Source organism: Mizuhopecten yessoensis, unplaced genomic scaffold (assembly GCF_002113885.1).
Source record: "Mizuhopecten yessoensis strain PY_sf001 unplaced genomic scaffold, ASM211388v2 scaffold6759, whole genome shotgun sequence".
Taxonomy (NCBI): domain Eukaryota; kingdom Metazoa; phylum Mollusca; class Bivalvia; order Pectinida; family Pectinidae; genus Mizuhopecten; species Mizuhopecten yessoensis.
Window position 1 is genome coordinate 231,236 of NW_018406710.1, and position 144,179 is coordinate 375,414.

General features: G+C 34.5%; 3 protein-coding genes across 3 annotated transcripts in view; 2 read left to right on the forward strand and 1 right to left on the reverse strand.

Annotated features, from left to right (window-relative positions):
• LOC110452595 (protein APCDD1-like) overlaps window positions 1-31,343 on the forward strand; it is a 35,307-nt gene extending 3,964 nt beyond the window's left edge. The window contains exons 2-4 of the mRNA XM_021501225.1: window positions 13,607-13,748; window positions 21,742-22,342; window positions 26,932-31,343. Coding sequence (XP_021356900.1) covers window positions 13,607-13,748; window positions 21,742-22,342; window positions 26,932-27,717 — 1,529 coding nt within the window. The 3' untranslated portion in view covers window positions 27,718-31,343. The remainder of the gene's footprint in view (window positions 1-13,606; window positions 13,749-21,741; window positions 22,343-26,931) is intronic.
• Window positions 31,344-51,369: 20,026 nt separating this feature from the next.
• Window positions 51,370-85,081, reverse strand: LOC110452586. The gene is made up of 37 exons (XM_021501217.1): window positions 85,000-85,081; window positions 80,266-80,892; window positions 78,382-78,522; window positions 77,599-77,733; window positions 77,011-77,139; window positions 75,775-75,900; window positions 75,355-75,462; window positions 74,888-75,019; window positions 74,543-74,650; window positions 73,752-73,874; window positions 72,937-73,044; window positions 72,252-72,377; window positions 71,727-71,834; window positions 70,304-70,423; window positions 69,523-69,636; window positions 68,992-69,123; window positions 67,290-67,415; window positions 66,960-67,082; window positions 66,606-66,731; window positions 66,177-66,290; window positions 65,759-65,890; window positions 65,274-65,384; window positions 64,716-64,841; window positions 64,098-64,205; window positions 63,205-63,330; window positions 62,610-62,717; window positions 62,061-62,174; window positions 61,229-61,354; window positions 59,821-59,931; window positions 58,931-59,056; window positions 58,269-58,376; window positions 56,783-56,890; window positions 55,557-55,679; window positions 54,893-55,024; window positions 54,429-54,563; window positions 52,311-52,448; window positions 51,370-51,604 (listed from the first exon to the last, which is right to left on the reverse strand). Exons 1-37 carry the CDS (start codon window positions 85,079-85,081, stop codon window positions 51,471-51,473), a joined length of 4,974 nt encoding a protein of 1,657 aa, XP_021356892.1. The 3' UTR covers window positions 51,370-51,470.
• Window positions 85,082-95,738: 10,657 nt separating this feature from the next.
• Window positions 95,739-107,038, forward strand: LOC110452584. The gene is made up of 11 exons (XM_021501214.1): window positions 95,739-95,787; window positions 97,112-97,183; window positions 97,682-97,798; window positions 99,646-99,771; window positions 100,753-100,878; window positions 102,553-102,678; window positions 103,534-103,653; window positions 104,375-104,488; window positions 105,114-105,254; window positions 105,786-105,914; window positions 106,757-107,038. Exons 2-11 carry the CDS (start codon window positions 97,120-97,122, stop codon window positions 106,888-106,890), a joined length of 1,197 nt encoding a protein of 398 aa, XP_021356889.1. The 5' UTR covers window positions 95,739-95,787; window positions 97,112-97,119; the 3' UTR covers window positions 106,891-107,038.
• The last annotated feature ends 37,141 nt before the right edge of the window (window positions 107,039-144,179 follow it).

Below are 144,179 nucleotides of genomic sequence, written 5' to 3' on the forward strand. Positions count from 1 at the left end.
ATTGGTTATTCAGTCATGAAATTATTTTTCTACGTTGTAGTGCGTGCTTACCTTTTTTAAGATAAGGAACGTGATTTTATTTATTCATTATTTGATTTGATCAACACAGAGTTATATATTTTGACAGGTGATCACAACAAGTGCAAAATATTGTTGCATATATGAAAAGTTGAGGCAAAGAGCTGATTAGTATATTTGTATTTTCCGATAAGAAGATTAATGTAATACAAATAACGTTAGCGGCAATTAGGTGTGTAATTTGCCGTGTATTTCACGTTACCATGTCATTCAATCATTTTCCATTGATGTGCTACACTTCAAGGTGTGCTGTTATTGTGTCTAAACGAGTTTGCGACAGCTTTTATCAAGTAGTATATAGTAATTTGATTATTCAACTATTCAAGTACTACTTGACAATGCTCGCAAGTACAAATATTTCATTATCATCCTGATATTGAAAAACTACATATGCATAGTTTTATAAAATTTTCAAATATTTATTAAAATGTAGACGTTTAAGTATAGGTATATCGCTATATAGTTTGAATGAAAATAATTGAAAGCAAAATTGGCATTTGCCTATTAAAGCATGCAGTGGTTAAATATATAGATACAAAACTTCATTCATATATTCAGTTCATGCTAAAATGCGTGTGATAATCACATTAAGGGTTTACAACAAGTCACCCTCGGTCAGTTTTCGTGTTAACACCAGAACTATGAATGGCTCCCCTGTTCTGCCTGCGGGCAACGTTGCACTTACATTTTACTTGGTTCTATTCAACATATAGAAAGATTAACACGTGCCTTCGTTCAAATCTGAAATCGGTGTCGTAATATAACGCGAGGAGAAATCAATATATCAATCAATAACCTTTTAACGAGAATACTTCATGAGAATATTAATTAGAAATGTTCAATATCAAGAGAAAAGTAAGTGAAGTGGAATGCCTATGCTTAAAAAGAGTGACAGTTTTTGTTTTATTCACTTTTGAACTTACGTGATATATCTTTGATTCAAAGTGTCTAGCCGACATAAATTATGTTTATATTCTAGACGCTGAAACGCTATTAACATGATTCATAGAGCAAAATATCTTGAAATTCTCATCTATAAAACTCTCTCGTTGATATAATGGAGTTATTTGTAGCACGATATGGTTTATTATCACACACAACATAGTTCCGCTTGGTTTTCATCCTTACTGTGTATATAACAAACCTTTCACTGATGTTTTGTGCCGTACGAAGTGCTTCTGATTTAGTTAAGTTTAGTAATTAAACTTATATTAAGCCCTTTCCCAGCAAATTACAAGCATGTGNAGAGAGAGAGAGAGAGAGAGAGAGAGAGAGAGAGAGAGAGAGGCAAAAGTCCGCAATTATGATACATACATCATCATCATTATTAAAGTATCACAGATGATATCTGCCTCAAAAACAACAGATAGTGTAAATGAAAATGCACATCGGACCATGTGCTTGTTCTTCCTCCATGCGAACGGAACTAGTGATATTCATTTCGCTGTTCACACCTTTCTGATGTTCAAATGTTCATCACATTCCTATAAAACCTTCCTCCTGTTCGTTCCTGTGCTTTTGATTAGTTGCATCACGTCAGTACAAATGCAATTATTACTAAAGCATCCTTTGAAAAATGTTAAACACATGTCATTAAGTAAACCACGTCTGTTTTCTACTTCCCTTCAAAAATACACATCATAACATGTTTATTATGATATTTTATTATATGTACCAAATAAACTGTATATCTAATTAAACAAAAGCTTTACCTAATTAAGGATTGCCGTTTGATGTAAAATGTGATATACATTGCAGTGCAGCAGTGCAGAGCTTCGTTAATCATTTCAAACTTACAGTCGCTCATACACTTACATTATATGTAGCAGAGAAATTTTGTTTAACTTTAAAACCAATAGCTTAACTGGTATGTGGAGTAAGAGCTTTAACATCTCGGATGAAATCAAACTGAATGTCTTTGATATTGTGAAAAGATGTTTTCGTTTCATATTCAAGACGAAGACTGATGATAACGAGTCTTTAACACATGGATTTATATTGAAACCATCCCTTTCGTCGAAATATTGGTGCATTTAACTGTTAGCATCAAGTAAAGCAGAAAAGAGGCATACCTCCTCAGTTTTAGTTCTATGTGTGGGGTCTGTCTTGTTAAATTGACATCATCTGCCATTATCACATGAATACTACAACTAAGTAAGCACAGCGCGATTCAATAATAAAACATTAAACACAAAGAGAGAACATTAAAAATCAACTATTAATGTGTACGAATTATAGATAATTTTTTAATCATCACCATTTACGACACCAGATTGAGAGTCTTTCAAATGTAACTAATATTTGTTATGGCATAATCATACGAAGTTAAAACTAAAGTTGGTTCGATAAGAAAAGACTACAATAGGAACTGAGAAGACACCGAAACGAAAGGAAAAACAACATGAATAAAATTAATGATACAATTACTCTGCCAACCAGGTACTTCGAAAGGATATGCGTTTTCCAATCCACGGTGCATATAATGTGAAAATTGAAAAAAACATATTTTTTTCTTTATTTTTTTTTCTTCTGTGTTAATGTTTTCCGACATTTACTACCAATACAACCTATTTGTTTATAGATTTATCTTATAAGTAGCATATTCCTTTTGTGATGCATTATGCCTACAGTAAAGGAGCAGATAAGAAATAAATATTAAAAAATATCAAAAAATAAACAGATTTTAAGCCAAGTTACGACTACGTGTTTAGGTATAGACACATAACGTGAATAAACAGACACAAGATGAGTAACCATGCACTAAATAACATGCCATGAAAAAAAAACCTAGAAGAGAATCGTATATTCATTATAAATGGGCCTTCACGCAATTAAGTCAATTGATACGGGGGTGGCGTAAACACCCAGAGTATTCGTGAATCCTACCTATACACAACCAGCATACATGTAACTTATCACAACACGAACCTACTGGGACTATAGTGTCATTAGCAATGGGATACATCTACGTTACAGGTGTGTCCAGGTGAATATTTCAATAAAAAAAATACACGGAGACTTGTTTGAAGATGTCGGTTGAAATGCATTAAGTGCTTTTTTAATGCTCTGCTTTATCTCTTGGAGAGAAAATGATATAACATACGCTCGTTCAAGCTTTTACACACACTTTAGATATATACATATGGTTATTACACTGTATGTTGATTATCATATCAACATAAAAAAAGAAAACATTTGAGAAACAAACATTTACGTAGCATCAGTGAAATATAAGTAAATGTTCATTATCAAACCACATTATTTCGAGAAGATCCTACCCGGCCGACCCATTAGTTCGAAGATGCCTTAGTCGTTAATCGTTTTTATTAATATCTACTAATCTTAATACATTGTATGAACTAACACCTACGTGTAACCTAAACCTGTATAACACCATCTAACGTGTACTGTAGTAACATCTACTTACCTCAATGTGAACTGTTAGCCTAAACTAAACTAACACCAATTAATCTTAACATGAATGAATACAACTAGGCTGTTTTGACGTATATAATTTGCAATTAATTACCTCCCATGTTTCCTCTTTCAGTGTGTTTTTCCTTCTTTTTGGCCGAGAGCTATGGGGTCGTAATGTCTTTGATTTTGTTGGCATATCTTTGATGCTTACTGATGGTGTAATTCCTTAGCAACATTCGATCCAGATAAAGAAAAAGTTTGATTAAAAATATATATACCGGACCTTTAACGATTAATCTGTGAGTATTTAGAGAGATTTTACAAATCATACCTCGTCTTGTGTTATCATTCTTGCCCCATTGGACTAAGCATAGGCCATAGCAACATTACACATGCTCAGGTTTTACGAATGAAGATCAACCTTATAGTAAAGTAATGCTTTCGATCAACCTTTTACAGTTAAACATTTGTATGACTTCTACACAAGCGCAACACATTTCTATGGTGTAATTGATACATTTTTTTGTGACGATTATTTGCATTCAACTGATACTTGTCATAAGAAATAGTATTATACACTATATTAGTTTGCTTTAGTACTTTTTGCATGTTTGCCTTTGTTTGGTTAAAGTTTGGTTTAGTTGCGTCTTTGAATATACCTGTGTCTTTTGAATATTAATAAAAAAAATATAACAGTATTGGGGGGGAAATGTAAAAATAGCAATTCACAAAAAACAAATACATCAAACTAAGTATAGACATGTGAAAAGTTGTAAAAGATGTAAGAATATACATCATCCGCAATTAAACTGGTTGTAAAATATATATACTATCAGATTGTTAAAAACAATTCAGTGTAAATTACCCTTAATTAGTTTCACAGACTCTGTATCAAATACAATGTTTATAGTGCATCAGAAAGAGAAGAACGGTTTCTCTATAAATAACAAAAAGTCGTTTAACTTAAGACGGAATCATATGCGTTGGCTCAAAGGCGTTTGTTATCTACAAGTATTTGTATTTGGAACGAATGACGTTTTGAACCACAAATAGCTTCATTAGGACTAAAGCCAAGTATTTAGATTATATTATCATTCTTTTGATTTAGAATAAAAAAACCGGAAAATGTCTTATATTCCTTCCCCTATAAATAGATGAATGAATGAGTCTGAGAGTACACACTGATTAAATGATTTGAACTTAACGTCCTCGCCAACTCTTTAGCCTTGATGTAAGACGGAAGATTTATTTATTTTTATTAATTAATGGCGTTCAATTATCTCAATTTTTTAGAATCTATCATGATTTTAATATCTATTTTCATGGGTGAAGATAAGTCCTTCCGGTTCCCTCGGTGTATATTCACAATATTCCTTCGACGAAGCTGTGTGATGTATGAGTATTTCCTGACCTAGGAATGGTATGATGTACAATATATCAGACAAAGCTATAAATCACAATTAATAGAGTCTAAAATATGTACAGTCGCCGGTGTTTTTCAGTTTGTGTAAAGATAAACTGTTCTGAGTCCGACATGAAGTGTTTCATAATAATAAGGTACAGAGAACCTTGTACTGATTGACACTATCACCTGAAATAGAGTCGTTAGTTAAATGTAATTTGTGCAACTCTAGAAGTCAAAAACAATAGTTAATTCAATGTTAATTTCCTTTTGATGTTTATCTAGGGATATTTATTAGGTCTAGCTGAAAGAGACTAAAGGTACAAACGTAATATAATATCGTTTACAACGTTTCAGGCATTAAGGCTATTGTGGAATAATGAGGAGGATGACTGTGCAGAGAGCGAGATTAGAGCTCTATTAGCTTCATATCACAAGAAAAAATAATTCGAATTCAGAAATGTTTCCAAGTTATTCAAATCAAATATTTTAAACATTAATATTTCTTCCAAGGTTTAATAATGACCAACATCAGACATCAACACAATTGGTTTTTTTCTGACAGTTGGGTTACAAAAGGAAATTGAATTCATTTGTAATTTTACTAGCGAGGCTTAACATATAGCTGTATACGTGCCGCATTCCTTCAATTAGGGTAACTAATATACAAAAGCGTACCTGTCGGCAGTTCTTGTCATATTCCGTTCGCATCGTCACTTGTGGTCGTTATAATGTCATCTTGGACAAACAAGACGTTATACATTTCTGTCAAGACTAGTACCTAACAGTACAAATGAACTGGAACAATCGTTTCCGTTACAATGTAATTTTGAACTTGGATTGAGTTCGAATTTCCATTGTAGCAGGACCATCCTGAAGTGGTCAATACATAAATATCTTAACAACTCAAGAAAGACATGGGTGAAATAGTATGATAAAGCTATTTGTATTCCTTTGAAATGCCTACTGTGTTTTTGTATATGTGGGATTTTAAAATAAATGCCGGCATGTCTTAAACGAACATCATGGAGAATCAATGATTTTTCCTAATTTTTACGTTGAAGCTTAACACGGCTGAATCTCATCGTAAATACACAAGAAAGATACTTCTCACGAAAGACATTTAAAGGTGATGTAAGATCACATTGGTCAATCTATATTGGTATATCTATGGGGTTATCGTTTGTTGCACATCTGCAGTTATAAACGATATTTTCTGTTCTGTCTAACTTTAAAATTTATATATATCTATACATGTACCAAAAAGTATACATTGTTTCACTGTCTTATTTATATGTATATACACATTGTATAAAATAAATAGTATATCGCTTTATAATTTAAATGTATATGCAAATTGTATAAAATATTAATGTGTTTTATTGTATAAAATTAGTAGTGTGTCGCTGAAATAAATTATATGTATATATACATTGTATTCAAATATACGGTGTCTCGCTTAATAATTTATATGTATTTACATGTTATAACAATTATACAGCGAGACATAATTGAATTAATAGTTAATTACTTCCCGATCGACATATTACAATTAATTTATCACAATAAATATAGTTAGTAAATCACACGTGCATGTTTCAAGTTTTAAACTTTAATTCAAATATTAAATAAATTTGAATAAAATGAGAAAAACAAATTGAACAAACGTTAAAACCTTGTTTTATGAAATACTTTACGCACAGTACTCATACCCTCAGGAGAAGTAAACCCATCAAAGTCAGCCTGGTACCAACGTTACAGTGTACAGGTCTCTTTAGGACATATATTGTCCGGTACTGATCGTGTCAACATCGCGATGTCGACATTTATTACAGGTCGATAACCACCCACGTGAAGGTTGCTTTATATACATGTGCGTGTGGTTGCATACACCTACTTGCCTTAGAGAATTTAATTAAATCTATATATATTTAAATAGCTGGTTTTAGAAACCTAGTCATTTAATTAAAAACACGATTCTATTTAGCTTGACGAATTCGTTATTTACTTATGTTATGTTCCGATACTCTGATATTCAAATAATGGCCGAAATTATCTTTTCGGAAGACTTAAAGTTTTTATTGCTTGAATAAGTGTTAGCTTAAAATCTTGACATCGAAAAAAGACAGAAAAGTACTTATCATAAACTTATTTTGATACATACAGGTAATGGAATATACCTTTTAATGAAGCAATTTATTTAATTATAAAACACAGTCTTAGAAAACTTTCATTTTAATGTTGGCATATAAAAACGCCAATTAAAATATTTCATTTTTATTTATACCGATATCTTGAGCACGATGTGTGCAAGAACATAGAGGTCCATAAAGCCACCGAGTATACATAGAGAAGTTAAGACATTTGTTTGCGACAAATATTTAAACTTGGAAAGCTTGGGATTTCAACTGTCGGGGGAACACCTTGTAAGGTCGCTTATAACACGTAAACACCGTGTAAGGTCGCTTACAATACTGTAAACACCATTATGGAAGAACTACTTCGAGGTACTCAACATGGAGTGAGTCTGCCTCATTGAAACTAGATTTATATGTGAATAGCGATAGGAAACAGTGGTAGACAAACAGCATGGCTACTAGTATCAACAATGACGGCCATTTTTTTGAACCTGGTGTATCAGATGTTTACCTTCTCAGCAGACGTTCGGCAAATATACGTGCTTGTTTTATGAGCAGAGAAGTATTTATCAAACGTAATGGACGTTGTAGTTTACTCTAACATAAATGATACTTCTTTGTTTACTGTGTGTTGCCATTTCTTGACATAAGCGATATGTCCACTTCCTCCGGCCACCTCGCACTATCGCCCTGATTCATGTTAATAGAGTACAATGCTGAGTTGTGCTGTCCGGTTTGTCTAGCAGTTAAATCATCCTAGATTAAGAAAAACATGCTTTATTCGCATCCTGTATCTTTTACTATTCAAATTAACATTTCATTTAATAATTTGATTGTAGATATGCCATTTTCATTTTCCCTAGGTCGCTCAAATGTTTCTAGAATAAACAGTTTTTCATATTCAATGCGAAGCTTACTAGAACCAGATTAATTGCTGTGTTGATAAATCGTTGGTCTAATGGTATGTATACATTCGGGTTTGTCGTACCTTTCTTGACGTTAACTATTTTGATTCATAATAGATACACAGTCTCTTGTGATATTTACATTTCTTAATATATACAGCATCATATTTATATTACGTATAAAAAGTTGTTTAAGCGATATATTCACGAGGTATATGTATATGTAGTTGAAAACGCAGTTGACCCACGTTACTAATTAACGCCAAAACATGTCTTTTGAGCACATTTCTTTAGCTAAAAACGTTATTAACACCGATATTTAAATTCATTTTTACGCACTTTTATTTAGCAGCAATTTTAATCCCATTATTATATACAGTTAATCACGTACATTTTGAAAAATTTGAATGATCTCAGTTGCACTTTAAACTTATTTGCGTTGATTTAAAACCACGGAAGAATCGTCAACATCTATATGACCCTTGTTTTTATTTTCAAAAGTAATTTTAGTACGGCATTTTAATCTGCGCTCTACTCTAATAACTAGGAAGGTTGTTTGTTTTGCTGAGTTCTAATTTCGCGAAAAATAAATAAAATTCCATGGTAAACACAACGCGCAAAATGAACAGCTGAATACACCACTGTGCCGTTTCTAGACGTAAATATCCGCGAAAAAAGATCCCGCGAAATGAAGCATTTTAGGAAATCCGCGAAAACTAAGGTCCTCGAATACTTTGGGTTTGTTTCAAAATTTGTAAATAAATATACATTGAAAAATAGATATCTGGAAAAATAATTGATTTATAGTGTACTTCGTGATTAACAATAAGAGAGGATGACATATTGAAATATACCGTAGATATTTGATTTAAAGGAATCTTAACAAAACATATCTTATTGTTCCCTTCACTTTTAGTTATATAGGAATATGAACGGCAAATACATGAAAAATACATAGACAACAAGTTTTGGAGTCTGACCTAGTCTTACTAGTTCTAGCATATATATAATGAATAGGCGTAAACCAAAAATAAGTCGCATACCATCTGAAGATAAATTATTTACGAGAGTATGTCTGTTAGCATCTTTAACTGTTCCGACAATAAAACTCCCTTTCCAGTATGATCCATTTTTTATCAGAATCTAGTAGTATTTTATAGCTAAAATTTTCACATCAAAGCTGCCTAAAACACCTGAATGAATTGACTGACACTAATTTGAGATTAAATACAAATTTGATACCAAGACTTCAAGTCAACGATTCAAGGAGAAAATATCTATTTTTTGTTGTAATTTAATAAGGATGACGTAAACAAACCTGCCGTTTTTCTTTTTTTGCGAGATGTCTGTTTGTGACAAGATGTCTGATATTGGACGCCCGTCGGATTGTTAAGGAATATCTTTGCACATTGTTAACTCATCAATGATGATAGCTCAGAGCTGCTTTGTTTACTCACATTGCACGCCGAGGACAGCCTTTTATGACGTCATTGTGAGCGTTCCGTGGAATGTTCTTATGATAATGGGGAATACGATTCCAGTTTAATCAAGCATTATAAGCTAGTTTAAATGTTACGACAGGCTTCTTTTCTCAATTATCCTCTTTACAGTTATCATGCGATTTGTGCAATGGTGGTATTGGTTGACATGATGTTCAGTTTGGACTTTAAAAAAAAAGAAACTTTTCTTGATCATTGATCGAATAAAAATTAAGATAATTCGGCATAGGACTGAACCTTCCCTTAATTTTGTGCAGCGATATAGAACGGCATACATCGATCCCTCTAGTGTACCCAGTGATATAGTACTGCATTCAGAGATATAGTGCTGGATACAGCGATCCCTCTAGTGTACCCAGGGATATAGAACGGCATACATCGATCCCTCTAGTGTTCCCAGGGATATAGTACTGCAAACAGGGATATATTACTGCATACAGGGATATAGAACGCCATACAGCGATCCCTCTAGTGTACCCAGGTACATATTACTGCATTCAGGGATATAGTGCTGGATACAGCGATCCCTCTAGTGTACCCAGGGATATAGAACGGCATACATCGATCCCTCTAGTGTTCCCAGGGATATAGTACTGCAAACAGGGATATATTACTGCATACAGGGATATAGAACGGCATACAACGATCCCTCTAGTGTACCCAAGTATATATTACTGCATTCAGGGATATAGAACGGCATACAGCGATTCCTCTAGTGTACCCAGGGGTATAGTACTGCATTCAGGGTTATAGTACTGCATACAGCGATCCCTCTAGTGTACCCAGGGATATAGTACTGCATACAGGGATATATAACGGCATACAGCGATCCCTCTAGTGTATCCAGGGATATAGTACTGCATACAGGGATATAGATAGGCATACAGCGATCCCTCTAGTGGACCCAGGGATATATTACTGTTTTCAATGATATTACTTTGTCACCCTTCTAATTTGTTAAATTATGTCTGAATGGATATCTTGCCGGGGTCTATAGAAATATAGACCCCGCTCTCCCGGGGTATATAAAAGCATATGCGAGGGGAGATAACTCAATTCAGAATTTCTGTTCACAATAACAAAGATGGCGTCCGACACACACAAACGTTCGAGGTTTGCAAATCATTCACAGGGTTAAATAGCCTACAATCAATCTTTAACGACATCAATTGCAACGAAACAGGCAATAGGGTGCTTATTACAAAGATGGTTGTGTTTTGTTTGAAATATTGCCGAAAAGATATCCGGTAGGGGTTATTTTGGTAGCGGTCAAGTACCACTCAAACCCACAAAGTGACTCATATATTTGGAGAAAAAAATGAAATGGAAGATTGTCAGGGTGACAAATTCGTTATCTCTGGGTAAGGAGTGGTCTACGGATTCATATACCTCTTTGGTCTTTATAAACCCTTCGCCTTTGGCTCCGGGTCTATAAAGAACAAACGGGGTCTTTGAGCCCGTAGAACCCTCCTTACCCAGAGATAACTAATAGTATACGATCCCACTAGTGTACCCGGGGATACAGTACAGTTATAAAGAACGTTCTCAGGTCATATAAATGTAGTACTGTTTCAACGAACCTTTCTTATATTTTGATAAGAAATATAGTACTTCTACAAGCGACAGTGTGACAGTAACTTATATCGACGAATAACGATGGGGATATATTATTTATTGATTTATATTCTTGTCGCCATTACAGAAAGACTGAATGTTAAAAAACACTTTAATTTCATGATTATTTCGCGGGTTGACTTTTCCATAGAAATAAAATAACTAAAAAAAATCGAAAAACTTAAAACCCGCAGAAAAATAGGTCTTTACAGTAGTCTCTTTATAGTTAAATAGATAAATTCTGACCGGGACATACCAAAGTCTTTAAAAATGTTAGTTGTTATTCCCTGCTTAACGTTAAGCAACGGGTACTTGGCAATAATCGATTTTCCCGTGGAATATTGTGCTTGGTACCTTTCGTATGGTATGTCAGTGAGGTAGCACTCTAAAGTCAGCATCAGATCACCGCTATGACTAGGGACATATACACCAACATACTCTGCCTCGACCTTGCATACGTACCTGCTTGCATTCATAACACACATTGAGGTACTTCCTCAATAACCTCAGCTGTTCGATAAGATGTTAAACCTAGTAAAACTTAACTAAAACAAACCATCACTCATTTACTTTGTATTATGTATCACCTTTAGCATTTCACTGTTCTGAAAAATAAGAATACGATTACCTTTGAAAAAATGAATTAGAACTTGTGGTTAGCTGTTTGTTTGGTTGTAAAGGGTTTATGTTTGTTTGGTTGTAAAGGGTTTAACGACCTATTAACAGTTTGGCCCACTTGTATAAAACATCTCAAAGTTAAGGAAAATCAAGCAATGCATTGCCTATGGGAAATCTTAGACTTGAGGAGATGGTCATTTAAGGGCGTGCCTCCATGTGTGTAGTGTATGCGTGCTTACGGGTGTGTTTGTGCTGGAGACAGGGTATGCCGGCGTATTTATCTCTGTGTGATAGAGCGGATTTGATGCCAGCTTTACAATGCTATCTCAATAAAATACCATCCCGAATGCACCCAGCACAGCATTCTGTTCGGTCACATTATACCGACAACGGGTGAACCAGTTGTTATCATTTCCTTTAATGCTGAACGTTAAACAAGGGATAACAACTACCATTTTTAAGGACCTGGGGAACTTGCGAAACACCAGTTTAAAGCTAAAATAAATAAGCTCAACACACACGGCCATTCAAGGTGGTAAAAAAATGTGTTGATATTCTAAGCTTTCGTTAAGAGACCATATCTTTATTGGATGCTACCAGTACTTGAGATAGGTACTTGAGAGCTGTGTAAAGCCGGATGTATTACATCACTTGTTAAGCTTTGAACAACAAAACACTTGTTGAATATATGGCAAGGTGCTACAAGTAGCGGCTATTAAAGCGTATTAAAGTATATTTTAAAGCAAAAAATATATAAGTAGTAGCAAAAACACCGAAGGTTAAAATGATTAAGGTTTGTAAGATTTACACCTTTTCATTGTTGGTGTCTGTTCTTTCCGTTATATATTATTATTAACACATATGTTTTATAAATGATTAGCTAACCAGCATTTTTTATGAAATTTTCATTTCACATATCCATTTCATTTTTTTCTCTCTCGATATAAAGATGCATGTACCCCGAGGAAGAATTGGTTTATCAGCCACTGTAGTACTAAACACACGGGTGTGTAATACATCTATCAATTATGGCCTTTTGTTGCGGTGAATGTGTGGTTAAAGGGGCCTGAAAAAAGCGATATTGACGGAGACGAAGTCTAGGTCAATATCATGTTTAGGTCCATATTAAACATATTCAACGAAAGAAAAGTCCTTAAATATTACATATGAGATTATTGTATTTTGTCTTTTATCAAGCCGGCGCTTTAGTAAATGACGATTTAATCAAAGGAAAAGTACTGGTTTTGGCTTAGAGAAATGTGATGTTTCAATTGAATTGACGTCATATAGCAAATATTGACCTGATGTTTCTAAAAATAGCAATACCGAGCCAACATCACAATAAACTGACCTCCACGTGTTTATGATTTCACCAATAAGGATGTCGAGGACAATTGTGTCGTCTAAATATATATGCATACCACCGTCGTATTCAGGTGTATATAATGGACATATTCATTTACCTACAACAATAACTGACCATTCATTGTAATGTAAAAAAGGTAGCATGTACACTGTTCATACCACAGTAATACACATACATTTGCAATTAACATATACTATTTTTAAGTAATACGCGTAGAGGTATCATAGTTATTTACATGATTTATAGTATTAATTGTATATATTTATAATATACTTTTCTTATTATATTTTATATTGATAATACATACTTAATACATAAAATACTTGTAGAAGTCTTTTCTCAAAAATATCTGCATACTTTTATCTTTTCATATAGATTAAGTGTATGGTAAATTCATGAAACGAATGTTGATTTCATACAATTGGTTTTCTTTATAAAATTCAATAAAACATAAATAACAAGTTAAATAAATGGATCATTTTCAGTAACTACTTTTGGAATGTATGAGACAAGAGTGTACTGTATGTCATATGAAAACATGACATTATTGGTGTATCATTGTTTTACAGTTTCGGCCGTGATGTTGGCAAAAGGGGCATCTAACTACGACCCTCCTGTACCGTCGTGTAAGGCGCTGGCTCGTCACGCTCGCGACTTCCCCACCACGGCTCCATCACCCCCTACCATACACGGGGTCTGGGTGTCTGACCGGTAAGTACTGAAACGATAGCTGGGTTCAAGCATAATTTTATGATATGCAGGAGTTTTACTCCGTCTTGCCTATCAAACAGGCATTCCAGGAAGCATATAGGTCAGTGATATTACTGAACTAAGAAATCTGTTCGATGTAATGTATGCGTGCATGTTTATAGGTGTGCTGGAGGCAGTATATATTGATGTATTATGTCCTTACGATAACCCACACAAGATGCCAACTTTAGAGTGCTACCAAACTAAAATAATGTGCAAAAGGCACCAAGCAGAGTTTCCCTATCGGTCACATTATACAACGGGTAACCCAGTTATTGTGATAACCCTAAATGCTGAACGTTAAGCAGGAAATAGCAATTTCCATGTTGAAAGACTTTGGNGGGGGGGGGGTGTGTGCAGTGGGGACAGCGTGAAACGCTCAACACTTAGGCAACAAGTAAGGGTATTGCCAAGTCAGGTACTGGAAACAAAGGTGTTCTTTGGAAAGTGGAGAGAGAACATAAAGATCCAAAATGATGCAATGGGGGCAGTCGATCAATGATGGTTTCTTCTATGTCCCATCACAGATGTCACAGAGGAAATGCCCTGATTCTACATGGCGCCCCACATTTTTCGCGTTTTAACGAAATGAAAGAGTTCTTAGATAATATCATCAGAGAAAGTAAAGCGTTCCTTTGATAGTGCCAACTGGGGAAGAAAGCTTTCTTTAATCAATATAAGCCTAAATTCAACAGAGAAAGACAGCGGTCCGTCGGTGACATCAAGGAAAAAGAAAACGATCTTTCAGTACATCTTTAGAGAAAGGTCGTCTTATTAGCAATATCACAGGAAAAATAGAGTTCCCTTTAAAACATATACAGAGAAAGAGTTTCTCGTTAGAAAATCAGCGACGGGGAAGAGTAGCAATATGACAAGGTATCTTAAATCATCAGAGGAAACATCCTTGTCCTATACCATCAGCGATTGTGTACGTCGATTTGACAATATCAGAAGAGATACTATGATAATCTGATGATATCAATGGATATTTGATGAAATCAACACTGAACAATACTGGTTTTGTTATCTTGAAAAAAATAGTCATTTCTGCTCGCGGCATTTCGATACGTTTTTGTATGGCAGAATGCCCACTGTTACATGTGGCCTGTGAATGAACCATTGATGAAACTTATGCGATACCTCAGAACTATACCTACAACAAACCCGGTCTGTTTTTGGTAGATCTTGTTTTGGTGTGCCGTCTTTGATATGTGTGAATGGTATATTGCAGACGACCATCTGCATAGCGAGTTTGTACAATCCAGACATGCGCTGTAAAAGTACAAGGACAGATTTAGATAATCAATCTGAACGCAAACCGCGCGGCTTGCACCGAATACAAGCCCTACTCGCCTTTCCTGTTTAACCCTAGGTGAACATTTACTTCACAGAACAGATAAAAAATTTGCTGATGAAAAAGGAACCTGTCATGTTTATGACCTGCTAAATATTTGCAGATATTTCACGGTCATAAAACTTGGGTGAAATGTAGATTATTAGCGTAAGGGGTTGTCATTATATTTTTCAACACACGAAAAAAACTTAGAAAGAGGTCTTTGATAAAACTAAATGGCAGTGTTTATGCTATACGAGTCTTAACGTATGCCACGATTAAAAGGTTATTTTTCTGATCAGGCGATGCTAGTGTTAAGAATAACGATTACAGAGTTTTAAAAGACATCATTGATAAATATGCAAAGGATTTTCGAAAAAATATATTTAAGCCAAATTTAACTTTTGAGATAAATCACAATACCAAAATCTCACTGAGACGGTTTCACCTCATTTTCAGTGCGTTTCATACGCCTATTACATGGATACAGACCCCGCTAGATGCCAATAAAAACACCTCTTTTTTGGCCCGAAGTGTCTATCGCAATTTGTCATGTTCATCTATAATTACAAATGTGTCTAATAGACCTTCGTAGGTCATTCGTCTCCTTTTCATGGTATAATTAATGTTTCTTAAAATTTGGGCAATTAGAAGGTTATCCATACTTTAGCTAGCAGGCGTAGCTTTTCTACGAGTGTATACGGAGATATCACGACTTATGTTTGAGATGTAACGTACCAGCTGTGCCACTTGTACTTCTTTCAAAATGATGGATGCTGTGACAATTTTGTCGTCTGCCAATGTTGGTCTATTTAACTTTCGCTTGATAAGGTGTGATTTTACTCCCCAATGTTTATTCGTTTTCGTTAACTTAATGTTTAATTACACAATAAAAGCTTCAATAACTTGAAAAATGTTTCAAAGAATGGTGTAAAAGTTTAAACGAAATAGACTGAATGTCAGCGTAATTATTGACACAAGATCACGTCGTTTCAACATTGTCTCATTGACCTGTTTCTGACATTGTTGCTCGTACGTTAACATGATAGAGCAGATGTTTCGATTCCCAAAATAGTTTCTACATAAACATGCAACAATCTCACCAGTTTCCTACACTCGATTTGCTGCCGGCATTATGCTATTGTGATCATTTGGATAAAGGTGTGATGCAATAAATAGCAGACCGTTGTTATTTCGAAGTGCTGTTGACATATTGACCATGAACAAATAGAGAACAAAATTAATTCTCCGACATATCCGAATTAAAATATTTAAAATGTATGTACATTTAATATATAACTAAATTGCCGGGACGCAACACCTTTGAGCTAATGATTCTTCATATGACTACGCCCTTGCAATTGTTTACGTTTAAGGATTCCCGTACAACTTCCAAAATAAATTGTTAATACAGATTTGAAACGTTTTTGCCAACATGACATTAGCTGTAAATGAAATAAAGTAAAGAAAAAGAACCAACAAACAGTGTTATGGGTGTTTTAAAATCTGACGGTGCCAGAACCGGACTCGAACAGTGGACCTCGGATCATTGCATTGTCACTCTAACAAACTAAGCTCCCGGCTGGTTGAATGTAGTTTGAATCCCCACACCAGAATTTGTTAGTATGAAAATATTTTTGAAATGGAGGAAACACAGTAAAAATGTATTTATACGTCTTAACAGCGGAATGTGACATTGGACTTGTTTCGTAAGAAAAAAAAATCGTGACGACAAAATTACAGGTTGTATTGGTAGAGTATCGAAACGAATTTTTTCTTTAAAAAACGCGTCTTACAATAACAGTGACAAATCTAACCACTAATCTAATAAAATCATCCACGCTAACGCTTCGAAGGCCTGTTGTGAGCCCGTGTCTCTTCACTATGCTTAGAAGCATTAATTACAGGTAACTCAAGCACGGGACGGCCATGGATTTTTTCTACAGACCGCGCCAGTACAACGGATCCCGTAATGGCCAAAAACACTCAAACTATTGTGATTTTAATTTTTTTAATCTTCATGCGACGGAGGACAAATTTAAGTTTAGTCGTCCATTAGATTGAATGCTTCACGGACAATAGCAAAGAAGGTATCGTTTTCGTCCGCCTATAGGACATGTGTTTGAAGTTAAGTATTTCAAGGTAATTCGAGAAATATAATTTTCTCCCTGTATCATTGACTGGCATGGTATGTAGTAGCGCGGCCATGATGCGCTACTATTATTAACGAATTCCGTGATAACCTAGGTTACACTAGCGAAAAAAGGGCAGATTTACCTTAGATCATCTGTCATGATATACTAAGTTGGTAATCATTTGATATGTTCGAATAGGCCGACTATGAAACGGAGAACTAGACTGTTTTGAAGACGATCCCGGGGAATGTTTGTTTAAACTGACCCCAGAACGGCGGGATAACACCGATCCCAGCCATCGTATTCCATATACCGCGTTGAGGAGGGTTTGCTTGATAAGCAAGATCTGCGTTTTGAATGGAAAAAAACAGTTATCATTATTTTGTTAACGGTTTTCATTCATCGCTATATACATTTTAATATGCATTCTATTGTAGCTTACTTAATTACGAGACGAAGCAAGGATACATTTGGTCTCCTTCCAGAGTTGATCAACCTTCTAGAAAGCGATTGAATAACCCGCGATTTTTATATATTTAGGCAAGGTAGACGGGGCAGGGAACAGGGGTGGGGGAGGGGAGTCGGGGACGGGGGTTATTACAGAGTGATTGTGGAACCTTGGGTTCCACGAAGGCCAGTATATGCCCAGAAAACAAGCTCAATCTATATTTGTAACACGTAAAGGTAATCTTCGGTCACTCATATTTTCAAAGCTATTCCACAGAATACTCTTACATTTTCTGGAGCCTAAAAAAACATGTTTCATAAATAAGACTCCATTAAATTTTTGAAAATAAAAAAATGCAAAACTAAACATCATTAAAAAAAAATGCAAAACTAAACATCTAATATGAATTTTGTCTGCATCGACGTGAAGACGGGAAACTACAAAGTTAATGTACAGAAGATAGCACAATTCTAAGATACTGTAGGACGCATGGTGGTATATTATAAGACTCTTTCATGCTCAGGGGTGTAGGATAGGGAAATGCCAACTGAATCTTGACCGTATACCACTACAAAAAAATAATGATACAATACATTTTTGATAAATATTTTGAAGCATTATTTGTCATGAAATTGTTTTTAAGATGCTTTGTAAATTAATGAATGTTATAGTAATGTTTCATGGAATTTATGAAAATATAAATGCAAACCAAAAATCTTGAGCGCATACCACTACAACAAAATAATGATACAATCATTTCTTTACAACTATTTTTTAAGAATTTGTCATGAAATTGAATTGAAGATGTTTTATAAATTATTGAGTTGTAATGCACCAGAATCCAAGGTCTGTGGCATTATTAATGTATATAAATACCGCTATCGGTACTGCGACGTAATTGTAAATTTTATATTATATGTCTCTGTCCAATATAAGTTTTCAATTAAAATATCTATTAAATGTAAATCAGTAAGGATTTAGGTCATTAGTATAATACTACCATCTCTTAAATCACTTCATATCTTGTTTGTACCATGCGTGGACTTAGCCACGGGGGTCGTCTGTGTAACCGAAAACCTCACGTGAAACAGACGACCATTTTTCATTCTATTATTAAGAAACATATACATCTGTCTTCTCTTAACAGGGTGTTCTAAAAGGGGGATCACTGGTCCCAAACTGTCTCATGATATTTTGAATAATTAATGTTAGCTGACTGATCTGACGAGAATGTTCCCTTGCTTCAATTTCATTGCGTATTGTGTAAGCGTTTTAAAAGAAACTAGACTGATCTTTTAATTTTAATTTTAGCAAACAATTTGTTGATTCTTCTTAAAGTTTCCTGTAAAGTACATGCTATTTATACGATCGAATGCACATGAAAAATACAACACAGTTTCATATATTCATAAATACAATTCATATGATAAACACGTATTTACGTGCGGCTGTCCGGAACACATAGGATGTGAAAGCGTACTCGCGGTAATGCGTCTACTCGTTTGTTGTCCCGAAAGGTCACGCGTCAGGTGAGATGTAGAGTTAACATGATTCTATCACACAGGTACAATTTACAGCCAGTGAACCCCCGTTAAGGGTAGTTCATCGTGTGTGGTCACCATGCCTACCACTTGTTAGTATCACAGCGTGGTACTGATGATCCGTCATAGCGACAGACAATGCGCTGAGAAATACATGCATATTTCACTGTTCTATGAAGGAGCAGCACTACGGTAGAAGTTTTAGATAAACGATGGTCAAAATGAGATAAACATCAAATACCTTTACAGAAGATAGTCCAAACGTCAGATCTTTTGTTGTATGTATTCATTTGTCTGAAAAAGTTGCGTATCTGTGACATTGCCGAAAATATATGATCATGACGATTGGACATCAAAGAAATTAATAATTGCATAAAAAAAGGAAAACACACATTTTATGATTTGCTTTCTGAAAAACCATGTTGATCGATCAACGGGAGATAACTCACAAGTGTATAAAGCCGCTCACTCAAATATCAAGCGTTTTATGTAAATATGTGGCATCTGTGTTACTTTGGTGTAGGCTCGAGATCGTGTAATAGTTATAAGAGATGGAAAGCTTAAGAGTGATATTTTCATCTATAAATAGAGGGGTAAACCTTTAGATGAAGATACCAATTTAAACGAGTATAGTGTCCTGTATGGGACAAAAGATTCAGGGAATCCCGTAGCTCTTCTAAAACATTTTTTCTGTAAAAGGTGACCCTACCCGTGGCGCCACCTAGCGCGTTATAAAACATGAGGATCATAATAGGATCTGCAAATAATAGGTTTCGCTAGTGATTATTTTTAACGACGTGCTATGCTATAAAACATCTAAAATAGGAAAGGTATATCTTTATTTATTTCCAATTAGTTGTATTTGTGTAAAAAAAAAAGAAACGTTCTTTTCATGCTTTGTAGATTTGATACCTATTTCAAATCGCCCGGTTATTTACCGTAGAGGACCCCGCTCAGAATGCGTGTTTAAAATAGGATCACTGAATTATCTTGAAGTTTCAATCAGATTTGATAAACATTTAATTTCGTTGAATCTTTATTTGTTCAACTTTTAACTATAAATGTTTGCATTATTTTTTTACAACAGCGAAAGAAATATACCGTTTCTGTGGTTCACGTTTCAGGTGAAGCTATTTTGTAACGGTGTAGTTTTTGTTGAAGTTAAATCAGCTGTATTTATCTAGACGCTTCTTAGTCGGAGTGTGCAGGGCTGACTGCCAGATAAAAAGAATTTAATGAAGTGTTGTATTTAAATAGGTGTATTAAATATACAGCCAGCGAGGACAATTTGAAGTGTTTGCGATGTTACAAAAGATAACCACATATTGTACACGGAAAGATAAAATTGGAACTGAAAGTTGATACCAAAATAGACAGCATTACGAAACGAGGAAATACAAACACGAAAGGCAAGACAACATGACCCCTAATATTACCAACATTCAGGAAAAATAAGGTTTCAGAATCACCCGTTACTTCCACGCACCCCATCCCCTTTAATTCCATTCACCCACTGAACTCCTCTTCTGTTTCGCCCATGTCCTTTCCTCCTTCGCCCCTATACATATTGATATTTGTATCTCTCCTCCTGCGGCATTTGCACTTGTAGATATTTTTCTCCCGTGTTGCCTGTTGATTTCATTATCCTTATTTACCCCTGAAGAACCTTTTTCACTGCCTGCTCCTGCTGCAGATTTTGTTTTATTTATTCCAACTGTGCCTTTATACTCTATTTTTTCCTCGTGAGCCTCTGTAGAACCCAATACTTTCTTTGGCCTTTATTTGAGAACATAAAAGAGAACAGAGTTGATTCGCTGGACTCAAGGCAACATTCGATTTATCTATATCTTCCTTTTCTCTTCGCTGTCACATTTACTTTCGTAAACCTCACTGGCTATTACCCGATGTGAGAACACTTCGGCCTCTTGGGAAGGTATGTTTTTATTGGCAATGTTATGACATTCTCTGTTCTTTAAACATTGAGCGTCCTTATCAACCATGGGCGCCGTTGTTAAGTGACATAGTACAGTCACGTAAAGTTGTTCAATCAGCCAAACTAACACAAGCAATATACAACTCTTATCTCTTCGGAACACATCTAAGGTGGTCGGGTGGCGCAATGGATAGCGCGCCGGCATCTCACCGGGGTTCCACTCCCCGATCGGACATAAAAAGGTATTAGAGAAAAGGCCCCTGACCATGTGGGATTTTTGTTTGGGGTACTCCGGTTTCCTCTCACATTAATACACCCGGAGCGCTGCGATCCGGGCCGAAAATGATCGATCATCATAAGTTGATTTTTTGTAATATAAATAAACTTTATACTTATAACACCAGTTTGTGGGCGGGTATTCCCGCAAGTTTCCTTTACAGAGATATACATACGTGAGGAATTGCTCAAAAGTAAATTACATATTATATATTGCATAGACAAACACAGCTTTATATAACGATTTCAATTATCATTTAATTTATTTATTTATTTGTTTATTTTCAGATGTGAAATTCGTCCGGGTCCCGAATTTCTGTTGAGGAAGTATCGCTTTAAACGTGGAAAGTTCCAACTTCATCAATATTACTATTCCGGTCCAGACTGTGCGGAACCTCTCTACGGTGTCAAAGCCCATGGCACCATCAAACTGCTTCGGCCATCTTGGATCGTACCAGGGGGCATGGAAGCTAAATATCGACTACACAACGTATCCATAATTCCGTTTCAGGAACGCATCGCGAAAGAGTTTTGGTTTAAAGTGCGAGAACAATGCCAAGGGGTGAAAGGTCACACGTGGAAGCCCTATCGGAGTTATCAAATAATGAATTTCCCACCGTACAAGAAATATAGACTTCATAAACACAGAAATATTGATTATGATTGTACACAACTGTTCAATCTTACATTTCATGAACTCCAACTTCTGAGAGTGGAAGTTCACCGTCAGAGTGGAAGAGTGGATAAAAATAAAATCAGCACGTATCCTTCTCGTTATTCAAAAAGTTTTGAAGAGGTGAACTTATTGTTAGGCGATATCCATACGGACAGAAGCCAACGTCATACGTATAGGCCTTCAAGCTATCAGACGGGACTAAGGAACTCTAAGGTAAGGGTTAACAAACACATAATTAAGTCCCCTAAACTAATTGAGGGACTCATTGATTTTGCTGTGTTTCTAAATATAATTACCCTTCTTCTTCTTCTTCTTCTTCTTCTTCATTATATAGATATGCGTAACGAGTTTCATCTTCCTATCGGTTATCAAACATGGCCGCCGCGGTGTTTCATCTAAGTATGCAAGGGTATTATGACAAAGCATGTTTTCCCCATGAATATTGTTATAAGCTCCATTGAGTAATATTTTATAAAACTTGTCCAAGAACAGACATTTAATTTACTGATACAAGGTATGCTTATAAAACCAAATAAACCTTACTTATAACATAGCTCGAATCCTATAATGATCTATCGTCTGTATTCCATTAGTAACACGTTGAAGGTAAACACAATGTATTGCATTGGAGATAAATAACGCCGTGGCTTCTTGGGAAGACTTTATAGTATAAACGTTAGTTTAAAATGTACTAAAATCTAATAAACTCCATAAACTGTAACGTCAGAATCGTTCCCTATAAGGAAGACAAAATATGTTTTCATCTTGCAAAACAAGGCTTTGAGAGAAGCATGTTGGTGAGGACCATTAGCAATTTAAATGGCCTCGATCTTGATCTAATTGGGAAATATATTATTTTTCTGTGCGATGTGTTTATCGACTTTTTCCATTATGATCGTTAGTGTCCCTTGTGGTTTCATTATTTTTGCCCAGGATCTCTTTTTGAGATTTTACGTAGACATAAAAGACATTCATCTTTCTAAACACACACGGCCTAAGGTTCCCTTGTACCTATAATCTTCATTTGTTTATAGTTACCCCTAGATGAATCGATAACTAAGACCGAATTTAGGTTTTGTTAACGTTTTGGTGTTTTCTTGTTTTCTTTTAAGTCATTTGTTTTTGCCGGAATAACTGATTATTCCGCATATCTCTTTAACGAAAACATCCAATATCTTCTGATGTTATACTGCGCTATATTTATAGCTGTTCTTGTTACCGACTTAGGTTATCTCAGTTGTACAAGTGATGTTTCGTGTTCATTCATAGACTAATACGTGGCATTGCTTTCCTGTATACATAACCCTCCAACGCGCTGAATCAGTGTGTGTAATCACATCTGGCGATTGTATGAGAGATACACTGCACATTGTATCATCACCTGCTCACGTTAAGTATCGAATCCGGATAACTTTTACACGTGATTCGTTTAACTATTACGACCTGTTACACTTTTCCGGTTTGAATGATGTTTTTACGAATTTGAGCCGCGACAACCAGCTCAGAAACGTTTACAATGAAATGACTTAATCACCAAGTCCATTCGGTTCTCGATTAAATCATGTTATAACTTAAGTTTTTTTAAATGTGTTTCATATCACAAAGGTCCCATTTTGTTTGGTCAAATTTCTAGACACCACTTCTATATCAACATCTTAGACCTTACTTTCATATCCAAGACGTTCTGAGTTTAACTCATGACGATCCATGTACCGCTGCCAAAAAGTAAAACAACGCATATTGGATACTGTTTTTTGTTTTTCGGTTTAGACTATAACTTTGATAAATAATTTTTGAAAAGAAAACCATAACTTACGATACATCTAGTAAAAACAAAATATACAAAATATAATCCACAACAACGTTCTGAGTGTAAATGGACCCAGGACCTCAGCTTGTTCTACTGTCGCTCTTACCAACTGAGCTACCTAGTCAACGAAAGTACTTTGACCAAGGTGCGCTATAGTTATATGCAAAACGAAATTGAGAGGAACTAACTACACATAGGTAAAACCACAGTGGAATATCTAGTGTTTCGCTTGCAGTGGGACAATGGTACTTCAAGCAATTTGTTGGAAAATTATTGCAAACAATCGTTTTGTTTGTAATTTAGTAAGAGCTTAAATATTGAATAAAATAAAATTCCGAACGAAAAACAAAAAAAAACGATATCTGTAAAAAAAATACGATGAAGGAAAAATAAACAATTAGAAACGATGAAGGAAATATAACAAGCCTACAAGAATATCACCAGGAAAATATAGACATATCCCGTTCTCCTGAAAGAGCCATCGGCTAGTATCAACCTCAGAGAGTTCGTTAAGCTAATTAATCCGAATGATGTTGTTCGTACCTCCCTCCATCAGAGAAAAATAAACAACTATGTTGGGGGTCATACCACCTGTAAAAATATAGCTTGATACATGTAGGTATACACCAGCATATGTACACTGGTCTGTTTATCAACGTCCGTTCTCTGACGCGCTGTGGTCAGTTAGTCACGTCCATGTAGGCCCAATGATACCTCACATCTTCAGACAGTATTCATGAACATGTATGCTCTCCTTATTTCTAACCTTTCGAAGAATCATCTCCCTTTTTTATGATTTCGCTTTCGCTCCCTAGAGTATGAAAGACAGCGTGTAAAAAGAAATAGCACTATGACGTCACGGGAGCAATATGGTATGACGTCACAATCAGCTCTCGACGGGAGAGATCATGTACAAATTTAGATAAAAAAAAATGACTACAAATGCAGAAAGCTGGTTTTTTTTTAAAACATAGAGTTAGAATTATAAGAGAAAAAACAACCATTACCCTACTTTGAGGGTGCAATGGAGAAATCGCCAACCCTCGGGTTGGAGATTAGTCTATCATACATGTATCCTTAAGGTAGAGGAAATTTCTTATCAATCAACGACTAATCTTTAACGGATTTCATTTACAAAAAAAGCGGTGTAGGATTTCCTGGCAGCATTAAATGTAGTTGTATCCATTTGTTTGCTTTAAAACCGTTTTTATCGATCTCTTTCAGATTCAAGGGATACCACTTAACACTATATACTTCTGATTAATATGGATAGAATGCACAGTCATACCTAAGTTTTGTAGAACTTGAATTAACACAGTATCGTTAGAGAGGACTGTATTTTACGAGAACCAACAACGCAGCCAATTGCTTTGTGTCTACGTAAATTTGCAGAGGTCACCTTTATCTTATCGTAATAACTGACCATAGCGTAGCCTAGGAGTATTTGTATTGAATTATGAACAATGATAAGATTACAGCTAGACATATCTTGACCACATAGCACCTGGCTTTATCAATGTGAGAAAATTAATTAGTGGCAATACACATCCGTATATATTAATGTGTCCTATCTTAAGGTCGTAAGATTAGACTGTCTACTGAAAAGACCGCTAGATGCTTGAGGCGACACCTGTCGGTAACAATTATTTGCTTGAGGCGCCACCTATCGGTAACAATTAGTCACCGACGACTCGAGCAATCCATCCTAATTGTGTTTGGCGTGCCACATGTGGAACACAGAATGATCGAATATTGTAGAAGGAAAGACTGCCACGATCTCTGGCGCCAATCGTTATCTATCATAGACTGATAGACATAGTTAGCGTGAACATCAATTTCGAATTTCATTACAAACATCATCTTATTAAATAATTAATTACTTATATATTTGTTTACTCTGCATTTCATATGTGTCACTTCATAAGCGCACCGTTTGTTTAAATTCCTACAAAGTAGGAATATAAAACCGATACACCAATCCTTCACAAAAAATACTGTTATGTAGTTTATATGCATATGCAATATTTCTGTACGTATGAATTAATTATAATTTAATCTTGCTTGTAACAAGCATTTTCATTGGCTTAAACATTTATGTTATCAGCCCATAGCATAAAAAATGACGTCGCCGTTTGTAACGTCGCTTTTGATTGGCTGATACAGCAGCGCAATAATTTCTAAGAGAAAAGAGTCCATCAATAAAAGTGGATTTCCACAGGGATTGTGTATAGTAGATTAAATTATAAGGTTAACTTGAATATATTTTTCTTGTTATGGAACTATAACACAAAAAAACCGGAGTGTACTCTCATCATAAACCGCTTCGCGGTTTATTTAGAGTACACTCCGTTTTTTTGTGTTATACCTCCATAACATGAAAAATATATTCAAGTTAATTCTTAAATAAATTGTGATGTATATCACTTTTCAGTGATGTCACAATACGTAAAATAGATATGACTCCGTCATTGAAACGACAGGTGCCTTCATTGAGATTAGAAGTTGGGCTAAAATGTGTTCATTAAGAAGTAATTAGTTTGCCATATTCTTCACTTTTCTAACGAGCTATTGAATCTATTCTAATTTTTTCGTGTTTGAATATTACGTTATTTTCATCATTACATTCTTAATGGCCCATCAACACAGAAGAGGTCATAGGAACCAATAGAAGGTCGAAAATACATGTGAACTGAAATTACAGCAAACAATTGATAATTGACTGATAATTGAAAAGTAAAAAAATGCTTTACTTAATTATTATATATTTTTGATCAGGTCAACATTTGTTTCGGGTGGTTGAGAAATGAAAAGATATTTACTTCTTCGAAAAAAATATATAAAGATTTTTATATTATATTCTTTTTCGTATTGGATATTTAAAATATCCAGACTAGTTTTATCATTTGTTTTCCCATTGTTTTCACTGTTTCTTATATTTTATATGCTTGAATACACATCTAAATCTGAAACCATTTTTGTTTTGTTTCCTCAGACAAAGACCTGCCAGATTTGCAATGGAATCGCTAACTCAAACGATTATTACCCGCCAAAAATAGATCGACCTAAACCCACGAAGTTCCATTTACAAGGGGATTGGGTAAGCTCCGGATGCGAAACAAGACAATACGGACAATTTTTAACCAGAAAACTGTCGTTTCTTCAGGACGGGAAATCGTGGCAGGGTCAATATGATTTCTTTGAAGATCCTTTATGTCGCAAAGGGAGCTTCTCTCTGTCTGTGAAAGGGACGTACACAAGAGGGAAAGTTTCTAAGGTCATTTCGAGGTCAAAAGAGTTAAACTTCAGACTTATCAGGTTGAAAATCACGCCCAAGAATAAGCAGATGGTGAATACGTTAAGAATGTATGACGGACATTGTGGTGTACGCAACGCTTGGAAAATAAACGAACAACAGGATGTGACTAGCACGGGCGGATGTGACGTCCTTGGAATCATACTACCGAACGTAGAGTTCGAGATACTACGAATGGTTACATCCGAACGACAAACTCTTCTCTACGTTGGGCAGTGGACTGTCAACAATGTCCCACATAAGAATAAGGAGTTACGACCGACCTCCTTCCAGCAGCCTCTCGTTCGATGCTCAGACTCAGCCCCTAAAGTCACCTCAAATAGAATCGAGGATTTGCTATCGGTTGACAAGCATTCCCCAGTGTTTGCCAAATTTGAGGCCATACCTAAATCAAACGGAGCTTTAAAATATCAAGCAACGTTTTGGGCTGTTTTCGTCATTGTTATTTGTGTGATTGTGTCGTAACCGAGGCAGTGAGTATTATGGGATGCAACTCTCGCAAGCAATATAAATATATTTTGACCTCTTGACCCGGCTACAATTGACATGGAATTCATGATTCAGCTACTGGAATAAACATAAACGCATTGATACTGTCAAGTAGATCAGGGACAGAGTGTTTGAATTCATATTTACTTCAGTTCCTTTCACAGACTATATTCTAGGAATTCACTTGATGCTACAACCTGTATAGATACAATGACTTCCTATAGCGCAGTAAGCCAGTGCTACTTTGTATCGATATGAAACACATGTGATGATCTGCACTTTAACTCGAAAGACTGAAATGTGTACAGTAGTCAACCTGGACATAAGTTCTTCAACGTCGATTTCAAAATAAGGATAAAAACAATTGGAAAAATCCTTTTCCCCATCATACGGGCTAGTGTAGCTAGCTAGTGAAAAGTGAGTTAGCACTGTTAAGCCAGTAAGTGGGTTGTAAGAACATGGCGAGATATGGAGGAAGTATTTGCATTTAATTCTTAAGCGCATGTAAGTACAATGGAACACTGAGACTTTGTTTTACAGGGTAGAAGGTCAACAGCCATTTTTAATCGTGTTATCCGGGGTTGCCTCTTTTATCCCCCATAAAGACTTGCATCGCTCACAGATTATATAACAATTGGAATTTTCGTGTTCAACTAGCATTGTCCTACCATTTAACATTATTCTTTAAAGAAAATCAATGTCTTAAAAGAAATTTTTCATTAATTTATCAGCATATGTATATATTTTCATCATTTAATATAAATCTTCTACCTGAAATGAATTCAACTGATCAAGTGAAAGGGCTATTACTGATTTCTAATGTCACTTGGTCAAGTTTTTCATCAATTTGTGAAATGTTTTCACATTTGATGTAATTATTCATCAATGGGTGTAGTTATTCATTACCTGATGAACTTACTCACCAATTGATGAAGTTATTCATTATCTGATGAAATTATTTATCACCTGATATAAATATTCATCCTGATGAAACAATTCATCACGTGGTGTAAGTATTGATCAACTGATATGATTTTTCGTTACATATGGATGTGAATCAAATATTCCTTTATATGTTGTCATACCAATGTTCATCCATGTTATCGTAATTTGTATATACACACCAGAAATTAGGCATTACCAGTCAAAAAACTTGTTTATCCTTAAAATATTGTATGTGTGAGATTATTACAATACGTTTTGAGAAAGATTTATTAAATTTACATTAACGTGTTATATTTTTGAAAATATAACTTAACATTCATGTGGTTTTTTGCCATTCAATCTTAATAAACAATTAGTGAAAATTGAATTATCAAAATGGCAAAATCATCTGACAATCATAAGAGTTGCAATAGGGGTACAATGTAGAAGGTCAATGCTGGTTTCTCTGATGTCCCTAAGCAATAGACACAGAAGGGATAAAGACCTGAATCTACAGGACCCCTAATTTAGTCACCTCAAACGTTATCTTGTAGTGGTATACGGCAGGTTCTTTCTTTCCCATAAGCTACAGGGCCGTAAATGTCAGTGATGATGATTGTCATAAAGAACAATATTGGACTATAAAATTGATTCTAAAGAGTAATAACCCTACTCTATTTTTAATATTAAGTCAAAATGACTTCATATACTATAGGTTTTTGACATACATGTATTAATCAAAAGTGTCAATATATTCGAACAAGCAGAAAAAAGATAATTGTTGGATTTGTATGGCGAGTGTCATCGATGAAGCAGACACGCTTTATCATCCGGAACACCTGGTCTTATTCTCCTTTACTTTTCCGATGTTCTCCATGTCGATCTTCCATCCGTTTATATTTTGTCATAGTTTGATCGGGTTTGATTTCAAATTAAGGTTTTGTTGCCAATTCGGATTTCGCTAGTTGTGTTAATGTATTTAATTCTATACATATTCATATTCCTGTTTTGATATTTTCGCGCTAATTTACACTGCGCGAAAAGAAAGTGTTTCCAGATGGTGAACATTTTCATTTATACAGGAAGTATGTGACCAAGCAGTATTATATAAAAAAGAAAGTGCTGTCGATATCCGACATGAATCTAGCCATCTGTTGTGTATTGTGTTATTGCCCTGCTAAATTAATGTTTGTACTTTCTACTTATCATTGTTCGCATGATAAATTTGTGTTTAGCCATGCCATGCTCAAGCCGACTATTTTGACCATTCAAAATGTCCGTTTCATTTTTCTGTTTGTGAAAAACCAGATTGTCAAAATTGTTTACTCGGCAAAATTTATGAAACTGAAATGGAGGTGACGGATGGGTGACGGATGGAATGTTTCTGCTTCGGTTGATCCATATGCTATCAAAAATGAAACTTAAATCATTTCTCTTGGTATAAATTTACAAACAGACTAAACGATATATATTGTTGTAAGGTTTTTGTGACGAGACAGTCAGACATCTGCCTTTAATTTGATACAATAGATTGCTAGGATAATCCTTTGCGTGTTGCATGCCAATTGTCTTCAGCTGTGTGACTTACAATATCAGTTACTTGATATTTTTTATATACTTTTTTCATATTTTGTTACCCTTTCACAATCTTATCAACCTAAATATTTGATAGTCCCTTGATTTCGCTTTATCACATATCATAGGATATTTCAGATGATTTGAATGCGCAAGAGCATGAACTCTATTCACTTTCTTTTTTTATTATACGGCTCAAAACAAGTTAAGCTTCAGTAAAAAAAAACATGTGAATGTAATAGTTTATACAAAGCATCATATAGAAACAGAAACACGTTTGAGACTTGCATACCATAGCTGAACGTTCCAATGCTGGTGAATACATGTACTCCATTACAAAATGTTACATCACAATATCATAGTTGTAAAACATTAAAAATCTTCCGTTTGAACATAACTATTCGCATACAAAACACGTATACTTTGAAACGAAGAAGTTATATGTGTTGTTTTATAGTTACTGTAAAATCATATATTTTCGCGGTGTTGAAATGTTTGCGTTTTTAATGTTGTGTAAATTACGACGAAAATTTCTGCACGCGAATATTTATATATGGATTATATATATATTGAATATAATGATTTCTGAACTATTAACAGCTCAAAAATGTCCACACCTCGATCTGTTTAAAGCGTTAATATACGATCATTAAATCACAAATGAAATTTCCTCTTAACAATAATTGTAGTTACTGACATTTATGATGCTTAGAGAGATAGAAACAATCGTTTCACTGTTTATTTTCATATACATTGTTTTCATCTTGATATTTATCAGAATATGTACCATTGATCATTGTTTATATGAAGAATAAATTCGGCTAAAATGTATCATATTTGACATGACAATTCCTAAAACTAACTCATATTACATTTACTATTAATGTTGTTGTTGAAGGGAATTACCCTTCATTTTCTAAATATCAATGAAGGAATGTATATATTTGATTCGTATTAAAATATTCTTGAAAATACAATGACGTCATACAAATATACATAATGGCAGGGAGCAATAAAAAACGTCATTTCTTCTCAGTGTTTCATAATATCATTTTATTGTTTCAGTATTTAAATTGATATAATTGATAAATAAAGATTATTTAGAAAACACTTGTCTGAATTGTTGTTTATTTTGATGTATAATTTATAATTAATTTGTTGTTTACTATGTGTATCGTAATCATAAAACAGCGTTTTGCATTTATGTATGGGATTACCAGTGCTATATAATGTATCTGTGAGCATGAGAAATAGAATATATCATTTTGGGACTTGCCACTCATGACCTAGTAACTTTCTAATCGGACATAGTTATGATATAGCAGGTGCTAAAGTAGGCGCTAGAATTATCATTGAAGTGCAGCAGCAGATGTTATAAGCATTATTTCATTACAAAAAATATATAATATAGATAAAATGCAATATAAAATTTACTCTATACACAACGTACGTAATAAACGTGTCGTAATATTTCAAGACCAACAAGTACATTGTGTATAAAGTAAAATGTATTACATATTTCCAAACTGATGAATCTTGAAGAAATTTGAAGATATCAGTTTAAATGCAGTTCATTTATTTTCAAATAAATACACATGCCTTACACTAATAGAATAAAATCGAAAATAAAAATGTGTTAATTATACAATGTCTGTTTCGATAATACGTATAGGAAGATAGTGACACTATTTCAAAAAAATAAGCTCCCCGGGCATGGCTAGACATAAGTGTGTCAACAACATGGAGACGATTTCAGTTTATCACTTGATCGAAACGTTTTGAATTAACAGTTATAGTTCAATTTATTAAAAATTGAATGCTCACTACGAATTATGAATAATTGAAATTTGATTTGATCATTAGGGTATCTTGCCATTTCATTCTCACTTTCCTAGTTCTAGCGCAGAGGACGTATAATTACTTCGATCTGAAGTTAATTTGTACGGCAAGTTTCGTCGATGAAACAGAAGACGCTGATCCTTCAGGAACACCTGGTCTGATATAATTGTACCTTTGCAATGGTTTCAATGTAATTATATCTTTTGTTCATATTTTGACTTCATTTTAATCATTTTGAGGTCGAATTTTGTGTTTTGTTGACACTCGGTATTCTTTTGTGGAAGTTAAATTTGAATAAAAAAAACGTTATTTCACCACGCAAAATCGCGAAGACAAATGCATAAAGAGGAAAATATCACAAGAGTGCTTATGTTCGGGTTAAGGTTTAATGGGTTTGGCCTCCTATGAACAGCTAAAGTCATTTCAGCCAGTGAATTTACAGTGCTACCTCACAGAAATGCACTGCCGAAAGCACCAAGCGCATTTTCCAACCAGATCGAGTTAATAACGGAACTAGTGAACCCATGTACAAACATTCTCGGTTGTCTTAAAAATAAATGCACCGCAACATTGTAAGCAACATGGTAAAAACAATGATCAACATATAACCGAATACCGGAGAAACTAACGGAATAAAAGAAAATCATTTCCCTAACTGATACTGGTTTTATTGAAAGCAAAAGGGAATGCACACAATTTCGTTACAATGGGCTACACAATTTTGAATTATATGGGAAAATGAATATTATATATGAGTTTTGTGCTTTGTTTCCTTTAGATCGCCTATATGAAATAAGTTCTTTGTCACGTTTTAGCCGTTCGTTTTCCATCAAGTTTCTGTCAGGTTTCCTTATCGGATATCTGACAGCAATTTGATGTTTCACACATAATTAAATGCATTCGTTTGTGTACTATGGTATTCAAAATGAAAACATGTTATCTATTTCAAACTGTACAGGGCAGGGTGCTGACAACAACCATTATGTAATTGGATATCGAGAAATCTTGAGTTTTATTAAAAATACATTTGTAAAGGCCATGCTAATGTCTTTCTCCTGGTTGAAGTTAAACTGAAATGTCAAATATGTCCTCCAAACTAATGTTTCATGCAGGAATGACCATGGACCGAAATAATTGATGTTTAATTTATTTTGAGGGACTAGTTAGCTTTGGGTAATAATTAAAAAAATGTGTTTCATCTATTTTTCTTTTGAAATTGAATTTTACAATATAAGTATATATAACTTTGTATCTTTTATACAGTGCAAAAGTATGATACAGACCTTTTAATAATTAGTTAATTAATTTATATATATATTTTCATGTGAAATTGAATAAAAGTTTATATAAGTATGTATATTTCTATATACTACACAAATATGATATCCAAAATATTGTTCGATTGCTTATTTCTCTATGTATGTAGCACAGCCGATTCGAAGCTATTCGTGAGATCAGTACATGCCAGGTCTGTTTTATGACACAAGAGAGGTGCGAGGCCATACCATAATGCCTGTGTGTGAAGCTAACACGGCATGGCCCCGGCCCACCTCCTGCCCCGCCCTTTACCACGCATGACAGGGCTATAAAACTCCGGCACAACCGAATCACCCAGCGGAAGGCGATTGTATCAGTACAAGTTAACGTCTTGGGCAAAACATTCATGTCATAAACTTGTTAGCTTAATTAAAAGAGGATCAGTCATAAACGTGGGAAAAAACTATCAGCATATTATGAATTATTATGTATACATTTTTCTAAATGAATTATCATTGATTTAACTAAGAACATATTGCTGGTTTGTTTGAATGCAGTGTTTGGGTTTGTCTTAAAACGTTCTCATAAACAGCGGAAATTACCATTTTTTTAATTGATTGTAGATGCCAATAAATAAAATCAAGTATTCATTCAAATTAACACAATTAACAAAAATAAAATACTATGACAAATACGGCAGCAAACAACTACATTATACATTCAAGCATAAATAACTATACATGACACACACACAATGAACACAAAATCATTTTATGCGTAGAATCCATACTGAAAGAGAAAAATTAACTCGAATTCGACATGTTAACATCATGAAATGAATAAATATCAACTACGTTTGTTGAAATGATATGGAACTAACAATGCTTCATGCAAAGGTCATAATGGTTTGATGAGTGTGCTATCGATATAACCGACAATGTAACAGAGAGACACACATAATGTTCTCGTCATTGTAAGATAAACAGGAACGCCTGCGATCAAAGACACCGGTTGACCGCAGAAGACGCACCTGCCAGTGGTTCTCTTTGTACTATGAACAATTAGCATGATATTGCATTTCTTTGTGCAAGGTCAGTTATTTCAATGTTGTTACTTTATTAAAACGACAGAACTACGTGAGGAATTTGTAAATGTTCAAAGCTAAACACGATCGAAACTTTAATGACTTCGCATTTTGATGATTTATATTTATATATGGTTTGAAGTGTTTGATAAATACAAAATAAATGAAAACATATTTGATATTTTTCTTAAGTATTGAAACGTGTCTCAACCAGAGGTGTATGGGTCTACATTTCTTACATAATGATATGAGTTATACTATCTTTAATGCAGTGGATTTTTTAATGGTTTTTTGAAATAAACATAACCCTTCGTTGAATGACGTTATACTGTTTCACGCATCAGGCAATTTGCATTAGATGAGCTATCAATGCATTTAATATAACCATCCATATAGAACATATCGTATCATTGTCACTGTAAAATCAGGTGTTTGCTTGTTTGTATATGATTTAACGTCCTTGTAATTGACTATGATACTGTGTGTACTTTATTCCCATATACCTTTTGTCATTGACACTCGTAATGATTAGAAAAACCCACAACTGATTGAAAAGAAATTATAATTGATCAGCATGCGATGTTATTTGGTTATTACAATTAAACTTGAAATGTGAGAAATCATCGTTAAGAGCAAAACACATATGATACTTTGTGGCTCTCTATACAAATAATTGTTCCTAAAATACGTCATCCTACAAAGTATGTTTACAAAGTGTATGCATCTGAATGCTTAAAGCATACCAGGAAATGTTAAATATAAAATAATCAAAAAGAAAAAAAAACACCATAGAAATTATTCAACAAAAATAAAAATAAAACATCTGGCCAGAAAACTTATTTTAGTTTAGTATAATTGTGAATAAAAACATGAGATCTTAAAACAATTTTGTTTTATACATTGCGTTGTAATTATTTGCTTTAAATTAGTTTAAAGAATTAAGCTGCATGAAACGTTAATACACGGTTATCTAAATTACATTGAAAACATGGTACATTGTAAATAACTCTTTGGAAGTTTCTCACATAATATTAAAAAGGATAACATCATGTCGTCTTCACATCAACAGAAAATGAATGTTTGGATTCATCAAAAGGTTTTAAGACATTTTGCAATTTATATTATTTATATCAATAAGGAGCATATGCTCATTTCGAGATGCTGGCGCATCATTATGTGCAATTGTTGGTACATAATATTAGTTTAAGTCAATCTTTCAATTATCTTGTTCTTTTGATCTGCTGTATGCATTGCACTCGACGCCAACGGTTGACGCAATGCGATAAGGAATACACACATATATCGTTTTTTAACATACCCTTCATATAATGTTATAAAAATAGTTTGACAAGCCAACAGAAAATCGTGTGCACACACCCATAGCTCTCTCATGGCGTCCCATGTTTTGAGACTACACTTGCAAAGACCTACATCCGAACAGGGTGTGAACAATTCCGGTATTATCCTTAATGCCAAGATATTCGTATGACTTTCCTGACAAAGTATCATTTGATATAGGTATACGTAGAATCAGATTTCATAAAAAGTTTACAATATTGAGAATATTACGTAGAAATATTCAGCGAGTCACCTCCACAAAGAATGAGTGGGGATGTATCCTATCTCACTCTCACACCAGCGGTCCCTAATTTTAGTGTGTCAAGACCTCTGTAGTCGTAACGGTATGTGTATCTCTGTTTGTCAATCAAATGAATGTTTTTGTTAAAGGAAAAAAATATGAATCATTGAATAAAAAGTAAAATGGTATTTCACGTCATTAATATAATTACTGAAAATTAAAATTTTATCTGAGTGAAAAAACAACAACATTGTTTGGGTTTTATTTTGTTTAACGTCTTATTTACAGCTAAGGTACTTTAAGAACGTGCCTCCACTTGTATAATGTATGTGTGCTTCTTAGTATGTGTCCTTGAAGCAGGATATGTAAGTGTATTTGCCTCATTGCGATAGCACTTATCTGATGCCGAACTTAGAGTGCTATTTCACTGAAGAACCATGACGAAGACACCCAGCACAGCATTCCGCACGGTCACATTATACTGACAACGTGTGAGCCAGTTATTGCCGTTTCCCTCTAATGCTGAATATTAAGCAGGGAATAACAATTACCATTGTTGAGGGCTTTGCTATGTCCCAATATCGGGACAGAACTCATTGTCTTCCTTACCTTGGCGAATGTTAAACACTTAAGCCAAGAATGAGGAATTGCCAAACAAACATAGAAATCCCAATTGTTGCAATGGATCATGGAGTTATTTTTGTTTGATTCTGACATCCATAGAACGTCGAAAACTTAGATGCTATGCATCTCGTGATTATTGTATATCCGAGGAAGTTAATTGTAGCCGACGAACCTGCATTTGAGCTTTCCATAACAAAAAGTAGTGCAAATTAAATAATTGTCACGAATGCTGCAGGTCACGTCTTCTCTTAAAGAAGTTATGTGGCATTTCCTTTCATTTTGGTGTCTTGTGACAACTGTTTAAACCGTCTTCCACCTCTTCTTTCACTCGTTCCTTATTCTGTGCTATTATTTTTCTGTATACCGGTAATAGAACAAATAATCGCCCAGTCAAACTTTCACCCTTCATTGGAAACAACTATATAAGCCCGATGCTAGTTTTGTCCTTTACATTCAATTACTACGCTACTTAAGTTGTTTCCTAATGATCACTGTATTGTTAAAAAGCGAACATAAACGTTCAGCCATAATTTCCCTGTATACAGTGCACGCAATGAATATATGTTTAAACCTTTCTGTCATAACGTGTTTCTATAATAAATGTTTTGTCGGGAAAGGGTCTAGTAAATTGTAAGACTGTGTCCCACCCATTCCTGTTATTTTTTTAATTGATCCTGATGGGTTTTTTTTGCGTCGTTAATGAGGTAAGACATAGTATGGCGTGTTCATGTGTTGCTATGATATACAAACAAATCAGAGTGAGGATTGTTTAAAAGTAAACCAGAAGTGAGGTATGGTTTGCTTTGAAAATCATTAGTTTTCATTTCTTCCTCACAATTGCAAAAAAACGTAAAGTTTTGTAACAGATATAGTAAAATAACGATTGTTAACAATATTGTTTTTAATTGCCATTGTTTTTTATTTCTGACCAGTTTTTACTTCTATAGCATGAATGAAGACAGCTATGAATCAAACACGGTCTTATAAGCATTGTGTGTCTCTTGAGAACACGACAAAGTGATAATTCTCTCACTTGAAGGTCACTAAATGTGAAATCTTTACTCAACAGGCGACAGATTACATCTTGTTTGCGTATTCATTTACCATTAGTCGGCCCATATCAGTAGATATGAATAGATTAATCATTTTCCCCCGTCAGATCTAAACCAAAATCAGAGCTAATATGACGTTTCATGTACGACTCTCAACCCTAGACACATTTCCATACAGCAGTCGTAGACTTTATCAGTCATGACATGTCTTTCAACTAGCGGAGAAATAAATCGAAGTGGCTCCCGTCTGTGTTTAACACAAATGTTATCGTATCAGTATTAATGTAACCCATCCGACCATTATGACGTTAAAATAATGATTAAACGGTTGCATCACAGGTTTTACTAAACGTGCTGTACAATGCTGAATATTAAGGCTGATTAGGAGAGATTAAGTACTGACGTACAGCTGAGTATATCTCTAAAATATATTGGAAATATCATAGAGTTCGCAAGCGCAAAAGAACGACTCCAACTTCACACTGAAACGTATCCGGATTGTCCACTAGATAAGCAATGATATTTGGTGGTTTTTTGTAGAAAACCATAAATTCAAACCATCAAAAAGAAATTTGAAAAGATAGGGATCCTATTTACTGATTAACAAGTCGCACTTGATAGAAATTCCAAAGGCCAGAGTGTAAAGATATGCAATATGTAATGTGTTTCGTTCGCATTTGTTTTATGTATCTCATCAGGTCCGGCCAGATGTGAGGCGCTCGCTCTGATTATCACACAACTTCCCGTACCTACATTGTGTGATTAATTGGTTCGGATGGCATCGTGCCCGGTTTATGAGTTATAGCACCCTGCTTACTGAATGTTACACGATATTATATAGGCAAACAATTACTGTTATATACTTATAATTAGGCGGATGTTAATTGTCAGGAGGTTGTGTTAAACCCTTAAAGGGGTAGCAGTGTTGTAAACACCAGCAGCATCGATATTGTTATGAGAAAACATATGTTTGTATTTTGGTTTTGCACGAGTTTAGTGCGGTCGATCCCATAAAGATTAGGTGTTTAGATAGGGAAATACCACTATGTCAACACTTTAACGCCCCCACATGGAAAATATGAAAACAGAAATACATTGAGAATGACAATGGAAATTAAAGCACAAATATGAACATTTAATTAGTTTATCCAATAATAATTTAAGCGATTTTTTTAATCAGTACTTTATTTCAAACATTTGTGCATCTGGGTAGACATTTACTACTAGCGTATCTCCACTGTGTATAGAACTTAGGAAAATCAGACATCGAAGTGATCAAAATGATTAGAGATATTTTATTTCTTAATCTTTCAATATTCTAGAAACGAGGGCAAGTCTAGCCCCTGGAGGGACTAATTGGCTGGGGGGTGTTACGTGTATCTTTATAGATATATCAATGAATTGTTGCGACTGACTTTCATGTATTTTTTTTTTATATCGCCGTCATCACCTTGTTCGATAACAAAGAGAGGTAACTAATCAATTTTTGGAAAAATTCTACTGGGTCTTTGAATGTTGCTTAAAATGTGCGATGTATATTTCGTTTATATAACAGGGTCGTTATTTTTTTGCATTATTTGCCCAATAAGGCTCACATTTTCGGAATGGCATTTTTGTTTTGTTTAGGTTAATCCATCATACGTTATCGATACACAAGTAATTAAAGATCCCTGTCCTACTGCACTGTTTCGTATAAACACGTATAACAACCTCCCCTTAATTGCGTTTTGGACAATTTGTAGCACAGTTGGTCCAGGATATTTCCGTCTACCGTAGCTCAGTCGGTTAAATCTATCAAACAGAGCACAGCAATGTGAACTTTAGCGGGTTTTTTACCCTCCGAACTCTGTTGCTGATTTTTGTTTATGATTCTTGCCTTATGTATGAAAAGTTTGTATTTTTCTGTTATAAAAATCCCGTATGGTTTTCTTTTCAGAGAATATTGGCTTCATTATGCCGACAAAATCGGTTACCAGTGTATAGTTGAAGTTATTGAAACCGGTTAAACCACCTACTGAAATGTTGCAAAGAAAGAACACAAAGGCTTTGCATTTTTCCGAAATTAATTTGTAGCTGTTGCGCGTATTCTAGGGTCATAAAAACTGGTATTTGCGGAGATAAAAAAAACTTATCAGGGGGACGATAAAAAAACGAGTTTATTATGATTTTAACGCATACCACATCAAGCACTGCCTTTGTGTTTACCGTATAGGTTATCACGGTGAAGGTCTGCCCTAGCAATATAATGACAATCATTTTCGCTGTGAAGCCATTCCAAAAATATGTGTGTCAGCTCACCTATTAAAATCTCTTTCCATGGAAATTAAAACTGAAACCTTGTATCTTTAGCCAAGCTGATAACTGATGTGAGGATGTAACGAGAGGAGACAATTTGAAATACCTGTACCAATTAGCTGGTGCCTTGTCCACAGTGGGTATCACCATAGCGTATATCTTCATGCTACTTAGGTGAGAAAAAAACTATGCAAAACTAAAAATTAAAACCCTTTCATGTACATATTATCTCTTTAAAATTAACTTTAAAATGTAGTTATTTTGTTTTTACGGTCTAGTTCAAGCTAAATTTAGCGGTTAACATGAACGAACCTCACATAAAAAAAAATACAAATGAAAACAAGAAATAGCATCGAGTAAAGGGTTAACACATATTAGAAGCGGGAAGGTAGATCCTATAAATGTACATATGAACATTAAACTAACATGTAGACAGTATAAACAAAACTTCGTATAGTGATTATTTATTGTTACGTACAAACAACAGAAGAAGATACATGATTCTGCTGCAGAGGAAACGAATTAATGATTAAATCTTGCATCATCCGATGCAATCCTTGAGAGTATTAATTAAATGAACTTGGAAACATGTTAATATTTGTTCTCTGTAATAGTCTGACTATATGTTAGGAGGTATCGAACCACTAATCCCTAATTTTCCAATGAATAAAGTTGCCTGCGTTCCTTATTTATTAGATGCTCCAATATACATTTAATATATTTTTTGGCCGTTGTGGCATCATAAAAAACGGACTTAATAGTCTGCAGTGTTTTGAAAAATGATTAAATGATAGTTATTCACATGCAATTAACAGGAAACCTATGACGTCTGTAGGAAATTCTTTTCCCTATTTGAAATAAACCAGTTTAACATGAAATTTCATATTTGCGTATTATCATTAATTCCAGATTACGAATAAAACAACTAATTATAAATCCCCGATGAGGCCGGAAATGACCCTGAACGCCCGTAGTCCTTTTATACATGTAAGTACGTGTGTACCTTATGTTCATCCCTCCCGATGTGCTTCGTTCTATCTTCGATTTTGGTGTGTCTTTTATATCTTTTTGTTTGGTTTGTTATCTCTTCGATTCATCATCTTGCATTTCCTGGAAAATACTGAATTCCTATTTTGTAATATTTCGTTGCTACATGTAATACCGTTTTACGGTCTTTCCCAGAAAACCGGATACAAGGGACATAATACATCTGAACTAGTGTTTTTGGTTTATTAATGGCATAAGCTTGTTCGACGCGTGTCTTGTCGTTTCTCCTGATCAAGTCTGAGTGTGCTTTACTTTAGTATCTCTATCGTCCTACAAACGCTGTCACAGAAACTGTCACATGAATGAGTATAGGAAAACAATTCTAGTATGTATACATAGAGTATCCTTCGCGAGAGGTGGTTAGTTTCAATACATATGTTAAGATGAGCATGACAACTACGTAAAGTTGTAGGGGTTTAATGTTAAGATGAACATGACCGCTACATAAAGTTGTAGGGGTTTGATGTAAAGATGAGCATGACAACTACGTAAAGTTGTAGGGGTTTAATGTAAAAATGAGCATGACAACTACGTAAAGTTGTAGGGGTTTAATGTAAAGAAGACCATAACAACTACGTAAAGTTGTAGGGGTTTTATGTAAAGATGAGCACGACAACTACGTAAAGTTGGAGGGGTTTCATGTTAAGATGAGCACGACAACTACGTAAAGGTGTAGGGGTTTAATTTTAAGATGAGCATGACAACAACGTAAAGTTGTAGTAGTTTAGTTTTTAGGTCGTTTCTTCAGGACGGGAAATCGTGGCAGGGTTAATGTAAAGAAGACCACAACAACTACGTAAAGTTGTAGGGGTTTTATGTAAAGATGAGCACGACAAATACGTAAAGTTGGAGGGGTTTTATGTTAAGATGAGCACGACAACTACGTAAAGGTGTAGGGGTTTAATTTTAAGATGAGCATGCCAACAACGTAAAGTTGTAGTAGTTTAATGTTAAGATGAGCATGATAACTACGTAAATATGGAGGGGTTAAATGTAAAAATGAGCATGACAACTACGAAACGTTGGAGGGGTTTAATGTTAAGATGAGCATGACAACTACGTAAAGTTGTAAGGGTTTAATGTAAAGAAGACCACAACAACTACGTAAAGTTGTAGGGGTTTTATGTAAAGATGAGCACGACAACTACGTAAAGTTGGAGGGGTTTCATGTTAAGATGAGCACGACAACTACGTAAAGGTGTAGGGTTTTAATTTTAAGATGAGCATGACAACAACTTAAAGTTGTAGTAGTTTAATGTTAAGATGAGCATGACAACTACGTAACGCTGGAGGGGTTTAATGTTAAGATGAGCATGACAACTACGTAAAATTGGAGGGATTTAATGTTAAGATGAACATAACAACTACGTAAAGTTGTAGGGGTTTGATGTAAAGATGAACATGACAACTACGTAAATTTGGAGGGGTTTAATGCTAAGATGAGCACGATAACTACGTAAAGTTGGAGGGGTTTAATGTTAAGATGAGCACGACAACTACGTAAAGGTGTAGGGTTTTAATTTTAAGATGAGCATGACAACAACTTAAAGTTGTAGTAGTTTAATGTTAAGATGAGCATGACAACTACGTAAATTTGGAGGGGTTTAATGTCAAAATGAGCATGACAACTACGTAAAGTTGGAGGGGTTTAATGTTAAGATGAACATAACAACTACGTAAAGTTGTAGGGGTTTGATGTAAAGATGAACATGACAACTACGTAAATTTGGAGGGGTTTAATGTTAAGATGAGCACGATAACTACGTAAAGTTGGAGGGGTTTAATGTTAAGATGAAAAAAATGTAACGAAACAATTTGAGAATTTTTTTCTAAACTAAACCAAACATGTTTTACGGCTCTTAAATGCTCGGGCTCTTTGCACAACTGGATGGCCCAAAATAGTTTAATGCCTCAAAGCCTGAAACATATCATTAACCTACACCAACTTCCGAACGCGCGACCAGAAGCTCCGAAATAGTATCATTTATATAAAAAGTCGAAATGCCAAAATGGATATGTGTATGAACTTTTCCTAAATGTACAAATGTACCCCCTACCCCTGCTCAGCGTTTCGGAATAATGAAACTATGCCTCCCTGTCGCCGTCAGCTTACAAAGCACTGTGTAGGAGGTTAACTAATTAGCCCACACAGACAATCACGGGTAGTGATATCTTCGTATCATCGAAATCATCTGCTAATGTTAACCCCACCATTTATTACCCAGTGTGTCTACTGAACAATACCCGGAATGTTATCATTGATAGGAGACACTGAAATAGAACACATGTTACAACTAACATACTTAACCCGTTGAAATGTTGTGGGGCTTGTGATCATAAAATACGGACAAGATGGTCTTTGAACTGGTATTAAATTGACTCCTGTCGGTTTGGTCGAGTTTCAAGCCAGTTTAAATTTAATAGGTTAGCCCATAAATCATAAAATGTCGCCTCATTTATTACGCGTATTAACCATTGGTATTGTATATATGACTCTGCTAATTAATTATCTTAAATTTATGATACATTTATAATTTATGGATATTTTGTCGACATGAAGAAATTCAATAACCTTAATTTTATCTACAGAGTTGGGAGAAAACATTTGGGAAAATACCAAAAACACCAATGTATTACGGCTTACATCCAATCGTTCTTAACAACGCCATTTGTAGTGGCCAAATCTGACTTAATGTACATTTTGGTGTAGTTTTATACTGGACAAAGCAATATGATAAGTAATACTTAAGAATTAACTGGCAAAACTGATAGTAGACATATCCATTATTTCAAACTTTCTGATGATCACTAAAACCACTTTCTTACATCTTTTGCTTTTATTTCTATTTTTGTAAAATAACTAAAAATAAAACAATGAATGTTTATTTACCATAACCAAAGATCAGTGCTCAAAATGTTGCAACAATTTTCACCTAAAACCGAGTAGCGCCAAAACAGGTGAAATGCACCATTATTCTCGGTTAAAAACAGACACGAATCCAGGTGTGACGGAAGGTTAAGCGTTTACTGCATACAATGTTGCACCAGTAATAATGTCGGCCATGACACACATGGAAGTATCAACGACCTAATGACTTATGAGCAGGTCGTTAATTACGGTAGACACTTGAACATTATAGTTGCAAATAAGTTCGTAATAATGAACGTAAATATTCCTTGTTGCATTTACAAAAGCCTGGATAACTAGTCTTGCTTGTCATCCAGACGCATCTATTCAAAGAGTCCTGCTATTACTATGGAATAGCATTTCAGTTTAAGCTTGTAAACCTTGAAAAAAGAGAAAATCGGTACTACTCTGTCCAGAAGAATTAAAGTAGAATCATTAATATGAATCTGACATTTTTGTGTGTATGTTGATAATCGGTAACTGAATATATTAACTAGAAAATAAGGATATTGACAAATCAATTAAATATCACTTGACAAGATTGAAGACTGGATAAAAACTGTCTAAATTAATGTCGAATAATCCGAAAATTGAAACGAATAGTATCCTTAATATAGTAACGTCAATCGCAAATTGACACAAGGCTCCGATAAGGTCTGATGACGTCAGTGACGTGTTTTCAAAACAACCACCCGAAATAGTTTGCTCCTGATGTTTTAATTACAATGACTCTTTCTACGGTCTGTTTCCTGACATCCTCGAAGAACCTGGTGACGTCACAGAGACCTTGTTCCGACAACACGAATGTTTTGATCTTTAGGCTATCTGACGTACGTTTTGTTGAGACATAATGAGCTGTTAGGAGTTATCAAACTTAAGTTTTGATTACGTTAAGATTATAACAGACTCTACGGTGGGTCGAAAAGTTAGCGTGTGTCCCATGCTAGCTGGCGTTGTGTCAACGAGTATCACTCCTATTGCCCCACGACACAATCTGCTCAGTGGTATCTAACTATTAACAGCGGTTTATAGATAAAGATCTGCATGATTTAGTTATTTAAAAAGCTCTGGTCGCTTACCTGTTAAATACTAAGTATCCATCGAAATCCTGTTACTATCCTTTAGAGGAAAAAACTTTAGATATTTATATTTATCAATCTAGTAATATACATTTTACCATATTTTTTTTTCTTTATACTTTTTTTTTATCAAGTATTGTTTACAGATCATTTATGAATCATGTCATAATTTTTTCCCATTTTTTTAAATCTTGGTCATCGGTCTAAATCTTTGGTTACATACAGCTGTCACCAGCCTATGTATTCTCGTGCCATGGGGTATATAGTATCATGGACAATCTGACATTTGATCATGTCATAGTAGTATATACTGTCATAAACACGCTCTTATGGTATTCTTAATTCATAAACCTGTCTATCAACATGTTTGAGTCAATAAGGTATCAGCAGGGAGCAGATGATATCGTCCAATTGGTATGCTACACACAATTTATTTTTTGACGATTCTAAGCGTATGATACATACTATAATCTAGTAATATTTCTATAATTGCGTAATTAACTGTAACATCAAGTCCAAAGTATGTATACTAATCAATCATATATCTTGTAATATCTTGATGCGTAAATGTCCCCGTTTTCCAGGCCTCAGATTCATAAAATGAACTAGACATTTGCAGTCTTCCACATAGAATGCAATTTAACCTTCACATATATGTAGATATTGTCATCGTGTATTATTCCACAAAAAGTGGAATATGTATTTTATAGAAATAGATATTTGGATTTAAATCTAACGCTGTTTCATTATCATTGAGTAAAATCAAATCATACGTTGATATAGGGTATCATCAATTTCAGGATTTTTTTACACCATAACAAATTATCTCATTCAGCCCTGAAGACACGTTTGAACTCTTCTAATTTAAAATGTTGGAATCGTTCATAATGAAATTCCAGGGGTGAATGAGTTAAAACAAACTGTTATTGAAGTGTTACGATTTTTAGAACTACACGTTGTATATATCAAAAAATTACCTTTGTTGTTTATTTCCGATAACTGAACATAATGATTCGTTTCATGGACTGTTTATAAATAATTTTAATTGTGTATACCGACAATATTTGATAAATCAATCCATAGATGTTCAAATCCACAGGCTTACACTACGTAGCTAAGATATAATTAATACACAGTCAAAGTTATCTAATAACGTTTGGAATAATATCAGCCTTATCATCCCAAGTCCGTGGGGCCTCGTGACTCCATTTCGTAGCCCACATCTGTCGAGCCTGGAGGTCTTCATGACGTTTACCATAAAAGTCTAAATTCTCAACATGAGCACAAGGGCTGATATTGGTCGAGGGTTTATACGGGATGTGATATAGAAATACCCATTTCATATTATATTTCGTATGTATTTGAAAATACATTATTTCCAGAGATATCATAGTATTTATAATAAAAGGGTATATCACTCTAATAGGAGGGATACAATAAGGATCAAACATAAGGAATGTAAACATTTGCTGTTTAGAATATACAAAGGATTGATATTTAAATTATGAATATGATACAGTACCCTTCACGAGAAAGGGGATTTTTTAATACACATGTCCTTGGATGTGCACCGTATAATCCACATTAAAAAGAAACATATGATATATACCTCATTTCGAGGAACGGTATGATGTTATAAGCAAGTATGTATCAAGGTATTAAGGAATGAAGTAACATAAAATATAGATAAAAATACCTTTTAGATGCGTCAATACACAGATAAACAAACGCGGAACCCAAAATAGATATGAAGAAAAAAAAATAGCAACGACTGAGCATAAACCGAGTTATTCGTATTATAAATGTTTTACTTTAACTGGCATGATACAATTGTAACTTATCTGAAACATTAAGAAATAGACAGGCCTAAATAGCACACGTATCTATTTTATTCAAACTTATATAGTTAACTTGTCATCATTATAATTATCTGTTGTTGCTATAAGTGTAGTATTGGCAGGCTGACTGGCGTTTGTGATAAGCTGACACGGTCTGGAAAGTCATTCGAATGACAACTTAGAATATGTTCATATAATTATGCACTGTTTTGTGATATGTTGTATACAAGGTTTTAATATGAAAACTACTTCCGACAGGATGACCATTGTTAAGGATTAAAAAGCAAATCGAAAGGTCATTTGAATTGCGTTGTCAAGTGTTAGTCTAAATATCAGGGCAGACACGTTTGTCAATCGCTTGACAGTCTTTTTACAAAACACAATATACGGACACATTTATTCGTACACGTTCGTGTAAGCATTTAATTGTCTATGACAAACCATTAGACTGGCTACCAGCCCCCAAGTTGTTATGAATAATTTCTTGGCTGCGTTTTACTACTTGTTTATCTCACCCTAGTTTTGAACTTAGGATCCATGTGATAACAATTATAAGAGTTAATTGTTTTTTTCAAATGATTTAATATTCTAGAGACGGGGCCAAACAAACAAACCATGTGCGTGTTAGCAAATGATTTGGTATTATAACACACATTTCTACAGTTGACAAACATTACGAAGCTGGATAAATGATTTATCTTGGTTTTTTGTAAACAACAATGCATGTTAAAGAACCATTGCACTTTCTTTCAGAGATACATGTTGTACCCCTTACATTTTTATTTTAAAATGCAATCTGTATAGTTAACTTATCATCATTATAATTTTCTCTTGTTGCTCTAAGTGTAGCATTGACAGGCTGACTGACGGTTTATTTTTCACTCTTTATATGTCCATTCTCGAAGTTCCTAAAAAAACCACGATTACTTGTGAAATTGGTGTAATATTTTAAAACACGTATTGCATCTGTTATGCATAGCAATGGCATTAAGCAATGCAAATGTAAGTATGCTTATTTGTGTGATCACTGTTCAATTTTCGTTTGTATGAAAAATAAATTTCCAAAGTGTAGAAATTTGCAATTTCCGGATTTCAAACACAAATCTATATTTTCGCACTCACATGTTCGCTCTCAAGCTTGAGTTTGATCCATAAGTTCAGTCATTGATCAGCACACCGCCTGTTTTCTTAGTGCAGAAAATGCACATCCGACAGCATGTACTTCTATAGTTAGCGCCGTTGTGCATATCTTTAAACGTCAGATATGACGCAAATGCATAAAGATATGAATTCAATAGGATTTCGCTATTTTTTTTAATGTTTTGTTGCACACTTATGACTTCATATTGTATATTCTTTTAGCTGAAGTATCACTGATGAGTCCTTAATGGAACGGCCATTGAGTGTAGTGAAATATAAAAAAAAAAAGTAAAAAACTTTATTGCTTTAAGTTAAGTTAAGTTAAGTTTATTTCCGGTTCAGGACTAGTGAAAGTCCTCTATACCAGACTCTTATGTTACACAATACATAAATATATATATTTCTATTCGGTACACGTTAATGTCTATGGTTTGATTAATGTTTTGTAGTTAAAGAAAAGTTCTTGATGTTTCCAGTGGGTATCTAGCCTGTTTTTAAATACATTTACATTTGGTGCGGAGACAACATTTTCAGGCAGATCGTTCCATATTGTCACTGACCTTATTGAAAAAAAGTTTTTCCTAAGCATCATTGTTGCACGCTTAGGGTATACTTTTTTGCTATGTCCTCTGTTACTGTGACGATCAGCGGCATCTTTCCAAAGTGTGATTGCATTACAACATTCTGTATCATATATTTCGTTTATAATTTTGTACAGTTCTATCATATCTCCCCTACATCTCCTGAAGGCCAACGTTGGGAGTTTAAGTTTCTCAAGTCTCTGACTGTAGGTGAGGTCTCTCATCCCCGGAAGGCACTTTGTCGCTCCTCGCTTTGTATTTCAAAATTGTATTGAACTGTACATTTAAAAAGGACTTATCACCCACTGCAGAGAGTGTGTGCAACCCAGACACAGTAAACTGCGAGGCGAAAAATATAGGAACAGGGGAAGGGAGACAACTCTTGCGATAATACTTTGTTGGCACTGAAAGTGTTTCATCAATTAGTAGTATTCCGGTATCATTTTCAAGCCCAAAAATTCCATTTAAATAATCGTAATATTAGTGAAATCAAATTTTAAAAAAAACCACCAAGTTGCATACTTTAAAGAAGAAAGGAATACTACTTTTTCCTGAAACAAAACAAAAGTTCACCAAAAAGCTTTCTTCCTGACTATACTGGGACTTGATCACTTTTAACGTGATCAAACAGATGACCAGTACTACTTCAAAAAGTTTAAGTGTTTAAAACATTGTTTCAGCCTAATATAGCTTTGATAAATCGTTTCTCAAAATAAACACCGCATTTTGCGAGATTTTTATGAGAAATGATAAAGATAAAACGGACAATATATAATCAATAACAGTGTTCTGAGAGTAACAAGTCAGCATGGCTAGACAGGGATTCGAACCATTGACTTAGGATCGTTAGACCATCGCTGTACCTGGTCACCGGAAGTGCCTTTTTCAAACAGTGCTACAGTGATGTCTAAAGGGAACTTAAGGGTTGGTTATCGTTTATATGAAAAACCACAGCGCAGTGGTACATGTGTACAAGGATTCTAAATACATGTACAGTACACTTCTGAACACATGACTAAATGTATAGTCGCTTTTCTATAAATGCATGGTGCAATGAACATGGCGAGGCGAAAGTAAATACTACATCATCTACCTCCGAGTTACTATGTTCTGTGTCAAGTAATACGCAATCAAATGCTTAATGTTTGTTTAAGCGAATAGTATATTGTATGATATATCATATGAAGCCATTTTTAGTTTATAAAAACACAACCAAACGAAATATGTTTTCGGTTATAAGTTGAAAATACCAGTGCGCCTTTGTTATTGTTAAAAATATGTGAAGGTATTTATTTCTTAAAATGCCGACAGTTTTCTTGCGCTGATCGGTCGACGGGAAGTAACTCGGTATTTCGTAGTGTCAAATTTAGCGCCTCTTATCCATAAGTAAAATCACTATCACTCTTTGGGCAGGTAAGATAAAATATTTGTTGTAACATATGTTATGTCTAAGATAATGACAAATTGTTGTTTCAATGTAAAATGAAATGTTATATGTAAATTGTTTACTGACCCTTTCGATATTTGAAATGTACATACTAATATTACAATCATATTTTGCTGACATTTTGTAGAAATCGTGTTTTCAACCATTCCCCAAAGCAATCAATCATTCAGTGGCTCAAACGGCTATTCCGAATATCACAAAAAATGCAGTAAATGACGAAAACAAACAGAGTTGATATTAAAGTTAACAGTAAAACGTCAAGAGATCGAATAGCACAGTCTGTACATGGCTTGAAATGTCCATGTCTATTTAGTCTTAGTGTCGTATTCTTTTATAATCTTGATATTAGTTTTTATCACATAACTTACCAACTTAACTATGTCATACGGCCATGGCATAAGTATGGTTTTACACGAGTGTAATAAAACCAAAAAGTGCTGCGATTGGTCAAAACCGTAGGAACATATTCCTACGCCATTAAATGTACTACCTTTATTTACTACACCAGATGATACAATTACAGCTATTAAAATTGAAGTGTTTAGTTTGTTTTGAATATATATTAATTGCATTTTTAACTATTCATTATTTTATTACTCTTTATTAAGCTTCATATTATTTTATATTAAAAGGTATTACTTTTTTCTTACAACCTCGTTGGTTATGTCATTATCAAGAGGAAGTCGGTGATATGTAACATTATAATCGGTGTTACTTGCATAATGATAAATATAACATAACTTCACATCTACTGTTACAATTGTAGACTGTATATGCGATGAATAGGTGGTTTTATGAACCTGAAAATTGATGTTAGCCCCGACTTCGTCTCGGCCGGTCAGTATGTCATTCTTGTGTAAAAAGAAGTATTAATCTTAGCAAAAGTCTTTAATTGATAAGTATCAGTCCACTGATTTACTGTATACCATCGGCAAGACTGGTTCCGTCTCTATAATATCATATTGATATTTAATTGCTTAGAAAAAAATAACTCTAATAGATTTGATCACTTGTATGTCTGATCCTAAGTTCTAAACTAGGGGGAGATAAGCTAGTAGTAAGATGCAGTTAAGAAATTCGTCATTGAAACATAGGGACTGGTAGCCAGTCTCAACATTGGCAAGAAAATATAGTTACAATGTAATAATAACTAAACATTCACAAACTAAAGGACAGTCCTATCCTTCTGCGTTCATGTGTGATGTCTTTCCTTCTGTTATAATGGCTCCGAACTTCCTGTTTTTATTTAGTAACAAACTTGGTTTCTAACTAATGTATTTCGTCTGTGGTATGTTTTTCTACTTAACTCCACTACCCACCAAAACAATAAAAGAAAAACTCAACTCCGCCGTAAGGAAATACAGAATAACATTTATTGAAAGAGTTACATGTGTATAGTACGATACTGAGACAAAATGTTGCAGTGCTTTGTTGATTATAGGAGAGAACTTCGTTAGGATTTATCCTTTACAGATATAGTTGAGTTGTCTTTGTTTAAGTCTGCATTTACAGTCGCGAAGGACTTTACCATTAACCATGGCATCAAAACCAATATCCCCGACTTCATGGCAGTTTCCGTTGATATCCCTGCATACTGAAAATTAAATACATTATTTATTAAGTAAGCTTTTATAAAGACAATTTTCTTAATTAGGCGATGTGCGTTAGAACCTGTTTTTTAAAAAGTTAAGTAATATTATTTCAAAAAATTTCGTTTCATTTGGTAACAGTCAGTCTGAATTTCGAAGAAAGACACGATAAAAAACATTAAGCATCTGTGTCCAGAGAACGTATTTTAGGAGTTCAATACGCGACTACTAATTATAGATGGTCTCTGAATAAAGAGTTTGTTGACATGTTTTATTCAATTTTTGTTTGACAATACATCGACATTTTTTAGAATAGAAATGGAAGCAAAAACAAGTGTCGTGGCACTTATGGAATTATTTTTACCTGCTTAATACTCAACGTTTCAACACTAGCTACAGGAATGAAGTAATATGTACAACAGAACAAATACGGGAATACGGGATGGGGTAATGGATTGGTATGCAGTGGAAACCAGGATTAAATCATACATCAAAGTTATAGGTACATTCAGGGTTTTCACTGCAGATAATAAGTATTGGCATATTGGGAAGGAAGATATAGGGAAAACCATTATAGAACACGTATTGATTGGAATTGATGTTATAGGAAGAGAAAATCAGATTATATATATTCTCACGATAATTTGATTGTCTATCTATATCGCAATAAAGATCTTCCCTTCCAGAGTGTAGTGCAGCTGTTTTACTTACATGGTTTTATTATTTTAGATTTGTACACGTTCTTCCTGACCTGACACTGTATCTGTACACACATGTCTTCCCGAATCTCGCTCCAAATCTCGCCGGGTTCATGGCAAATTTTCATGTCGTCAATCGTCTGTTCACATCCTGTAAGTGAGCAAATACTCTTAAGTGTAAGTTTGAGTTCATATTTGTTTTTTAGCCTATATTTCTAATAAAAGCAAAATCATATAACAATTTTTAAAATAAAATGTTCTGGTCAATAGAAATTTCGATACTATTGGATCAGAAATCGTGTTCGGAAACTGACAATATACATTTTTAAGCAGACCTAGCACGGAGCTTTGCGACATACCTCTATAATCACAAATTAACGGAATATCTCCGTATCATTTTTTTATTGCAGCACGTGCACACGTGTTTAAACTTTATATGAAACTCTGTTAATGCTACTACAAAATCGGTATTTCAAATATATAAAATACTTTGATGTTTCTCGAGGTAATTACAAAATATGAGGTAGAATCAGACCAAAAGTTGTAAATTAGCATTTCTACGCTCCTTATTATTCGACGGTTCAAGCAATACCTTTTTCGGCAGAGCACTCCAAGGCCGTTTTTGTATTAAATTCCTAAAGAAGGGGTAATGCGACGTTTTTTAACATGACTACCACATTTTTTTTCGCCATAGATGTATGTACGCGTTATTGTTACGTCGAGGGACTATATCACCAAACACGACTACAACAACTCAATATCGGGGAAGCATACGTTCACACAGCTAGAGATTTTTACGAGTCAGAGTATTTTTATGACGACACACCGAGCATTTTATAAAGTTTTATATCAGACAAGCTTCCGAAAATATACAGAAAAAAGAATCTACTGCTTTGCGCTATTATTATTAATTTTATTCGTAAAAATGAAAATTGAGTCTGTCATCAAAAGTATGTGCCCCTTTCAGAGATGGTTTCAATTATCTTATAGTTGGCATTTGTGCATTGCAGTGAGACAGAGTGTAAATGACGAGCTCGCGTACAAGTACCTGTAGTATGGTACAGATGTATGGATACACTTAACATATATTGCCCGTAATGGAGGGAAACACGAGTATTGTTTCATCGCCCTCTTGAAACATGATTAACCTCGAAAAACAAAGAATCGTGTTTCCTTATAGTAAGGAAAACAAATATTTTAGTATGCCGAAAAACAAAAATAAGTCAAAAACAATAACACAATAGAAGACATGATCAGGTTGCTGCGCTATTGTTGTCGTCTGCTTCCGTCATTCGAAACCGGGTTGTTGTGGCACTTGCGGATTTTTCTAGAGAGGCTCCGATTAAGGGAAATATATTAGGGGAAACTTTAGCGCGGGAGGGCGACATGCTGTTTTAATTTCCCCGTCAAATGACCAATAGCATCCAATTAGACACTATGCTAACAAGATGAGCTATAATAATATAACGTGATGAATCTTTGAATATTTTTTATGAGAAAATTGACTCCCTTGTTGACTTTGCCTCAATCCCAGTATCCGTGGTCCTTGAACTTTTTATTAGTGAGAGGTAATAAAAAGAGTAATCAAATGATCAACATATCAAACAATAAGATGATAAGACGAAAATTGATGAGTAGCTATGTAAGCATGCACGATAGGATAACAATACCATACATATATTGTATAGGACGATCAAAATAAAAGATAATTATTATCACAATGAATATGTGCTGAAGCAATTCAATAACTACAGTACGAATACAGTATGGTCGTATTGATATCACGGTGTGTTAAAACATTTGGACTATAACATACATTGAACTTTTCCCATAATTTCGACATAACGATGATAGTATATCATCGTTATATCGAAGTTTTTGAGAAGGTATGTTATAGTTTAAAAACGTTTAACATGTCATACTATTAATACGTCTATACACTATGATGATATGTCTAAATTTTAATTATTGTATAATAAAATTACAATATACGCATGATAAATACACTGTACAGAGCAGCATAAATACATAACATTATTTTAGGTTAAAATGAAAGATAATTTTCAAGTCCAAATGAACTACATTATAAACATCGTGTATCTTAACATGTTAACATCTGTAATTCACTTACCACCAGACAGTAACACAATCTTTTTCATCACTTTGTTGTTCTTTGTTTTCGTCACGATGCATTGCTTTTCAAAACAGCCTTCATACCATTTCAATTCGGGTTCTCTACATTTCTCATTGCTATTGTCCCAACATCCTGTCAGTAAAAAAAGCATAGTGTTGAATCTATGTGTAATTATTCATGATTGTTTTCTTTTATATAATGTTTTTAAAAGAGGAGATATTGTTAAATTGAAAATGAAAAAAAAATATGCTAGCACTAATGATATAGTTTACTTATATTTATCATTATAGCATCATTCACCAATTCATTATACAGGTTACACAGTCAACGGTATTTGTGAAGTTATTGGTTTAAGTAGCCACATTAAGAGAAGGAACCAAGAAAGTTATATCTATACTTTATTTGCATCTTCCTCAGGGGCGTATATTAATACAGTATATCAATAAAGAAAAACAACATACCGTCCATCTCTTTGACAATTGACTCCACCACTCCAACGCTACTTTGTTGGGACGTACAATAAAAGAATCGACACGTGTCATATTCTGACCAATTATCTCCCACATTGTGACACTTGCCCTTGTAAAGACATCCTGCAAAATTCATAAACAACTTAATGGCACTACTGTATACCAGGACATTTTAGCTGCAGGTTATAATTCGCCCTCCGTACAGTATTACATACATTTTGCATGTATGTATGCGTAAATTCATACGCTTTCTACCAAATTGTACTCATATGAATATGTAAATAAAAAATGTATATCTATTTTTAACTCACACTTTTATTAAATATATTTATATTACAATGTGAATTTCAATGACAAATCATCAAAATCCTCAACAAAAGGACGCATGATTTTCAGAAAACATACAAATGTATCGTCTAACATTTCATAAAATAGTTTTTGAATGTGAAAATAAGTAACTATGTAATATTGATATAAATATATTTGCAATTCAAACACGTATATAAACACTGACACATACGGGGGTGTTACCACAATTATTCTAAAAATAAGATAACAAGACGAAAACTATCGCTTTTTTAAGGAATTTCATAAAAATAAAATGATTTCACATGTAACCAAGCAATAATTAAAACGTTTTTGATACGTTACATACCTTTTTCTATCAGGTAGAAGTTAGCCATGAAGCCACGCTGTTGACACTGAAACGTCTCACAACCTTGTTTCATATAATCCCCAATTGGGTAGAATTCAAAGTTGGCATCATAACATCCAGTAGCTGAAACAGACGACACATACGAGGATTGGAATACTGATTAATCGGTTTTTAAAACATTAAAGGCTGCAAACGTATCAGCAATATATTTGAATCGGTCCATTGATGGCATGGATGTCTAGTGGTAGGAAGCCGGGCTTGTGACCCAAGTGTTTCGGATTTGAGGCACGTCCGGCACTGTGTTGTATCTTTGAACAAAATACTTTACTCAGCTTCTTCAAGCCTACTGGAATTGTAGAATGCTAGCTTTGAGCGCCGAAATGGCTGTACCGGCTATATGCTCCCTGGGGAGGCGAGACAAATATTGGCTGGTTGTTGTGGCCCTATAACAACAGATACTAATTTGTGAACCGCTATGAAACAACTTACGACCTAGGTTATGATAAAGCGGTAATTATTAGTGATGACTTTAATTGGTTATCAAAATTTATATCATACGTTTCAGTTGGTTTATTATATTCAGATGATAATCATATTTTCACTATGCATGAGCTATGGAGAAATGGAGGAACAATTTTAATTTTGATTTATTTAGTGACATGTTGAAGTTCGTCTTGACTGATAAGTAACAAAATAATGAACTACGAGAACTGGGAGTAGGTAGCTCATTGTATATATATATATCTTTCCAAGCCAATCAACCTGAATGTCAGTATCGTCACATATTCTTTAGATGATATCACAAAACAATTAGTTTAACTTCGTCTAGAGGTGAATATCCATAGTGTCTAAGTCTTTAAAGCGGCAACTGGAGTTACATTTTATAAATCAGTATTTAACCATTTTATAGGGTTAGGGTTAGGGTTAGGGTTAGGGTTATCTGAACATGAATCCCAAAGTATTTTCAGTTCTTTAGAACAAGTGTCAGTAAAGGAGCAAAAATTATCAACAGATTTGAAAATCATAGAACAAACCTAATAGTTCATCTAGCTGTCTAAATTCCTATGTGAAATAAAAGGTAATTACACATCATTTATAGATTAGGCCTGCTTGGTCTGTCTGAAATCTCCATTGATGACGAATTACTGATACGTATCTCCTTAACATTTCTGCAAGTCAGATCAGTATGCCTAAAATTAAAAAGACGTGTTCCTTAAGGTACTCACGTGGATCAACTGGCGTTAGATATCCGTCGTCTCCACAAACCTGCTTTCGTACGCCATAGTCAACTGTTTCGCCAATAGCAACACACTCTCCCGTTTTTGACATGCAACCTATCGAAGAGCATCTCAGTATCATTAAATAGAATTTGTTTGTTTGTTGGTTTGATTTTGTTTAACGTCCTATTAACAGCTAAGGTAATTTAAGGACGGCTTCCCCTGTGTGCAAGATGCATGCGTGTAGTGTATGTGTGTGTATTTTGGGAGGCTGCGATATGTTCGTGTTCGTCTCCTTGTGATAGCGCGGAACTGATGCCGACTTTATAGTGCTACCTCACTGAGACATACTGCCGAAGACACCCAGCAGGACGCCCCACCCGGTCACATTATACTGACAACGGGCGAACCAGTCGTCCCACTCCTAATTTGCTGAGCGTTAAGCAGGAGTAGAAACTAGAAGCATTTGCGTTTTTTTATCGCATATTAAATAACGACATGTGATTGGCTGTAGTGAAATAGGCTTACAGATATAAGTAAGCAACACAAATGATATAAAGGTGCGCGTATATGTATAATATGATACTGAGTATTTAACATTTTTAAACAACACATTCGGCAAATGAACGAACGTTTAAAAAATCATTTTACATATAATATTGAGATATGAAATACTAATTATAGAACACAACAGACATGAATAGATACATAGACAGAAAATCAATTCAAAAATATAGATTAAACTTAAACGTTTGCAATTTAGTTCTGATATGAAAATTCATGACCAAGACGATATTTCAATTATGCAATTACTTGTTGTGCTGCGTTTTGGAGAAATGAATTTTACTGGTTTCTGTGGACTTTCCATAGAAGTAATGTTTATATAAGATAAACTAAACAGTTTGACCTCTTCGTGTTTTGGGGATATTGAGATGTACTTTATGCCCGTTCGTCACAAGATAATGGTTTAGTATAAACATTATATTGTATCTCTGTACAAGTCAGTTCAAAAGCAGACCATTGCATCTGACACACGTCCACATGTATATTAAACGTGAAGACTAATATACGACATTTTACATCGACTGGTGTTTATTATTTCCATCTGAGAAATTATCATCGAAAATATTAAGAAGAGAATGTGGACTAATTTAACATTTCTCTTGATTGTATCTATACATAGTAAAAGAGAGGAAATGCATCGATCAGATCGAGATTCGAACCAGGGACCATCATAACTCTTGACGGATGCTCTATAAAAGGAGCTACATGTACCTAGTCGCCGGCGATCGAACTAATCCAGTTTCGCTACGATCGACCTAATCCAGTTTCGCTACACATATCAACTTACAGTAAACTAAAATATACCATAAGTCGACATGAAGATAAACTCAGAAGATTTAAATATTGATACGAAAAGAAAGTAGTAGATGCGACATCAAAACAGTCAGAAAGAATACATGGTAACCGACAAAAATCTGGAGACGAAACTTACCGACTTCTACATTTTGGAAGAAGCCGCCCCACATACACTGTCTTTTTAAGCATCCCTGGTTTACGACTTCGCCCGGCATATAACACGTCCCCGAACAGTCATGGCAGCCTATATTGAAAGGGAAATAAAGATAGGTTAGTACATTTGTATAATAAAACTAGTTCGAGTCACCGACTCTATATTTAATTGGTTTTTAAAGTTCGGTAACTGTTCTAAGCACTATAGCCCTGGTAATCCAGCCGTTTCGTAACTCAACAAGTTTAAGCTGAAAAGAAACTAACTGCTATACTGATGTCATTTCTCTGTGGACCTTTATTTTAATAGATAAGATACTCTTTAAACCCTATATAATCGCATTGCTTTTACACACTTTATTCATATAATAATGGACTTGAATAGTGCAGTTATTTGAATATTTTAAAAACATGAAATAAAATCATAAACATATTAAAACAGTTGGTAATATCAGGTTTTAAATGTCAACGTAAATAACAAAATTATTCTAAATGCATATATTAATCTTTTTATGTGTGTGGGCTATTTCTTTCCAATGTAAGGTGTCTAATTTTATCAATAAATTGTGAACATACTAGTATTCAATTACCGATCTAGGCTTTGCACTGAATTGCTATGTTTATCATTTATTCAGCAAAGACACCTACCATGGTGTGCTACTACTGTGGTTTCTATAAAGGTGGGTCCTTGTTCTTCAATTTGACATGTGTATTGAACGCAATCTTCCAGCCACGAAGAGCCCTTAGGAGCACACTTTCCATCCCATTCGCACCCTATGAATTAGGATACAATATGAATACATGTAAATAATTTCTGATCTGAAAGACAACAGGGGAGTACCAGAGTGTCTGTCAAACCATGATTAAACTCAAACTCGACCAAACAACGCAAACAATATAAACAAAGGAATTGTTTTCGCTGAGACCAATGAAACAGGTACAAATAATAAGTAGTTGTGTTAGGTGTTCGGAAAGATAAGCGTCTTCTACTTCATCGACAACACCTGATATGTAAATCAAGGGCAGGAGTAATGTTACATCTCCAATGGGAGAATCAGTGAGGTATCAGAATAATCAAAATCCTCAACTATAGAATAACACGGTGCATTGAAGTTTTAAAAATTAACTAAGAATTTTTGTCGTCATTTTATACGTTCATATTATCATACACATGTTTGCTGGTTCCATAATTTTGTCAACATTTCTAATATCACTTCAAGTTTTCAATTTATCAGAACGCTTTAAATAGATATTTTAAAGTCATACTGTTTCATGTAGTACTGCACATGCTTATTGGATTCGATAACAACGACGAGTTTCCATACATTAACACATTTAGTGCATAATTTACGCGTTACAGGCTGTGTGGTAGCATTTCATAATCTGTGTAGACCACTGTCATCTGGCTAGTTGTTGCGTGATAAAATGACTTACAAACAGAAAAGTTAATGCAACAGACCACTTAACGTGTTTCTGTCATTAAAATATGACGCAGGTTTCGCTACACTTAACCCATACTATTATATGTGTATATTTACCAATCTCTGTCGGTATGAAATCTCCATTCACGCACTTGAACTTCACACATTCGTTGTCTGTAACAAGTCGCGTTCCTGATCTCTTACATTGACCTTCATCGTCTCGACATCCTTTAAAAAAATATGACATATATCATTTCATGCATTGACCAAAGCGAAATGAGCAATTATAATTATGGCGGATTAAATATTCTGACTTAAATGATATTTGTCATATCCGGAAAGAAATGACACAATTTAACAAAATCATTGAGATGTCATCGCTAAAATGTTATTCATGAATATTTATCGTACCTGTTAAGGATATAAGTTTATGTATTACAACAATTCTTCTGCGTCGGAGATTGTTATCCACACATATCCGGTTGTGTTTCAGAAGAAATCCGATGAACATTTACTCGATAAAATGAACATTTCGAAAACAAAAATCAAAAATAATCATGGAACGTAAGCTTGATTGATTTTACAACAATTGTGAAACACAAGTAGCGCGCAGAGGACTTATTCTGGGAGGAAACAGGGGCACCGGAAGAAAATCAAAGTGGTCTGGCTGGTGACCCCACACCTTATCAAGTCCGATCGGAGAATCGAACCCCGGTTGTCTTGGTGAAAGGCAAGTGCACAATCCACTGCGCCACCTGACCACTACACTATTATACTGGTGAATTATGAAACTAAATGATATTACGTCACTCATTATGACATTTAGCATTTCACAAGAATTGTACACCATCCATAAATCTTAACAGTATCTTCTATTCATATTACTTTAGTCGTTAACAATGACCAATCGGAAATACAATCTTGAATAAGTTGAATGTCTAAACTCAAGCAAACATGAATTAACAGATGCAGTATTGAAACAAAAAAAAACCATAATTACAGATATACAGAACATTAACCGTGACCAGTGACGGAATACAAAAAGGTGTTATTTATAACGTCACGTATGTCAGAGTGTTAAATAAAATATTATATAGCCCCTTTTATTAGAAATAATTGCAGGACCAGTAACGTATGTTCTTTTGGATACAATCTTTTCTCCTCCTTTTTCAGGGGGTGGGGCGGGGGTGGGGATGGGTGGATGAAATATGGATCAATTGATACGGAATCTTTTTCTTTTAGATGTCAGCATTAACTATCTGCAATTTATGCATTTAATAAAAATTGCCCGGAACAATATGACTCCTACTGGCGATAAGCGACAAGGTTCAGTTCATGGATGTACCGAAGTAGCGCAGGAATAATTAGTCATAGCTGCTATAATAATTCATACCCGTTACAACTATCATAAATATAACAATTAATATAAACAGCTATGATTAGTCATACCTGTAACACTTCCTCATACCTGTAATAAAAATCCATACCTGTAACAAGTATTCATAGCAGTACTTAGTATTAATACCTGCAGTTCTCTCTACAACTTTGACGTCGTTGTCTTCTGGGCTGTAGGCACATCTATATCCCTGACACTTTTCTTGATCAAACCATTTGGCATCTCGCTCTTTACATTCTCCTTTCCACTTGCAACCTGTTAAAATTTGAATAATAAGACCTGAAAGACTGGACTTTTTGCGTAAAATACGCCGGTTCCTAGTACATAAATATACATTCAATAAATTGCAAATACTTGTGGTGAAGAGATTTGAAGCAGCTTTAAGTATGGTATCGTTTAATTTATACAAATAGAGAACAGACATGTGTCATCCGCGACACACCACCTTATCATGAATGATGATTCATTTATTCTGTTCAGCATTTCGTAATCTAAGACCTGGACAAATAATCTGATATGCTATCCCTTCAGATATCTTAACATCAAGGATATAATTATCTTCGTGGTATAAGAATTGTCATGCCATTCTTGTTCAGCGGTTTAGAAGTTAATGTTCAGGCAAACATCGGCAGACATTCGGGCTATCATCAAGCTTATCAATATATAATACAATGCACATTCTATATGTATATTTATAATAGTGTATCCCAGGAAATATTTGCTGTAGTGTAACATTCGCCTTTTACGTTCTACGTTAAGCAAGCGAATTTATCATTACATCAAATTTCCGTAATCAACACCATTACATAAAAATCAGGTTAGAAGAGCGAAGTAACTGATCTGAGAATACGTTTTTTTTACCGACAAAGGGCGAAAGTTTGACAGGGCAAAAGTTTCTTGGTTTACTGTTGTTTATTTGGTACAACATTTGGACAAATAACGTCTTAATATAGGTAATTACTTCGGTTCACTGGCTCAAGTGATCTAGTTTTTCTGCTACATGTGTATTCCACGCATTCTTTCTTGTCCAAATAAAACTCCCCAGGTTTCAAACACCCTTCTGGAGTTGTACATGCTACAAGTAAAACGTGTACATTTTTATATGCATATAAATATTGAACGTTAGTTTAACATCTTACATCAATAAGCTTAGCTAAATGAAACAAGTGTAATTTACAAATGTCTTTTATACGAGTAATCTCCTTAACCTGTTTTTCCTAACGCTTTGACGATTTGATTGACGCATTTCTTCATATATTAAAGTTTTCAAATAAAACTGACCTCGTCTTTATATTCTATATGCACTTATCACATAATTTTCCTTTTTTATGATGTCAGCGGTGGCATTATGCTTTAAGAATATATTCTCATATTGTGTACATGTTTATTACAAAATTGAAAAGACATATGTAAGTACACGTTATGTTGTGACGCATATGTTAATTGATCAAATTTATTTTTAAAAAAAGACAGAATAAAGCAACACATATAGATAGTGTTTTTCGCTTACCGAATTTGGATATCTCGAACTCTCCACCTTCCCGACAGACGTACTGTAGACAGCCTTCCGAACGCTTATCACCAGGCTTAAAACAGCCACCACCGTCACAAATACAGCCTTCACAGAAAGAAGATCAGCAAATGTTTCAGAACTTTTGATAACTAAACACTGTACCTGGTTAAAACACAAAACCTGTTACCTTGACGGCACAAGTGGTGATTTATCCATCACTCTTAAAATCTTTTCAAACACCTTTTTCAAATATACATATCCCAGTGTATCACATTGTGTAATTAAAATTTAAAAAATCTTTTGGATTCCGCAATAATGACTATACCCCCTCCGGTCTATTTTCAGTTACAAGAAAGATAATTATTTCGGATTCTGAGATAATCTCGAGATACGCAAGTGTGGACAGACAGACGGACAAAATGACAGACACCGCGATTACTATAAAAATAGGGACCCTAATAAAGGGCATGTAAAACCCGTTCAATACAAGTTTTAAAGACATTTACAATAAGTTTTTACTGCATAAAGTTTTAAGAAAACTAACATTCAATATTTATGAATTAGTTGTGCACCAACAATATAGTAAGCTTACCATGAGAAGCATTTACATGTGTTTCCACAAAGTTGATTCCTTTTGAAACAAGTTCACATGTGTACACAACACAGTTTTTCTCCCATGACTCGCCAACTTTGTAGCATTTCTTTCTCCATTTGCATCCTTTCAAAACAAAAACAAAAAACATAATTGTACACGAACATGAAAACTTCAGATCAAACAGATGAAGGAAAAATTGAAATTCAAACTCAAAATCAAAGAAAGTTTTACAAAATATGACCAGAGGAAAGGTTAACGACCTTTCCAGGTAAAACAAAACCCATGTGTTCCAGAAGGTTATGCATTGCCCTGTGTATTGCAAATATCGTAAGTTTCAAATGTATTCATAAATGTATGTTCATACAACCGACAAGGGTGCACTGTTCCGAAATGAGGAGCGTTACGCAAAGTTGTATTGTTCCGAAAAGAGCACTGTTCCGAAATGGTGTATTTTTTCCGTAATCGTGAATTGTTCCGTAATGGTGTATTGTTACGAAATGGCTCACTGTAATACAGTTTATATGCAGTTATTCAGAGACATTGCTTATATATCTGTGACAAGGTAATCAGAATACCGCCGTGGGACACGCCCTTACATCTCATGTAAGTCCAAATGCTGTTAATATTTTGCATTGCTTTACATACATATGGCTTTGTCAGTTTATATCAAAATAAACAGAAGTTTACCTTTGTTTTAACAATGTATGTAGAGCGCATCACGTTGATTCGTCAGTTTGAATATTGTTTTTGTTCATTGTAATGCAACAAAGACTGCACAAGTGTTCAAGAGCAATACGATGTTTTCATATTATAAAATCAGTATTTTTCACTGAAATGTGAGATTTCCATTTTGAAACATTTGCATTATTCACTTTTCTACTAATACGTACCTACTTCAACGGGCTTAAATTTTGAATTTTGGTTACATAGGAATTTGTTGCATTCTTCTTCCTTCTTCTCACCCTTCTTGAAACACCGACCATCGTCATTCTTGCAACCTAGCAAACGAAAAGAAAGAAAGAAAACTCCGGTGCTTAAGGTTTGTTGATCAGAATTTAACAGCGCATTGCGTACATCTTAGATCATGTGAAGATATTGTATGAAGAAGCAGTAGTAGTGTAAAACTGAGCTTAAATGATCAGGGATGACTTAATTGTGACTCGCAACTGAAAGCAGATGCTGCAGATTGGATAATGAAGAAAAACACCTTTTAACTGCATCAATAACAGCTTTCGATTTATCTCAAGATACATTAGCAATTTGCTTTTAATACTTAGTAATTGCCTGGCAAAGAGCAATGCTTCCTTCATAATTGTAGAAATGTGATAAAACACTTTATTTTTAAACGTGTTTTTTGTCAATGGTACATTCATTTAAATGATTATTTCTTTACAATTCCGTGTGTTTTTTTCCGATTTAAAATTGACATCGCCACACGTTTTTGTTTAAACCCTATTGAATGACTATGTCTGAATTGCAAACCGTTATATTACTGAAAGATAACTTACCTGTTGTCTTTGCATCAATAATGATATCCTTCATAACTGGTGAATATATACATCTGAAATCTGTGCAGGACTCCGGGTCAAACCATGTAGAGTTAAGGGGTCTGCATATATCTCCGTCTTGACAATCTACAAGGTGTAATTAAACTATGTCATTAAACTAACGAACATTCTGTTAATTCATAATATCAACTATTATAAATAATTCAGAGTATATTATGATGATACTATTCCACAAATGTTTACTGTTTTTAAGTACATTTTCGTTATTTAATATTAATATACACCTCATTTTGATTTCGCATTATTCAGTTTATAAAGCCTTAATTAATAGTATAAATAATATCATTTTTTTATTAAATAATTGAATATTATCCTTTAGTAATTGTCGTTGTTCGTAGATAATCTACTTCAATTTCAAGAAAGTACACATATTTCATATACACAATATCTATTAATATACCCTACTACCTTGGCCATTTTTTTGTAAGATCTAAATTGGAATATAGCTGTGCGTGTGACTTATGGAATTTAAAACAATAATTATATATCAGATAGTACCTTCTTTGACAATTACGAGTGTATTCCTTGTTGGATCACATAAGTAGGTCGTGCAATCTTTAACGGTCGTATCTCCTGGCCACATACACTTCCCGTCAAAATCCTTACAACCTGGAATGTTCACAAAAGCATACACCTTTTTCGTTAGCACAAAAGCAATTTACAACCATTAATTTCCCAAGTAATCAACACATCGTTATAAAAAACACGGATTTAAGCAAGAGTGCGAGTTTCCGAAAAAGTTTACATTAAAAGCATAGCAACGAAAAAACTTCATTAACCTTTCAGTTTTCTTTTTGTATCGCAATAATTATAGAATAATCTCAAAGCGAGATAGGAAACATATCCAACTACATGATATTTGATTTTAAATGAAAACAATAACAACACTTTAACTGGATTGCTTTCAAAGTCGTTTTTTATCTATTTGTGTGTGCTATTATAATTTAATTTAATACTGAGGACATGAAACTTATGTTCTGTACCTTGTTGCTCCGACGTGTGCATGATGAGCTGTGAGGGACTGATATATTCTGATTTACACTTGTAGCGGATGCACAATGTCCTATCTACCCACCTTGCACGGTCGCTCTTACATCCACCTTTGTACATACATCCTGTTGTATACAAATAGGCAATTACGTGTTTCGTATAAAGATTGAGTAGCATTGATAATTAGAGAACTAAACACATGATTAAATGAAGATGCTAAACTTTGACATAACCAATGATTAAATGAAAATGTTGCACTCAGATATCAAAGTAATTCTTATAATGATAAAATATTTTCAAAATGAACCCGATTTTCTCTGAAGGTGTACATCATAATAATATATTATTTTGAGCATGTCATGAAAGATTGTCTATTTTGAAAAGCTTGAAAAGCTTCATACAGTTTCTTACCTTTTTCAACAGGTGAAAATATTTCGTATTTGGTGCATTCGTACTTTACGCATTCATTTTCCTCATCCGTGATACGATCCCCGAAAGGATAGCACCTTCCTCCAGTCCTACAGCCTGGTATGTGGAAAAATATAGAATAAAGTATAACATATACCTGCCTCGTTATATAAGTAACACTAGTTTGCTATAAGTATTATCCAAGAACATAATAATACTACATAAGTGACAGATAGTAGGAGCATCACACAATGTATAAGTCTGCTAGGAGATATAAAATAAAAAGAGGCACGAAAGTTATTGTTCGCAAATTCGTAAGAATTAAACATATTCTAAATGAAGCGCTGTATGCTATAACAACTAGACCTTCAATCAGCAAAAATATATCCAGTATAATTGACAGTTTAATTAATCTGCGGAAATTGTATTTACCGTATGGTGAACTCTGAATTTCCGGTAGATCGGATCCCTCGGAGTACACGCATGTCTGTTTAACACACTTATTTCTGTGAATCCAATCCTCATTTACAGCTTTGCACTTTTTACGGAATTGACAACCTGGAAATAAACATCTTATACAATACAGACTGTATATGTTATAAAGGGTCTTCACATACTACAAGTTTAGGTGTCAACAATATGTCACATAGATTAGATGCACATCATAGGGCTTAATTGGCATGAACTCTGTTGATGAGTTTCAGAACTTCACTATGATAGAAAAACTTTGATTTAGTAGGGAAAACTTTTGTTAAAACCATTACAAAATGTCATTGTCATACATACCAACGTCCTTAGGGAAGAACTTAGCACCATACCCTCTCCTTCTTTCACATTCGTAAGTTACACAATTGTTAATCTTTTTCAGTGTTCCAAATTCATGACATCTTCCTTGCTCGTCCCTGCAACCTGAACAATACAAAACAATCAGTATCTACAATTTCTAGCACAAGCATAGGACAGTGTATAAGACATGTAACGTCGGTAAGTGCGGCATAATGATTGATAGATCACATATAATAAGAAAAAAAGGTTCATGTTATTGAGAACCGGTTCGACTAAAGGAATGACATATCTTATCAACAGTGACACAAATAATAATGAGATTTAACTCACCCCATAGATCTCTTTTAACTTTTGGTATTTCAGCGTCATTCTTTCTGATGCAAGAGAACGTCAGACATTTTTTGTCGTGTTGCCACTTAGAGTTCAAGAACTTGCAACTTCCTCTGAATTCACATCCTTAAAATCAATAAGAAAAGTAAATACCTTGATTATCAAAGACAACCGACTCGGTTAAATAATATTATGCTATAACCCGCTTCTATAGTCCGTTCAAAAGAAGATCTGTAACTTTTTTGGTATTCATATTTCCCATATTTTGTTATGTCCGAATAGACATTCAAGAGAACTTTGAAGTTCTCGGAGGTCAGTAAAGCCACCGAAAAAATCGGAGAAGATAACAATGACAACTCATATACAAAAACAAATGGCTTATCCATTGTTTTGATCACTCTTACAATTGAAAGATATTTCCATTCAATACGTTACAGTAAATTGCTTTAGAATACGTCAACATGAAAACTGTGATATAATTTCCTAGAATGTAAGTAATTATAAGGTTTTTTCTTTCTCGGGATGGAATATGCATGGTAAATATATTAGTACGATTGAATGATATGATGATAGGGTTGTTTTAGGTTTCTTTAAAGCCAAATGGAAAATAGATACCACTGCATCACTTCAAAAACACCCAGTCAAAACGTCAAGTCGACACAAAGAACGACAACGGGAAGCAAGGAGACATCAAAACAACAGGGAAAACATCATGAAAACCTACATTACTCTTAAGGCGAAACCAGATAATCTAGGCGAATACGCTTCAAGTTAATTAAAGCTCTTGTAAAACTTGGTGAAGGAACTTACGTGCATCTACTATTGTGAAACCCTTTCTCAAACACTTATATGTGACACATGCCTCTGTTTTCGTCTGGCCCCTCCAGTAGCAGGTTTCGTGGTCTACACAACCTTTTAATAAAACCACAAATCTTATGTAGACATCGTATGGAATAAAACATAATAATAATAATAATAATTCGAGGTTCTAATATATCGCTTTATCACAACCTAGTTCGTAGGTCGTCTCAAAGCGGTTCACAAATTATTATTCGTAGTTATAGGGGCTTTGCAACCAGCTAATACATTTCACAACTCCCTGGGAAGTATACAGCCGGAGCTGCCATTTCGGCGCTAACAGCTAGCATTCATCAGTTCTAGCGCTGCCAAACCACGTACTAAAGTGGAGTAAAGTATCTTGCTCAAAGATACAACACAGTGCCGTGACTCGAACCCGCAACCTTTCGGTCACGAGCCCGGCGTCCTACATTACCATATAAGTTTGAAATAAGAGTTTAGCTGTTTGCTCTTTATTAATTTTGCAATATATGGTAAAAACACAATCTAACACTTGTCGTCGTTAACGACTTACATGACTTGCGAATTGAAAGTTAGACAGACAAGGTTTGTTTTCTAAGAAATGATAGTTAATGTTTTCATGTAATAAATCAACTAAAACGTGACTTAGTCTTTATCCTTCCCTGTTTAGATATGTAATTTGTTTTTTTCTAATTTTAAATAGCTCTATTGTTTCCAAGCAATAGTAATTAGAAAACATTAATACATTATCTTGTGATATAATTACTATCTTAAAAATGTGGATCTCAATTATCTGTATTTGTTAATTGATAAACCTAGTAATAACCGTTGATTTAAACAAGTACATGAGTATGTGCTATTAGTTATGGAGTATATAACTTACCAGCCCTCTCCTTCTTTAGTGTTTTGATGAAACCGGCTCCTTGTTCAACGACTACACATTGATACCGGATGCAGGCCTTCTCGTCATCAATCACCTCACCAACTTTCATACACGTGTCACCATGGGGACAGCCTTTATGAATCGACAGTAAAGAACGTTGACTGTGGCAATAACTATTTTCATAATAGTAATATCTTAATCACTTTGGAAGAAAATTACCGACAAATCTGCCATTTAATATACTATTTTGTCTTTTTATTGAACTCTACTTTGAATTTAGATTCTTATTGATACAATGTTATTTACATTTACTCATTTCATTGTTTATTAGCAAAACCCTCTGTGGCCTATGACATGGTCTTGATACACCGTGGAAATATACTTATATAAAACAAATATTACTGGCTGATACACTCAATGGTGAATTATGATATTTTGCTTTTTCTTTGTTTTTGATAATGCTGAAGTTTTATTTATTTTTTTCAAACAAAAAAAAAGTCTATCGCTTTATCGAGCTACAATATTACTAACCGATAGATGTAGGTTCCATTGTGCCATTAACACATTTAAACTCGATACAACCATTGTCGCCTTCGATCTTGGCGCCACTCCTCCAGCATCTCTCTCTGTATGCGTCCTCACATCCTTGAAGTGAAAAGACATTGTTATTATTTTGTCGATTGCACTTTCAAGTTAATGAAAATACTGAGAAACATAAAGGATTTATGTATATTCTTGGTGATCAGTTAAACAGGAAAACGAGGCAGGTCGGGCTAATTACAAGTAATGGTCTTTTATAATTTGCATATATATATATATATATATATATATATTTCATTAAATCAATTGCATTGCTGTAATATTGTATATGATTATCAAATCCAGATCATATAAGAAACCAATTATATTGCACAACAGATTTTTTTCATTATTCCATTGAAAGCCTTAATGTGAAAATGAAAACTCACATGAATGCCGTGAACATTAATCTAGATTTGTTTGTTCATGCGTAACGGCCTCTCGTCACAAAAAAAAAATCATGTTTGGCCTAAATCGTCACAACAGTACACATACTCTAAAATCAAATTAACGGTAAGAAATTGTATTGTACACTCTATTTTATTACAAAGGCATACTTTTCTATGTCCTTAATAATAATTTTCACTGAAATTTGTGTAAACCGTTTTCTTGTGTCTTGAGTATTGATAAAAATATGACGATCATCGAAGTAAAAACTAGTGAAAGGTATTTGTGAATCAATGAATAAATATTAATAACTATGGGGAAGCTCAAACCGTTTCAAACCTCTTACCATGAATTAGTTTCTCGACGGACACTCCATCTTCGTTTTCAACACAGCCATATTTAACACATTCGTCCTTACTGAACCATTTGGATCCAACTGGTTTGCACCCGTCTTCCCATGGACATTCTACAATAACAAGTTCGTGAAATAGTTCTCTCATGTGAAACGGATTAAGAATATCCAATAAATATAGAAGATAGGTGCATACTGATTTTCTTCTTGTATCGTTTTACTTATTAAGTAATCATATTTTTTGTAGAATATAATAACGGGTATTTTTTACTTAATCATTATAAAGGGACACAATGTGAACCGTCTATTGTGTCTGCTTCAATATTATTCTGTTATCTCTTTAAGAGGGGGACGGGTTTGGGGAAGGGTGGCTGATGATGGCATCTATGAGCACTATATTCACTGAAATTTGTTCAAACCGTTCTCAAAAACAGCCGACATTTTTACAAAGGCTTTTATCTTTTTGGCGTAAAATCGAAAACATGTGATTTGTGTGTAACATTTCCTGCAAGAACAAACTTTGTCGAGTTAGGGCTCATGCGTTGACATGCATATCACACCGTATCAGTGACACCTATATTAAATGAACAGGGCAGATACATGAAAAAATGCCATCAGTTGTGACATCAGTTATGCGCAGCATAGGAGAAGCATCACATAACAAATATGTGCAATGGCAACAAAATCCTGATCAAGGTAAAGTTGTCTTACAGGCACTGATGAAACGCGTCTTCTTGTGGTTACGTATTATACAGCATAATGTATATTCTAACATTTGATTTGAAAATGTTTTACGATATTAAATTGAGACCAAAAAAACTTCCTTAACGATTTTTGTAATAGTCTCTGCCCCTGTTGATAATTCTCCTGAGTATACCCAACATACGTTGTTTATATAAGGTAAGTAGCACATTAAAACTGTCGTTTCATAACAAACAGTGCAAAATTATCACAGTTTTAATGGTTACGTCTGGTAATCCCTTGAACATGTAGTGATCACATTTAGCAACTTTATTGTCAGATGTTCATTGACATTGATATATCCCTCGTCATCAACAGACAACATTATTGAATGGCCAATTTACATCCTTATTGAATGTTAAGACGTAATTATCCGAACAAACTGACCACTTAAATCTTTACTACATGTATCATCATCCATTGCCCCGCCCCCTTATAAATCATGAACATACTCGTTTGTATCCGGTTTTATCACATTATCATTTTTTTTATCTAGGAATGTTAAGAACTATATCGTTTGAGTAATTTTGTAATATCAAAGCACAACTTTTGTTCTCAAGTTTATTTAACTACATTCAAACAAATTTGGTAGTCCGATTTACATTTTGTATTATTTTCATATTTGTACAATTGTCACCATTAAATATATTGAATGATTGGATGTATCAGTACCTACCCTCGTCTACAGGATAGAAACCTCTTCCGTCAGACATACATTCGAATGTCTCACACTTCTTCTTGATACGATCTCCGGGAGCGTAACATTTCTTCTGAAATAGGCAACCTATAACAGAAGGAAAAAGTAAGCTATTTCAAAACGAGTGTGATACGGCGAATGCGACAATAACTCATTTATAATCATGTAAGACTGGATTGGGCATGCCATTTTACCAAAGTTATCATAATACCAAATTATCAAAAACGGTAATTTAATTATCAAAATTGATTTTATGGACATTTTTTATTATATGAAAGCCAACATATATTGTAAATATTTGCTTCGAAAACATAGTAGGGGTTTTAACACATGTAACAAAATATACAAAGAAAACTTCTTATTGTGCATCTTACGCAATGTACAACCGTAAAATATCTTTAACTGGTCAAAGTTGTGTTTAATATCAATATCTAGCTGACGCACCAGATATAAGAACAAGATACGATGAGATAAACTATGTTGAAATGTTGAACTATGTCTTACCGTATGGAATTTCTTCCATGACAGCTGTGGCTGTAACAGGGTCTTCTTTACAGAAGAATGTCAGGCAGTCGTCATAATCTGTCCAATCTTGATCGATTTCGTAGCACGTAGTTTTGTATTCACACACTAAAGCACAACAAAATAGCTAAGTAACAAGGTTTTCCTTTTTGCTCAAGTGTAGGTATCTTATGCATATTTACTGACAGCAGTATGTGAAAACAACAGTTTACTTTCGGAAACAACACAAATACAAAATACAATACTACCAAAGGGGCCAAATTTACATAGAGATATATGATATATTGTACGAAATGGTATATATGGCTTAAGCTTCGTTATTTTAATATATATCAATGTTAAATAGTATCAGTGAAACGAATACCAACTTTGAGGTTGAGACATCATTCTTACTATCGAAAAAAAAGAGGTAAACTTATATACAATTTCACTGTTAGATCATTAAATTACCGTGAATCAAATACTGATGTCGATTGAAGGGGCGTTTCCAGATACTGTAATAAACCCTTTAACGCTTTTGTAATTGATCTTGAGTCCATTATGGTCTTGTGTGTCTCAAGGGTTAAATAGGACTGTATTACGTTAAACCATATTACTGATGTAAGCAGCGTACAATTTGATCTACGTGATCACTCCATTTCATGCTCGCAATATGATGGTTACTTACGGTTGGCTCTTAAAACGTGATCAACACCGCAAATCTCAGTGATGCAGGATCCCTCCAGTTTTCGCGACTCACCCGGTTCGTAACAGACTCCATTCGAGTCTACGCATCCTGAGAATATATAACATTGAGCTCTGTGTAGAATTCATAAAGGAGCCTGCCGATTATTTAAGAGTTTATCTTTGTTATATATTTCACTTGACATGTTTGAGAGAGAGAAAAAATCGTTAGGAATCAGATCCAAACGTAATAAGTTAATCTAAATTTTCCCCAAATAGTCATTTTATTTTCATAAATATATGGATAATAATTGGTCATTTAATATTTTTGAACATTTTCATCAGAAATTCTAGTCAACATTCGAGTACTTCTAGACAAAATCCCTTTGAAACCTAACTTTTAGCTTATATTTTTTTGTGCTGTTTGGGTTTGTTTTTACTTGAACGACACCAAAATTCGAGTGAAACTCCATTAATTTAGTATTGAAAAAATGCAGAATCGTGATTAATTTCTCAAATTTAATGTAGTTTCACTTATGACAAACTAAGGTCTTAATTCAATACAGGTTCAGAACATGGTACCTAGATTGACATTGTGAAATATCTTATATAATGAGATATCCATCAATCACAATACTGAATGGTTCCATATCCACCTCAATTCAGTTTAATTATTTTAATGACTCATTATGATAACATTTGAATGAACTGCAATAAAGCAGAAATAAAATGTCAATGAGCTCAAAGTCGTTGTACTCCAGATATGATAACATGCTCGGTTTCTTATATGAACGCCATGCCAACCAGCAATATACATACCATTGGTTACTCCAAAATACACAGCCCCCTCGGTCTCATCGGCATTGCACCTGTATTCCTTGCATGTGTCTTTATCTTCCCATTTTCTCCCTATTGCGTAGCACGATCCTTTGTACTTGCACTCTGCAAAACGTCAGTAAAAAATTGAAAATGTGTATTACTCAATGTATGTAAACTGTAAATTTACTATGTAAAACAGAAGAGTACGTGACAAATACAATAACTATAATAATGTATCTAATCAACTTTCAGGTACATAATTCAAAGAAATGGGCTTATCTTTATATCTACTTTCATTACTATATACATGCATAACCAACATTTCGTATTTGCACTACAATCACTACCCTCTCTTTTAACATAATCCTCATTGTTCTTGAATTCATTTTACCGACAACTATGAAAAACATAACATAAACATAGATTCATGTAATATTTAAAACCGACGTAATGTGAAGTATTTTTAAGCGTAATTCTTCTTTTACACACATTTAATAACCTCACACTTTACCGCGTGGGTGCACGTGCATCCCTCGAGATCCTTTTCATAATTTCTTACCAATAATCTTTCAATACATGTGTTATTTTATTACTTCAATTATAGCCACAGCTTTTGCGACAGACTACGGCACGGTAACATTAACGATCAAGCTAAAAATTGGTACTGTATAAATCACGCTATGCATCAATTTTATACTGCTTCACACGTCCTTCTTGCTCATATAATTTGATTTGTGACGCCAACGTTAAGAATTTTATTTGCCGATTAGTCTATGTAACGTGGACTTTACCTGAATTGACCCTCTTCAATTGGCCGTCTGGTCCACATTCATACGTCAGACAATTATCTACAGTTGTTTCGCCTTCTTTCATGCAATTTCCTTGGAAATCATGACATTCTATAAACAAATAATGAAATAAACAAAAATGAGTAAGAAAAACAAGCTTTTATTTAAACATAGATCAATAGAATTAGCATTATTTTAATAAATTCTGTTAAGATATGTAACAGCTTTGGATTAAAATTGTGTATTGTATCTCAATTATTTTATTGATGATAAACGTCTGAAATAGAAAATGTACAACATAACTGTAGTAGACATATATTTCAATACATTTTTAAATTCATCACTTACCGACTTCTTTAATCTTCATCGTTGTTATGTAACCGTCTTCATATTCTCCTTCGCGGCAATAAAATTGAGCACAAACTCCTTCCATTCGCCATGTGGAGTTAAGGGGCTTACATTCTCCTTGAACCGGGCATCCTTAAATAATTAATATCTCTTCAGTATTAAAGTGATATTTTCACAACGAGATATTTTTGTCTCTATCTGCGATTTGACGAAAGAAAACATGTTTTAAATATATATATCTATCAAAGCTTGTTGATGTAAGTCGAAAAAACAATTACAAAAATTAAGTTAGCAAATATAAAAATAGAACTTGTTTACGCACGCGTCGTTTATTAACATTTAACATTCGACACTCTTTTCAAAATGAATATTTAAAATAACTCTTCCAATAAAAAAAAACATTTCAGTAATACACAACAGCAGTGTTAGAATCTTGTTGTACATTTCATCCATATTTTATATCATACCTGCGGCTATCAAGTCAAAACCTCCTTTGGAATTGCACTCGTATTCAATACATTTGGCTTTTCCAATAGCCCCTCCTTTAGGCACACATTCCGTGTCGAGCTTACAGCCTGATGATAGACGATAATGAATCATTAGAATGTATATACATAAATATTTTCTAAACATAGCTATCAGAGTGATTTTTACAGGTTTTGTCATTAAAAAACATTTTGGTGTTGGAGTATCTCATGTATATCACGTATCTTGGAACCTGCATGACCTTATTGAAAACAAATAACTTAAAATATTATATTTTGCACAACAAAAACGAATCATTACTTTTCAGGACTGTTTAACAGGTGTTAAGAGTTTATATTAAAATAACAACTAAGGTATATATACTTTTTAAAGAAATAGGCAAAACAACATTTCAATGGTACCTGCTACTCTTTCCCTGACGACAGCCTTTTTGTTTTTTTCATTGAAGAAACATCTATATTTGGTGCATGAGTCTTCATCTTCCCATTGCGTATCGATCTCGTAGCATTTACCCTCAAAGTCACACTCTGAAAGTAAATCATTTGACAACTTGGAGAAAAATGATACAATTATTGCTATAAAGCATATAATAATTGTTTTGGAATACTTATAAATGAATAAATATATACCTGATAAAATGCTTCTTTATCTATCTATACGAAAATATTCATCTACATATCAACACTTTAATATGACAAAAAAAATGTGATAACAAACTGTTACACATGCAAATGGTTGTTTGTCTTGAACAAATATGATTTGTAACAAAACGTTTATGTATGTTAAAGGAATAAATAATTTAGTAGGTAAGGATTCACTAGCTACTCGTTGGGATTTGTTTTCGTTATGAACTAAGCTTTGATGAATCATTCTAAATGGAAACCATACCTTGCGAAATTAAGATGAAATAAACAGAATTTACCACAGTGTTTTGAGCATTCATAAATGCAACGATTCTAGTATTCGAACCATGTAACCGAACCATCTAATTGTGATAACTGTACTTTCACTTTAACAAGTTGAGCTACCTGATCAGCAATAATGCACTGACACACAGCCACTACAGTACATCCCAAAAGAAAATAAGAGGTATGTAACGGTATGTATAATAATCTGCAGTGAAAATCTCCATTGGTTTGCTTACAATAGGGCATGAATCCTTGAATAATTTAAGTTATATTACACGTAGGTAACTTGCTGACTTACGTATTGTGTCGATTACAAAATCATACAGCTGTGTTGAATCGTCATAAGTACACACTAATTCATTACAGCCTTCTTTGATCGTCTCACCCAGGGGGACGCATTTCCCGTCGTTTTTACAGCCTGTTTAATATGAAAGTTCAAACAACAACCTTAATATTGCATTGAATTACTTTTGTTTTGTTTAAGTTTGTTCAGAACCGTGTCAACATACAGAAATATTTACAAACTATTATGAACAGTAAAATAACATACAAATCAAACATATATTATGATTTAAATGTTTGAAATAATCTTCATTATCAAAATCAATATTGATGAATAAAGTCAAATATGAACATAAATTTTGAAAATCGATTCGCTGTCAGTGTTTTTTTATAAACGAGTTATATTTCTTTATTTTACTCAGTGAATTGATGAGTAAATGACCATACCGGCTTCAAAGGTAACAAACTTCACAACAGATCCATCAGGACCCTCGACTCGATCACATTTGAACCCGATGCAATGAGTACTGTATTTATAGCCAATATCCCTGCACACGCCATCCGGATCCAAACATCCTGCAAGTAACGAAAATACCATAGCGTCACTACATAAGGTCATCATGGAATTCAATTATTCTGCAAGTAATGATAATACCATAGCGTAGTTACGCAATATCGAACCCGGAACTCATACACCCTACACGTGTACATAGTTCCGTATTAACCCATGAAATATGACATATTGGTGTCATGATTGTGATTGGTTGAGAGTTTCAATTATTTCAATCACACGTCACGACTATGACGAGTACAAGACGTTTCAGATTTTTATGAAGATTGTCGTTTCACACTCGTTTTCATTTCATATGAAATGAATGAAAGTCGTCACGTTTTTTTTATCTTAGACTTGTTTCATAAATCTCATATGAAATGGAAAACTCATTCAAGATCCTATATGTAATGATAGTAGAGGATACTGTATGCTTCGGCTTTCTCACAGTAAACAGTAATACTCCAGCTTTCTGTCATGCTTACCCGAATCTGAGGTTTCAACTTCACCAATAGGTTTACCGTCCTTATCCTTTCCTCGCTTACATGTGTAAGCATCACATGTCGTGTTACATGTCCATGAGGCATCTTCATCGCGACAAGTCCCTTTTACCAAACACCCTGTAAAAAGTAACGCAAATTTACACTTTAAATAGTATTTACTAAGCTTTCTTTTCGAATCCAACTACGAGCAATTTGCAAATCAAATGATATTTTATGAACGCTTGATGTTTAATAGAACTGTGTTTTAATGAATCGCAATTGAGAGTAGCAATAAATGAAACATAACGACAGAATTCTATACTCATGAATACATTCGAACAGTTTTCTCAATTTTACTGCCTGTTGTGGTTTTGTTAGCAATATATATAGTTTTATATAGTTTATATAGTTTATTGAGTCAAAACTAACAAAATGTTCAACACAATCAGGGTGATTTTGCATCTTCACAAGTTAATCTAGATTTTCTTTTTATAAGGTGAATTAACATTGTGCACTCAGTTCAGCATTGATGCCCGATCGAAATTACATCATTTAAAAAAATGGAATAGTATTTTACATATTTCTTTTAACGTGTTTTTTTCAAATATTTATTAACATAATATCGTCTCATATATATTTATTCTAAGCGCATGGATATTACAAACGATCTGCAACTGCGTAAAAATGCTAGAAATGAACTTACAGTGAATCTCAACTAACACTTATCAATGTGTGCTTGGTTATGTATAATGACATCCATGTGATATTGTAGTGTCCTTAACCTACCGACATTGGTGAGTTTGACATCAAAGTCAAGACAAACTGTTCTGTCCTCGTCCAGGCATTCACTCTTCCTTAAGCATTTGTATCTATTACAGCCATCCATTTTCTCTGATCCCCAATCCATGCAGCCGTTAAACAAACACCCTGTGTCAAATAGGATATGTGTAAGTGTTTACAACATTAAAATTCAATGACGATAAAAAAGAAGACACCACATCAAAAGCAAACGTCGTTATTTTCTAAAAGTACGTCGTGATCTGTATTCGTCGAAAAACGAAATTGCTAAATAAAAAAATACCATAGGTTATTTAAGACAAGATCGCAACGGTAAAAATGGTTTATTTATTTTAATCTTTAACAAAAACCTAAGAAAATATTACTCCCAACAAACAAAAGAAAGTAGTGTGCATGCACCGGGGCTCGAACCAGCGAACCCAAGTGTCCAGGTCCGCCGCTCTACCGATTGAACCAACGGAAATTTGCTCTAGCGCGCAGCTAGAAGGCGGCTGTATTCATATGTACAAGTAAAATCTGCCACATTACTAAAGAACAAAAGTGTCGTTACCTGTCCATGCCCTGAACCAAACTCCGCCTTGACACGTAAATCTCTTACACCTTGAGTTTACTACTTGTCCCTCTTTAAAGCATGGATCACCTTTAAATAAAACGAAACATCTTATAGCATGGCTACCGTATACTGTGTTCACTTAGTATAAATGTTGTAATTGCCCATCAGCAAAGAAAAAACCGATAAGGAAAGTAAATTGTGATTATAAACTTGTATTATTATATTTAATTCTGAACGGCCCGTCATCACAGGATATGTCATTAGGGTCGATAAAATGTAGAATAAGCATGTTTAACGTTTAAAGACAAACGTGAACTTGAAAAATAAACGTTAGTATGATTAATAGTACTTTTGTAATTATTTATAATTGTAATTTTGAACAGACCAATTTATTTTAGGTTGGTTACATGTGTAGAAATAGTGACTGTTTCGATAAGAGGTTTTTGATTTGTTATTGATTATCAAAATTTTCTCGTGGTGACTGAAAGTTAATGTAATCTTCAAGTGTTTAATTTTAAATGGTTCGTAATACGCTTTGCACTGAGGCTGGTCTTTAAATATAATTGGCATCAAAACAAAAGAAAAAGACAACAATAAATATGAATACTAAAAGTGAATATATGATTAGTTATATCTTTCGGAATAGACCAGCAGGCATGTGCTTCATCTCTAAGGAAATGGGGTTCATGTACCTTGCCTGTTCGTCAATTCGTTTTATCTATGATATCAATAAATAATCTGAAATTAAGTATTATATCATTAACATGAACGTTCACGTTACTTGGAAGCTATCTTGGAAAGAGCACGACAATTAAGTCCATCAATTTAAGGAGTTAAACTAATATATTCCTTGTACATGTATATGAAATAAGAACCGTTCAAATGTTATACTTACCATTTTTAACTGTTGACACTTTTTCAATTACTGTAAGGAAATAAAAATGTGGGAATATAAATGTTCTATTGATTTAATTATGCATATGGTTTAAATATCGTCACGGATAGACAAATAATTCAACTGATTTTTTCCTGTTTTCGAAAGTTCACAAAATAACTAATATAAAAATAAATTGTTGTACATTTCAAGTGAAACAAGAAAATAATAAAAAAAAGTACAGTTAATGTTTTGCATATTCTTTCCTTCATTTTCATTAATGATTATATCAAATAAATCATAAAGCATCTGTCAACATACGTCAAAATCAAACAATACATAATGTATATATTAATTTGGTATTGTATATATGAAGTACCTGAACATTATTCCTTTTCTCATGATTTAAATGACGAAGTGTTAACAAATATTTTGAATAACTTACCTTTACATATCTTTTTAAATATGTCATCCCTTAGCTTATCCAGAGCCTCGTACGACTCTACAAAGTCAAGATTGGTGTCGTCATTCAAACCATCTGTAACAATATTTCGCAGTTCCTTTTGATTTTCTGGTTTCGCAAAAGCTGGGCCAATGCCAAGTCCGTATATTTGTGTTTGTTTAGTGTTGGGTCCCTTCCACTTCCTTAATTCCCTCTTCATTTGTATGCCTTTTTCTATGTTCGATTCCCCATCAGTTGCTATTATGACTAAATCATTAACATCTGGTCTATCTCCGTAATCTTCATTGAAAATGTCCAATCTCGTCAGGCGCAGTGATCCTGTTATGTTTGTAGCTCTGCTCATATAGGTCATTTGTTTTATCGCCTTTTGAATATCTTCCTTATTGTCGTGACTATTGAAGTAAAATTCGACTTTTGAGTACGACGAGAATGATACAAGCGCTACCTTAACAGAGCCAGTGTTGATTGCATTATCATCAAGGAAGTTCACCAGAAATTTGCGCATTAACCGGAAGTCAGATGACCCGATACTTCCAGACGAGTCAACAATAAATGCTAGATCGATTTCCCTCTCGCCACATTCTTCGAACTCTGTTACCACAGTCTTTTCTGGAAGAAAAACCACAAGAAAGTGAAATCAGTAGAGCTATGCCCATTTCCAAAAATATATTTCAATTTTCATACTTTCACATAGACTTGCTACAAGACCCTAATTTTTTATGAAGAATTACTCGGCTGCATTCTACTCCTAGCTTATCTCCCCCTAGTTTAGAACTCTCGAATCAGACATCCAAGTGATCAAAGTTTTTAAAGTTAAAATTGTTTTCTTATTTAGTCAATATTCTAGAGGTGGTGACCAGTCTAACTTTCACGTAGCATCATTCTTTTTAAATATATTTTAAGACGCTGTTTATCAAGATATCACAACTAAACAATGATTGGGTCGGTTAAGGTAAACTTTAAATGTCACGGCACCTTCGGAAGAATCGGCAAACCAATTCAACAACGTATTGCCGGTGTTTCAAAATAAAAAGAATTTAAATTTCCTAAAAATTAAAATACCCAACAGTGGCATGGAATTGTTGAAATTTAAGCTTATTATTTTAATTGATTTATTACCGGTTGAATCGGAATAATATATGAAATAATAAATGTCTATTTCAGGAAATAGAAGTTTTGATAACTGGAAAAATGTCGGTGATAATATGCTTCATTTTTAAATAAGAACGAATCTGCGTACTTCACTTGTTCATGAAGTACGCAATGACAGTAAGAGTAAAACACACGGTTTAACAATTTATTCATGTCAAAACGTTTCTTCTAAATATATGTTTATCTATGTTTCAAAATAATGTATTCATACATGTACATCAAAAATATAAATTAATTAGGAAAAAACGAATATGTAGAGCATCCGGCTCCTTTTAAAGTGAACATACAGTATTCACACACGAAAGCAATATATTAAAACGTTAGGTATAAACAACAGGAGAAAACAAAACAGAATCACATTGAATAATTCAATGCAACGCAAAAAATAACAAATTGCCGCAGTTCAATTGTGCAAAAGCAAATTATATGTGTATATGTTTACAGAACAGCATTTGCTCTATGAAAACATAAATGATTACTTTTATTCAATATAACAAAAGTTATTCAATAATATTCAAATGTACAACCTGATTGGCATTGACTCTGTCGTAAAATTAATTTTCATAAGATCTGAATAATATACGAACGTGCTGCACTGTGCCATACAAAAGCCATCCAGAGAATGGTTAAGAGTTGAAAATTTCCCATATTGCCGAATTTCGTCCTGGAAAGGAATATCAAAACATACACACTAATAAGCTTATATTCGAAGATGTTATTAACTAACTAATATATTCATTATAAACTGTATTCTATTTATACTTATGTAACAGTATAATTGTAAAGTATGAATTGTACGTTAAACTCTGGTGTCACTTTCGCATCAATATCTACACTCGAGAAAGGTATTAAAATGGTCATAAAATAACAATTATTTTCACCGAAAAAAATAAAACTCTAGTGACATTTGGTTAGTAAGTACTTGAATATTTGTTATCCTCAGGTTTTTATATTGATTAAATATAAAATTAGAATATGAAAAGTATTTTTATAAAACGAATCGATACTAACAGCAAAATATTCACTCACCCCACTTTCGAGTTCTACTGTGGAAGAAACTGATTTTACCTTTACGGCCAAATGCAATTTATACTACATGTGCGGTCCAATGGGAAGCGACATATTGCCTGTATTTGTATATAAAAAAAACTTTGTCATACTTTACGTCAAGTGAAGATTGTTTGGATAAATACCAGACAGAAGTGATTTGTTTGTTTAATGCACCTACCAGATGCGATCGCGGTCAATGGTTCAAGCTAAAACCGAACATACAAAGCTCGCTTACGAGGCAAAATCGACGACAAACATGCCGTTCGACAGATGTAGTATATTGATTTAAGATTGGCCAACAACATTGAACATTCATTTATCATAGTATTTTTGCAAAATTAAATATTTTAATTTTCGATTGCCTTGGGTTCGATGACTTGGAATCTTTTGTAACTATAAACCAATCTTACTATTGTAATTTAAAGCTCTAACGATAATGGTTTAAGTTTAAATTACAATGATTAGCATAATTAAGGTATTAAATTTTGGTTTTGATTTGGTTTGTAAGGGTTGATCTTCCATACAACGGCCAAGGTCAGATAATGTTAGGTTCCTAGGGATTTACCATAGGCAACAATTGTGTCGGGAAGCGAGAAAGGAAAAGTATTAGATCCCAAGTTTTGCAATGGGGGTAGCTAGTAGAAAATCCCCAAAATTTTGTTTGTTTGTTTGATTTTGTTTAACGTCCTATTAACAGCTAAGGTCATTTAAGGACGGCCTCCCCTGTGTGCAAGATGCATGCGTGTAGTGTATGTGTGTGTATTTTGGGAGGCTGCGATATGTTCGTGTTTGTCTTCTTGTAATAGCGCGGAACTGATGCCGACTTTATAGTGCTACCTCACTGAAACATACTGCCGAAGACACCCAGCAGGACGCCCCACCCGGTCACATTATACTGACAACGGGCGAACCAGTCGTCCCACTCCTTATTTGCAGAGCGTTAAGCAGGAGTAGAAACTGCCATTTTTAAAGTCTTTAAATCCCCAAAATCTTTATGTGCTCAACATAAGTAACCCATAACGACATGCAGCGAAATACAGCAGACCTATTCTTTAACCTGCACAGGGTTTAAATAAACGATTAATTATGTAGAATGCTCTGCTCAATTATAAAGAAGCGGTGAATTAAAAGAGTGTATTATCAAATTGTAATGAAACGGCCATGTTGATGAAGAATACTTTTTAGGTGATTAGTTACGAAAAGTCATAACGTTTGTTTAACCAATTTGATACGTATCTCATTCTGAAATTCTTCACTTTCTCAATTTTTAACACGTTTCTTATACTTTTGTTCGAAGGTATGCTTAACATTTTACATTACCTGTTAAAAATGTGTATGAAAATTCATGAAATAATTGGAAAGTTGAAAGTAATTCATATATTCAGTTTTTCGTACAATGACCGGTCAATGTCAATAATTATATTTCCGAGTAATGAAATTTCGGTTTGATTTTGCGGTTGTACATGCATAATATTTAACGTCCCTTTAACAGCTAAGGTCATACAAGGATGCGCTTCAATTTGTATGTGTGCTGGAGGCGGTATGTCATTTAAGGACGGCCTCCCCTGTGTGCAAGATGCATGCGTGTAGTGCATGTGTGTGTATTTTGAGAGGCTGCGATATGTTCGTGTTTGTCTCCTTGGAGACACCCAACAGGACGCCCCACCCGGTCACATTATACTGACAACGGGCGAACCAGTCGTCCCACTCATAATTTGCTGAGCGTTAAGGTAGAAACTACCATTTCTTAAGACGTTGGTATGTCTCGGCCAGGGGACAGAACCCAAAGCCTTCCTCACAGGGGCGAACGCTCAACAAATGGCCGTAAGTGAGGCATTGTCAAGCGAGACATTAGGAGGAAGAAAATTATTTAGAGAGGAGAGAAGAGATAAGGTCCCAAATTTAGTCGCCTCTTACGATCATGCGATTGGGGGCAGCGGGTACAATTTTTACGCCCTACCTGCAGGGGATTCCCTGCAATGGTGACAGAGACAATTGCCTTTCTCATGTGAACGAGTATTCACAGTCAAAACCAAGGTGTTAGGAAACAAAAATCAGTTAGAAGTTGAAAGATATACAATGATCGCAAATACTGCTTCAGCAGACTGCAGCGGTATGGTATTTTGGATGATAAAACTAAAAACAAATCTAAAAAAAAGCGAACTCTTTGTACTTTCTATCGCTGTTTACAACATATACTTATCATTATGACAAATATATCAGCATTATCCTAAAATGAATTTATCTTACTTGTTATGAAGGAAACAGCCGTATGCACAAATAGCAAAGAGATTCCGGAACAATTTTATTTTATCTGATAATTGCTTTTCGGTTGAATAATGTGTCATTTTTACGCGACATGACTAACACCATACGAATATATATATAAGACTGTTCATGACAAATGTAAACTGCGAGTTAATTCGGATTTATTTATATGGCAAATGTTATGACTTGTCACGTAGATAAATACAAAATCGACATAATGAAGCGTCGTCGGCCGCCGTGCTTTACTCGGTGCGATGCCAGATATCGTGAACGCTGCCACAGGTGGACCAAAGTAAATTTTTTCTACAATAATCTCTTGTTTTGCCATTGTTGTCATTGGTGAATGTTTATAATGTCTATTTCTGAAGGGAGGGTAATTGTTTCTGCATAGCATCTGTCCTCCGCTGATCCACAAATACTATCTGTATCACTCCCAATCCTTTCTACGACATCAAAAGGATTATTTTTAAATGGTAGATACATGCCTGTTATGTTTAAGAATTATAAGATGATGACTACATGACTACTGTGCAATTCCTGCATCGTAAATTAAATCGATTCCCCTTGCGGGACGTACAAATCGTATGGGTTTACTTTCCCGACCTAGTTGATTTTCTCCGGATATTCCGGTTTCTTCCCACAAGACCCTCTTTACTCGCGCGATCATTTTTGGCCAAAAAGATTGATTATTATAACTCGATATACTTGATATACTTATATCCTGATTTGTGTGAATGTATGAATTTAGTGTACACTATCNGGGGGGATTGTGCACAGGTAAAAAGTTACATATTATATGACATTTACTTATTCCAGAATTTAAAGACACAATTAACCAAGATCATCATTGAAAACTGTCAGAAGAACACCCATGAAATCGCAGGGGTATAACTAACACGAAGTGAAGCCGGAGCCATTTTATGAAGTCAATATGCAGTGATGTGCACGCATTGCACCGGTGCCACACAAATCCAGTAAGACTGTTGAAAAATGCATTTACGGCGTTCCAGATACAAACTAAGCTTAGCTAACGTCACAGGCTGATTTGTCTGTTGACGTAGCTTCATACGTTTTCAATGCGGCGTCGTTTCAATGCAGTGATATACAGATGTAAACGATGGCGGCCATACCCGCAATTAAGCGCAAATACTTTGAAACATGAACCCCACCTGACCTCAACGTCCCGAAGTATCGCTGAACCGTAACGAATTATTTAAACATTCAATATTCCAAAAACCATACATCGTAATAAACATTATCTTACTAAATTAAACACATTTTTACAAATCATGATAAAGAGACCCCCGTTAAAATTCTTGTTAACCTTTTTTTCCCCTGAAGATATATATGTTTCCAACAGTCCATACTAAGGAACCCATGATATAATTGTTTCGATAAAAATTGTGTACGAGTAACTTTTATGAGACATTGTTAATTACCGGTAATTGAAATGGTACACTATAAACTACATGAATATCAAGTTATATGGGGGATGATTGACGTAAATGACATACAAGATATAAAAAGAAGTGTGCATGGTTGTCGGGTTACAAATATTTCCAATCATATGTTAAGGACGTGGCATCAGGTAAAGGTATTTTCTCAATTTGTGTGCTATACGCTGTTTTAATGGGTTTTTTGTCGCCCTTAGGTCTATGACGTTGTATGGAAAACGAATGATGTAGCTGGGTTTACTAAGGTCAAGTAGTGCTAGATGGTAATTCTGTAGTACAAAGAGTTTATGTTAAACCTATTAAGGTATTGAGCTGTATAAGAAGTGTCGATTCTGTGTATAGAACAGTTTAAGTAAACACCATCTTAAAATACAAATATTTGTGTTATTATATAGTATTATTTTGTCGATTGACGTCGCCGGTAACATGTGCTAATGTATTTAAGAAAAAGAAACACTTCGAAATGAAAACAAAGACGTAAAATGTACACTAAAATTTGAGCTTTTTCTTGAAAGTAGTATATCGCCTATAACACGTCAAATGTTTTTTTCCTTTCTTTTTGTTTTGTTCTGTTCTTACTATTCAAAATGAATGGGAAACGGGACAAATGACTAGAGTGTCGAAACAAAACAATCGCAAGTCGAATCAATATCAAAACCATAAAAAATAGATTAGTGTGTATATGGATGATGAAGCCACATTAAAGTGTGATAACATGGACAGAAAAAAAGAAAGATATCCTTTTTTTGCAATAGGAGAAAATAGATCAAAAGTGGTTGCATCTTAACAAAATAAAAAGTATTTTTTTTTTTAAAAAAAACACTGATTCTAGGGGTGTCCCATTTGAATCGCCGTATACGTGTATCCAATGGAATGCAACAGGCAATTTTTGTTCTGTAGCATTGGTCTGGTGTTATTTAAAACATTTTGTCAACAGCTAAAGCTCATTTAAGGATGTTTTCTGTAGGAAATGAAAAAAACTGATAACTGAGAAAATAAAGGAAAATAATCCACATAATTAACCAAACCAAAATAAATCTGCTGCTAACGACTTGTTGTTTTTCAGTGACTTTTGCCTGGTGTAATACATAATTTTGGCCAAAGTGTTAATTGCTTGCCCAAGTGAGGAAGGCATTGTGTTATGTCCCCGGCTCGGCACAATACTGTGTTATGTCCCCGGCTCGGCACAATAACAAAGTCCTAAAATTTTACTTGATATTCGCTTCTGAACGTTAAGCATTTAGGGTAAAGGCAACAACAGGTGTACCCGTTATCAGTATTATATGACTGGGCGGAATACTGTGCTTGCTGCATTTGACACGGTATTCCAGTGTGGTAGAACTAAAAAGGCGGCATCAGATCCGCTCTATCATAAGAAGGAAACTACATTTACATTCCCTAGAAAATGCACATATACATTACAAACATGAAGGCACAATATTGAAAGACATCAGCTGTTAATAGAGGTAAGGAAAGAAGACGGCATATGAATATTCCTGTAGATAAACCTAACCGAAATATATTCCCATTTGTTCATAGTTCATCCATGGGGAAACCTAGTTTTAGTAGGGAATTTGTATGTGGAAGCAAACGAACCATCATTATCGAGAGAAACTATATATTTATGCAACTCGATTGAAATCAAACCTTTCAAATACAATATATTCACTTGTATTTATCCTAATTATAAAACTATATTTCAAAAAAACAAAAACAAAGTATATTCAACATTTGGGATTCGGATTTCGTTCAGCTAGAAACATATGCTGAAATATATGTTGACATAATCCATTAATTTGCAACAACTGATGTTCCTCCATGGTTAATATTGCAATCAATGGTACAGTAAATTTTGATAATTGATCTTACCTATCTAATGATTAATCTCTTTAATTCCTGCAGTTAAAAACAAGGACTTTCAAACATTTTCAGTGATAGTTTGAAAGATGCGGCTACGGAATGCCGGCTTCAAAAGAACGCATCTATATTCTCTACAGAATCCCGTACTACATATGTATATACCTCAACCTTGAACACATAAAACGAATAAACTGTTGACCTGTTCCAAAATTTATTCTGATTCCTTATCTGTTCTGCACTGTTCGTTTGATGTCTTTACCTTTAACCTGTTTGTCGACCTTGTACTGCCTCTAATTATCTCTTCTGTGTTGATGGACCTTTACGAATGTAATAATAATAACAATCAAGACAATAGTACTGACATATCCTCCTCTTATCTATGTAGTTATGGACAATTATTGAAATGTAGCTAATATACAAATTTAGAAACATATAGCATGTGTCTTGTTTTGAACATCAATGCACATGCCAAGTTTGGTTGGTCTAGTACTTATACTTTCAGAGAAACTAACACAAACGCAAAAATATAATGTTGATGGATATGCTGACAAAATAAATGGACCATGACAGGTAGGCATTTGATGCATGGGTTAAGATGTACTACCTAAGATGCATCGACTTCGTGACAGCGAGACAATAAAATGCTTTCTAACTTTGGACAGAAGAGGCCAAAGTATCGTGAATCTATTTTCTATATTTCGTCTGTAACGCAGCTTAACATGCCTATAAGTAAATATAGATATGGTCTTCCTGTCAGACTGCAGTGCAATGAAGATTATTATGTGTTTATTGATATTCAGCCGGTCTTTTCAGCACGTCGTGGGATGGAACTGTCACCAAATGATCCGAAATCAATTTTTCCCTAGAAACCTATTTTTTTATCCCTAAATTTATTGGTGTTATCATCGTAAAATATCGACACATTATTGCAGATTGAGATGTCCACTGGCTCGTGATGGCAAAACACACCTACAGTCAATTTGAATGCATGTATACGTGTATTATTATACCTATTAAGGATGGGCCAGGCACGACTGTTTACTTCCTATAGCTTTGTATGACACGTCCGCGAAACTAATTGCCTGAGCCGATTTCGGGACGTCACATCTGTTACCAGTGTTAACAAAAACTGTTTAAACCATAAATCATGTTTTATGAGAGGTTCGTTTTACACAACCAATAACATTTTCTATGTGACGTTTCGATGACTAGTACGATATATACACTGTCACCTTGACCAGACAAATGACCAATGAAACGTATGCACAAAAAGGTGTAAAATGTGTACGAGTTGTCCATAAAATGGATGTCGATTTCGGCTACGCTGGAAACGTATGTACAATTGTTGTTATACATGTACCGAAATGACTCAATTCAGCTACGCGTTGTTAACACTTGGTCATAGATGTACGAGAGAGTCTTTGAGCCCCCTCGTCTCAATTTAGAAATGGCCCATTACGGCGTATCCAGATGTCGTCCTTTATCCGCCGCTTGAACAGATTGCTATCTCTGTCAAAAACTTTGGAGTTATCCCTGTCAATCACATGGTTTTTTTCTGTGTGGCATGGTCCCTGATTGCCGATTTATTTGTCTGGGACTCCGACTGTTTTCTTTCATATCTGGTGAATTTCCTTCCTTATTGGGTTTCTGTGTCTTTCCGGTGTTAACCAAGGCGGACCTCAAATCGCCTTCCAGTCTCTCCAATATACGACGCGTTTCAGTTTTTGTGCATCCGATTTTGTATACGCATTCTGCGACGTTTTATTTATGTGTTTTATCCCTAGGGTGTACTAGGATATTGCGAAGCGTCTTCTGGGGCTTCACGGCTGTTACTAAGCCATGACCGCGGTATATCCTCTTGATGGTTTCGGATATACCCTTTATATACGGGATGACCCCTTGACCTTTGGTTTTGTTCTTATCCTAGATTGGCCTTTTCTTGTTCTACTCCTTACTTTGACACTGGTTTTTTTACCCATTTCAGGGCCAATTCCAGATATGCACATGTTATCATTGCCCTAGCGATGTGATTCTGCTCTTGTGTTTTGTCCTGTTGTTCTGTGACTATTGTGCCACTTCTGTTGAGCAATGTGCGTATGACACCTAACTTTTGGTGTAAAGGATGGTGAGATTTGAGGTTCAGGCATTGGTCCGTATGGGTCTTTTTTCGAACGCCGCAGTGGGCCAGTTCTTAATCAAAACGAGGGGGCTCAAAGACTCTCTCGCACATCTATGACCAAGTGTTAACAAAGCGTAGCTGAATTGAGTCATTTCGTTACATATATAACAACTTTTGTACATACGTTTCCAGCGTAGCCGAAATCGACATCCATTTTATGGACAACTCGTACACAATTTACACCTTTGTGTGCATACGCTTCATTGGTCATTTGTCTGATCAAGGTGACAGTGTACATATCGTACTAGTCATCGAAACGTCACGTAGAAAATGTTATTGGTTGTGTACAAAGAACTTCTCATAATCCATACTCATAACCTGAAGAAAATGTTTAGAAACATAAATCATGTTGGCATGACATGTTCACATAACACTTTGTAACAAAAAACAAATTTTGTGTTTAATATATTCATAGCTGAGGCGAAAAAACACTCACTTTATCGAGTGACGTTTTGATTAAAATGTGTACAATTTTTGACTTTTTTTTTGTTATGTCAGAAGAACTAAATCGCTGTGACTGTACTTAGGTGGAACATATGGCGAGATTTTGAATATTTATTGAGAAATGAATGTATGTAACACTTTGGAATGTACATTGTTTAATTTCACACAGAAAACAACCTTTTTACATACTAACAGTCCATTTCCAAATCACTATCGAATCATTGGTGTTGTATCAGGAACCGGCGTTACTTTATTTCCACGCTTTTTAAAGGGACGGATTATTTACGCCTTTTATTGTTAAATGCATACCAGGGGTAAATTTCGCCAAAGTTTTTTTGTATTTCACAGTTTATCAAGCTTTTGCGAGAATTTGGCGGGCACGACCAAATTAATTGTGACTGATCAGTTACTTTCATAGATAGCGATACAGCTATAAAAATACACATAAGTCATATAACCATCCAACATTAATTAATTTATTAACAAGATATTGGAATACTACCTGATAGTATATAAAAAAAATATCAGCACTGAGCGATATATATGGTACGAAGCCCAAGTACACGATTACAACTCATACGAATTAGAAACACATGATAAGTTGTAAAAGGATTCTGCTCTTTCATGAGTAGGGTGTTGATTTTGAAGTACATTTAATACATACTAAGTTGCATACAAAGTATGGCCTGCCAAAACTGAAGAAGTATTTATAACAATGCATATTATATTTTTGACATGTTACCTTTTTAGTTTCAGTTTGATGTACATTTGTGGGACCGCACAAAGCACCAAAAATAGCGTGCATACATCGTCCACACATGATGCACGCAACTATGCGATTTGGTAGAATTGGTTTATCAATATTACGGAATGAAGGCTATCCGGAGCCCTCGTATGGAATAAGGAACACTGTATATATAAATTGCTCATCAAACTAATTAGGATTATGTTTAATTTTACAATGCGTGTTACACAGCATTACAGTGACCGTTAGACTATCAAGAATGGGTTTAGCTTTCAGGTAACAGAACAGATAAAATATGTTTTTTATGATTGACAGGAGTTTTACCTGACCCGTGCCTTACAAAGAGAGTTGATATGTGATACCGTATGACCGTTATGAAAGCACAACTGGACGTTTAGTATTTTTCAGTTGCATTCGTTTTGATCTATAGCACCCCTTCACCTGGATGTTCCCATCTTGGCGAGTTACGTAAGTGTCCCAGGTGTGGAAAACTACGGTCCAGGTACAGATGCAAAGTGGCTATGTGCACCTGTATACGTGACCGTGTCAATACGTGTATGTGCTATTTAACAACGAAAACACCATTTCTAAATTAAGAAAATATAGATAGAAAGATCAGCTAATATATGTAGCAAGAGTATAGAAATATACTTAAAAATCAGGTATATCAGGTATTATGTTTAAACACGAAACCGTATATATTGTTAAGTCATTTCTCAATTTACACGTACCACGATTGTCATCGCACAACGTTCGTCTTTCGTCCGCACAAATGTGCGCAAGCGAAAATCGTCCAGATTTGAGTCGTTCGCACATCGTGCATACATCGTGCACACTCCGTGCGCACATCGCGCTCACACCGCACATCGTGTAACGTTGTGCGTTCCCACAACTGTAACTCCTTTTTTAAACATGTACTTTTAGTGTTGTGTGGCACTAAATGACAATGGACATCAGTCAAATGCACAAACAAAACAAACACTGTATAGTTTTTCGAAAAAACAACTTCTACGAAAAAACAACTTCTACGAAAAAACAACTTCTACGAAAAAACAATGAATACGTTGAAACAATGATAGTGTTCTATGTATTTAAAAAAAACTACGTTACGTTCTTTTTTCATCACTTTTGAAATGTTAGAAAGCAGAGCGCAAACAAATTAAAGACAAACATAGCAATGTGACATACTTCACTGTACTGGGAAATACATTATACATAGTTAAGGAAAATACGGAGATTACTACTCTCCGAAATTTAAAGTGCTAAGACATCTCATATGATCCGTTTACTTTATTTCAGAAAGTCGAAACATTTGACCAATCGGAGTCAGGCTATGTTTTATCTGTAAGTATGACGTGGTACAGATGTTTTGTACTACTGCTTTAAATACACTGACGTCATAACGAATTAAATAGAGGTCATTAAATCAAGAATGTGTAACACATGTCAGTGAAAAATCGATATCAATGATTCCATTTGATACTGTTAAAATTGTTCTTAATTCAAATATGCCACACTCATATACGTGTATGTACAAAAAGCATGCTGGATAGTGATTTTGCATCGATTTTCTTTTAACCTTAGTTATAGGTGAGTGATTTAAGATGTCATAGACTTCATCAAAGAGTTGCATATTAGGCAAAACTAAAAGAACATAAAACAACAAAATGCGAAATGAAATATTGTTTTCGTCTTTACTTATTTGTTTCGACTAACTTTGATGATATTTATTGATGTAAATATATAGACTAGACAATAATTCATTTGAATTGTAGTTATTTTGTTTAAGCATTATTACGTTTTTTGTTTAATTTTTCATAATCATCACGGTATGATAGACATCCTCTCTATTTAAAAGAACAATTATGATTTTTTGAGAAATGTTTTTTATTTTGTTTAAACAGTCATTTTGTATTCTTGATTAATCCATTCAGTGCTGAGAATTGTTCAAACATTAGTTTCAAAACAAGTGCTTGATATATCAGATTTTTGTTTATGTCAGGCCGTTAATTACCTTTTTTGTAAAATAACAACATTATCTTAATTAACGCGACTGTTCAATAAGACATCACATTATGTTATGTAAGATATAAATTAAAATGTGCAGCACTCCTTTGAGTGGCATGCTGATTTTAGTCATTAATGTTTTTTCAATCTCAGATTATAATTAAAACGTTATTCATGACACTATCAACATATCGCAGCCTCCCAAAATACATACACTACACGCATGCATCTTGCACACAGGGGAGGCCGTCCTTAAATGACCTTAGCTGTTAATAGGACGTTAAACAAAATTAAACAAACAAATCTTGACACTATCTAGAATTGATAATTAATTTCATGATTACTATTGAAAATAGAAACATTGTGACCAAACTAATTGTGTATGATTAAAAACGCAGAAGCAAATGTTAAAAGATACGTCAGTTGCATCATATTATAATAATACCACATCACAGACTATCATTGAGCCTCCGTTTTTTTTATTTGATGTGACTAATATCCACCCACTTAAGATTCGGAACTGTTTTCTGCATATTCTGCTTCAGGGACATTGCAGAAACCAATTTAAGTATCCTGCCTCAAGGCAATTGGGACCTCTATCTATTGCCAACAGTATCCTTCTTTTCGGCTGCCACTCCCCAAGCAATCTTCTTTTGATAGCCTTTGTAGTAAAACACAAACAAACATATCCAAATCGAAGACTTTCTGTAATTTATTACTTCTATACATCGACCCTTTGCGATGTGCGAAGTAAATATCACGATGACACCTCCTACGTGTTGTAATAGGTGAAACAATTTGTGTTCCTTTGCACCTTTCTGTCTTCTTGTCCTTTCAGTTTAACTTCAGTTTACAATTCTTTTGACATCAGCATCAGGTATATAAAGGCACAATATCAAACTCCTAACACAACTATGGTAATTGTGGGTCCTGGTCATTCTCTATCCTGACACCAATTAGTATAATGTGGCTAAGTTATTTTTTCTCCTGACAGCAACCGATTTAGCTTGGCTATGTATATGTAAGTCTCTCCAGACAACTTTTATTCTACTTTCTATTTAGCGTGAATGGCATACTTTACAAAGGAAACTGTGAATGAGCTAACAAAAATATACCCCCGCTTGCGCTTAAAATTTTTCCAGAGCAGAAATTAAAGTTAAAACGGTCATAACTCCAGGAAAATAGTAAAAACGCTGAATCTTTTCTTCATGCACTCTTCCATATATTGCTCTTTAACTGTGCTAACTTATAAAACAAATCAAACAAACTATAAGGAGAAGTTGCGCTTACAAGGTTTAGGACAGACAGATTGACGGACCGGATGATTCTTTTATGCCTTCCTCCTCCCCAAACAAACTGTGTAGACATATTTTACTTTTTTTTTATTTCTAAATTGACTGACAAGAGTTATACATATGTATTTTCTACCTTGTTATTGCTAGTTATATAAAAAAAAAAAAAAACTAGCAATAACGAGTTAGGAAATACTTAATTAAAACTTTTGTCAGCCAATTTATAAAGCAAAAAAAGGAAAAATATGTCTACAACCGTTAAGGATACAAAAACCAAATGTTACTTAGATACAATATAATTGCATCTTCCTTAATTTACGCTCAAACGAGTGGTTGTTTTTCAATGTATATATGCTAGTTTACATTACAAGTTATCTATTCATATACATGTAAAATAGCGCAAAAACACATTACACACAAGAAAAATATCATGCTTGAACAACTTCGCACTGATAAAGTAACGAAAGAGCGTTTACGGCCAAACTTAATACCAACCCACATGTTAAAGATTTTTCGATCGTATATAGTCTGTACAACACGTAGCCAGATCCATAGGGATTCAAACATAGATGCACGTGGAATCCCCAACGTCACCAATGATCGTCAATGTGTTTTGTACCACGACAAATGTATGTTTAAATGTTAACGTTGTCAATCTTAAAAGATAAACTGAGTTTATGTTTAATACTTTTTCTATACGGCTGAATGAGTCACCCTCATTACTTGTCCACGTCTTACGGCAACACCTGGCCCAACGGCCGGCTTAACGCTGCCCGGTCTAACAATAGGTCATAAAACTGGACAGAATACATAAATCATTTGAAGACACAATATTTTGAAATCCAGTTTTTATGCTTAAGATACTAAAAAATCATAATTAAACTTAAAATGGTTTTATTTCGAGTAATAAAATCGCAAAGAAAATATCAATACAATTTTTCGAATTTTCTTACAGTCTTTAAAAAGTCGAATTTCAAAATTTGAATTATTTTGTGGTCAACCATCCGTGGATGAACATATCAAATCACCAAAGGTAACAGGAACACCCAGCAGGTAACATTTTATTTTGTTTTAATTGATACATATATCTTTCATAAACTTCATGTATAGACATTTGAAGAAACAGTTTTTAAATTATTTATGTATTTTTTCTCCTCTGATCAGTTAATCAACATGTTACAGGATTTCTGAAACTAACGTATGCATACTGAACAAAATATTACAAAAAAATTGATTACTCTGAAAAGTTTGGAGTGTTTTGGAATAAGGATGCTTTCAACCAGACACATTAAAATGTATAAGACTCTACTTTGTTTATGCTGGACTGCAATACCTGATAAATTTCCTTATAAATCTGAAAGCCTTGTGATAAAATTGTCCTTTGTTAGATTTTATATCAAATATCGTATGGTATGAAAACATTATATTCACATTTTCACTATTTATCTGCTAAATAAATCCATCAGTTCAAAAGTTTTAACTTTTTTAAATGATAGAAATGCTACCAACAGCGTTATCAAGTTAAAAGAAAGTTGTCATTGTTGAGCTACATTCAAATATTGCGTCATAACGCGTGTAGGATTTCAAAGCATTTAATATATTGTGTCATGCTTTGCTGAAAGGTGTGCACTAATGGATGAATGATAGGAAACTGTAAAAATATGAAAACAGGGAGTTTGTTGAGGTGCTTGAAAAGCGCGTGAGAAAGAAAACAATATTCTTCTCGCTACTGTCGATACACAGAACTGTCTATGGCGTGAACAAAGCGCCGCTAAACGAGAATTATCAAAGGTATTACTGACAAATGAACTACAGATGCATACTTTTAAATCTACTTCCCTCCCTTTACACCGCCTACATCACGGCAAGTACTTGCATGTGAAGAAAGCAGTGTTAATAAGGCATCTGTATGGCAACCAAACTAGTTACATTACTTATATCCAAGTGGAGTTTTCCAAACATATCTATCTCCTGAAGAACAGCTTCCAGAACTGTCAATTGATGTAGATTTTTAGTCAGCACGGAATTGCCAAATATTGTGATACACGTATGCATACAAATATTCCAAAAAAATGGTGTAGATTATTTTATTGTTTTGATTTACAATAACATTTCAATTGATAAGTGTTTTATTATTTCCGGCTGTTGGCCATTTTATTATTTCCACTCATTCCGATATTGCCATGTATCCAAATTTAGGTCAGTTGGCAGGACATATATGTTTTTGTTAGATAATAGTCTTATGTTTACCGATTAGATAAACTGATGTTAATGTTATGTTTTTATTGTATATTTACAAGTTAGAATTGATAAAAATATACAAACAAGGAAGCCATGTATCGTCGGGAACTACAAAGTTACCAGTTCTCCATTACAGAACCAGCAATGAAGATCATCTGGCTGGCTTGCCTTGTGGGATGCCTTATTGGCATGGCATCGGCACAAAAAGGTAAGGCACTCTTACTTTGCTTCATCGAAATATTATCTAGTGTAAACAAAATTCGGACTTCATAGACATCAATATTTTTTGTCGAAAGAAAACAATATATATTGGGTTTTTTTCAAAATGGTCCGTCTGCCGTATTAAGTTTGTTTGTTAGGTTAGGAGGAGAACAGAAGGACAACACAATCATGTTTAGTTGTTTTTTAAAGAAACCTTTATCGAATTTGATGCGTTAAACAGTTTTTATCTGATTAAAATTATATCTTCAACTTTTCAAGTAATTGAATTAACAACGATAACTACATTTCAAACTTGTACTTTATGTAATCTTGTACATGTACAAACGAATATTATTTACAGTTTTGAACATGCCATTTTGAAATTGTTATGACAGCTTGTGTACTTCTATGTGTTATTCGCCGATTCATATTGCTGAGGAACTCGTACTGGCACCAACAAAAATCGCTTGCATAAGTAAGTCATAACGTTAATATGTATTAACAGGCTGCAAGGACAAGAAGACAGGAACCAAGTACAATGATGGGGACGAATGGTTTGATACGGAAATCGAGTGTAGATTCTACCGATGTGTTGATGGCAAAATAGAAAAGATGGCAACCGGTAAGATGTCGTTTTGTAACAACATTTGTTCACAGTACTGTTGATTTTGAATAATGAAGAAGGCTTACAATAATGAATTACACATACAAATGTATTTTTGGTCTAGGAGGACAAAGCGCACCTGACCCTTTATTTAGTTGGGAGTGGCAATGACTTATATGATACCGACACTTAGGCAGTAGTCTGACTTTATTGTGCCAATTTAACTTGCTGTGATTGCCATAGGCCTACAACCAAGATGAAAAATAACACTTGTCGTGTTCAACATTACTGTGGCATAAGGCTACTGAGGGTCAATGTCTTCGTTCAGGACAACGGTTTTGTGAGCGTGATTCGAGCTTTAAACTTCCCGGCTAGAAGGCCGACTAATTACCACATCCACTAGTTTGGTCAAACTCTACAGTTTTGATATATCGGTATTCATCTTATCTTTCTCCCTTTTACTTTGAGTGTTTAAGTTTTCCACCAGCTCAGAGTAGTCACGACAGTTGCCATTAACTGAATGATCGTATATCATAAACCTTTGCAGTTTTCGGGAAAGATTATTCCTGTTGTATTCCACTACATGTAATGGTCAGAAAAGTCAAATGAACGGTGCAACGCAAAATCTAAGGATTAATTATATGTCTTCCATTAGGGGCACATTGAAGAAACCTAAATTGATTTCCAGCCTCCATTTCAACACTTTGATGAACAAAATATTATATTATTATCTGATAACTGTTCACGACTAGTATAATATAGCGCACATTTTATGAATATTGTTTTGGCATACTTTGCATGTAATTGTTATATTTAATTCCACCTGTTGTTGGTGTCAAGCAGTAACATGCTACAGTGATATTGTTGATCTGGTAGTAAGATAAGAGACCTCCGCGAGAAAATGGCAATAATAGAATGATAATTGAACACTGAATGATTCAGCAATTATTTACATTCTAACATAATCTCAAATGATTTTTTCAATCGCGTTTCATATCTTCGACGGAATGGAAACCAACGTTATAGATTCCTATTTTTGTACGTGTTTCTGTTTTGCAGAATTTTTTTTACCCTGCATGTCTAATTCGTATAAAGCATCGGGAACACTTCACTACAAGCAATTGAAATTGCTTTAAGACTCATTACACATTTATATTTTTCATACGTTTTATCCTCTCTCGTTCCATTATAGTTATTTTACTTTGTATCATAGGAAGAAAAATGGTGAGGAAAATACAATGAAGGGGAAAATAGAAATACAGGACAGCCACACAAACAGACGCACCTACACAACAGACAACCAGCTAGACATATTTATTTCTGTGTCACACTGTAAAAAGGAAAAAAAACACAACATCATTCCTTTGTAATATAAAATATAGAGTTTATTCTAAAGTTTTATTTACATATTTAAGTTGTCAATAGTCTCAAAGTATATGACTATGTATGACATTTATAGATGCACTGCTTTCAAAAGTAAAAGTTTATCTTATTGATATTTATATTTTGATTATGGGGCCAAATTGATTTTTTATACAATACAATTGTGAGGTCCTTATATATTACTCACTGTGCCGTGACAATGGGTGATGTTACATATGTTATACGCTGTAAATTTATGTGATGATATTGTGATAGTCTGAGTATAAAGAAAATAAACTGTAACATGTATTTTATAACAATGGTAAGTGAGTTAACAATTTTGTTTGGGTCTTACAAGTTCCTGATGTTGTTTGTTTTCTGTAAGACTATGCCTAATGTGTTGCGCAGCTTAAAATTGATTTTTAGGTTCAGAATAATTTCGGTAATCATTAAATGTTTAGTTTAGACGCTCTATTGAACATTGTGTATAATATCCCTTATAGCATGTATCTGGAAGGACGCATGTTACAAAGATAAGGCTAAATGGAAGGATGGCTGCCACAACTATCACTGTAATATGACCATGCCGGAAGAGAACAGCATCGTGTATTCTGTGGAGGTCAAAGCAGGTATAGTTTATGACGCCTTTTAGTCTTAGGTTTAGGGACGGTTTATGTGTCCCTGTCATATTACTGTCCGGAATAGTGGTTTCTTTAAACGATCTTGAGAATTATAACTTACATATTGTTTAATTAACTTACACAAAAAGGAATACAAAAATTTAATAATGTTTGAATGTACAAAAAACTGTATAAATGTTTAATCTCGCGGGCTATAAATTTGCGGTCAGAACTAGTTCGCAGAGTTATAATTTAGCGCAACATGGACACGTTAAGATATCGCGCTCACAATTGTTATGTGAACATAGAGTAAAAGTCGATACTAGTTGTTTTTTTCATTACTCGGCAGTAAACTGTTAAACATATTTTTTGGCATATATGTACTCAGGGAGATTATAATTTTTGGAATTTATATTTGCTTGGTTTTTAATTTCACGCTATCGTTTATGACCGCAAATAAAGCAAAATTGAATTCCCCGCTAACTTTACCAACTTTACAGTTACGATGATGTGGCTTATATTTCATTCAATATTATAAACATTTATCGATTTTTTTAGTAAACACATTGCATTGTTAACATTATCATTGCAATACTTTTACTTTCCAATAAAGAAAAGCAGTTTTTACTATATTGTATTTTTTTCTAATGATTATGTGTTCTATACTTCCGTGCAACGTGAAAAAAAGTTACATGCAACATTTGACCATATAACCAGGTTTTGATAAGTTAAAAGCACTTTACTTTGACCAAAATCAAACAAAAATACCAAAAATGAGGGTGCTGTTTATTGAAATTAAATATAACTCTTATTTTTATTTGAATATAAAAATTCATAATGCAATGGTTCTCATTTTTGTCATTGTTAATATCTACAGTCAGCTCAAACAGTACGGTTCAATGAAGCTTGTGGGTAATTTCCTTTCTGTTCTTGCAATAATTGGGCACCAAAAGCAATTACGTTACAGTGAAATCAGACTGCTTTTTGTAGGATGTAATCACAACGGAACCTGCAGAAAGAATGGTGAAAGATGGACGAACGAGTGTCACACTTACTCATGTACAGTTACAACCAAGAAGGACGGAACATTATTGGCCACAGCTGGACCAACGGAAAGTATGATTTTTTGAATTGTTTTGTTTGCTTACTTTTTATTAGTTTACGGTCCATCGATTATGTAAGCAATTATGGTCAAATTTCACTGTAAAGATAGTGATTCGCAAAAAGAAAACATCAAAAAAATCCAAAAAATGAATAGGTTATTAAGTGTACAAAACTTCAAAAATAAATCAAATGGTGTTGCAATATATTATATCTCATTGTTAATATCAATTTAGCTTTAATAATCATATACCAATCGGTCAGAAACTGTATCACACAAACTTTTCATAAAAGGTACATTGACGAATCTGTCCCGTATTTGTCAAAAATCAGCACAATCGAATCGATTCCATAAAGTTTGACAGTAAATAAATACTATGAAAGTGGACATTTTTGCGTTGAGTATTATAGATTATAGATAAAATGAATAACAAGATTGCAGAGCTATTTCCAAAGCTAACTTTACCACAACGCGACCTCTTGTATGCAATTGTGATTTTAACTTTCTAAGCATTTCCTGATAATAATTCCTACATTGATCCCTTTCACACGAAATAACATAATTTCGGTCTTTTGATATCACTTTTTTATATATATATATATAACACAAAGTTACCAGTGTTGTCATTTGTCTTAAATATGCTTTGACAAAGTTATATTTAGGCTATCTCCATCGACAAAAAAGCTCGCTGATTTGAAATGTCATTGCATTATATATGATGCATGCATACAAATTGTAATTCTAACAAAATTGATATCATGTATATATCGAAATTACCATCCATTGGGAACAGGTTGGTCATCAAACAAATCGGTGACATCGGTGTATATAATATATCATAACTTAATCAACGTGTATCGGCCTTAGTAATCACTTAATGACGTTAAGAGAAAAAAAATGCTTATCATTTATATCGATTTTGGAACCAAATGAAATGAATTAATATGGTTATCTGGCTTTGAAAAAAGCAGGCGTTAGTTATAAATCTCAGCAATCAAAAGCAAAAATAACCAATACAGATGTATACAATCATAAACAAATATGTGTGACTGACCGATTTATCAAATCTTACTGGTGCGGTGCATTGATGTGTAAAAACATACATCCCTGAAACATAAACTTGTTTTTTGCTCAATGCTATTTTCAATCAAGCAAGATAAGGAAGCCTATCATCTTCTAGATTTGTTTTAAGTATTGAAATTATAGATGAATGTTCTTGTGAAGGCATTGCTATTTATCATATGACAGTTAGACATCCGTAAATCCTAAATCTTCGTCTTTTTCATATTGTCAACAAATGTTTGTGACAACAGTAGAGTTGCAAATCCCACTTTTGTACTGAAAATATGGTACATGTAAATACGAATTAAGCAGACTCATGGATCAATGTGATTTTGAAATATATATTAACATACGTAATACAATGTATTTCCATACACATGATAAACTCCCGTCCTGCAAAATTAATATATTTCTGCTGTCGGCATATAACCCTTCTCTGTTGCAAAGACGTTAAACCCTGATAGCAAATCTACACTATATAGCGTGAATATATTAAACGTAAAAACATAAGGTGTAGTCAACATTCCATATCATACATAATCAAACCTATTTGAAATAAAAACATTTCCATATCAAAAATATACTTAAATATTTCCATAAATCAACGATACCTTCTACGTTTCAAGTGGGCTGTAAGTTCAACAAAAGATGTAAGAAGTCCGGTGAGACTTGGCGAGATGGGTGCTTCAACTACTCTTGTGTCGAATACAATGACAAGGGAGTCAAGTCGAGTAAAATAAACACCAAGCCAGGTAAGTAACATTGCCATAACCTACCAGCTATTAAGATCAAACTCAGTATTCATACTTAAGGCCCCATTATAAGACCTAATTTGAAAACAGTTCGGGAGGAAGAACATGCTTTAGTCAATCTTAATCATACCAATATACCTACCAAATCGTCATTTTATGATTAAGTTTATTTTGCATCCGGCCTTTTTCCTTCTCATTTATTGATTAATTATATAGAACATAAAGTATACCAATTCATTAGTAAATAAGCACTCTTTAATTTACCAAGAAACTGTTTGGTACCGTGAGATCAGATGTTTTTGTAGAGCCCAAATTTCGTAGTTTCCCGACAAAACCCCATTTCGTGGATATATGAGTTCGTGGATGATGAGTTTCCCCTCCAACGGAGAATTGCTTTATACCAAACTTGTAATTACTTCGTGAACCTATGAATTCGTGGATAAAGATTACCAACAAAATCAATGAATTGAAAACACCATGAAAATTTGTGATTTTACAGAATATCAAATTGTTTCAGATTTTATGAATTTGTCATAAGAGTATATCGTGATTGAAACAAACATCAAATGAAAGTTCGACGCTAATAGTTTATATCATTGTATATTTCAAACTTTAACGCTGTAAATCAATTTCGGATAATGTTTAGTCGAACTTTCTCGAGTTAAAGATACAAATTGAAATAAAACTTTAAAAAATCACTATCATTCAAAAATCTGTCGCCCTATTTAACTTATGCATTTGGTGATTTGTTTAACGATATAATGCATTTGTAATCGCTTTAAAAATAGATCAGTATAAACACTGAAACCTTAAAATACATTAAAATACAGTATATAAGTGTATATTTCGTTACAGCTTGCTGGGTTAAGGGAACGAAAAAATGTATTCCAGTTGGTGGAACAGTTGACATACGATGCAGTACCTATAAATGTACATTGGAAGACAAAAAACTCAAACTGGAACTAAAGAAGTTCGGTAGGTTAAAGGCAAAACGTTCGACATTACAGAACAAATATTGAGGATCATATCATTATCACATCTGATACAGATGTAAATAATGTCACAGTATAATATCTAAATATGTATACTCGATATTTATCAGTTTTGCTGACGAAAACTACGCATGAGAAATCATTTACATTTATACATTTTAGGTCGCTTTACACGAAGGAATTCCTCTGCGCGTATCAGTGAAAAAATCATGACAAAGCAGTTAATATGCATGTCAATACAATATGAATGGAATGATATTTCGAAAATAACTTTGTCGCAAATATACTGTTACTGCATATTGAAACAGAGAGCGTCGGAAACAACCAAACTTTATGTGCCATATAAAATGAAAATGATATTGAAAGCGTTAATCATGACAGGCAATTATTACACAAATAATCCTGATATTTTCAGTAATCAGAATACTTTATTTACATTGTCTGTATTTATAATATCATTGTTGATGTGACGTTATCCATTTGTGTGTCGGCATCAGTTCCGCGCTATCGCAAGGAGACAAACACGAACATATCGCAGCCTCCCAAAATACACACACATACACTACACGCATGCATCTTGCACACAGGGGAGGCCGTCCTTAAATGACCTTAGCTGTTAATAGGACGTTAAACAAAATCAAACAAACAAACAAATTGTCGCTCGGGAAGTGAAATCAATCAGTATATAATGTTTAATGTTGCAGGATGTCCTTACAACAAAGGCTGTGTTTCTGAGGGCAAAACGATCATGAGGCAGTGTTCGAAATTCAAATGTGGCCAGAAGGGTGACAAAGTCGGGTTCGTTCCTGACGGACTGGGTCAGTTTAATCATTATTTTCATGTTATACATAATACACATTTAATGCCGAATGTAATCAATGAATAACAATTACTGACAATTTAAAATAATCTTTTTCCTTATGTTGTCGCACTCCATAATAAATATAGATTTATCTCACCTTTAAACCATTAACTTACTGGTAAATAAGAAAAAAGTTAAAGGTTTTGACTTTTACCGCTATACAAGTTTCCAAATATTAACTCAATTATTCAAAGGAAACGTGTCCTAAATATTCCTTCTAGTCTGGACACATATTGCTTGTATAAACGATTTGGACTATATCGAAAAAAGCATACAACTATCCTCAAATATACAGGGGTTAACTCTTAGATAATTAGACGATTAATTTAAATGATGTTTAATAAACTGCATATATAATCCTATCAAATTTTTGCAGTCTCTCATCAATCTTTCATCAATGGTTTCAATCATTCTTTTGAAAATACACCAATGAACAGAACAAAACCAACACAAGTTTCATGAACCCCATGTTTCCATGTTGTTGTTTTTCTGTATATCAATGACGATTTCCGATTATGTTCCTTTTGTTTAGACGCTGCGATATGAATGATGTATTGTTTTCTTATGTTCCTCTGAAACAGGTTGCAGATATAATGGTAAGTGCTACAACGAAGGAAAACAGTGGTTCAACAGCACCATTTGCGCAAACCTAATGTGCACAAGTTCCCCACACAAGAAGAGGAGCTACTTATTCAGAATGCGAGTCAAAGCGTCCGATCATGGTGAGTTTGAAGGATATTCATGCCGTTACTGTAACATGTATTTTCTCCACTAAAAAAAGTGCACAGATATTTGTTTTTGATTGTTTAATATGCCACTTGAAGGAACAAGGGAATGCATTCAGGAATGGATATCCTCATTTTTTAAAACGGATATAACACATACAGTGTATGTGACTACAACGTTTGGTTAAGATACAGTATGCTAAAATATAATTACATTCAATCATACAGCTGTTTGGTACTTCTCGAAAAAATCGGTGATGCTAGTTGCCATAAATTTGGAAACACAAATTAGTCTCAACTACTACTAAAGAGAAGTAGAGATTCGAATTTTATTTTAAATATTTCAAAATGAATTAAGAGGAATACTGGTGAATTTCAAATTGAATTTATGTTTTTGCACACAGTAATTTTTGATGCATTTAGTTTTGTATTATTGTTGTAAACTGGCTCGCTATGAAATTCCAGTTCCCGTATTTATACGCGACAAACGACCAAAAAAATGTAAAATTTAACCATTGTCATTAACAGGTTGTCCATGGGAGAAAAAGTGCATGGCGGCAGACGAGAAATGGGTGGATAAGGAATGCAATGAACGGCAATGTAAAATCATCGAGAGAAAGTTCCGTTCTACACACACTGAATACATAGTGCGAAAATGTAAGTGGCAAAGTATTATTTGAATATTTGAGTACATAACACTATTACATAATTACATAACATTATATGTCGACATTTATGACGGGTGCATGTACATAACGCGACAGTTTTATGTAAATTAACTACTGGGTGTATAAATACATATTGTGGGTTGTTATGACGGGATGTTCACGTTCATAACTTGAGACGACATAATTATGTCAATATATAATATGCAATGTGTAAATACGTCACTTAACAACTCTAGAAAATATATGTTACGAGTTAACTTTCAGAAAGTTTTAAGGATCTACTGCCGAAAACTGTAACCACGCATTGGAAATGGTTTTTTAAGCATGGCTATACCTTTGATAAATAATATTTTTTGAAAGAAAACCCTACCTTGAGGGACTTTTATAGAACCTGAAATAGACAGAATATGAATAAGCGGGGGCTACATCGGAGTTTGGACCCTTCGCCTTAAATTGTTTAAAACAGCTGCTCTAACCGATTGAGCTGATCATCAAAAGAAGCCCTGACCAATCTATTGTGCTACAGTTATATTCGAAGTAAAATTCTTTTGGCGGTTATTGTATATATACGACATACCAAAGAGCAGCGGGACAGAGATCCTTAAAAAGCTACAATTATATTCCATATTAAGAAGAAACGGGAAAGGTAACAAAACGGCATGATTAGACAGATATTACGGGACCAATGAGTACATTTCGTGACACTACATGCAAATATCTAATGAAGCACAAAACTATGCAATATATGCTTTATCATCTATATATAAAATAAATTACATGGACGTAAATTAATAACGTTGATCAGTTTGATATTCAATCGTTCATTTTCAGTGTGCCAAGATGTGAAGGGCAAGTGTGTAGCGATCGGGACCAAGGGCTTCACAGCGCTTGTTAAAGGAGTCAAGTTCAACAACTGTTCGTGCGAAGAGAAGGGCAAGAATAACTCTGAGCTGAAATGTGAATAGCATTTGACATGAAACGGATACTTTATCTTGTGAAACGCATTACAAACATGAGTTTTATTATGTGTATCTATATAAAAGAAGAAATTGGTGGACAATGTAAATGTTGAAGTTACATGTACTAATGCCTGAATAAAGCAAAATAAAACCAAAGCATAACAAGTGTTGAACGTTTTATTACTGCTTTCGACACCTACTTGAACGGAAGGGGATAAAAGCAGAGAGAAGAGAGTGGTATGCTGAAATAGTTGTCTCCTCATGTCCAGTTTGCAGTATTTATGTCAAATAGAGCATAGATACTGACCCGAAGATGTTTATTTAATTCATTTAGTTGGTGGGTGGGTTCTTTCAACAGCCAGGGTAATATGCTAACGGGTGCCTAGGGAGACATTGTTGGAAAGAGAAAGCAGATAGGAAAGATCGCTAACAAAAAGGATCCCAAGCGTTGCAATTCGTGCAGCAGTTCTAATTAAAATATTTCCGTGTCCCCTTCGTAGCAAAAGCCTCCGATTATGCAGGAAGCCAACCATGTATCGCCTTTTGACTATTCACATCCAGTGGAATACAACACGTCTATTCTTAGTATACATTTTACAGAAGGCAGGGTAAAACCCATTCCAAGTTATGAAGGGGCGGGTGGGTGGGTGGGGTGTCACATTAATCACCTCCTACGAGCATGTAATGGGATAAAGCGAGCTTATTTTGGCACTTGCAACCTCCAATTCTCCTATGAACCCTCTGCCCGAATGCGGCCACACCCTCCGCTTAAACAAATTGACAAAAGATGCTCTAAAACAATTTTGATTAACATGTTTCCATTGGTACAGAAGGAAACAAATTTAATATTTTCCGTGTATACTAAATTAAGTCCCCTTTGCCTAATATGATCTAGAATGAATTTAGTTCGAATCCCTCCATTGGTTACGAGAAGAGAAGGTATTTTTTTTCAATTTCCCCTATTGGGCGCCACCCTCCTTTTATTCAAAATTGAAAACCCTTTGCACAGGAATGATCTAGATAAAAGTTGTTCAAAAAGCACAGAGCCGTTAAAGACAAGTAACGATTTAAATGAAAAAGTTGACACTCGCCTTGTCATCAGCTCATTGGTTTTCTGGACCAAGTGAGCTAAAATTGTTATAAGACATTTATGGAACAAATGCATGTGTAAAAAGGAAACTTATTATGCAATATTATGTAAATATTCACGAGACATGTATTTAATCACTTTCATGTCCCAGCATGGAAATCGTCATGCGACATTATATAAATTATAAAGTGACATTTATATCAAAACATGTGACAGGACATAAAAAAAATCACGTGACATATAAAATACGACAAAAAAGTCGGAACCAAATATGTAGCAACGTTCGCTTGTTTTATGGTGTATATTTACACTTATCTTCAATAAGATTCATCAGTTTAAAATATGTTATATCAAAGTCTTACTTTCTACAGTCAGCTTGACAAAGGGAACATTCGGTCTGAAAACTTTGCGACACGTTTATTACGAACATTGTTTGTGTGGGAAAAAAATCTCTGATATTAAATATTCACTCTTATTCCTCTGCACAACATGCACATTTTAAAGGTTAATGGTGCCACTAGAAAAGTTGCAATCTCGAATACGATTAACACTTTGTAATAGTACGACAGAACAGCATAAAGTAATATCTTCTAAGAGTTAATTCGTGATGGACTGACTTGGCAAGGTTTCTTCTTTCATTTTTCGTTCTGTGTGTTAACTGGATAAAAAAACAAATTATATTCTTCGTTTATTCTTTATAGTTTTATTTGTTGTAAGTACTTCAAAGTTGAACAGCTGCAATTCTGTACACTTCACTTAAAGATGTGCTATACATTGAGTGTACCTATAGAACAATGAATGAAACAGAAATATTTCCTAATAGTGTCGATTGTATATTTATTCTCTATTGAAACTAGGTTTGGTTGGTTTACTGCAGACAATAATTAAATACATAGCGTTTGTCTCCCTTTGCCTATAAAACTGTGTTCGTTCTCTTGAGGACAACGTTGTCTATTAAACGAAAAATTAAAGCCACGGTTGTAAATGTAAGTAATAACATGCTTAAATCAACCATGATCAAGCTTATTCTTTAACAGAAAACACGTTGCTATATTGCTGTTTACAAAAGACATGATGCATCTGAAACAGGATACAGATATCCGATAACAATCATTTGATCTGTTTGATATACAAATAGTAGACCGAGATCTTGCCTATACAAAACAGTCAACAACGCCACTGTAGTAAGACCGATCCGACAACTGATATAGAAGATAATAATGTGTTTTGAAGAGCTAGGCTATCTAATAATACGAGTGGCAACGTTATAAAGTTATTAACCAAAATATATATTAGGCTGTAGTTCAAATGACATATCAACTGTTATATTGCGTTTGTTACAATTAACTTGATATATAGCTCAGCTTGTCATGTGACCTTTTATATAGCACAGGCTTCGATATAACGAAAGAAAATGCTAAAACTGAAATGTTCTTTTTTCAAAAAAATAATCATTGATTCACCATACTACTATTGATTTTAAAACAGTTTTTTTAGTTTACAAGTTTACGCTTCGGCCTGGTTACAGCGTTTAGATAAAAATGCTTTTAAACTATTCAATAACAAGCATTAAACCATTCAATATCGAAAATTAAATGAGATCGCATGGGTATTTTTTGTCAACTAGTTTAAATGTTTTATTGACTGGGGGAATACTTTGATTAGATTCATAAGTGGTTAATGGGATTTCTCAAAATATTTGTTTAGAAAACCTTGAACATTAATTTGTTTATGGGTTTTTTATGTGGGGTTCTTCATTTCAGAAGATTAAAATTGATATGGACACAATTTAGGCTTCTTAATTGCAAACCTTTTAAATTGATACTTTCAAGGTAGCATCGTCGTCCATAAGATTGAAATTGGTGGCGATGTTGATATGAAAAAACTTAATTAATTTTACTTTAGAAAGCTTTCTCTTTAAAAAATATCTTATCGTCAACGTCGTTTAACTAACATTTCTGTCCGTGACACTATACCGATAACAACAAAACAACGTCAAACTCAGATATCAACACATCTAGTACGCTATTTATAGGCGTATGGGACAATATAGGGTTTTACATGTGTATTGAATACTAACTGATTACATTGTAAGTACGTCGATGAGCAGATATATGATTGAACCCGTATCATGGTATAGGTATAAAATGACGTTGGTTCTGGGTTCTGTCCCCTGTCTTTAAAAATGGTAGTTTATACTCCTGCTTAACGCTCAGCAAATTAGGAGTGGGACGACTGGTTCGCCCGTTGTCAGTATAATGTGACCGGGTGGGGCGTCCTGCTGGGTGTCTTCGGCAGAATGTTTCAGTGAGGTAGCACTGTAAAGTCGGCATCAGTTTCGCGCTATCACAAGGAGACAAACACGAACATATCGCAGCCTCCCAAAATACTCACACATACACTACACGCATGCATCGTGCACCCAGGGGAGGCCGACCTTAAATGACCTTAGCTGTTAATAGGACGTTAACCAAAATCAAACAAACAAACAAACAAACAAAAGCTTAAGATTAATTGTTTTGTGCTTTCGAGGCATATCAAAACGAAATAAAAGATTGTAGAAAAACTAAAATTAAATAACGTATGTACTCAGAATGTATTTTAAAATATAAACGCACGAAGTGGTTACATATCTAGCATGTATCACATCATAGTACTGTTACATGTATGCAGTGAATGCGCCCATGTAATACTTTTACTTATGTCGCTAGTGTAATATACCCTGGAGCGTTTTCATTGTCGGTGTCAGTCAGAAATCGATTGTGACGTCATAAATTGTGAATGGCGCAACAAAAAGGCTGTCCCCGTTTGATTAAGCCCTCTACGTTTTGGCTTTAAAACCTGTCAAAATGTAAGTTTTCTGAATTATGTGATAAAAAGTATCTAAACTTTGCTTTCATTTCATATGAGCTTTTATGAAACTCGTCTAGAAGTTTTAATTTTAACTCGTCAAGGCTTGCCAGGGGGAAAGCCAGAGTTCCGGAGAAAAACCACCGACCTACGACAAGTATCTGGTGACTAGCCAACATAAGCATCACACCCGCGACCCAGTGGTGGAGCGCTAGTGGTAACAGAATGGCATACGCCTTGACCACTTTGCCTCCACGACCGAAATATTACAGTTGTAATCAAGCAATTGTTTTGTATTGTATTGTTTCACGGCCCATCGACAGTGCCAGTAATTTAAGGCCAAACGAAATTTGGAAAAAGACATTCAGTAATTTGAATACATCAAACTTTTCAAATATTTTTCACATAAAATTGTTCAGCAATTCTGCGATGTAGGAGGATTTTATTGTCACGACTCGATACATGTTTTTTCTTCCAGTTTTATATTTTCCATTGGTCATTAACCAAATACCACAGACAATGGCGAATACCTTTCTGTGTGATAACACATATCTAGACATCACGCTATCTTTAATGTAGACATGTTACGTCAGCTTTGTCAAATGCCAAATGTTGTATTATAACAGTATTCTACATAAATGGTTATAATGTTCTGCCACAGAAGACTTCGATATGGCAAGATGTCGTAACAATGCAAATAGAACGACATTTATATAAAGCATGAATATATATATGTTTGACGGATAATATAAAGTGACTTAATAGGCTTTCGGTATAGACTAAACCTCTTTTATTGGGATATAACAGTATATTTAATTTACCGTCCAACATAAAACTGCTGTGACATATAGGGCGTATTTCAGCCTTTCATCTAGTATGCTGGAAGACGCGGTTACCGCTCTCTTGCGTCTGATCATTAAATATTAACATATTTATTGTTAATGTCAAGGCAACACCGAATGTCAATATATATACGTAATATAACAAAACCAAAAACGTAGTAGAGGTCGCTGCTTTGTATACTAATCCAGTGGTATTATATTCGAGCTAATAAGGGATATTTCTTAAAATCAATTATATTTTAAGTTAACAATGTCTTTCCCCTTAACACTTTTTGTTATAAGACTGTCATACCACGAAATAACGATATATTGAGCAAATGGAGACAATCATATATAACAAAATCAATATGTTTAATGTAATGTTTATTTTGTTGTAATATACCAAATGTTGGTGATACTCATAATGCTGAAAAGTAACATCGCACAGCAATGCCTTTTCAAACATCTTAAGCGTAGAGTATATAACATATGACATAATTTATAAATGTCTTATATTATATAAATTGAAATACAAGTTACATATATATAATTGAATTAAGTTCATTTTGACCAGCAAAATACGTCTACTTTAATATATATAAAATGTACTAATACATTATATGAGTATGGTCCAGCCAAGCCAAATGTAAATACAAACAATGCTTAAAATAAATCTTAAGTTGACATTATTTAGTATTGCTGTTAGAGTAGTTATACAATGCTTACATCAGTAGTGCTACCATACAGTGATGTGGTTGTCGGTTGGCATAAGAAGTTTTTTTTATAAAAAAGAACCAGTCTATGCAATCCACATACGAGAGTCATGCTAAATATTTGGAATGTCAATTGTGTCACAACGTATGCTTCGTAAATGTTTCCTTGTCTGTTCATTTTTACATCCGGGCGGATCTAGGGCACGTGAACCGACATAGAGGTACATGTCTTTGACTAGAGTTGTAGAGCACAATTCGCACACAATCTCACACACTACTGCAACCACAGTGAGGCTGATGACTATGGCGGTGTAATTTGTTCGAATGGTTGATAAAGTTCCTGGTGAGGCACCCACACTCCCTGTGGACACTGTTTCTCTTCATAGAGGATGGAAGGTCAAGTTGACTACGTTGAAGAAGTTTCTGTGAATCGACTTTTCTCGACCAAAGTCTGAAGAAGGATGTCATCTGTTGACCTTGAAGTCCGGAACGTATCGCAACATCCTGGTCATCCCTGGATCTGCACGTGCATTTGCAATTACGTGATGAAGTCAAACTAGGAAGTGATGATTCTGATAAACTTGTGTGGATATCTGGGTAAAGGGGCTGCTTCAGAAGTCTGTCTACGTCACTCGCTGAAAGAGGTCTCCGCCTGCTAATAGATCTCCTGGGAGATTCTGGAACCTTCAAGTAGTCCATTTTTGACGTACTACTGGATGAGCTTGAGCGACGAACTGTAGCGGAAGATGCTCTCAGTGGTGTAATGGTAGTAGTCAAGGTAATAGCCGGAGCAACCATTGTCGCTGGGATGTTACATGTTGATTGTTTAGATATAAGACCCATCATTGCTGTCTGGACAGTCGCGATATGTGTAGTGTCTGTTTGCGTTCTCTTAGGAAAGATGAGTGATATGGTATATGCTCACGGTTTTATAGTTCCACAAATGTTTATGCCCCCCTAGATTAATGACGTAAATGCGAACCATTATCAAGGCCCCTTTTGAGAATAAACAATTGTATTACTTCTGGTCTACTGATAAATCTAATCAGATCGCTCCTATACGGAGGTCTGGGCCAAGTTGTTAAATGTTCAATGACCTGACCGACATGGTATCGTTAAACTCTAATCAAGAAAATGTACAAACATATACTAAAATTGATGACGAAAAAGGCTTTCACAAATAGTCAGGATAACCGTCTGAAATAAAAAGATGTGAACATATTTGAAAATGTAAATATATGTTTCAAAAATTGCATGTTCTATTTGCATTCTCAAATCGTTAAGCTTATATGGCTTAAAACAACTGGAATATGTTCTCTGGTATCTAGGCCTATAGTATACCGATAATCAATCATTTCTACACACCTGTCATTGTGTAAATGAGCAATACAGCTTTGTATGTCAGACAAGCATTGTTTTTTTGATCTGATAATGAGTTATCGCCCTTGTTCGATCACAACAGATTTATTGCGTTATTTATATATTTGTTACGCTATATTTAGCATGAAAGCCTTATTTTGTGCCAGATTTAACATTGTTTGTCCTACCTGTAATTATATATAACTGTTGATCCAAACTTCAAAGATTGTTGCAATGACGCTCAGTGCAATGACCCATTCTGTCAACATACATCCCAGTTTTTAACTCCATTCGTATGGGACAGTGTGCTTGTAAAGTCATGCTAAAATGCAAATAGGAATGCATTTTGCAATTGCAATAGGTGCAGTGTCTAGGAGTGACTCGCAGGAAGTTGTGAACTTGTTCGGTACTTGTAAATAATTTATTAAGTAGTACTTTACATACAATACCTACTTGGAATATTTACCCTGCCTTTTAGCGGAAAAGACAATTTAGTTTTCAAAATGAGAGTGAAAGCGATATATTACGTACATGCACGAATAATTGTTTTGTTATGTATGTGTCACCTTTTATCACAATAAGCACTGATAGTATCGAAATGATTATTATGAATTATTGAAAATAGAAACGTTATATACCCTTGAAAAGGAATCTCCAGAACATCAAGCTATAAAAAAAAGTACGATCTTAACAGACTCATTTCATATGCGCCTTGTTTATATTATGAAATGGATAATACCAGACCATTTTTTCCCGGTCGTGAACATTTATTTTTTAAATGCAGTAGAGAATGAATACCCTATGCTTTCCTATATTGCGGATAAACTGAGTAGAAGGATTTTATATATTGAGATTAAATGAGACAATTCGACAAAATTATTTACCGAAAAACCAACTTTGTAGACGGTATACAGTATGTCAGATGACGCCAATCAAGTTTTTTTTATAAATTGATTATTGTTTACTTACTAAAAACATTCTTATCCTTTTCAACATAATACTCATAATTGACTGAGAAAGGTAGCACATGTAAAAATGTTAACTTCGATAATTGTCTATTTAATCAGTTTACAAATGTAGTTATATGGCACACTGGTAGTTATTTGTCTTTTTTAGATGTAGTTGGTTTTATTTATATAATGGTTATTATTTCTGCCTGCTTATCTTGGTGTTTTGTGCGGATTCCGGAAAATACTCACCGCGCTTGGTTTACGTATTTACGTTTTTGTACCGTCGTTTTCCATATTACGTGTAACGCACAACATTAAGCTCGGATTATGCGCATGAGGGACTGTATTATTTGTAAGTGAGGCGTTTTATTTCCTTTTACCGCTCTGTGCTCTATTTTTACTTCGCTCTTGCTATAACGATATGAGGTCGGCATACCGATCTCATTAATTTCTCCAAAGAACAACTTACTTTCAAAGCCGGATCTTTATTATTGCATTTTGTATGTCCCCAGCACAACATTCAAGGGAAGCATATGTATGTGTTGAATTCAGTTTTTTTTTTAGAATATTGATATTCAAGGGCATCTTTTCCCATCTGCATTATTGAATGGAATATTCTGGAATAAAGATGTACAAACATTTAAGACTTCGTCATGTTCTTCAAATAGCAAGCCAACCTTAGCTCTACGAACTCTAAAACAAAATGGCCTCACAGCCGCACTTTTTGTATGTAGCTTAACTTCAGACGAAAATATGAATGCCTTATGATACGATGTACCCAAAACCTAGTCTACATCACGTTGGGTTTTTTTATTATTACCAACTACAAAAATACTACTTTCTGATCAGATGTTCAAAGCAAACAAAAAGATATCGGTTATGCATATTCCTCTGATGCATTTTAACATGTGAAGCTTGAAATCTATATCTATTGTCACATTTTGAGCAGTGTACTTAATGGCAAACTGTTTCAAGTACACCAAAACTGTTTCATTTTTTTAAATGTGAACCTTTTGCATGATTTTCAAACACAATTCTTTACATATCACCAAGTCACACGATGCAACGCACCATCGCATGTGTTCCGGAAATCATGAATATCAGTCAATCTTTTCAAAGTGTACTGCCAATGTCAGTCTTTTAGACATTCCATCTACGTGAACTTATTACGACGTTCACATCTCGGTCCGGTATCTAGGTCATTACGACGTCTAATGGCCAGACACACCGTCAAAAGGTACGGCCTGATAACCATGGCATCAATAGGTTTTGTTTTGGTAAACAAAGAAAAACTTGGAAGTGTTCCTAAATCGGTAGGCCAGTTTGGTTACGGCAGGAAATTATCTTAAAAAAACTCTTTGACAGATGATAGGAACTATTGTGGTTACAAAACAATTATTTGTGTTAGAGACGCCCTTCAAGTGGAGTGGAACACAAAGCACTAAATAGCACAGCTATACACCTGGTGACACGGAGCAGAAGTGTTGTTTTACAGCTGGTGAACGAACAAGACAGGAGCTGGTCTAAATATTTCCTTTTAATTGGTAAACTTGTATTTAAAATGCACAATAAAAAGTAAAAACAAAAACAAACCAAAAATGAGTATTTTCAGTATGCTTATTCTTTCTGAATTAAAAACTGCACTATTTTAAAACTTTCCACATAAATAATTGATACTTTTTAAAATGAGTAAAAAAATCTCGAACCCCATAAAAATGTATTGAAACCCAACAACACTTCTGGATGTGTATTGGCACAAATCATAATTAACCTTATTAATAATAATAATAATAATATTTCGAAGTTCTTATAAACCGCTTTATAACAACCTAGTTCTTAGGTCGTCTCAAAGCGGTTCACAAATTATTATCCATGGTGGTTATAGGGCATTTGCAACCAGCCAATATCTTTCTCAACTCCCTGGGGAGCACACAGCTAACATTCAACAATTCTAGCACTGCTCAACCACGTACTCATTTACAGCTGAGTAGACCGGAACAAGATACAACACAGTGCCGTGACTAAAACTCGCAACCCTTCGGTCACGAGCCCGGCGTCCTATCATTAGACTACCGCGCATCCATTATTATTGCAGATAATTACGTTGGTTTAAAATGATTTACAATAGCGATGTAATTTCGCCAATTTTGTCGGATTCGCCTGATTCGCTTTTGTCCTGATCATGAGACATAAATGAAATGCCAGTCTTTCCTTTTCTATAAATAGTAACAATTTGTGAAAACCACAGCTCCCGTATTTATAAAAATGTGAAGTTGACAATGCTGACAATAGGAGTGCAAACCATAGAAATAGAGTTTGGGTAAGGTGACTAAAGTCAAATACCCTAGCCAAGTTCAAGAGGGACATAAAAACTCACCTCTTCACGTCTGCATTTTAGAATCACCCTTTTATTTGTTCATTTATGTGCACATTGCTTGTTAAATGTATGAAAGTGATTGCAAGCCTTTGTTGTTTGTTTTCACAATTATAACCATTACTATTATCCATATGTTGTAAAGCGCCTTAGAATAATTTTACAAATTATATAGGGCGCTATATAAATGTTGTATATTATTATTATTATTATTATTATTAAAGGCGCTACATATAAAGACGTTAAGTTGACAATGCTGACAATGGGAGTAGTGCTGCCATTTAACAGTGGGACAGGTGTTGCTGATAAGAGGAAAGTCGACCGAATTGCATCGTTGGGGTTTAATTAAACTAAATATGACACTGAGTCTATAATTTTTAAAGAAAGGATACAGATTAATATACGAGCTTAGTCTGCACAAACTTTATTTTGATTTATAATTTGCGCATGCGCAGCGAGCCCCAAATAAATCGCGAATAATTTTATGATTGAATACTCGATCATAACGATTTAAGAATGTATTGTTTGCTATTCAATTCTAATTATGCATGCACACATTTGTTACCTTGACTTATAAAAACAGGAAGAAAAGGGGAAGCTTACACATATAGCGAGACTGGAGTTAATGGATACGTAGATAGGGTAGGTTGTTTTATATGCCCTTAAGAAGAGGAGGGGGGCACAACAAATAGATTTAAAAACAAGTCATCCCATCGTAGACTGGAGGCAACCATCGACCGACAAAAACAATCTGTAAAAACATATTTCGTCTATAAACACTAATCAATGTACTTTGTATCGCACAAATTGAGACAAAATCGTCCAAACACGAGGCCCAACGTGGCCATTGGCCTCTTGTTATATATTTTTTAATGATCTTTGATAATTCTCTTTTCGCAGTGAAGTGATTAAGGGCGCAATTGAACGCTCAAGTGCTGTCAGTTATTTGATATTATTCCCGAATCATGCTGATTTTAATTAAAATCCCAGAGATCTGTTTTCCCCATTTCAACCACTTTATTTACGTCTGGCGAATTTAATGAGAATAGCAAAATTGTAACATGTGGGCCGTCACTCATACGCTCGACGTTGCTTAACTAGTGAGCTGGTCTCCGGTTTATACCGCATGGCATTGTTGTCTCCTCATATTCCTTAGCTGTTTCAAAATCTTTTCTGACAAAAATGCATTTGCAATAATGACGCTAGCATCAGTTTACCTTAGGCACCAGAAATCAATTACTGACGTGGTAAGTTTTTGCCATTTAGTTTGTACCTTTAATAATTGACTCGTACATATTCGGGCTGTCGTTTAAAGGGTGTGTCAGCTAGCAGACTTTGATCAGGTCTCGTAACTGTAACGGAGACAGCCACGTGTATCAAGACAATACAATGGGGGTCATTCAAGCGCGACCATGTAGTGGGCGTATGTAGCTTCATTAACGACGGATTATAAAGTAATTAATTAGCATGTGATTCAGATTAATCTCTATACTGTCTTAATATAAACATGTACTGCCTTTAGATTCTAGATTGCTCGTTTATAAGATTGCATCATGTGTATCTCAAACTTTAAATGACTTACGGAAGTTCAAAGTCATATCGGCCTTAAAAACAAACAAAATCGTGATATAATTGAAAGAAACGTTGCAATGGTTGAAATTTTATTTTGTACCACTGATATATGTTTCGTTATCCAACAAGGTTGTCTTTAGAAAACTTAGTGCGCTGAGGTGGTGTTGGTACATGTATCAATGAAATATGTTAATAAAAGAAAAACACGTTTTAAGAAGTTTAAAGCCTTGATGAATGCAAATAACTAAATAAATATATAACCTGATATATACATCATATTGTGTGTTCCCCGGGGTGATTTATTCTAAAGACTGTAGGTCCTATATTTTTAAAAGTATATTAGAGTTCATTAATACTATGGGAAATATTTATGTTAAAAAGTTGACATATTGAAAATATTTAACCGATTTTTATATTATTCTATTAAAATCCCTTTAAAACTTACATTACGCGCTGATAAATGTCTGTAATAGATAAGCCACGCTCTCTAGTTCAGAACGACGGAAAGAGTTCATCAATCCGTTGAAGGTACAATATATCTAGTTGTACTGACGCGTCTGCCATTTAAGGTCATCTACAGATCGAAACACGACATATCAGTAACTCTTTTTATATAGTCTTTCCTTATAAGACTTGGTTCACGTGTGAGACGTCACAAAAGCAAATGAAACTGTTATATAAATGCTCCTTGTCAAAGCTCATATAAAATAGTAACGAACTTAATACAAAAGAAACGTAACATGTTTTCGTCGATTTGAAGATGTTGCTGATATTGAAACTATTGAATCCCCTTAGCTGTGATACTGTCTGGATATGAATCTAGTTGCTGCAAGGAAGCTAAAGCCCGAAAAATACTACTTTGACTTTATAAATACAAGTGACCGAGTAATATCTTTTCGTCGGTTTAATTTTTCGGCAATTATGTTATACAGACATATACTGACATAATTGGATATCTGGCTGATGCGAGGAAGATAAACCCCGATAAAAAAAAATGATATTACGCTTTACTCCGTAGATTTTCTTTTTTTTACATGTAGTATCGATATTTAGGGATGCACGGTGCGTCACTTTAATCTACTCAGTTTTTGTATTCGTACGAGGCTTATTGATATATTTATAGTAGCAAAAACTAAAGTAAAGTAAATATTGTATCTTTTGTCATAAAAAACATTTATACATTTTGAAAAGTTAACAGTTGCATGGCGTAAAAGCAAATTCTATGGTGGAGACAAATTTCTCAAATTATTCGAAATTCTTTTAAAATTGATTTTGTGGAACAGTGTTTTTATATCAGGCACATCATGCATGTAACGTTTGTCTCCAATCTATTTTAAATAGATGCGTTCGATCAATATGCAAGTCATTGACATTTATGGCTCGTGCCACCTGTAGCAACCCAAACCAAACCCCACCTCTTAATTTTGAAAACGTGATTTCAACGTCGGCTGTTTGTGTGTTTTATAATGCCAATCCCTTTAGCTGGTTGTATTGACGATGTAACACACTGTTTTTTATTTTCTAAATTCCGGTTCGTTATGTGGTAGGGAATTTCTATTTTTCAATGTGACTCTAGACTAAATGACCCTATTTGTAGATTTTTGCTTTCCCAGACAATGATATATTATAGTGTCTGTCGCAGTCTTGAAATGACCTTGGTAGCTACGAGTTTAAAAACATCCCCTAGGAAAGATAAAAATAGCCTCTTGACAGTAATAGGTTTAATTTTGTCAGAAGCATTAACTATCGTGTACGTGTAACTTTTCCACGTTTTAAATCAATTTTAAACCGTTAATAGTTATTGTTAATGTCAGTATAACAGTGAATTCATGATAATTGCGCTATATCGCAGAAACTGATAAGCAATGGGCCCCTAGTTAATTTGGAATTTGTGGCAATGCTTTGTTTATCTAAGCTGCAAGAGGAGCATTCGAATTAAATTCAAACAATATCTTACTCTGATTTTAAACCCTTTGTTGCTAGTTTCGTTGAATTGAACTTACATCAAAGACGATTAGATGGAATCAATATATATCTCCTTCTTTTTCATTGCTTTGATTGTTTACACAGTGTGTATTCTTTGTGTATACAATCACGTGTTTGACGAAAAGAATAAACAAGGTGTGTAGTGTTTACAATGCCTGCTTTATTTGAAGATTTTAATCAAACTCTGTTGCGTTCATGGGCCCCCAAATAACATCATTAGACCCTAAAGAGATGAAAAGCTGATTTCAGCATTCTGCTACATGATTTCAAAATGGATAACATTGTTTCTTAACAAATCCTTATTTAGATAGCTGCATAAATTCTGCTGGGAATGGCTTAGTGCCTTAGTTAGGCACCCACATATTCCGTATTCATCATTTCTCTTTCAAGCAACAGAAGGTTCCAGCTGCGGTTTATTCGCGCCTTTTCTAAGATAGACCACTAATGCCAAAACTCTGTACAACAAATTGATATCATGTCTAGAGAGACAAATGACCGCCGACCATTGCATTCCCGAATTGCCCCCAAGAGACTTCACGTTGTTAGTGCTAGCGAGTGTCTTCTTAAGGTCAGCGGTACAATGGATCCTTTCCTTTTATCATTTAAGTTCTCTGTATCAGGTTATGACACTTGTGAACTCGTGCAGCTTTTGTAATAATATAAACTGTATATGATACATTGTACATGTACGGGGACCGCAGTCTAGTGCTCATTATTTTCACAAATGAACTTAAATTGCAGGCTTTATTATAATACCTAATATTTTTTAGTTGTGCCAGATTATTCCATGTGTTTTGTTAAATGTCTCACAACCATATTTTAAAAAACTATTTTTATAGAAAAGCTAAATATGTTTATTGAGCACAACATGGTATCTACCACAAGGTCATTTTATTTCAGGCCTACATGTAGGATACGAGTGATTTTTCAATATACAGTTCATCACGTGTCTACAATCATGGTAAACGTATCTTAAACCCAGCGGTAGTTATTCCTAAAACTATTCTTTCAGTTTGGCATAAACATATTGATATTTGAATGTCATTCAATAAACCGTAGTACAATTGTACTATTCCATACGTCTACTGTGTTCTATATTTAAGTTTTTGATACTATAGATATATCAAATTGTATATTGCCAGAACGCACTATTAATATCGCGTGAATGCTACTGTACCAGACCTTGATAAAATAAAACCTGTCGCAACAGAACGTCTATTGTATTGGCTGTCAGCTTGCTGGCATGAATTAATGGAGATATTATTGATATGTATTGGACTATTCAGTTAGCAAGACACGTGTGTGCCATGCGCCGATATATACGCTATGTAGCTGTTAATCTAATTTCAAGCTAGACATTCCAAATATGTTACCTTTAGCGATGTTATAAAACATCTCATTTATCCATCTTTAGCAATAATGTGACAGAACATTTTTTATAAGTCATTAGTCCAGATCTTATTGAGTAATAGGGACATTAGTGATACCAAAGTAAGACCGTTTGGCATTACTTGCATATTGATGTTATCTGCAGCAGTAATCGGGTATTTTTCTGACGGAATCGTTTCCTGAACGAACGATAGGAAAAGGGGGAAAAAAAATCATAAATATCAATTTAATGGGTAAACAAATATCATGACTTTTTAAACGCCCTTTAATATATCTCTGAAGACTATCCATTATCCACGTATTACTTACGTCATTACTGCAAGCTCTATCAGGTCGACAATGACATCAGCAGTGTATTTATATTAAGCAACGCCAACATTCGAAAAGAAAACTCACTCGTTCATGTATTGCAAGTATGTACAGGTCAATTGTTTTTGACTGTTGACTTGGACGAATGTACATTTATAAACGTTTCAAGAAACATCCAAAAACAACCTGCGAGAACATGGCCATTTGTTCATTGTCAAGAAATAAGGACATCGTCTTTGTCATCGGGTCGACAAAATAAGAAAAATGAGGCATCATGTGACACATGCTTGCGCGTGTGCAAGTAGTCAAATTAAAATAATCGGCGTATACTATACACTGACGTTAAAACGAAAACACATTCAACTTTTGTTTCGTTATAGGAGGTTTACAGTTTGTTGGCATTTTTTGTAATCTCTTCAGGTATTATACGTCCTAGCAACAACCAGTGTCACATTAAAACAGCTACCTACGGAAACAACACCGGGGAGAGGGAACAGATAGGAAAGAAAGAGGAGGTGGAAAAAGAAGGGAAAGAAAAAAGTTCAAAAGTGTTGCAAAGAGGGAAATAGATAGTTGTATAGGGTTGAACGTCCTATCAACGGTCAAGGTCATACAAGGACGTGCCTCCATAAATGTATGCATTGAATATTCGTGCAAGTGTGTTTAAACATTAGATTTATTGTGGTCCATTATTATTCTCTTGGTCGATGACACGAAGGAAATCCTTAATTCCGAAGCGAGCCAAACTGATATTGGTTTCCTCTAAATAGAAAAAAATGAACATGTAGAACACTAAATATACATATATAAAGGATCTTGCAAACGTTTCCATGTCATATGAAATTTACAAAACTAGTCTAAGAATTGTCCAAATTATGAAAATGAAAATGCGTGACGAGTTTCATAAATCTCATGTGACATAGAAACGAGTGTAAGATCATTTGTATCATATAACTGAAAAACGGTTCTTTATTCGTTAAAATGTTTTTTGTTAACATGTCCGAGGCACTAATATCAAAATGGAGATCAGATCTATCTGCGCTGTAACAAATAATTTTCAAACGATCACTCAAACAACATGGATAGGTATTATTATTTAATCCATGTTTCCAATGCTTTTTACAATGATAGAGCTTCAGTTGAAATTTGGAGACAGTCCTTAACAAAACAGAGCAACAAGTTCACACATTCCAAAGTGTCACGTTACACGGAAATTTGAGGTGTCAATAACTTCACTGAGACCTTCTATCCGATTCGATAATCCTACGTAGTTTCACTAGTTTGGGAAGTGATGTTGGAGATTTTTGATAAATAATGATGCTGAAATGTCCAACGTAACTGTTACCTCCAAACACAGAATGAACATTTCCATGGAACCAAACTTGAATGTTTGCATCCGCTATGTTTACTACGAGAGGTATTACAGAGTAATTTCCTATAGTGGGAAAATGTGATGCGGTCAACCTATCAAAATCGGTCCATGTCATGTAAGATGAGTTTATATGCAAAACTATGAAATGGGAGTATTCACTGCATTACAGGGGAGTACTGTGGAAAATATAACTCTAAGCGGCCACATTATCTTATTTCTTAAAACATTTCTCGGTATCTTTATATATTCCATCGCTATACACTCACACATATGAATCATCTGATGCAATCTCTTAGAACCAAAGACATTCGGGACCCTACTACATAAACAAGTTTCCTTAATCTTGATATGGCGACTACTTTCTAAGACGTACGATAAGTGTTTCGATTGTCTGGTCTTGATATTTCCCTTTTCTGAATATCATTATCACTATATCATTCAATATACGATGCTAATGTCTACGATGATTCAATATTAACGGGCTGGCTTCGAATAACACGATTTTTGTCAAAAAGGCAAGCTTATGGGAAAACGTGCAAAAAATATTTCCGAGAAGGACGCTAATGTGGAAATGGTCAAATTTACGGACTGCATCATAATCTAACGGTGAAATATCATATTTCCTAGTGCGATATAAATACCAATAATGATGTCCATTAGTGTGGCATGTGGTTTCATTTTACCTTCCAGATAAACTGATCATGTTTCTCTTTGCACTGTTCCCGAGTTCCTCTATTTTGATTGGAGGTTTTTTTTTTCAGTTAGGTGATTTTCCCATACACCTTTTTATGGATTCCATAGGAGCTGCCTTATCAGATGCTAACTTCACCTGTAGTGCTATGATACCTTGCTAATGTCTTGTGTCTTGTGTTTATTTACGTGCGTGTTGGCTGGAAATATATTTTTCATGTTTAACGGTAAACCGCTCTTCCAATGATATTTCCTTCAACGTGCCAATCAATGTTATTGCTAAAACACACAAACTGCAGCATCCATCCGAGACCATTGTGTACCTGACCTGTTTGATGTGAAGTTTTGTAGGAAGGAGAAAGACACTTTTCATGCGACAACGATGTTGGGTTCTTCAACGAAATATATGGATTGTACAGTATGTGTTGTATTTTAATCCCAGTCTGAATTCAGTCGGCATTGAAATAATATTACCCCACGCATGTAAGGAGACGTAATACAAAACACAAGTTCGATCATCGTGATAAATGTGTTTTAATTAATTAATATTAGATAATAGATACACGACAATGAATTATACTGCAAAGTTGTCTTAAATTGTATTGTACTTACTTAAGTATGTATGTTTAATTAACTAGATTCAAATCTGATAATACTATGAACAATGCACACTTTAATTACCATCATTCAGCAGGTCATTTATTATTCAGTATAACAGGAATGGTGACCAAACGTTAATACTACTTTTATAATTATTGCATGGTTATAGGTCCACCAATTACAAAGTACCAATAGTCAATGAAAAATTGTAAAACATATATCAAAAGAAGTGGCCATGGTAAAGACAAACAGTTTTCTGATAATCTGAAATTGAGGGTAGATTTACTGTTTCGAGAATAGACTAAGGGCTTTTTATGTTATTATATTTTCTTTTGTCCGGCTGACAGTTTTTCCAAAGTCCTCTTAAAAGAAGACACGGAAGAAACCCTTCCTTCTCGAACCTGCAGGGGTTCAAATTGTTAAAGTCATCGTAATAAATTGAACGCTTACTTTGACTTATTTTCATCGAAACACAGGTATAAAATATTGGACTTGTTTGAATGTATATAATAATAATTGATAATAATAATTCGAGGTTCTCATATACCGCTTTATCACAACCTAGTTCGTAGGTCGTCTCAAAGTGGTTCACAAATTATTATCCGTGCATATGCAACTAGCCAATATCTTTCTCAGCTCCATGGGGAGCATACAGCCGGTGCTGCCATTTCGGCGCTCACAGCCATCATTCAATAATTCAAGTACTGCCCAACAACGTATATAATTACAGCTGAATAGACTGGAACAAGCAGAGTCAAGTATGTTGCTCAAAGATACAACACAGTGCCTTGCTGTGACTCGAACCCGCAACCCTTCGGTCACGAGCCCGGCGTCCTACCACTAGACTACCGTTCCGAATATCATTGTGTGTATGAAAAAGCTCATATAAACTGTGATAGGAAATATGTCATATTGGTACAGTATAAGTTCACTGAGTATTTCAATACAAGGGCAGATGTTTGTATTGTTAGGAAAAATAGTGAGAAAAGAAAAACTGGTGCAACAGGAAGAACGTTGACAAGTCATGCATGTGTTTACATGGTGATCTGTATTTGAACAAAGCATCAAACTTCCTGACCTGATAGAATACCTACGTAGCTGAATCTTAAGGTAAAATCGATATTAAATCTTTTATTGTCAGACGACTGCAGTATCAATAAGGTAGTCTCGTATCTGCTGAGTCAATGTTATGTATTACATTATAAAAAGTTGATTTAATCCACATGGGAAAGTTTATTAGAAAATACCTTTTCATATGGCCATTTATGTACCGCTAGTATGTTCCAATTAGTTAAGGATCTCTATTGTGTATGTACAATGTACTCAGATCAGAGACACGCATACGGGGTTATGATTATTATTGAATTTTTAACGGCCTATCGATACACAAGAGGTCCTTAGGGTCATAAAAAGATAGAAAATATAATAAAGGAAAATATATCAACAAAGTATAAGGCATACGTCAACTTGAGAAAGAAATGTGACTTTGGTTAGTTCCATATTTTTGAACATATCAACAGTTTCTTGATAGGTTAGAATTGTCGATTTATGTTCTGTTTCAAAAAGAGATTGGAAATTTATTACATTATTTACACAATTTGTCTTGTTGACTGTTTTTACCGTACATTGTTTGTTCCATGTTGTGTCCTGGGGCTTGTATTCGCATTTCATTATGTAAGTGAAAGATCAATCCAGAGACATGGAAGGGCAGCCATGTCCTGATCGGTTTTATAAAACTGGGATACCATTCAACGAGTTTCGGATTTACAGAGTATAATTTGTTATCTGTGCTCTGATTCCAATAATATTTTAATATCTGCAAAATGAAGTTTAAAATTAGCAGGAGGTAGATATGAAGCCGCTTTGGCGGCGCCATCTGCCTTTTAGATACCTTGTTTTCCCCACATCTGCGGGAACCAAGCATAACGTACTGTAACTTATTGAGATAATATCATGTAAGCATGCTAATGTTTTATTATGGTTTGTAATTCAATTTATATTAATTCCTACAAATCCGATCTAATTTCAAAGTAAACCAAAGTGTAATCCTATTCAAATAATTGTTACTCCATCCAGTAATTTTCAACAATTGATGTTACTCCGTTGCTTTTGATTTCGACTGAGTTTGTTTTTTCAATACAATTACAAGGTCGTCCTAGCCATAGCTGCAACATATGCCACTGTTACATGCGGGCTACCGCATAATACATCAATATTTCTCAGCGGAAACCCATGCTATATCTATCGCCCTTGAACACATTTATCTTCAACAAAACGGTAAATATAAACCAGCTGCTCATCATATAATCTGACATTTAGGAGTAACATCAATTATATTGTGTAAAGGAGACACACGAGGCACGGTTTGTCTAGTGGTAGGACTCCTGGCTCTTTACAGACAGGTTGCGGGTTCGAGTCACGTCACGCCACTGTGTTGTATCTTTGAACAAGATACGTTATTCCACAGTGCTGGAATTGTTGAATGATGGCTGTGAGCGCCGAAATGGCAGCACCGGCTATATGCTCCCCAGGGAGTTGAGAACGATATTGGCTGGTCGCAAAGGCTCTACATGTATAACCACGGATAATGATTTGTGATAAAGCGGAAGATAAGAATTTCAAAGTTATTTCAACGTGGAACAAACAGCTTTGGTCATTTAATATAAGGACGTGCCTCTGTGTCTGTAATGTTGTTTTGGTGTTTGTGTTGTTTAACTGACCATCGACGATATGGGTCATTTAGGGCCAAACAAGACAGTAAAAATAGACCTTCACAAAAATTAATACATCAAATTAAAACTTAAAAGTAATATCAAAGTTTTACTTTATACACAAACAATGTAAGTATTAAACGTGTCAAAACTTTTCAAGACCGACCGGTCCCTTCGTCAAGCTATGACTGAGTGATTGATTTGTGACGAAATTGTATATTTCATATGTCACTCGACACGGTAAATTTCACCTATCGATAGAGAGTGTATACACACTGTATCGAATATGTTTCTGGTAGGTTGTAGATCAACAAGATTACAATAGAATGGGTAAAAATATGTAAAAATACATTAAAAACAAACAAATTAGTCGTATAATATAGCATATAGCATATCGTACTGCTAAGATCAATTGAGTGTAAATAGTCATATATCACATGCACAGAAGCTTTATCAAATAAACTTTTCCTAGACATTACATAATACAATATGTCGCGTATTTTGTTTTAAATCAGCGCATACATTCATAACATGTTTGACAGTAAATAGTTGATAACATAAATGACGATATTACTGGTCCGCCTTACGTAATATGTAACCATGTGTGATGCATGTACGACCTATTGGCAGACGCGAGAGTCTACCTTCTCATTTCAATTTATTTTGACGTGACTTGATATCCAAATTAAGATCAGGTGGCAGAACACTGAAGTCCTGTATACACAAAAAGTAATGTTTGTATCAGAACGCTGTCAAACTTCAGTAATGTACGTGTGTTGGAAGCAGAGTATGTTGGTGTTATCGCCACATTTCGATAGCGCGGATCTCATGCCGACTTTATAGTGCCTTCTTGCTGAAATATAATGCAAAAGGCACCTGGCGTAGCACTCCGCCCGGGGGTTTCCACATTATTCGCCTTTTACAATCATGCAGTGGTTTAGTACGAGATAGAAATAATGAGCCCTGTATGATTTTCTCAGAAGTCAGTTATGAAAACAAGCGATCAAAAATCGTTTCTAGTTAGAATTGTTTTCAGCATATAATTCCTTTTACTTTGAAATAGAATTTGTCATACTATTTGAAAAGAAAAGAAAAGAAGGCTGCACTTTAATTAATTGAAACCAAAATGACGTTGATTCTCTATTGTATTATTTTTAAAATTATAATGTCAGGGAAGTTGTTAAGAGCACTCTTAAATTTAACCCACTCAAAGTGTTTATTGTGATAGGTTATCGGTCGTCGCTGACTCCAACATACACAATTACGCAAATTTATATCGTCGTACAATTGGACTTAAATGTGTCTGTCGTCAAAGATCTACACCTACACGAATCTTTGTGTGCGACCAACGTGACCTTCTCATACGCTTTGTAACCAAATCAATGTGTACAGCAGTTGATATATTGAACGCAAAGTGCTTCGAAAAACAATATGAGTAAGACAAAGATACGGGCAGTTGACGTTAAAAGTGGTATTATTTGAACTTTTCCGTAATAATTTTGGACAGAAATCTAATTACGCAGTGAAACCAATTTGTATTGAACATCTTCACCTGCAGGAATCATCTTGCTTTCTCTCTATGAAGAGGGAGTGTTTAAAAGTACTGTCTGTTTCATGTCCCAAATGTCATAATATAACGCTAAGCCTTGTGGGAGTTCATCAATTTGAAATTGTATCCGTATTTAAATTAAATGTGTGTTTAACGAGTAAAATGTGTTTATGAATAATCAATCAGTGTCTATTGTAAATGATTATAAGTGAAAAAGATCCAGGTTCATTTTTTTCGCCTTTCCTATCCGATAATAAGATTGGAGCTACGTGTAATTATATTATTTTAACTTATTAGGGTACTTCATGTTAAGTTTTGCTTTGGATTTATTGTTTTATTACTGTAAGCGTCCTTATAGCAGTTTTGTCTCTATGTAAAAAGGATGCATGTGTTTGAACTGGAGGCGATGTTAGTGTATTTGCCTCCTTCCAATTGTGCGGATCTGTGTATATAACTGAGGGCAATTTTTGCTGACATAAAAATGCTTTCTCAAATAAACCCGTACAGGTTCGCCTGCTGCTGTATCCCGCTGCATGATCGTAAGAGGCCACTAATGCAAAGCCCCCACTCAATCGTGGGTGGCTTCTTCTTTGTCTCCTATTCATGGGACTTTGAAGAAATTGGCAGTAATTATTGTTTTGAACAACACAATGCTATGTAATAATTATCAAAGTGTTGATTAAAATTATATATAAGACAAAACCACCAATATCAGTCCCCTATCTGTTTCATACAATTGTCAGGTAAGACAGGTTGCAGTCTGTTTAAGTTCAATGAGTCCCAGTTACCAACCGGAAACTTGTTGATTTTATCAATCCAATAAAAATAAATATTATTGCACATCTATCGACGCTACAATGCAACGTCCATTTGAAGTCTTTACAATACGAAACCTCAATATACATTATCTCCCCACCTCTGCCTTTTTATGAATGAAATAAGTGATCGGAAATGGTATATTGACATTTAAATCTTTATATGTGTAGAGTTTTATGAATGAAACGTTCCGCTCGAGTAAAGCTAACACCCAGGACCAGGTCGTGTAAATATACGGTTGGTTAGCTTACAAACATTTAAAATAAATGTTTGTAGCGAACTTTTTTAAACGTTACTGGGTATATTTTTTTTATTTTTTTTTTGTGTGAATATCATACGATATGGATACCTTGAAATTATGAAGTATATACTATGCTCTAGGAATAAGGAAAATATTTCATATTCAATTTTCCCTTAGGGATCAGTCAAGCTTATAAAATATCCAATATAATCCATGTATTTAAATCAAGAGGCAAAACGTGACGCAAATTAGATCAAACATAGGTTGGCCGTGTGGGGTGTATAAAAGTCAAGATCTCAGGGCAGAAGACTAGACAGCAACCGTAACATCGTGGACAGATCAAGGCTGAAATTTACAAGACATACACGATCAATACTTCCATATCATATATCATCGATTATAGAGAATGTGTAAAATAGAACTTAAGCCAACATCTTCTCAAAAGAAAGCAAATGCAGCTATGAAAGGTTATCCAAGACCACCATCATCAGCAATTGAGCGTCACAAGACGCATCAATCATCGAAAGATAGCTGTTGTCAAAGAACTTCATCTTCCAATGACATCCGAAACAATCAATCCTCTCCGAAACATACTCAGATACACGATCGCCATATATCAACAGCATCGGCGGGAAAGGCGGCGACTTTTATTCATGGTTGCAGCTGCAAAGACAAAACCGCCACAATAGGTCTACAAGGAAATAATCTTCGAGCGTTCTTCAAGGTCTGGTCAATGAAAGACACCGGAAAACACGCCTTAAAGCATCGTGTATTGGAGCCTCCCGCTGCATGGAAGAGGAGCGACGAATATAGGTCATGCGGATGCGCCACCCGATCTCATCTTAGTTCCCTTGGACTGCAGTCCGTCAACCAGTGCCGCTGTGGAAAAGTCAGAATGTCACCTAATTAGAATAACAAATTGTGTATTTCTTACATGGAGGTGTAACGAATGGTGATTTACTGAACTAGTGACGTTGCCGTTTGAGACTGTAGAGATACGTACGTGAACGAAATACGGGACTTGTGCAATATTAGTCGATCAAGAACATTCAAAAATGTTGCTTTATAATACTCAGTTAAGGTAAAATAAATTGTATTGCTAATGTTAATTTCTGTTATAACATATGTATTGATTAACGCTCAATTTGTCCTATTTGTTATTTTAATACATGTTTAATAAAATACTAACTAACGAAAATAATGTGTTGTTTTATAATTGTTTTGTTTTTTGTGACGAATACACAATCAAACTTTTGTTACTACGCTGTGTGATACTTTTGTTAAGTTAAGCATGTCAATGAAAGCTGCTTCTGTTTTCAGTTCGGGTTTTTATGCATTGTATGCATAGTTAGACAAAACGCAACATTTATCACATAGTATTTAATGATAAACATCTGCATATAAAATACACTTTATTGTTTTGGAAAGGAATAATGATGAAACCTTAATCGGGTATATGTTTTTATGAATCCAAAGATAGTTTTATTTAGCTATGCTCTCCGACTCTACTATAGAGAGAGGCACATTTGAAACAAATGTATTTGAAAGTACCTTAAAATCGTCTTCTAGAATAACGTAGATTTAAAATGAACTCTAGATGATGCTTTCATTTGTGGTGAAATAGGTTATGTTTCCAAAATACTTTTAGTTGGCGTTCATCGTGATCTTGTGCGTTGACACGGTTGAGTTGTGTAAATCAAGATTGAAATCGCATATATTGTCTCAACATGTCGTGAGTAATTTTCGACTGAAACGTATATAATTTCAACGAATATGAGAAAAGGAAGAACTAACCATCATCTGTTCAAAGTCTAACATGCCTAAAAAATAGATAAATGCAGATTTTCCAAACAGAATATTTTCAAAAATGTTGATACGAATTATTCAAACAAATATAACATTAAAGAAACAGGAATGTTTTAAGTATTTTGATTTTTCATAAAAACAAGAAAGCTGTATAGGTATAATTTCGAGCGTGGTTTGGTTTGGTTTAGTATTGTTTAACGTCCTATCAACAGCTATGGTCATTTAAGGAAGGCCACCCATATGTTCTGCGATATGTTCATGTTTGTCTTGTGATACTGGAACTGATGCCGACTTTATAGTGCTACCTCACTGAAACCTACTGCCGAAGACACCAAGCAAGACACCCCACCCGGTCACATTATACCGACAACGGGCAAACCAGTCGTCCCACTCCAAAATTGCTGAGCGTAAAGCAGGAGTGGAACCTACCACTTTTACAGACATTGAACATAACATCAGGCCTTTTCGTTTTGTTTTGTTTTGCTTTGTTCGGGGTTTAACGTCCTTGCAATATAAAAGAGCATATGAAGATTGGTGTCTACGCGATATTGTTCCCCAGTGTTGCAATAGAGGAGAAGCCGAGCAAGTATGGTTTCATCAATATCACCTAAAAAATCACATGGAGATGGTGCCCAGATCTATATTGTTCCTAATAGGAGATGCAGTTTAGGTTTCATCTATGACAGCTACTTAATAAAAACACAATTGAAAACACTCAACACTTCAAAAGACCCTACTTATGTCGCTCTCATACGATAACAGGCTGTGCGATACGCAGTCAGGAGAATTAAAACAATTGGTATATACCATACATTGTTAATATTGCCATATCAATTCTTCACAAATAAGTTGTTTGAAAAGCAATCGTGCAAATAATTACCCCCGACGACACCGTAATGGAAATTTAATGTATAGTTGTTAACAATTAGATGTGTATTGCAACAGGCGACTTATTTGGGGCCCCATGGAGAATCCAGTTTGTTTTGGTGTCTTCTACGAAGGGGAAATGGAAGAGACCTATATTGATCTAGTGCCAACACTTTGGGGTTTTTTTCGTGTCGTTTCCTATCTTTCCTGCCTTCTTTCTTTTCAATCTACTTTCTGTTTCTGACGGTGTCTCCCTAGACACGCGTCCTCACATAACCCTTTGTTGCGAGGACGTAAAACCACAAACAAACAAATTCAAACGTAAGACATTTACCTATATTATAAATCTAGATATATAGAGTTCAGGAGCTGTATATGATAGTTTATTTCAAAAATTAAGAGTAATGTTAGTTTCGCGTTGAACATTGAGGTTAGCTTGCGAATCACACGAATGTATACCGAACAATATCATCGCAATGCATTTCCTTGGAGATTTACTACTCATGAGCCAGCAAATTAATCGTTGTAAAACGATATCCAAAACAGAAAGGTAAAAAGGAGCTCCTTTGAGGACATTGGTGCAATTATAGTCTACGTAATATGACACGGTTGGTACCGTAGTTCGTGCCGACTGTTATCATTGCAAACATACTACACTTCGTTTGAAGTGGTTCTTCTAGTGTTATTATAATCTATCTCTACAACAATAATGATAGTACGCCCGAGGCTTGAAGCACTGAAATACCTAGACTTGACTCTGACAAAATAAAAGCACAAGCTATTTGTCGCCCAGTTGTTTGCAAGGTAAATACTTACGTGTTGTTCAATGTGGATTTAGAGTTCTTATATATACACAGTACTTGTATAGCCGCAATTCTGACGCAAGATTATAAGGAGAGTTCGGCGAAGACGGCGCTATGCGTAAAGGTGTCTTCCCGGCACACATTACCATGTATTTGTAACGGCCCTTCGCTGACAACTGTTGATTTCAATTGTTGTAGTTAAACACATTTGCTAAGTTTTTTTTATTTGGTTTAATCGATAATTTCAGTAATTTAGGACCAAGCATTAATGACACTAGACGTTCACAGAAAAAAATACATAAAAAACAAACGTTTAAGGTAAAATATGCAAAGAGAATATATTGTATTGTCTATAACGAACGAATTGGTTGTAAAATGTATAACTTGTAGATTATCATATATATTAACGATACAAATCACGCAATTGTTGAAAATTGATGCATTCAATTATGAATTTGTTTGACTGTAAATAGCTCATTGCAAGCATGGCAATGAGCTGGAGCCCCATCCTCATTCCGCAAGATTTAAGCACGTAGAATACAAAACTATGAAATAGCCTTTGCGCAGTAACGAGAAGATAAAACTTCTCTGCGATCTAGGTTCTTTACTTGTTACACATCAACCATATCAGGTTGTATCGCATATATCTCAACATGATGAGTAGAAAAGTATACTCGTCGTGGGGATGTTATGGCAATCCTTTTTATTCAAACATTTGAACAAAACATTACATATCATGGTATCAAGAGCATTGCTATTTTGATCAATTTTGTTTATATATGTGATAGGGGACACTCTACGGGTAATGTGATAGCACATCTGTTGCTGGAAGCAGTTAACACATGTTTTCACATCCAGTTTTATAACGACGTGAACTGTGCCTATCTTTGGGTTTTTTGTTAACCTTCCTTGTTTCTTGTACTGTCTCCATGTCCGAACATTTTGCTGTCATATACTTGCAATGATACGTAATGACATAACTAAGCTGGGGTGATTCGTTAAATTTCCCACTTTCAGTCATTGATATACCCTCCTTTCTGTCCATAAATCTGATAATTTTCTGTTGACATGCTTATAAATATGCTTCGCGTTTGGCCTTGATGTAGAGCGTTCGGCCATGTACGGAAGACAATTGGCTCTCTCCTCCGACCTAGACAAACAAAGCTCCTAAAAATAAGTTATAAACAGATTTTACTTGACGTTAAGCTTAAAAATAATGGCTGATTAGTACGTTGTCAGTCTAATATGACCACCCGGAATAATAGCTGCCATGTCAAGGTGTAATTTATGCATTGTGTTTGTTTAGAGTTTAACGTCGTCACAACAGCGAAGGGTCATATAAAGGTCGATGGATGATGGGGCTACCCGTGGGTCACTTTGAAGTGTGATCTTTATTGGGCGGATTGCTCGAGTGGTAAACACTCCGGCCTTCCACGCAGGCGGCCGGGGTTCGATCACAAAAGTCGTCGTAAGCAAGGATATGTCCGCTAAATAAAAAAATAGGAAGAAAACATCCCCGATTCTGCGGGAAGGGGTCACATTTTACTGACAACGGAATTTGCATAGGACTAATGCATGGAAATATTCGTTAAACAAAGTAAAGCGTTTCTTTAAAGGAAACCATATCATGACCAAATAATCTCGCATCTAAATGTAGCAAAATATTGAGAACAAAGAGGCATTTTAGTTCCTTAGTTTAAATGTACATCTCCATGAAGTAAACAACAAAGGACCTGCGTCATTTACTATACATTTATTTGAATACGCATATAGATAAGGTGTTTAGATTTATATATTTGAGACGAGTGAAAAGGTGTCGAGTACGTTTGAAATATTCATGCTAAAAGGATTGTCGGCGATTCTGTTGTATACAGAATCAACATTAAGTCCTACGATTGCTCTTGCGATTAAACGTAGTCAAGTCATATGAGTACATGACTACAGGAGTGTGTATTCTCTTTGTCTTCCATTGTTACTCGTCTGGTGTTATAGTAACTATGTAACGTATTGCACAATGTATTACCCTGCATGTACCTACGTTAACACGTGTTCCTTATTTGCCTAAGACAGGGGATAAACGTAATTTTACAATTTCATGGGCAGATTTCTTCATCTTCAAATCAAAAGTTTCATTTTTAAATATCATTTTTTTATTTTATTTTTTCATATTTATTGTATTCATAGGAAAACATGATGTAGACAAATAGTAATGGTTATTTGGGGGTTTAAAAAAATAAGTAAAAATACGTCTGCTTTGTTCTTTTTTATGTTAATGTCGTAGGTCTCATTGTATTACAAATCATCAATAAAATGTGTTACCGCTTCAATACAAAAGGAAGTGTGATGTTTGATCTACTTTAGACATTTTTTTTTTTAAGTTGGATGTTGCTGAAATGCCTAATGCTGAAACACGTAACTCAGTGAAAATCGTGTCTCGTAAACAAACCATTAAATTAAATTAATTCATGGCATCGAGTTTTTTTTTAAAGTATACAGATAGGTAGTAACCTGTGACACAATCATAAATCATGTCGATGGATGTCAAATTGATAAAGTGGTAGTAATGTTTTTTTATAATTTTATATTCGGTTTTGATTTTGTAAAAAACTTATTTGAATATCATAAACCAGTACATGTCCTATTTTCAACGCAGTAGATCTAGACATACACATATTATGATTAGTTCATATAACGCTAATGGCAATTGTAAGTAGTATCAAACACGTATGCAGTTTGTGTATTACACGGCAATTTTTCTAATTACGTAACACATGTAGGTTTGAGAATAAATACGGACGTGTTACACATTTTTTAACATTATGGTTAGCAGCCTGTAATTGCTAATATATATAAATATGTATCTTTACTTATATTTTGGATATTACAAATATGTCTTTGATCAATTATACGTGGATATTATCAATAAATGTTTTACGTATCTACAGATATATGTCTTTAAAAAATTGAAAAAACAAGGTTTGGGATTGGATTATATAAATCAAACTACAGGGAAATCAAGCATCATGTTCCCTTCATTCACTCGAGTTTCCCAGGTGATATTTCCTTTATTCACCGTCTCTAGAAAAATGACTGAAGCTGACATTCACAGCTCAGAATCCTGGTCATTTTTACTGTTGTGTTTTATTTCGGTACAAATGATAAAATAGTCTTTGTCCTTTCGGTAGGGAAACACGATTATTTGTTTCCTCGATAAATCATGTTTCACCGGGGCCGATTGATGTTAAGGATACATAAATCACAACGACAGTATATGTATACAAACACCAAAAATAAATGTATTATGTGACATTAAAAGACAAATGACTGCTTCGGGGTATGATCTTTCCACCAGCAATTTCCGTTGCTTTGATTACCAACAATGTGTTTTTTATTCATAAATACTTAAAATGACGCAATAACGTAATGTATAAGCCCACCAATCATATATAAATGTCACTTTCACATTTGTGATATCACTAAAAAACATTAATCCACTTATATTTAAGTGTTAATTTTCAAACATACAACCTACATGTATCTTTGAAAGAATACGGAAATCAAACATTCGTCGAACCTTTAAAATGACTCTGGAGAAACAAAGAAGCTTTGTGAAGCTTTTAGTACTCTTTTGACCACAATTTTACCTTACGGCTCATCGACTTTCTGATAAAATTAGCAAACTTAGTTCATTACGGCCACGTATAAAGGAGCACATGAATTGTTGTAATTAACAGTTTATATATCATTTTTCTATGATGGAAAATAAAACAAAGGTGTGCATTAACATTAATGGTGAAGACTTCACTTCTTGACCTGTCGCAAAATGGGACTAAATGGGCTAGGCACGCATCACAATTGGGAATAGTTATACCCACCTCCAGTGTGTATCATTACACAATCACAGACTTCTGTCGGCATCCATTGTATACAAGTCTACTTGAAGCACGTCCGAGGTAAGAATAAATACACAAAGATCGCGCGGATGGTACTTGATAGTATTTACTCTACAAACCTATGGCGACAACAGTATGAAATCTACTCTAGTACTCTAGGGCGGGCGTACATGGGGCAAGGGATGTTAGCCAGATCTTGGTGCTTGCCCCCTAGTGTCATTTATGGGACCGCGTACCTAGTATCGTTCACTCAAAGACATGACATGTAGAGATTATTGATATCATTATGCAATAACAAACATTCCCGTGGTGCCTAAGAAAACACATGACTGTGTTAAAGTGGTTACATATAATACCCTTCCATTGACATTTGAACAGTCAAATAAACTCACTTAAAGTGTCAAATGCGGTCATTTTGACAAGTGGGTGGCATTTATTTGTGTTTATTTAAAATACCCCATGGTTTCCGTTTGCTACCATTATCGTGTATTGTCAAAGCTAAGTTTGTAAACTAGAAAACATTCAAGTACATACATACAATGTATTTGTTTTAAATGGAGATGTAAGTTATAGTTTTTTTCCAGACATGAAGATGCCTTTCGGTAGCTATTTATTAGAATATTTTATGAAGTGAAACTATAACAAGAAGGAAGATATTATTAGTTAGCAATAATAAGGCAGGATTATATAATACTTTTGATTTAAGCACATATATAAGGAACTCATTAAATACATACACATATGCACGCTTACACAACACACATGAAGACACGTCTTAAATTTAAATTAACTTAACTGTTAATAGGACGTTAAACAATGTAAAACAAAACAAAACCAACTTCAGATAAAAGTGTTGTTAGTTAGTTCTAAAGTAAGAAAGCGACACCTAACCTATTTATAAGACGGTCCCACACACAGCAATTTTCCGGCAAGTAATAGAAATGAAAAAACAATTATTTCAGCCATCGGAATCGATCATTACAGATGGCTGTCCTAAGTCTTTTATGAACATGATATATAGTGTCAGGGCCTGTTTTTTGTTAATGTTAATTTCTGTTATAAGTCTGTTATTTCATAAGTAAAAAAAAAAGGGACAAGAACAATTATGCTGGTGTGAAAAATTGTATATCATATTGTAGAAACATGGTTACCGCATTAGACGTAAACATTAGTCCAGCATCCCTCAAAGTTACACGTATACTGAAGCGTGAGTCTTGCCTCCCGAATAGTTCATAGCTTCTAAGAGTACTGTATTATCTATATCGGTTCCTCTATAATACAAACTTTTTGCATGATTTTGTAGATAAACACATCAACTCATCTAACTACACCAGGTGTGTAACACGATAACCTGCTTCCATTGGTTACATGACTTCGTCAGAGCACATTATCTCTGTTACTTGTACACTGAACGCGAATAGTACACCGGATAGTCCCATAAAAAACACTCTCTAAAGCGCTCTTTCTATATCGTTCTCTGCCACTCTCTTGTAAAGGTCAACCTTTTATTTTAAATTTTTAGTAGTCTCCCGTTGGAACACCACTTTTTAATTAACATTTTGTTCTTTCTTCATTACGAACACATATCGATTAGAGCGACGGATGTTTGAAATCAACATTCATCGCCTGTTCATCGTGACAAATTTTAACTTGTAAATATGTATGTTACTAAACTGGTGTTCATCTTATATAGAGTAAATGAAATATTCGAAATATGCACAGTATCATCGTTGGGTGTGGCCCCTAAAATAGGAACAATAAAGGTGCCCACGCCTTGTTATTTAGTAAGTTATTCGGTTCATAACGGCCTGTCGACACTGAAAAGGTCTTTAGGGTCAATAACATGTCTTGAGGGGCAATACAAAGGTCTTTAGGGTGAATAAAAGGTCTTTAGGGTTTATAAAAGGTATTCAGGGTCAATAAAAGGTCTTTAGGGTCAATAAAAAGGTCTTTAGGGTCATTAAAGGGTCTTGAGGGTTAATAAAAGGTATTCAGGGTCAATAAAAAGGTATTTAGGGTCAATAAAAGGTCTTTAGGGTTAATAAAAGGTCTTTAGGGTTAATGAAAGGTTTTTAGGATCAATAAAAAGGTCTTTAGGGTCAATAAAAGGTCTTGAGGGTTAATAAAAGGTCTTAAGGGTTAATAAAAGGTCTTTAGGGTCAATAAAAGGTCTTTAGGATCAATAAAAAATTGACAAAACTCGCAAAAGGAGTCAACATCAAACTAGCAAAAAGATAAAATGACACATGTCACCTTGATAAGAAAAATTGTCTATGGTTAGTTAAATCTTTTTAACAGATCCCTAGATTTCAAGTCAGTGGATTTTTAGGTTACCTGAGCTTTAGCCGTCTTCCGTTAACATTTTACATTTCAAATTTAAAGTCAAATTCTGCTGGGCCGATTGAACTGAAAGTTGGTAGGAATGATCGCCTCATGGTCCTGACAAAATGTTGTTATTTTTCAGGTCGATCAGAAATCCAATATGGCCGCCTAGGCCTCAATTTTGAAAAAATATTTCAAACTTAAAGTCAATTCTGCTGGGCCGATTGAACTGAAAGTTGGCAGGAATGATCTACTCATGGTCCTGACAAATTCAAAGTGTTGTTATTTTTCAGGTCAATCAGAAATCCAATATGGCCGCCACGGCCGCCATTTTGAAAAACTATTTCAAACTTAAAGTCAAGTTCTGCTAGGCCGATTGAACTGAAAGTTGGTAGGAATGATCGACTCATAGTCCTGACAAAGTGTTGTTATTTTTCGGGTCGATCAGAAATCCAATATGGCCGCAATGGCCGCCATTTTGAAAATACCTATTTCAAAAATAAGTCAAGTTCTGCTGGGGCGATTAAACTGAAAGTTGGCAGGAATGATCGACTCATGGTCCTGACAAAGTGTTGTTATTTTTCAGGTCAATCAGAAATCCAATATGGCCGCCACGGCCGCCATTTTGAAAAACTATTTCAAACTTAAAGTAAAGTTCTACTTGGCCGATTAAACTGAAACTTTGTAGGAATGATCGAATCATGTTCCTGACAAAGTGTTGTTATTTTTCGGGTCAATCTGAAATACAATTTGGCTGCCATGGCCGCTATTTTGTAAATACCTATTTCAAACTTAAAAACAAGTTCTAATAGGCCGATCTCACTGAAAATCGGTCTAGGAATGATCAGCTCATGGTCCTGACAAAGTTAAGTTAACATTATACTTAACTATTTTTTACTCAAATTGATACATGTTTCAACAACAAAAATAAATACTGAAGGACTCAGATGACCGTTAAGGCCAATGGGCCTCTTGTTTTGCGATATTTACTGTTTCGTAGAAATATTTGACATTTGTTACATAGCTATAAAATGTCCTTGTGTTGGCTGAAGATCATTACAATCTAATAACAAGTGTTTTACTGTAAAAGGTCGTGACATGCTTGAGAAAGAGGCTGGTCCTCGCTTTTTAATAAATAAGCATGGGTAATATATGAATGGCCCATTCAACGACGGGCAACGACAACTTCTTCTCGGCGGTTATCTGATTCCCTAAAGCTGGGATCCCATTTACCATTAACCATTTAAGGTTTTACAGAGAGTGGTTAATTTTGATGTCTTCCCACTGATTACAATTATTTCGTCACTTTGACCCTACAAGGTTTTTAATTTGTAAAGTGATGTTTAAATTCAACTGTCTTTTAATTATCAACAGCCTATTGAGAGCGATAATCCAACAATGCACAAAACACACTAGCTCAAAACCTTAAATCAAGTCCAATTTGACTGTATTTGGCCCCTAAAATATGTAAACATGGTTCAGTTACTGCTTATAATCTTTGTAAATAGTTCAACCTCATCAAAGTCAACATTCTAATTTGAGTGGTGATCTCAACACCTAACACTGCACAAAAACACCTTATCAAAACCTTTAACCAGAAGTTGGACGCCGACGGTGCGAGGGCGACATTATCGCCTGCTTCCTCTATTCTTCAAATAAACGGGCTAAAACGGTTCTCCGGTGAACAGATATAAAACAGGGGGGGGGGGGGGGGGGGGATGTTAGGTTCATAAATATATTACATCTGGTCTTATTCGCAATGGTTTATCAAACTATAACATTAACCAATCAGAAAATGTATTTTTTGTTTGATTCCGAGTTAAGCAACTAAGTTTTGTTATATACACATCATTATTAGTTTAAAAGATGTGCAGAAGAAAAGTAACACAAATATTTTCATATTACCTGTACAATCGTTGATAAAAAAAATGGAAGACTGTAGAAAAACAATGAAAGCAGTTCAGAACGATAAAATCCCATCCTTTAATATTGAGAATAGATCCTCAATTCTATGACGTCAGATTTGTATGACATAAAAATTAAGTTCAATGCCGACTACGCACATGCCAGTCTCTGACTTTATTAGTATATTAATTGGTAAATATTTAGGCCTGTATAAACAGTGCATATCAAAAAAGACAAACGAACAGGCCCCAGGTAGTTCAATCTGTTAGAGTGAAGGTATATTAATCTAAGGTCCGGGGTTCCCATTTCTAGCCCTGCTGGTTATTTACGCTCACGATAGTGTCGATGAGTGATTTTTTTTTTATTTCAATTTTAAAATCTCTCATAAAAGTCCCGCAGGGTATGGGTTTTTTTTCGGCAAAGATTGATTAAAGCTGTAGTCAAAACAGTTTTCAACGCGTCGATACAGTTTTTGCACTAGTNGGGGGGCTGAAAAAAAAAAAAAAAAAAAAAAAAAATGCCATAAAAAGTTGTTAAAATGTTTTCTTAACTCCCCTTTCTGAGTTTGGTCAAACATATCAAATCATATCGTGTTTTTTCTTTTTTGTTTAATTATATTTGTACATAACAATTATTTATTGGACAAGGTACGATTGATTAAAGTTCAAATTTAATTTTCAAATAAATCTTTAAGTGGACGCAAGTCCACTCTAAGAAACAAACGATCATATAAACTTATATAATCGTCACCTAATATGCCATGGGCAGATCAGGTGAGGCAGTGAATAGCGGACTCACCTTTTACCAAGACGGTATGGGTTCGATTCCCTGATCGCACGTGAAAAGGTACGAGATGTACCTGCCATGCCACGTGGATTTCATTCTGGGTACTCAAGTTTCCTTTCCCATAAGACAACTTCCATCCAGACCAAAAGTTGTTTCGTAATTGTTGTGCAATAAATAACGACTCTTCTTTAGTTGTTGTGTTCTGTTTGATTAAAAGCGGATATCTCTCAAATTGAAATTGAGACTTTTTTATTTTTTTTAGTGTAAATGCTGTCAAAATGTTATCAGAATCCGACAAATTTCATTCTTTTTCATTGATACTATAGTATTTCATACAGTACAAAATTAAAACTCATCAGTGTTAAATGTTATTGCACGGATTTAAAACAAAATAACTCTTCTTTAACTGCTCATTTTAGCCTACTGTTATTGCAATTATCATGAAATTGCTTTCAGAAATATTTTGTATTATCCAAAACAAATGTAATCAATACGAAATTGTTAAAAAAATACACTATTCCCCGTACTGCAATTGAACGCTACGTTGCATTTGATTGCCATCTGGAAGCCCGCTGAGTGCTTAAGCACGTCTATGCTGTTGCATATAGGATTTTCCATATATTCACATTGTTTGAAATTTTAATATCCGTTATATTATTCTGTTTTGTACCTTGAGATCAGTTAACCTGTTTTACGTTGTAAAATGACACTCAAACTGTGCAAAAATGCTTGATGCCTTGCACAATAATCATCTGCTGTTACAATTGCCGTGTCATGTCATATCATCTCAGTGTTGTTCATACAAGTGAGTCGAGTCCTTTTAATTTCAAAAGTACGGTTTGTCTTGAATATATGACTAAAACTTGTTTTCGGTTCACTTAGTTTATGTTACAATGTAGCTCAATACGTGTACAGTGCCCTTTTAAGCACTTCCTATAATGGTCGTAGCTAGTGAGATACATTTTATGGACGGTGTTTATTGGTTTGGTTTATTTTCTATTTGGTTAAGCGTATTGCTAATGTTCTATGGTTATATAAGGACGTACAACCATTTGTGTGATGTATGCGTGTTTGTTCATTAACACACCGCCTTCAGCAATTTATTTACTTCAGTAAGATAGCGCCGATTTGATGCAAAAATTTGTTGTGTGCAACCTCATTGAAATAACATTCCAAAGACATCCAGCACAGTATTCAAACCGATCACTTTATATACTGAGAACGGGTTAAACGCATGCCACTATCATCCTGAAAGGTGGAAGGTACTAGTAATTAAAACACTGGATACATGGCATTGTATCTACACTAGAATCTTAATAATCATGAATTTTGGTAACCAGATTCAAACTATGCTTATCGATATGGAAAACCGTCTTGTTAACGTCTTGATCAATAGTCTTGAAAGGACTCGAACCTGGCTACATGCCCATAAATGTTTGTGAAGAATGGTCCAGCTGCAATTTTCTATTATTTAATTATATGTAATTGAAGTTAAATAACAGAAATCCAAGAGATCAAAAT

Bases quoted from the DNA above. Each gene is read 5' to 3' on its own strand.
- LOC110452586 (XM_021501217.1), bottom strand. From the start codon at position 85,081: ATGGCAAAACAAGAGATTATTGTAGAAAAAATTTACTTTGGTCCACCT. The intron at 59,057-59,820 runs GTAAATATACAC...CCTAATTCATAG, and splicing joins TTTCATACCGACAGAGATTG to GGTGCGAATGGGATGGAAAG. The intron at 56,891-58,268 runs GTAAGTTTCGTC...GCTCTTCGATAG, and splicing joins CTTCCAAAATGTAGAAGTCG to GTTGCATGTCAAAAACGGGA.
- LOC110452584 (XM_021501214.1), top strand. From the start codon at position 97,120: ATGAAGATCATCTGGCTGGCTTGCCTTGTGGGATGCCTTATTGGCATG. The intron at 102,679-103,533 runs GTAAGTAACATT...ATTTCGTTACAG, and splicing joins TAAAATAAACACCAAGCCAG to CTTGCTGGGTTAAGGGAACG. The intron at 103,654-104,374 runs GTAGGTTAAAGG...TTAATGTTGCAG, and splicing joins ACTGGAACTAAAGAAGTTCG to GATGTCCTTACAACAAAGGC.